This window comes from Rattus rattus, chromosome 9 (genome assembly GCF_011064425.1).
Source record: "Rattus rattus isolate New Zealand chromosome 9, Rrattus_CSIRO_v1, whole genome shotgun sequence".
Taxonomy (NCBI): Eukaryota; Metazoa; Chordata; class Mammalia; order Rodentia; family Muridae; genus Rattus; species Rattus rattus.
This window is the reverse complement of record NC_046162.1, coordinates 32,144,146-32,286,902: the sequence shown is the minus strand read 5'-3', so window position 1 is coordinate 32,286,902 and position 142,757 is coordinate 32,144,146. Positions and strand designations below refer to the sequence as shown.

Here is a 142,757-nt window from a genome sequence, read left to right as displayed (position 1 = left end):
ATATGAGCTGGAAATGTATTTTCAGCTTTTAGGTAGCGGTGTTAATGTATATTGAAAAATCCCCCTTTTGAGTTTAAATTTATGATGATTCGCTGTTAGAGACAGTTACTATAGAGATTAAAGAGATCCTGTGATCAGCCTCTGCCTCCCCTCCCAAGTACTGGGATTAAAGGTGAACTCTGCCACTCCTGGTAGAGACAGTTCTAATCTCACATGTATTTAGAAGAAAATATGTTGTAAAAGCCAGCTCATACTAGAATTTTTGGCAGATTTTGGGGCCTCTTTGTAAGTACATTAGTCCCCAATCAAGTTCTAAGTTCTTAGAAGGAATGTAACTTGCAAGTCTCTCTGTACCTGGGAAATAGGCCGACTGCTGGGTAATGGTGCTGTCAAAGCCCTTTCTCCAGACTCCTGAGCACCTTTACCACTTCTAATCATAGGAACAAGGAGATGGCAGTGTTCTTGTTTTCTTTGAATTGCAAACTTAAACTACTATACCCCATAGTTGTTAAATTTACATTGGAGCTGTCAGGACAAACCTTTTTCTGTCCACTATGACCTGTGGCAACTTCAGTAACTTGTCACTATTCTCCAGCCTGCCATCACTGCTGGCCAAGTGAGCCCAGACCTCTGGGCTCAGACTCAGCGAACAGGAGTTGGGAGAGCTCTTGGGATGTTGATACACCTTGATGAATGGGGGTTAAGGCAACTTTGTTGTTGCATTGATGAACAGTCATTTTGAATTGCAGTATTATGCTTAGTGGAGAGATTTACAGGAATCATCTCTGCCTTGTTTGTCGTCATAACCTAATGTAGTAAGTGCCACATGCATACGAAGGAGCAACTGCTTGCATGGGTCAAGAGGTGACTTTGCGGCTATGTTTTGAAGGACTGAGAATTCATTTCGCAGAGGAACAAAAGAATTTGTTTTAAAAGCCTTCATGGACTGTCTATGACTGTTGGGTGAATTTGGCATATGATGTGGTCCAAGCTCATGGAGGACCTGAGCCACATGGGAAGTTTGAACTTTGTTTTTTATGAGTGTAAAAAGCCACATGAGGATTTGAATGGGGCGTAGTGGACCACTGTACCTACCTGGACTTAAGCGTTTCTCAAATTTCCTTTCACAAGATGGAAGCTTAGTTGGGTGGGATCTTGTCCCAGAAGTCAACACTCCTTTAATTCCATTTAATATCGTTCATCTGGTTATCTCCTTGAACACAGAATTTAGCTGCAGTCCACTTCCAGTGCCCCTTTACTCCTTGATTTATTTTTTTTTTCCAAAGAAATCTGGAAATACTGCTGTAAGCAGCACTTTGGAGGAGAGATGGAAATAATGAGACCAATTAGTTACCAACTGCTAGCTTCAGTATGGCTCACGTGAAAGGTGAGCAGGAAGTGTCCATGGCACATGTGTGCATACAGAAAGGGAGTGGGTGGGGGGCCTTTAAGGAAAAAGTAACCCTTGACACGATCAAAGCAATCCAAGAATTTGAAATGAGTTTCTTCGAGGAATTAGCTCTGTGCCTCAGCCACCCACAGCTTTTAATGACTTGAAACCTGGCTCTGTGACAGATCACCATGAAATAGCTTTTGTTATTTATGAAGCTTGACTTTTAAATTTTTTTTCTTTTAAAGATTTTATTTATGTATATGACTACGCTGTAGCTGTCTTCAGACACACTAGAAGAGGGCATTGGATCCCATTACAGATGTTTGTGAGCCACAATGTGGTTGCTGGAAATTGAACTCAGGACCTCTGGAAGAGCAGCCAGTGCTCTTAACTGCTGAGTCATCTCTCCAGCCCCTAAAAAAGATTCCTTAATATAATAAGTTGAGCATGTTTATAGGAGCACTTCCTGACGGGTGCTGGGATTGAAACTCAAGTCTGAAAGAGGGGCAAGTGCTGTGAACTGCTGGGCCATCTGTGTCTCTGGCCCCCAGGGCTCATCTTTATAGGACCCTGCATGTGCAAGGAAGGGAGCTGCCACGTTGCTTACTTGTGTTATATGCAAGCATCTCATTAGTCTGCAGATGGCAAGGGAACGATGAGTATAGCTCAGTAGTTCCTGTGTATGTATTGCCCCCCTTTAAATTTACAAGTGTGGGGAAATTAGAATTGGTTTTAATACAGAACTTGGATGTGCAAAGTTATTACCATATCAAGACTAGTGAAAACTGGGTGTGTCACAAAAATCTGCATGAAGACAGTTTGCTATAGCAGAGAAAAAAACCTTTGTTGTATAAAAGGGTAGGATTAAAGGCATGAACAGTATCAATATTTGCCCCAGAAATGCATATTATAACATTAATCTCAGCACTCCAGCTGGAAGGCAGAGGCAGGTGGATTTTTGAATTCAAGGCCAGCCTGATCTACAGAGTGAGTTCTAGGGCTACACGGAGAACCCTGTCATGGAAAAAACAAAAGCATCTTATGAGGCCAAAATGTCAAACGAGAAGCTTAAAAAACAAAACAAAACAAAAACCCAAAAAACAAAAAACAGATCACGGCTTCTGGGTCAACCAGCTTTTATAAAGGGGCTCATACTGCACTAGGGAAAATGGCATGTTGGGTGGAAAGTGATTTGATAGGGAAATTATTGTGGCAAAGTTATGAGAAGACCGACTGACTGTCTTATGAAAGTGCAAGCTTTGCAGTTGGCCCCAAGCACAAGACTTGCCTGGTGCCACAGAAGGTCAGCTGATTGAAGGGCTGGAGAGATGGCTCAGCAATAAGGACCCATGCCAAGGACCTGGGTTTAATTCCCAGCATCCACATGGTAGTTTTAAACTACCTGTCATTCCAGTTCCAGGGAGACCAAAGCTCTCCAAGGACATTCATGCCCATGGCACACTTTGTTTTATCTTTAGAATCTCCAGGTTTGCTTTTTTTTTTTTTTTCTCTCTTTTCTTTTCTTTTTTTTTAGGAGCTGGGGACCGAACCCAGGGCCTTTCGCTTGCTAGGCAAGCCCTCTACCACTGATCTAAATCCCCAACCCCAGAATCTCCAGGTTTTAAAAAACTTTTTTTTTTTTTTCTTTTCAATTTGGCTGGGACAATGGCTCAGTGAGTAAAGCACTTGCTGCAAAAGTTTGAGGGCCTGAGTTAAGGCCCACATAAATACACACACCCACATAAATACACGCTGTCTACAGGACCTGTTTTAGGAATAAAGATACAGTGGATTGACAATAAGCAGGTGAAAACTGTCACATAACCAAGTGGTGACGCCAGCCAGACAATACAGGCTTAAATCCTTACCAGAAACTAAGGAATTGTTTGTAATGATCACATCAGACCACAGAGCTCTGAAGTAGTGGACTGAAGTCAACGATGAGAAATTGGGTAACAGAGCAATCATAGTGGAACACTCAAATGCTGGGCTGCCAATGGCCAGCACCACCAGATAGTGCACAGCATAGGAAGACTGTCAGAACCAAAACGGGACAGGATATAAGGAAGAAAATCAGTGCTGTAACTCAGATCTAATAAACGAGTGAGACAGGAATAGAGTGCTTGTCTTCTCAACTACACATGGGATAGTTTGAACTCATACAAAAGTGAATCTAGTTAGTGACATGAAATTGGAGAATTCAAAAATAAGTGGAAGTTAACACCAGAAAAGCCAGTGGATAAAAGAAAAGCCAAAGCAAAATTCTCTGAAATGAATAAAAAAAAAAATAACATCAAAGCAGGGAACACAGAACAATGCAGAGAGGGAGGTTACAATGCAAAGACATTAAAGAGGGAAATGACCTAATGCCAGGGCAAGCCAAAGCAGGAAGTAGGAAGAAATGAGTAAAACAGAAGTATGGATGAAGAATAGAAATCAGAAAGCTAAAAGTTACCTATGCTGGGTCTTCAGAAAGATGAGCAAAGTTCATGAGTATACAGGTTGGCAGAAGAGAAAAAAAGTCGTTATTAAATTTAGATACTAAAAGGACATTACTACCAACCTCAGGAAAACAGGAATATTGAGGAATGCCGCATACCATCTCAAAAAAGGAATAGAGAAACTTAAAATCTGAGTAGATTTATAACAAGTAGTGGGGAATGCAAAATAAACTCTGGAAAGAAGAGCTCGGGCCTGGGTGGTTTCACAGGAAATTCCAACAGACTTTTAAAAAGTCTGAAATTTTAATTCTTTATGTGTTTTTAAAGTAAGTTTTGTGTGTGTGAGAGAGAGAGAGAGAGAGAGAGAGAGAGAGAGAGAGAGAGAGAGAGAGAGAGAGAGAGAGGAAACTTGCCCCACTTATAAATTCAGTATTATCACCCTGATACCCAAGCAAATGAAGCAGGCTGGAGAGGTGACTCAGTAAATATGAGCATGTACTACTCTTGCAGAGGACCCAAACTCAGTTCCCAGCGCTAACATCAAGCGAGTCACCTACTGTAACTCTAGGGGCATCCAACACTTCTGGCATCGGAGAACTCTTCTGACTGTATACACAAACAGTACAGTTAAAAATACAGACAGCTCAATGGTTAAGAGCATTGGCTGCTCCTGGAAGACCTGGATTCTGTTCCCAACACCAATTTGGTAGCTGACAGCTGGCTGTTAACTCCAGTTCTAGCAGGAGATCCAACACGTGTCCCTTTAAGTCACCAGGCACTACACGTGTGGTCCAGTCAACACTTCAATATAAATCAAAAGGAAAACATACTAATATTCTTCAAAAACAAAAGCTTTAGAGTTTTAGCTTCTGCTAAATGTTGTCTTCCTGTGATATTAATAGCCATGGATAACGTTCCTACAACTAAGCTAGGCATGGTAGAGCAGCCTTTAATCCTGGCATTTGGGAAGCAGAGGCAGGTGGGTCTCTGAGTTCAAAGCCAGCGTGGTCTAAATGAGTCCCAGACTGGTCAAGGCTACAATCCTGTCTTAAATCCTACATCTAGCTTTTGTTTAAAACAAACAAACACCCTAACCTGTAGTATTCCTTTGCTTAATGTTTTGTGAGAACGTATCCCTCATCAAACAGTTGCTCTGTGTTGGATCAGAAAGGCAAGGCACATTCTTCATTATTTCCTTCATCCACTTTCAGAATAATAAGTTGGTTTCCCTGCATTCTTTGATGAAAGGTTATCTACTAAGCCATCTATGGTTGCGGGAAAATACTAAAAAATGGCACCAGCTGGGTGTTCTCATCTCCACAGACTCTCTGGCCTGGAACTCCCGAATTCTCTCCTTCCGACTCACTATGTTCCCATGGCTGGTTGCTGCCACATCAGCCACTCACATTCAAATTCTGTGCCCTGCCACCCGACCTTTCTCTGGAAGTTGAGTCACCCCGGGAAGGAAAACAACACAAACTTAGTTTAGAATCAACAGGTAACTCAATTGCTGGGTGCAACTACTAACGTTCTAATTAGCCATACTAAATTAAATCCTCTGGTGGCAGATCCCCCAGGGATCTAACCAGGGGGCCTCTAGTTCATCACATCTTGTACCCCAAAATCTGTCCAAAAACCCCATCTCTTTTCTCCTCTGCCCTACCCCTCCGACCTGGAAGTCCCGCCTACTCACCCAGTAATTGGTCCCCTGAAATCTTTATTCATCAAGGGAAGGTCCTTGCCACAATTTATTGCTCAAGATCAAGAACATGGATTTATATACACGCCGGATAAGGTTTGCTGGTTTCAGCTGTTACTATTAACGTTCAAAAATAACCCTATCTATGGCCTGTGTATCTTTGAGGTGGTCCTGGTAGTCACTGGTAATTTCCTATCTGGTATGAAAGATTGATGTCTTTTATGTTTCCTACACGAGGGCTGTACTTAACTAGTCATTTAAAGATTTATGCTTCTTAAAGTAGGTAGTTACATATGGAGGCCAGAACTGTATAATACAGGAAGGATTGCTTTTAGCCACTGTCATTTCTGAGTTCTGGATTTCAGAGGACAGAAGTGAGAATTTCCCCCAAAGATAAAATATGTCCATGGTGTTTTTAAAGGAAAATGTTCCCTGTGGTCTTGGACATTGGAAAGCTTGGTCCCTGGTTTGTGGAGCCGTTTGGGGAGGCTTAGAAGGTGTGACCTTGTTAGAAGAGGTGTGCCACTGGGGACCGGCTTTGACCTTTCGAAGACCCACGCTATTCCCACTTCGCAGTCTCTCTGCTCGTGCGGCCCTTCAAGATGTGAGCTCACAGCTTCTCCAGCTGTCATGCTGGCTGCTTGTGTCTCACTGCTCCATCATTTAAGCCCTCAGAACTGTAAGCCAAATAAATAAACCCTTCTCTAGGTTGCCTTGGTCGTGGTGTTTTATCACAGTAATGGAAAAATTAACTATGTTGTGTTGATAGTTATACTTCGATTTTCATTTGAACCACAAGGTTTTTATACTTAAAATCAACAGTCTTAAGTCAGTACCTCCCTTTAACTTGGCCAGAACAACGTGGGTTTTGATGACACTAAACTGACTCTTTTAAGAAGTAAAGATCCCTCCACCCCCAGCAGTGCTGGGATCCAACGCCTTGTGCATGCTGGGTCAGCCGTCTACCACTGAGCTGTATGCCCAGCTCCTAGTTACTCATCTAACTTAGAATGTGCCACAGATGGCCTAGGGATAGCAATGCCATCGCCAAGAACAGTGTATTGTCATTTAGGCAGCTCTTGTCCTTGGGGTGCACCCTCTTCCTCCGAAGGGTGTAGAGTTAAACTGCCATGTTTATCTGTGATACAGATTACTGCCATTGTGGCTATCCTCAAACAAAATTAGATTTACTCCTTATTGATGTCACGTTTTAGAGGGTTGTCTTTTTAAAAAAGTATTTATTTGGCTTTGGTAGTGGTCTCAATGGTTACAATGGCAAATTAACAAAATACGATTTATTTAAGGAAATAAAACTTTTTAGTTTTTTCTCCTTGTTTTTTAGTAGGTCTCTGTTTTAGCCTGCCATTGGATATTTTTTATTTATATTTCAAATTTTATTCCCTTTCCCAGTTTCCCATCCATAAGCCCCCATCCCCTCCCCCTCCCCCTTCTTCTATAAGGGTGTCCCCCCCACAACCTCCCTTCCCGGCCTCCCTGCCCTTACATTCCCCTACACTGGAGGGCCCAGCCTTGGCAGGACCAAGGGCTTCTCCTCCCATTTTTAAAATAGAGACACCTTCCTTAACAAATAGAACCCGTCTTGTTATACGTTCTCTGAAGCAGGTTTATGTGCAGGAATTCTGTTGGAAAAGGTGGAAGATGGTGTGGCCTCGGAAAGATACAAATTGGAAGCTGGAGAGAGAGATGGTTAAGAATGCTTGCTCCTGGGGTTGGGGATTTAGCTCAGTGGTAGAGCGCTTGCCTAGGAAGCGCAAAGGCCCTGGGTTCGGTCCCCAGCTCAAAAAAAAGAAAAAAAAAAAAAAAAAAAAGAATGCTTGCTCCTCTTACAGAAGACCTGAGTTCCAGGATCCAAGTGAGGCAGCCCATAATCCCCAGTAACTCCAGCTCTAAGAGATCAGAGTCTCCTTAGGCACTGTCAAGCATGCGTACACACACATTCATAGGCAAACAAAAGAAAAACATAAGGGAAAAGGGGAAAGATGAAATTTCAGGTGCCAGACTGGAGATGACCCCTGTGTGAATGAGGAGCCATCCTCGGTGGTGTGAGAAAAATTAAGGAATTAGTATTAGGTGGAGGGGAAGCTGGGTAATAATGGAATCACTAATTCCTTATGTGATTCATGGGAGTGTGAAGATCCTGGTGATGTGGAGACCCTTCAGATTTGTTCCCTCTTGAAGCCATGAGCCCAAGTCTTTATGACCTACTCCAGAGAGCTGGTGACACAGAAATAAACCCACATCAACTTCCTCTGGGTCAGAGTTGTAACCTCGTAGTTCTTTGAGGGTGGTTCCCAGGAGCAAACTCAGCTAGGTGTGATCAGTTGCCAAAATTCTCGTGAGCTACGGAAGGGACCCTGTGAAGGGGAAACTGGGTGACATGCGGTGGCATCTAATACACCCACCCCTTTGCACTCTCCTCACTTCTCAAATAATGGATTTGGGGATCTGCCTCCTAATCAGACCAGGATTATGCTGGTCTCATTTCCTCAGGAATCTACAAGAGCTGGTCCTGGGCTTCAGCTGAATCCTGAAGTCTCTTCTAAACATTTCTTACCCACTGTCATGGGGGAGAGCCACCAGTTTAAGGAGGGTAGCAGCGCTGGCTCAGACTGGGCTCTCTTATTTGATACAAGCCCTCCCACTCCCCAGTCCAGTGAGCTTCTGTAGTGTACAGTGTTTCTGTGGTAACATAGGGTATGTTCTCAGACAATCTACAGAGTCTGGGCATGTTATTGTTAACAAGAAGTTATCCAGGGACATGTCAGGGTGTCCCTGCCCACTTTACCAGAGCTGGAAAACAAGTCATCTATGTGTGTTTGTGACTATTCAGTCTAGCGTCTTCCACAAAGATCCATACCCCTTGGCGATCATATTGAAAATGAAACAAACCTTGCCTGAATCCAGGTGACTTTTCCCTCTCCCTCTACTCTAGTTTGTGAACTCATCACCTCCCCAAATTGGAAAATTCAAATCCCTGGTGATTTTTATAATAGAAATAGAAAAATTCCAGCCCTATGTTTAAGTGTAAAGGATTTAAGCAGCTCCAGTTTCCCCTTTTTCCAACCCTCAACCCTCAACCCTCTACACACACACACACACACACACACACACACACACACACACACACACACACACACGATGTTTTCTGGCTTCCTATAGGGATCGGCTTTGAAGCAAGAAGACATCAACTGCAGAGCTGCTCTGGATGTGTTTATTAAGGTAGAGGAAAGGCAAGAGCGGGAGGGTTTCTAGCTCTTGTTGAAGAATAACATCTTGTCAGGCAGAATTTTCCCAGGTTCACCTCAACCGAACGTCGTCAGGGCCCCCTGGAAAAGAGAGGCCAAGCTTGAGATGCCCTTCACTGCTACCAAGGACTGCTGAGGAGAGGCCATGGGCACCTTAGGTTACTCAACACAGGAAGGCATAGGAAGGAGCTGGCTCTGGGGAAGAGTCCTTGTGAAGCCCATGGGGAGGGGCCCTAGGACAAATGCCATGGCCTGCTGGCAGCCACTTGTGAAAGGTAAACCTCGAAGAACTCCTTGGACTCTTCCAATTTTAGTTAGGATATGGCTTGCTGGAGCGTATCAGGAAGCAAGGACTCTCTACGATGTTGAAGGTGGCTGGGGAGGGGTACCCACCCAGGGAGGAATAGCCATGCAAGGAAGATGCCCATGTTACCAGCAGTGACTTCACAGCTCCTACAGCCTCAGGGCCCAGCTCGGTGACGCACTTCCTGGAACCCTCTATGAGAGGATCCAATGGGATGCCCAGGCTGGCCAGGATGAACCTCAGGATGGCCAAGTGGCTTAATGGTAGGCTAGGCACAGCCCCTGCCACAGCCTCTGCAGCTGGAGCCAGGGCAGCCACGGGTTCTACCACAGGCTTGGCCAGTGAATCCACGAAGAAAGCAATGCCTGCCAACACAAAACAGAGAGCCTAGGTCTTCTCAAGGATTCTGAAGACACAACTCCTCCAGGGAGGGCGCTCAAGGGAGACTTCACAGCCACCTACCTACTTCCTGATTGGTGGCTGCCCTGTGTCAAGGGAGATGCTAGCAGAAGTTAGGAAAGGTCGCCACGTAGTGGGCCCAGGGAGGAGATGGCTACAGAGAGAGCCGTAGGAAATGGGTAAGGTTTTTAGAGCTGGGGACGTTCATACTGTGCCTTGCTGACTGAGGGGGCATTAACCAGGTTGAGAACAGATGGGATAGGTGGTGTCAATCCAGGGCTGGCCCTTGAATAAGCCATCGGGCTGGTGGGTGAAGCAAAGAAGCTGGAGGTGGGTAAGTATATGAGAGGCAGCTGGAAGGCTCAGGTGGGGCTGACAGCAGGAGCTTTGAAGGTCATGGAAAACACAGAGGAAAGCCTCCAAGGATAAGAAGAGGAGCATCTGGGTTTCCCTGCAGACAAGTCTGCTAGAAGAGCTACCATTAACAACCATGAGGGCGATAAGGTAAAAAACCCGCTGGAGCAGCGGCCAGGATAGAGCAGGTACCAATGGCAGGTCCTCCGTAGGAGATGCTAAACCCCGAGGGACTCACCAGAGTCGCTGAGCAGAGCCACGCAGAACACTAGAAAGATGGCGGTGAGCTTCATGGTGGAATGAGACTCGGAAGATGCTCCTGGGACCTAAGACACTCTTCCTGACGCCTGGCCCGGATGGCTTCATATATCCAGGAGTGGAACCTCACCCTCCTGGGAAACGTGTTGTTTGCTCAGCTAATAGGCCGAACTGCGGCCAACTTCCTCCTCTCGTCAGTGGACCCTGGGAGGATTGCACATCCCACATCCCACCTCGGTGCTGGCGATTTCCTCTTGGCAGGGTCTCCTGAACTCAAGTGCTAGGCCTTTTCTTCCAGGAACCAAGGTCCTTTGTCTCCATAGGGCCCACCCAGGCCTACACCTAGATTCTGTGGTGACTGACCCCACCTCAACATTATCACGGAACAGGCCAGGGGCCCACGGTTCGGTGGGAACAGGCTCCCCATGGGCGATTAGGCAGGTTCTGGGGCTGGAAGTCTGAAGAGCACAGTGTGAGTCGGCAGGTGCCACGGACCCCAAGTCTCTCAGTGAGCTATTGGTCTCTGGCCCCAGACTATGGAAAATGTCACACCATGACAGTCTTCCCAGCTCCTGTTGGTCTGGGAGCACCCATGTATTTGAGCCAGAAAGGAATGCCTAATAGTCTGGCGGGGCAACTGGGTCTCTCTCTTGGCTACATCTTGGACCTGGGACATCTTTTTTGTCTTTGAAATCATCCCCAAAGGCAGCAGATGAGCTCGGTACACTTCAGAGTTTCTCTAGAAGCCCTTTCTTGTCCACCACCTGCAGAAGTCTAGCAGAGAATGAATACTGATACCCTTCCGTTAGGCTCATTAGCGGAGAGATCTGACTCCCAGCATTTTAGAATGCTTTGTGAGCAGCAGATGAGCAAACCTTGATTTTTCTAGCTGGAAGGAAAGGGTCTCCAGCGGCCCCTGGGCTGCTTGAAGGTTTACAGTGGCAGCTCCCACCTGTTTCCAGCCTGTGACTTGCGACCATGCTGACCTTGCCTCTGCCCATTCCGTCCATCTTTTCCTTATTGCTTTATCTGGGAAGTGTTTGTTAGTCACGTGGAAGTAATCTCAGCTTGTGAGGTTGCACCTCCTTTCAATGGGTTTCTGGAAGGAACGCTACTTGTGAGGCAGGCAGCATGGAGACCATTTGTGAGGATACAGAGGGCGCCGCTGCCACACCCAGAAGACCCCGAGCCTTTTCCTCTGAAGGGCACATCTGTGAAGTGGATGCTGCTCTGATCAACCACCTTCCTGAAAAGCCACGCCCAGCTGGCCTGATAACGGTGTTCATTTTCTGTGATAACTGTAGTGTAACCCACCCTGCTGCTGCTGCTGCTTCCTCCTCCTCCTCTTCCTCCTCCTCTTCCTCCTTCCTCTTCCTCTTCCTCCTCCTTCCTCTTCCTCCTTCCTCTTCCTCCTCCTTCCTCTTCCTCCTCTCCCTCTTCCTACCCACCTTCTCCTCCTACCTCCTCCTCTTCCTCCTCTTCTTTTTCTTCCTCTTCCTCTTCCTCCTCTTCTGTCTTTAAATTTACAATTATGAATATAGATTGTCATGTGGTTTTCACTGTGACATTTCCATACAGCATGTACAATGTATTGATCATAACTTACTCTCCCAATGCTTTCTCACACTCTGCCTTCCTCCTCTACCTAGTCTTGTTGCACCACCCGTTAATGCATCTTCTGCTTTCAGATGTGTGTGTGTGTGCGTGTGTGTGTGTGTCTGTGTGTGTGTGTGTCTGTGTGTGTGTGTGTCTGTGTGTGTGTACTGTAATTCTGGCTTCCATGTTTGAGAAAACATGGCAATGTTCATGAAAAAGCATATTATATAGTATATGTGTTTGTACATTTTATGATACCTCTTTCTGTTGGTTTCTGATTTTATTAAGATCTGATCAGATGCAAGAGAGTAATTAAATTGTGTATTTGTTAAGACTTGCTTTAGATTGTAAAATATGATCTATTTTGGAAAAAGTTTCAGGAGCTGAAAAAAAAGCAAAGTGTATGTTCCCACTGCTGGATGGAATATTCTGTAATGTCTGCTAAATCCAGTTAATCTAAGGTGGAGTCTCTCAACCTGTGGATCACAACCCTGAAGAGAGTCAAACAACCCTTTTATACAGGTTGTATATCAAATACCCTGCATACCAGATATATACATTGTGATTCATAACAATAGCAAAATTACAGGTATGAAGTAGCAACAAAAATAATCTTATGGTTGGGGGTCACCACAACATGAGGAACTGTATTTAAGGGTATGCTGGCATATACTTTAGTTCCAGCACTCAGGAGCAGGTCGACTTCAAGGCCAGCCTGGCCTACAGAGTGAGTTCCAAGACAGTCTGAGCTACACAGAGAAACTCTGTCTCAAAACAAACAAACAAATAATAAATAAGTAAATAAATTCTGAATTCATTCTTTGTTCAGTATTTCATCCATTTTGGTATTGTTGGAGTCTCAGTTACTGAAAAGCTGACTTTTTGGAGGAGTCATGCTATCCCCCCACCACACATACACCATGTTTCTTATGTTTGTGTTGAGATTTGCGCATATATCTCAATAGATAATGTCTTTTTCTGTGTGTGAGGGTCTCAGTGACTAGCTTCTCTGGAGAACTCCATCCCCACTACTGTCCCCAGAGGAAGCCCTGGTAACAGCAACCACAGTAAGGATAGACCAGACACAGTAATACACTTTACAAAATTACAAAACAACTTTACCACTGGGCTGTACCGAAGAAAGGCACCGACATGTAGACTAAGAGAAAAATTAAAGTTAATGAAAAACCACTACTAATAAAGAAAATGTTAGTGGAGAAAGAAAATAAGCAGTAAAATTGTAGAAAAAGGAAGAAAATGAGAAAAGGGTTAAGGGAAAAGAAGAGTAAAAGATCCTTCCTAATTTTATGCAGCCACTGAGAGGCGAAATCGCATTTTCAGGAAATGGGTGCAGCTGGAAATCACTGTGTTAAGTGAAATAAGCACACAGACAAATACCCATGCTCACTCTCATATGCTGATCCTGGATGTAGAGCTATGTTCTGGTATGTGTGTGCCGTGTGCATGTGTGTGCGTGCATGTATGGGTGTGTGCGTGCATATATGGGTGCGTGTGTGCATGCATGTTAGTTTTCAGAGAACTACAGAAGCAATCACAACACGGAGAGAGATATCTTGAGAGGTGGAGCACGGAGTAATGGAGCCCAAGTAGAGTGGAGCATGAGTGGGCAAAACGGGAAACAGCTGGAGGGGAGAAGGTGGGGGCCCAGAAGGAGGGAGACAAGCAATGTCTAATGACGCAAATTGACACATGTACAGAGATAGTGTGAAGAGAGTAGTCTGGATGCCGATCTAAAAACTAACTTTAAAAACTACCATAGTTCTAAAACTCTGCATCACACAGCTATCTATGAATGCCCTACATGCCTTTCGGGGTTGTGCGTCCACATTGCCTGGTCTCTAGAAATCTTCTTCAAATAGAGCTCGAAACCTGTGCCCATTAAAGGATTTATTTATTTATTTTTTACATATAAGTACACTGTCACTGTCTTCAGAGACACCAGACGAGGGCATCGGATCCCATTACAGATGGCTGTGAGCCACCATGTGGTTGCTGGGAATTGAACTCAGGACCTCTGGAAGAGCAGTCAGTGCTCTTAACCACTGAGCCATCTCTCCAGCTGTGCCCATTATATACAACCTCCGCTTCCTTTCCTCCTATCCTTGCCTCTTAGATGACTCTAGAGTCTGCCATAATATCATGGATCGAGACTTCAGGTGAGCTCCGGCTGGCGCTGTCGGATCCTTCCTCATTTTGAGTAAGCCCCAGTCTCTTCCACAACAGCTGAACCGTTTGCATTCCCATGCACAGTGCACACGCCTTCTCCTCAGCTCTCTGTATTCTCTTCTGACAGGATTCCAGTGACCCAACTGGTCACGTTGGCATCTAGGAGCTGGACTTGGGTCTGCTTTCCACCATGCTGGCTGAGAACCAGAGACAACCAAGTTCAGGCAAAATCAAAACTGACAAAGGTGGAGACCTGCCATTCTCGAGGTCCCAGTGGCTTGTGAACTCTCCTGGTGTCGGTCCAGTGGCCTCCCTGCACACCCTTCCTGGGATTCTTTGTCTTTAAAACAACCTTCCAGCAGGATGTGGTGTTGCGTGCCTGGGCTTCATTACAATACCCTGTGTTAAAAAAAAAAACCAAAACAACAGAACAAAGGAGAACAAAACTAGCCTTCCCGGGCTGAACGGTAGAGCTCACTAGTGGAGTACTTGTCTTAACAAAAGGAAGGCCCTGGATTTGATCACCAATGATGAAAAATGGCAAAAACAAAACAAAAATTCCCAGCAACGACCGCCGCACCCCCCCTTCCACTTCCTGATTGAATAGTTTGAGCGACCGCTTCCTGGCTTCCCATGAGCCTGCGGCGTGACCACAGGCCTTGACGTGATTGCCAAAATATATCCTCACAGCAATGCAAGTCATCATGGCTCACCGTACTTTCCCAGTTGTGTGAGGGTCACTCAAATCTCAACTTAGGCCAACCAGGCCCAATTCTTCACCACGCGCTGGCATTTAGAACTGGCCTTGTGGACGTCCTCAGTGCCAGTCAATGGGGGAGAGTTGGGATCTGCTTGTGCTGAGGGGCCAGACGATGCCTCTGAACCAGCTTCTGGAGGCTGCTGTCAACACCTCCCAGGTGACTGAAGGCAGTTACTTGTTCTCTCTTCTGAAGGCCAGAAATCAGGTATCAGTGGGGTGAAAACCAAGTGTTGGTGCACTCCCTCGGAGCCTGTGGAAAGGTTGATTCCTGGCTTCTGGATTCTGGCATTCCTTGGCTGTTGTCTCTGCTGTCAGACTGCATCTGTGTGTGTGTGTGTGTGTGTGTGTGTGTGTGTGTGTGTGTGTGTGTGTGTGTGTGCATTCTCTTTGCCTATTATATGACTGCATGTGACTGCATTTAGGACTGACCCAGATAAGCCAGGAGAATTACCTTGTCCCAAAAATAATGAGCTTAATTGTACTGCCAACTCTCCGTAGAAAGTGACATTCAAAAGACCTGGCAGTTGGTTTCACTGTGTATCTGATCCTTCAATATCTGTGTTGTTTTGTCATGGCCGTGGAGTGTCTCCAGTGGGTGTCAAGGCCGACCTGGCATGTGGGAGGTAGGAGGATGGACAGGGCTGGTCAGCATCCCCTCTGGACTGTCCCACCCAGTTCCTGCATGCCTGTTCCCTGGTGGCCCAGGACTTGCTATGATACTGAGGAAGTGCTTGGCACTTCTTCAGATAAGAGGGTCAGCTTGTCCCAGGACATGTTTGCAGGACATCCTATGGGCCAAAACAAACATTCACGCCTTGACAATCTCTGGGAATGCAGGAAGTGCTAGATGTAAACAGTGGCTTTGAAGGCTTTGAGCATGGGCCAAATATCAACTTTGAAACCTTGGAAGGACCGTGAGGACCTCAAAGCTGGGTGCTCTGCCAATGGCGTCCCTTCAGCAGACAGAGCGTGCGTGAAGGGAGCTTCTCGGGCCTTTATCATGGTGCCTGGCTTCAAGAAGCATCAAGGGGAGGTTGTGCTGGCGTGATGCTCAGTGCTAGGCCCCACAGCAGGTTGTTACCGACAATAGAGGCCTACACCATCAACAGGCCCTCTGCTTGAAAAACTGGGAGGCCTGGTCATGCTTTCCCCATGCTGAGATTTCTGTCCCAGGGTCCCGTTCAACTCTCAGCTTGGTTCCAGGGTCTCCTAAGTCCATGCTTGGTGCCTCTCCATTCATGTGTACATACCTGGGCCTAAAGTGTGGCTGTCATGAGCAGGTAGACATGGAGCTTAGGCATGTAGGCTTAGACAGACCGGCATGCCACATCCTGAGCCCCTGGGTTGGGGAGTGACCCAGATGTCTCTTCTTATTTTTTTCTCCTTTTGCATTTGTCAGTCAGCACACCCATCATGAAGACTTGCTGCGCTGGATCTCTCCCTCTGATACCCAGGCTAAGTTCATTCTTAATCATACTAGGGCCCTCAATGCCATCTCTCAGTGAGAGTATGCTTGTCCTGCCGGAGCAGGTAGACTGGCTTCTCTGCCCTTCAGACAGGGCATCTTGATCATCACTCCTGTGGGAGGTGTATGGGGGTGGGGGTGAGACCTCCACGATGACTCATTGACATGTCGCCTCGCTGTGGACCAGTTAGGTTAGACCCCTGCTTTATGATTATTTGTGTGCTGTAGGGTGGGTCTTGTACACATTACTCCTGTCTCTGCGTAAAGCACATGAAGCTGACAAATGGGCTGTGTTGAGTTTCTTTTCAGTTCTTCTCCATTCTTTTCCTACCAGGAGGAGATGGACTGGTCTCTGGGGTAAGTCAGTACCCAGCTTCTTTCCAAGATCCTGGCCCCTTGCTCTTCCTTTTTTTAAAAAAAAAAAAAAGATTTATTTATTTATCCTATGTAAGTACACTGTCACTGTCCTCAGACACACCAGAAGAGGGCAGCAGACCTCATTACAGATGGTTGTGAGCCACCATGTGGTTGCTGGGATTTGAACTCAGGATCTCTGGAAAAAGCAGTCGATGCTCTTAACCACTGAGCCATCTCTCCAGCCCCCTGGTTCTTCCTTTAAAAACACTTTTTTTTTTAAAAAAATTGATTTTGTGTGTGTGTGTGTGTGTGTGTGTGTGTGTGTGTATGTGAATTTCACAACATGAAGCCCAATTCCATTCATCTCCCCCTTCTTCCACATCTGCCCTCCAACCTTGCAAGCTCCCCCCCCAAAAGAAAACAAAAATTAAAAATAAGAAAAAAGCCATCTCGCTGTGGGAGCTGTGGTGTGTCATGTATGTCACATGGTATATCCTTTCCCCCAAACGGCTTTATTTGCAAATGTTCGTTGTGATGAGTCATTAGTCTGGTTCGAAGCCTCTGGCTTCTGCTACATTATGAATACTGAATCCTCATTTTGACTCCTCTTGGATAACCTGTCATTGTCTTGTGTCATGGAGATCTTGAAGCTTTGGTTCTGCAGGATTGGCTCCTTCATGTGCTTCAGCAGTTCACAGATGGGGTAGATGTTGGGGTGGGTCAAAAACTCAAAGTTCTGAGTCTGAGAGCCCAGGTGGTAGCCAAGTTGGTCAACAGACCTGCTCTGCTGGGCCTATGCACCAGGGCCAGTTCCACTGAGCTGTCCAGGGGAGGGGCAGGGCCAGCGTCCTGTGTTCATGCCACTGGGGCCAGCTCTCTTGCACCCACGTCACCACGGCCAGCTTCCCTGCACCCATGCCACCAGGGTGAGCTCTACTGAGCTGCCTGGACCCTTCTTAAGGGTCCCATGGAGACTTCTGAACTCAGAATCTCTTTCTTCCCACCAATATGGCTTCTTCCCTAGGGACGTCATAATCTTCTGCCGTGACAATTGCATGGCCAAGGGATGTATCCTTCTATCTCTTCCTTGCTTAATTACCTCAAGGTCAGAGAGGCACATCCAGGCTCTACTAGCAGCTAAGACAAGGCCATGGCGGCAGGGCCTGGACTTCGTTTAACACCAGGTATACGTGGCTTGGGGAAGAAGCTAGGATCTATCTGTAAGTCTGTGGCCACCAACGGCCAGAGCAGAGAGGGCTGCTGAGCTCTCCCAGAATCCCTGGCTCACCCACCAGGTACAAGGATGTGCTGTGTTCTCCTCAGTGGCCTCCTTCCTCCTTCCTCATAGCTCAGCCAATCTGGGCCCTGGGGCTCTCAACAGAGTCTCCGATGTGTCTTGTTAGCACTCGTGTGAAGGCCTTCGCTTTGGTCAATATTGATCTGGTTCTCTCAAGCACTTTGTGTTTCCTGTCTCTCAAAGCCTCTGACAAAGGATCCTACAGAAGGTGGCACAATACAATCAGCATGGTTCCTCCTGGGGGGGGTCAGGGGGCTCGGGGCATTGCTGAAGGAGGCAGAATGCGGGCTCCATGGTAAGCGGTGACTGAAATCCATGGAAGGTTCTTCCTTCAGTCAAAACTTTATCCAAGCTCAATTGGCGTCAACAGGACCTTGCGTGTTCAGCTCTCTGGTCCTGTTTTTCACATTTGCCCTTTCTGTCTCATGCCCGGTACCCTCATAGGGCAGGAAGGTCCCCCATCAACTAATGCCCTTGGCTGCCTCCACACGCTAGGACCCAGGGTCATATAAGCTGGTGGGTTAGATAACTGGGGAGATCCCACCCCAAACTCCAGCCCAGGGTCTCACCCACATCAAAGACAGAGTCATTGCTGTCCCAAAGCGAGACCCATGCAATGGCTTAAAATGCAATAGTTCAGTAGCAGCCCTTGGGTTACTCATCTCTTATGGGACACAGAAGGAGTGGCACACATTCCAGCCCCCTGCAAGAGGCTATATCTTTTTAGGGACAGGAAGTGCCCAGGTGTCCCACTGCCCACGAGAGGCTCTCAGAAGGTTCTCAACACTGCCTCAGTGGCCAGGCAGGATGACAAGAGCCACATGTACCTAGCCACTTTGACCCCCTGTTTGCAAATGATTGGCCAAGGTTTTCAAGGATGCTATCTATCCCCAGACACATTCTAAATGCTCAATTCTCCCTCCCTGCAGTCTCTCTGAGTTTTCCTCTGCCCCATATTAGTCATCCATTCCAATATTCTCCCAACTCCTGTCTGGCTGTGGCAAACTTATCCAGCTTTACCTGAAAAGCAGAGGGTCCTGCATCCCCCTGCACCTGTGCTTCTGATGGCAAGGGGGGTGTAGAGCATTCAGTCCAGGGTGGGGAAGGGAGTCACCTCCCCTGCTTTGGTGGCATCAATCACTCAACTCCAGACTTCCCTGGGTCAGAGACACTGACAGCTCCCCTAGCTGCAGGAGCCTCCTAGTTTTGTGTAACAGGAGGAATACAGGTCCAGCTGACGTCTGTTTCCCTGCTTCTAAGTCAGCTTCCCACGGCTCCCTGCAAGGCCTTCTGTTACTCGCAATGGCTGCAGCCCCAGAGGTCTGTCTGTGATTGCTTGAAGGGTTGTTGTGGGGAGACGAGAACCCCACTTACTCTGATGCAGATGGAAGGATAGGAGGGTGGTGACTCAGTGGGGCTTTCTATAACAAATGACCATGGGCTTGGCTTAAATGCTACATTCATTCACTACTTGCAGTTCTGCAGATAGAAAAGTCCAAGATCAAGAAGCAGGGACGGTTTTGTATCTGATGAGGGCTCACTGTCTGACTGGTGGACATGTTTTCATACAGTGGGAAGAGGGGGAAAGAACTCCCTCTCCGTGTGTGCGATCTAACTTTTTAAATCCCTTGGTGTGATAGGTTCTTATATTTGGATGCTTGGTCTCTAGTCATTGGAACTGTTTGGGAAGGATTAGGAGGTGTGGCTTTGTTGGAGGAGGTATGACATTGGGGGCAGGCTTTGAGGGTTCAAAGGCCCATACAATTTCTGGTCATTGCCCCTGTCCCCAGCCTCTCTGATATTTATGGATCAGATGTAAGCTGTTCCACGGCCATGTCTGCCTGCCACCACCCTCCTCACCATGATGGGCATGGACTCCAAGTCTCTAAAACTTTGAACTGCAAAGTAAATGCTTCTTTTATAAGTGACCTTAGTCATCGTGTCTTCCCACAGCAGAAGGAACTAAGACACTGGGTTCTTCTTCCTCTCTCCTCCTCCTCTTCTTCCTCCTCTTCTTTTCTTCTTCTTCTTATTCTTCTTCTTCTTCTTCTTCTTCTTCTTCTTCTTCTTCTTCTTCTTCTTCTTCTTCTTCTTCTTCTTCTTCTTCCTCCTCCTCCTCCTCCTCCTCCTCCTCCTACTCCTCCTCCTCTTCTTCTTCTCCTTCTCCTTCTTCTTCTTCTTCTTCGGTATTTATTTATTTATTTATTTATTTATTTATTTATTTATATGTAAGTACACTGTAGCTGTCTTCAGACACACCAGAAGAGGGCATCAGATCTCATTACAGATGGTTGTGAGCGGTCCTCTGGAAGAGCAATAAGTGCTCTTTTTTTTGTTTTTAATTTTTTTGTTTTATTTATTTATTTATTTATTTTTATTAACTTGAATATTTCTTATATACATTTTGAGTGTTATTCCCTTTCCCGGTTTCCAGGCAAGCAATAAGTGCTCTTAACCACTGAGCCATCTCTCCAGCCCCGCTGGTTCTTCTTTTTTTTTTTTTTTTTTTCTTTTTTCTTTTTTTCGGAGCTGGGGACTGAACCCAGGGCCTTGGGCTTGGTAGGCAAGCGCTCTACCACTGAGCTAAATCCCCCCCCCCCGCTGGTTCTTCTAAAAGGGGAAAAAAAACATTCTTGAGGGACCAGTCCTTTTGGCCTGATTCCTTCCCAAGGGCTGTGACCCTCATACCATCCCCTTGTGATAAGGGTCTTGAGGAGGTCACAGGGTTCAGCCCATTGCAGGTATCTAAGAGATGAATGCATATGCAATGGACAATTTTATCAACTTGACTGGACTGAAAAATGCCTACAACATGACATTAGTGAAACACACCTCTGTAGGGTCTACGAAGGTTTTCCCCAAAGGATCTAATACTGAATGTGGGTGGCATCCTCCAGCAGGCTGGGGTCAAGATATAACAAAAGGGAAAAATCAGGGGGAGGGGGCAGACCTGTCAGTGCCACTATGGACAAGATTCTGTGGGGACAGGAGTATCCTTCATGATATGGTCACTTCCAACACCATGGTTTTCTCCAGTGCTCTCAAGGCCACAAGTCATGGGGAGACACTGAGGGTCTGATGGGCATTGATCCATCCAGGCTCAACCAGCTTTAGTCAGGGAGCTTCATCTGGACTTCTGCTGTCAGCCTTGCACAACCCACAGTCCAGCCTGGTCCTGCCTCTTTGGTTAATGAGAGAGGAGATCCAGGGCCTGGAGGTTTCTGCCACTGATTCTGTGGCCGAATGCAACTGAGTCTCATACAACATTAAGTGTCAAGATATGTGTAGTTCACGTGATTTTGTTTTCTAGTCCGATGTAGATTTATTATAGAAACCAAGATAAGCTGTCTCCATGGGGAGGGGCTCTTCCCATCAGAATGTCAAAAACTTGAAAAGCCAATAGGCATCCCGGGGCAGGCTCAACATGTACAGCCAGCCCAACAAGGTGGTGACCTTCCCTCAGGCCTTCGTTGGGCTCTTTTCTGTTCTCTTGGGCAGAATGGTCCATGGAGTATGCTGGCTGACTGTGGATGCTTAAGTCCACCTCCAGTCTGTCCAGCTGACAGGGCTTCTGTCTCCCAGTGGCCATCGCTGGCTTTCCCTCCTGGGCCCCTGGGACAGTCTGACCTGGAGACAACCTCAGGGGTGTACTGGCCCCCTGCTTCCTCCATGTTATTGGAAAAGGACATAGAGAAATGGTGCAGAGGACTTGCCTAGAGCTGAGCTCCCGTGTCTACCACCGCTGGTGATCGGGGGCAACGTGTGGCTTTGGTGGGCGACAAGAGAGCACCGCATTACTTTATAGATGAAGTAAGTGTTAGGAGAACCTGTTTGGAATAAGCTGGCGCTGACAGACCGAGTGGACGAATAACAAGCATTGCAATGTCTCTTCCTCGCCCTCTGCTGGCAGTTTTGGGGATTGCGTGCTGAGTTAGGGACCATGGGGATCTGTGCTCTAGGCATGGTCAGGGGACCACACCATGCTTCCTTTGAGCCTAGAGGCCTTCGTGAACTGTAAGGTTAAGGTCCGAATTAGACAGACAGCTTACTTAGAATCCATTCGTTATAACTCAAAGACTGGCATCAAATTTATTATTATCTTTCGTTAAATATCTTAGCTCATTTCAGAGAACATTGCCAAAAAAAAAAAAAAAAAAAAAAGGGAGGTGGGAGGTGGGAGGTGGGGCGGAGAAGGTTTTCTTCCCCAGTACATTTTGTATGTGTGTAGTTACAAGTCAGGAGAGATGACACAGACAGGTGATACGTAAGGGAGGGTTGAGAAGGGCTCTGCAGCCCCATTGCAGCCTTTGGTCCTCTGAGAGAACAGTCTCTACATCCACTAGGTGAGCTTGAGACTCAATTCCACAGACAGGTTCGGTGTGGAGGAATGGGGGTCGGGGGCTCCACAGGGACAAAGAAGACTACAGTCATACATGCATTCAACATATCCTAGGAGAAAAATACACGTGGTGGGGGAGGGTCTGCGGAGCAAGCCCCTGCTTGCTGTATGGTCGCCTGTCCTGCAAGCGTTCTTGTTGGGATGGGGCTGGGGATCAATAGGACTCATCTCCATGAAGCTTTCTTCCGGTAGTGATGGGGTGGGCTGTACGAGCTGGGCTGTGGGGGCAGCCAGCTTCCATGGAGGGGATCTCTTAGGACAGAGGTTTGATTTTTTTCTTTTTTTTAGGTGTCAATGTCAGGTAAAAGTATAGGACAAGCTGAAACCAGGGGCCTGGGGACATGGGGTTGATTGCTGAGTGACCCCCATGTGGTCCTCTGTGGCAGCCCCTGAAGCATTCCTTAACGGATTCCATAGATAATCAGATCCAGGATCTAGAGGAAAGACCCCAAGCAAGGGAGGTTCAGAACAGCAGCTGGTTTCTTAGGCTCTAGGCCAGGCGGGTGGAGCCTGGGGGCCTTCCAGAGAGAGGGGGGAAGAGAGACTGGCATGCTATGCGCGCCCTTCAGTTGCTGGGGACTCCGACTCAGAAGGGCTGTCTCTGGGCTTCTTTTCCAGATGACTTTTTGATGAGTAAATTCTTTACAGCTGTGCCCAATCATCTACTAAAAACCGGTTCTTCTCAACACTCAGGGGCAGAGGCGTGGCCTCACTGTGATTAGTCATTGTGTACAAACAGCTACCACGAGCTAGATAGTTGCTCAGAGGACTACTCCTCCATTCCTCCTCCGAGATAGAAATGTCTTTCTTCGGCCCTCCAGGGCCAGGAGAAGGAAGCAGGAAGACGGTTGGAAGTGGGGGGACTGTGTGTGGAGGGGATCGTATCAGGCCAGGACATGGTGGCTCTGGGTTAGCTCTGCCTTGATTCATCCTGTAACTCTCAGACATATGTATTCCTTCCGAGAACCCTGTCACCCACCAGGGCGATGAAAACAGGTGCTGAAGAAGGATTCTCTGCCAGAGTCCTTATTCCGGGGCCGGCATCTGAGAAGGCTGAGCTACAAGGGAATTGAATGCGAGGGTGAGGGTGACTGCCCAGTGATATCGAGTTCAAGGGAGCCCTCGTGTCTGAGTTTGACTCTTCCTGGATAGGGAGGCTGTAAGGGGCAGGGGGTAGGGGTGGGACACAAAACACCTCTGGGCTGGAACTAGAGGAGTTGACTTCCCAGCCTGGGCCTCCAGCCTTGTCCTGCTAGGGATGTCTCTCCAGCCCAGCCGTCGGAGCCGGGTTGCAGCCAGGGGCAGGAGGCCTTGCCGCGTGTTCCTTAGTAGTTGCTGTCTGCGAAGAAGGTGGAGCCAGCAGACGGGCAGCATTCACCTTCTGTACACGGCTGGGAGACCTCCCCATACTCGTTGTTGTAAAACACCTTGCCTCCTTGTGCCCCTTGGGTGGGCCGTCGCCGCCTCCCCTGGAGGTCAGGGTGTCCTCTGGAAATATCCATGTGCTGGCCAGGATCTTTACGGCTGCCAAGACAGGGAGCATGGTGTTAATGAGTAAAGTGAGCGGGCCCTGGGTCAGGGTCCGCCTGGAATCACCAGACACAAGCAGAGCATGGTGAATGCGCAGAGGCTTCAAGACGAACACTGATTTGACATCAGTCGCACCGCAGACCGATCTGACTTGACGGGGGCAATTTTCCTTTCTAAAGCCTGGGCCCAGGGCTGTGGAAATGGCCAACATCATCCCCTCAATTCTGCTTCTTTAGGCCAAGTGAACCTACTTGCCCCAGGGCAGGTGAATCCGATTCATCTCCTGATGGGTTTTAGGAAAACCATTGCAGAGAATAGCGCCCTCTGCTGCCACTACTTTGAGGTGCAGGGTTCTTAATGAAAAGTCCTGTTTGTCTTGGAAAGTTTGATACTTGCTTAGGATTCTTATTTTCTCACCACTTTCTTCTTACCTCACCAAAAAGCATCTAAGGCGTAGCACATTTGCATGCAGCCTTTCTGCTCACTGCCCATTCGGAAGCAGTTGGCTCCCAAGACAGCTACACCTGCCTTGCCTAGCTCAACAAATGGCATCTCTGTAGCTCAAGCCAACGACGTGGCTGTGGTCCCTGATTGCCCTCAGCCTTCATCTCCAGTCCATCCAGAGGCCTTCCATTCTAACTGAAAAATGTCCCCACTGACATCTGTCTCCAGGGTAAGGCTCCCTGTCGACTCATAGGTAATCCTCCTGGCCTATGTCTCTACATCCCCTCTCACTTGTCTCTCTGGGAGGTGCTCAGAGAGATCCTTTAGTTAGATGTGACATCATGGCCTCCTCTTCCACTCCCTCCAAGTGTCCTCCATCACTCTTGGGATGAGCATCTAGCTTTGGGGCTGGGGAATGACTCAATAGAGAAGATGCTTGCTGTGCAGGTATGAGGACCAGAGTTTGGATCCACAGCATGTGTGTAAAAGCAAAAGCCAGGCAGCTGTGGCGGCCAGGCTGCAATTTCAGTACTCCTGAAGGCAGAGACGGGAAGCCTGGGGCCAGCCAGGTAGCTGGACTGACTGAATTGGCAAGCTCTGGATTCAGCAAGAAACACCCTCTCAGTAAGTAAAGTAGAGAGGTCAAGTAAGACACCTCCTGTCAACTCTGGCTCTCATGTGCATTCACGCATGTGTGCACCTGAATACACACATATACACATAAATGCATGTACACACTTGAACAGGAAACATACCGTATACAGTAAAAAAAAAAAAAAAAACCCCACCTAGCTTCTTACTAGAGCCTATAAGGGCTTGCAGGCTCCAGCCCTTGCCTGCTCCTGATCATCCACCCTATCTCTTATTTCCTTTAAGGTTTTTATAAAATGATTTATTGATTTTCATAGCATATCAAAAAACCCAATACTGGTTTTTCATCATTAGTAACTTTGTTTTTCTTTTTCACATTTATACATTTGTTTGCTTAGTGTGCATGCACGAGGGAGGGGAGGAGAGGAGGAGAGGGGTAGAGGGAGAAGGGAAGGGAGAGGAGGAGAGAGAGAGAAGAGAGGGGGAGAGAGGGGGAGGGAGAGGGAGAGGGAGAGGGAGAGGGAGATTTTAGTGGAGTTTAGAGGACAACTTGTGGTTTTCTCCTTCCATGTGGGTCTTGAGGACAGAACTCAGGTCCTCAGGCCTGACAGCAAGTGCTTTTATCTACTAAGCCATCTCCTGTCCCCAGATTATTTATTTTTTAAAACCAAATTGTTTATTCTTCTAGGTCAATCTACTTAGGTACACTTAATTTTCTTAATTAAAAACTTTAAATGTGTGTGTGTATGTGTGTGCGTGCATGTTTAATGTGCATAGATGTGTGTGTGTGTGTGTGTGTGTGTGTGTCTGTCTGTCTGTCTTCAGAGGTCAGAAGACGACATTAGAGCCTCTGGAGCTGGAGTTACCAGAAGTTATGAGCTGCCAGTTGTGGATGTGGGAAGAGAGCTCAGGTCTTTTGGAAAAACAGTACGTACTCTGAACTGCTGAGGTGTCTGTCTAGCCCCTAGGCATACTTTTAATATGTAGACTCATGTCTTTTATTTATTTAAAAAGTGAAAGCTTGTTTTTGGCTTATGAGTTTAAGACAAGTATGACTTGACTCCCACTGCCCACATTTTCTTTAGGGGGCTCCAATTCTGCACGCACCACACTTCTGCTCCTCTCTGCACGCCCCCCTCCCCGGGACTCTTATCTCTTTATTCGGATCAGTTTCATTTTCTTGGTTCCTTTCATTTCTTCAATTGGTCATCTGACCACTTAGACTGTTCCTGGAGTGTCCTGGTCTTCATTTTTGAGAGGCCTTATCTCCACTTTCTCTCGTGTTACTATCATTTTATATCTTCATGTTGCCCACTTGTATTTCGAGTCATTGAATTTCTGATTCTTGGTGCAGTGCTTGTTTCTCTATATACTTTATTATTCCTGGCTTACTGTGCTTAACGCCATCTCTTAACATACAGTTATTTTTATTTCATGTGTACGAGTGTTTTGCTTGCATGTATGTATGTACCGTGTGTGTGTATGTGTGTGTACATGTGTGTGTGTGTGTGTCTGTCTCTGTCTGTCTCTGTCTCTGTCTCTCTCTCTCTGTATGTCTGTCTGTCTCTGTGTGTGTGTCTGTCTGTCTCTCTGTGTGTGTCTGTCTGTCTGTCTCTGTCTGTCTCTGTCTCTCTGTCTCTGTGTGTGTGTGTGTCTGTGTCTCTGTGTGTGTGTGTCTGTGTGTGTCTGTGTGTGTGTGTGTGTGTCTGTCTGTGTGTCTGTCTGTGTGTGTGTGTGTGTGTGTGTGTGTGTGTGTGTGTGTGTGTCTGTGTCTGTGTCTGTCTGTGTGTCTGTCTGTGTGTCTGTGTCTGTCTGTCTCTCTCTCTCTCTCTCTGTCTCTCTCTCTCTCTCTCTCTCTCTCTCTCTCTCTCTCTCTCTCTGTCTCTCTCTCTCTCTCTCTCTGTCTCTCTCTCTCTCTCTGTCTCTCTCTCTGTCTGTCTCTGTCTGTCTCTGTCTGTCTCTCTCTGTCTGTCTGTCTGTCTCTGTCTGTCTCTGTCTCTCTCTGTCTGTCTCTGTCTGTCTCTGTCTCTGTCTCTGTCTCTCTCTCTCTCTCTCTCTGTGAAGTGTCCATAGAGACCAGAAAAGGGCATCTGATACTCTGGACCTAGAGTTACGAATGAGTGGAGCAGTGGTTTGTGTCTCTGAGACACTACTCACTTCGACCACACAAGTATAGGAAGGCACAAAGTCTTTTGTGTAAGGAGTGCTGGGCACCGCCAGGCCCCAGTGGCTTCAGTAGGCTCCCGCTCAGGACCCTCCCTAGGGTGGCATGCCCACTGTCGGAGGCCCTTACCTGAAGCTGCCTTCTTGTCTATGCCTGCTTTCTATCTGCTCAAACTCTTCTGAGGCCAGCACCATCCCGCTGTCTGTCTGGTTATCCTGTTGGGAGAGAACCAGCCAAGCCTGTGGATCACATAGGGGGCTTGCCTGCAGGGCAGCTGCGTCCCAGCCTGGTCAGGTGTCAAAGGACCTGGGCCTTGCTGTCCCCATGGGAGCCCAGTTAGGTGAGTTGTTTCTAGTCCATCAGAAATGTAGAGAGGGCCACATGTCTGACACGAAGGGGAAAACTATGGCCTGAGTGGCGAGGGCTGAAGGGGAGGAGCTGTGTCTGGCCCGTGACAGGAGTACAACGGGCATGTACTCATTCTGAGTCCCCTAGGCAGAACTGGAATCTCAGAGCTGTTCCAAAAGGTCTTCAGTGGGTCCTGGAGACATAAGCTTAAGTATCTAGGGATGCTCAAGGGTCCCTCCCCGATGACCTCATCAGCCATCTTCCTTGGGCAATAGCTCACTGACTGGGTCCAGGATCCATGGCCCCTTCTAGATGGACTTAGGTCTGAAACTATAGCCATTGGTCATCAAAGCCTGATCAGGCCTAGGGGCTCAGTCTCTTCACTCACAGATGGGCTCACTTGCCGAGCCTCCCCAAGCCTCACTCCACCCTCAGGTGAGTGGGTCCCTGCAACCTTCCTGGTCTCCATACCCCAACTGCTTTCAGTGACACTTGTATGTTCTGGGTTAGCACTGTCAGCCCCACCTCCAGGGGCATCTGTGGCCCAGGCTGACTGACTGATGCCGTTCTCTCTCTCCCCTCCCCTCCCCTCCCCTCCCTCCCCCTCCCCCTCCCCCCCCTCCCCTCCTCTCCCTCTCCCTCTCTCCCTCTCCCTCTCTCTCCCAACGTTCATATATATGCCTGTATACAAATACAGATGCATGGCACGGTGTGTGTAGAGGTCGGAGAACAACTTGAGGTAGTCAGTTATCTCCTTCTGCCATGTGGGTTCTGAGGAATGAACTAAGGTTGCAAGCTTATCTACTGAGCTGACTCACTGGTGGCTCTGGGCACCCTTCCCCCTTTAAAAAGCATCGTTTCAGCTGGGTGGTGGTGGCGGTGGCAGGCAGTGCCATGCCTTCAACCCCAGTCCTTGAGAGGCAGAAGACAAATGGATCTCTGTGAGTTCTAGGATAGCAAGGGCTACACAGGAACCCTGGCTCAAACAACAGCAACAATGACAACCAAAAACCCCAACTAAACAAAACAACAACCAAACCAAACTACCACCACCATCACCAACAAAACCATGGTCTCTGTACAGCTCTGTACAGGTGTGAGAATGGCCAGCAGCTGAGAGAGGACAGAGAGCTTTGAATGACCACCAAGATGCAAAAGAACTTGAGGTGCTCCCCGGATTCAATACTTTCAAGGATTTCCTGCAGGAGACAGATGCCTTCATGCCCACGTCTCATGGCTTGACACACAATAGGCAGGCGACTGCCAGCCTAGGTGCCATAAACCAGAGGACGGAACAGGAGGATGTGGTGCGTGTGTGCAGTGGGGTTTTATTCAGCCCCAGAGAAGAACAAAATAGTGTTCTCAGGGAATGGAATGAGCTGGAGGATTGCTACATTAACTGAAATGAACAGGAAGACTCGTATGGCATGTTCTCTCATGAGGGAGCTAAAAAAAAAAAAAAAATGACTGACCTGGAAGAACAGCCATTAATTGAGGTTGGTTGGGAAGAGGGAGAGGAGGTAGATAAAGGGAGGCTGGGTTAGTGCACCCCAGATGAATGTCTTGAAATACTGCATCCATTAATACATCCAATTTACACAGTGATAAAAATTAAACAGAATGGTTTAGAAGTCTTGTTGGCTTCTCTGTTGCTTGTGCTGGGAATACCTGATACTGTCCCCCACTTCTGAGCCTTCCTTGGCCCCATCGCAGCTGCACATCCCTCCTCCCTTCTCCTTCCCTTACCACAGAGGCTTTGTAGGTTGTAGGGGTCATGGGCAATTCTTCAAACGTCTTCATCCTGGAGGAACCTGGAGCCTTAGTCCCCCTGACCAGGCGCCCAGGAAAGGACACACAGTTGTAATATCTGTGGGGAGGACACAGAAGGTTTCGATGAATTCAGAACCTCCCCCTACTTCCCAGACTGTTTTTCTCCTGGCTGAGAAAGGCCTTCCGGTGAGAGACAGAGTGGGGCTTGGGTCCAAGGTTTGGACTGGTCCTCAGACCCCAACATTACACAGCTCGGCTGACCTTGGCATGCCCCCCCCGCCCTTTCCTGTGTTGCACTGTCAACCCCAGGCTGAGTATGGCGTGGAGCTGAGGCAGGTATGGCTTTCTCTTCAGGGTAGTCATCTTCCTGCTATTAACCACTGACTGGCCTGCCCACCTATGCCTGAGTGTGCACAGGTGTCAGTGTGCACAGGTTTGTGCACAGGTTGTTGGGTGCATGGGAGCAGCAGTCTGGTAAGGCCCAGCATGCTCTTCTGTCCCCAGGCATGTCCCTGCCCTGAGCACATACGGACAGGAGCCCCAGAGCCCCAGCCTCTCTGTCATGCTTGTGGGAACATGGACGGTGCAATATATTAGAGGAGTTAACTACCAATGCTAAGAAAGGTTGGGTCCAAAGTTCTACAAACAGGCTGTTTCACTCCTGAATATGGCGGATCGAATGTGTATGTGGCCTGCACTGCTCTTAGGCCTCGCCATGGTCTTGGGGGTATGCTGTGGAGTTGAAACAGCAACTGCACCCTGGGAGCATTCTTGGCCTAAACACAGTCTACTTTACTTTGCGTCTCCAAAGAGAGAGTGCCTAAGGTGGGTGCTCACTTGAAAGTGGGGAGCAGAGAGAACTGGGGAAGGCCTGTTGCTGTGGTTTAAATTTGACTAGAGTGTGTCTCCAAGGTCCATGTGCCGGAAGCTTCATCCCCCATGTGGGGGCACTGAGGTGGGGCCTAGTGCATGGGAACATCTTTCAGAAGGGACTAATGAGGGTCTCTTGGGACCCTGAGATGTGAGAGGAGTGGTAAGGGCCTCTGGCTTCCCCTGGCTTCCTCTGGCTTCCCCTGGCTTCCTCTGGCTTCCCCTGGCTTGTGTTCTCACCACATGATTTATTCTTCATGAATTTCTGTTATCCTGATGCCATCTGCCAGGAAACTCTCCCCAGAGATAAGCGAATGATGGTACCACGGTTTTGAATCTCCATTGATGTGAACTTAATGAACCTCTCTTCTTGCTAAAGTACCCAGCCCTGGGTATTTTGTTACAGTAATGGACTGAAATGCTCATGGGAGTCACTGCAAGTTGCTTTTCCTTAAGGACTCATAAAATATCCCATCTCCAAGCCCCTGCCACCATCAGACCCGTTCCCAGACAGACCTGGGGAAAGGGAGACTGACCTGGCTGCCAGGCTGTGGCAATGCATGCTGGGTGGACTGCTCTCAGCGTCAGCCTCCGTGATATGTAGAGCTGTGGTGGATGCCTGCATGAAGCCATCCTCCTCTGAGCTCTGAGAGCTGTGCAGGGCCATGCATTCCTCCTCCTCCTCCTCCTGGAAGGAATGGGAGACGTTTCCAGGATCAGTGGCTACCCCAAGCCCACCAGTAGTCTTAATGCTACCCGAGACTTCTGTGGTCCTGACCTCTGCCATAGGGTCAGTGGGTTGTGTGTGTGATTGTGTGCTCTCAGAAATAAGTGGGGCCATGCTGGGCCCTAGCACACTTTAATGCTCACAGCAGACCAAGCATGGAGTTTGCTAAGTGCCTGCTGAGCTAGCCTTGTTTAGTTCCCCAACATCCAGGTGGGACAGGATGCAGGATGGGTCTCAGTTGGGCAAACGTCCTCAATTGAGGTTCTAGAGCATGAGGTACCAGTCACAAGCTGCTACTTTTAGTATGTATCTCTGGGAAGGGAGACACAGAGGATATACAAGTTCAGTGTCTTGGTGTTCACCATGTGCTAGGAGGTAAAGGGATGTAGTACCATCATGTCTGGGACAGCATTGCCCTGCAGGCTCAGTGTGAACCAGCCTAGGGCTCCTTGTGGACAAAGATGACCTCTGACTATCAGTACGGCAGCTAGAGTAGGCGCTGCCAGTATTTGCCCAGCTTCATGTTGACTGAGTCAGAGCTGTGGGCAGTGGGAGGATAGGCCTATGGGCCTGGGGCCCAGAGATGTGTGACCTTTCCTTGGTAGCTGACAGGTGACCAGGGCTTAGAGGAGTTTGGAAAGACAGACAAGGTAGGGACCCAGGATAAGGCCAGGGGTTGTATTAGACCAGACAAAGATGGGGCTCACCTGCCAGCCTCCACCCTGAAGCAGGTCCCCCAGGATCTCCACTAGGTCAGAGAAAGCGGGCCTCGCTTTAGGGTCTCCAGACCAGCAACTCTGCATAATGTGGCGTCTGTGGGATGCAGATGGCTGTTGACCTGTGCACTGTGACCCTCCCACCAGCTGACCCCATCACTCCAGCATCTCCTGGATCTCTATGGCAGTTGGGATAGTCGGTGTGTCCTCCTAAGGTTCAGGTGATGGGAGCTTGAACCATCTGTCATGGTGATGGGCCTTTCAGAGACGGTGCCCACTGCAGGGTCATGGGGTCTATGAATGGATTAATGCTGGACTCCAGGGGTAGGGTCTCCAGAGAGCAGGCTGTTGTCTATAATTCCCTCGCTTCCTATTTCACTATGTGATCTGTCCCTCTCATGGGCTCCCAGCATGATGTCATCTGCCATATTGTAATGTACACAGGAGGCCCTCACCACAGCTGAGTGATGGAGAGGGACGTCTGCTCTCGAACTCTAAGAACAGAGTTAAACAAACACTCCTTTTCCAGATAAAGTGTCCTGTGTCCAGTATGTTATAGGAACGCAAAACGGACTCATACTTCTGTCCCTCATACTTGTTCTGTTGGTCCTACTTCAGATTTAGCACTGGCTGTCCCCTGCCTGTCCCTCATCATCCTCTAGCTGTCCCTCAAGTGTCACCTCAATATCCTCTCTTCCCCTGGTTACCTGACTTTCTAGTGCTTATCAGGTGCCCCCAGGGTGTCTGTTCCATCTCATTATGTAACTACCACCTGTGTGTCTCCTCTAGGGTAGGGGCCTGGTCTGCTTTATGGGCTCTGGACTTCCAGAGGATGGCATAGCAGTGAGGTCCAGGATTGGGGGTATGTTAGTGGATGAATGGATGGGATCACTGTTGGAGTAAGACAGTGCCTACTACCTGTGTTATACCCAGGTGCTGTCTCCTGGGCTCGAATTCCATCTTCTGCCTCACAATTCATGATCCCCTCTTCCGTTGTGTGTCCCCGTGCCTGCCCCAAGGCCCTCCTCCATGCATGCAGACTTCTCTTTCTGCCTTCCACCTCATGATCTGCACAGACCCTCTCCACTACCCGTTACTGCACAGTTCTTTCCTGGTGCCTGGCCCCCAACAACTGAGTGGCCAGTCAGGAGGACTCACATGGCAGGAGTGGCCAGCTCTGGGGCCCTCATTCGTGTGCCGTCTTTCAGCCGCTGGCAGAACTCCTCATTGATCTGTACCCCAGGGTATGGAGAGGCCCCTGACGGAAGAAAGGTGGTGGGGTGGGTGGGGAGCAGTTTGCCCTTTGTTCAGCCCAGCCTGTCTTGTTCCTTCCTCTCTTGTACATTGCTACCGGAGTTAGTATGATGTCTCTACCCAGGGGCTGGTCTAGCTCCCTCCCCATTCTAACTCTTCATCCAATTGAAAGAGGCTGGTTGGGCTGGAGAGATGTCTCAGCAGTTACGAACACTTGCTGTGCAAATCATGAGGACCAGAATTCTGATCCCAAGACTTGTGTCACAAGCTGGGTGTTTGTCTGTAACCCCAGATTCAAGCAGGGCAGAGGTAGGAGAAACACTGATGATTGTCAGCTTCTAGAATAGCCAAGAAGGGGAGGAAGAGATGGCTCAGTGGTTAAGAGCACTCGCTGCTCTTCTGAAGGTTCTGAGTTCAATTCCCAGCACCCACATGGCAACTCACACCTGCCTGATGCTGTCTTCTGGTGTTTACATGTACATGCAAAGTATCCATACACGTAAAATACATAGATAAATCATAAATCAATTTTAGAATAGCCAAGAAAATGCCACGTAGGGTCCTGGTAGGGTGCCACTCACAGCCACATAGAGTGCATTTGTGGGACCAGTTGCTGAGATGGGCGCTCAGCCTCACAAAGTCCGTCTGCATCTCCTGCTCATCGGAAGTTGTCTACTTCCGACTTATGAGGACCACTGCCCTGGTGTCCCTGTGCTCCTCATGGGCCACCTGCACTACCGTGCCTCTCTATTATTTATTTGTGGATTGTTGCTAGAGATTGACTGCCCCAATGCATGCTAAGCCCACTGAGCTGCACTCGAACCCCTCTTCATGTGGCCCAGCTCCTTCCCAGTCCCCGTGGCTCACCCAGCAGCCCAGGGACCCCTGTACTATCTAGAATCTTTCTTCTGTTTTCAGTAACTGTTTATCATGGCTGCTGTTCAGTGACATTTATGTTTTTGTTCATTGTCTTTTATCCTTCACGGGGTCAATTTCCATGTGGGCTTTGTGTAAGCAGGAGTGACTGAATGAGAAAGCCCCCTCCCCCAAAGCATTCATGTATCAGAATGCTTGGTGACCAGGAATGGATATATTTGGAAGGATTAGGAGGTGTGGCCTTGCTGGAAGGTGTGTTACTGGGGGTATCCTTTGAGGTTTCAAAAGCCCACACCAGATTCTAGACTCTTTCTCTGCTGTCTGAGGATCAGGATGTAGCTCTCAACTACTTCTCCAGTGTCATGCCTACCTTTGTGCTGCCACCTTCTTTGCTATGTTCCCTGCCATGACGGTAATGGACTAACCATCTAAATCTGTAAGCGAGCCCCACATTAAATGCCTTTCTTCATAAGAACTGCCTTGGCCTTGGTGTCTTGTCACAGCAACGGAGCAGTGACAAAGACGCTGAATGAATACTGAACTTTCTTTGGGACCCATGGTGAGTGAAGAGCCTGCCCTGCTCAGCCTCAAAGTACTGCCAAGAGAGCCCCTTTGGGAGGCAAGGTTCTCTGGATAGCTGGGCCAGGCTGGGCAGAAGGTGAGTGGGTGGGCTTTCTGTGACCCACCGCCTGCCTCAGAAGGCTCTGGGCTAATAGATCCATGTACAGCTACAGTTGTGTGATCAACCTCTGGAGACAAGTGACCCCCTCTTCTCTCCTGGATGGCACCATGCTCTTACTCACCCAGTGAGAAAATCTCCCACAGCAGCACTCCGAAGGACCACACATCACTCTGCGTGGTGTACACCTTATCGAAGATGCTCTCAGGGGCCATCCATTTCAGAGGCAGTCGGGCCTGGGTGGGCGGAAAGAGATGTGTCTTGTGGTGGAAGACAGAGGGCTAAGGTCAGACACCAGGATACCCACAATCCTAGGTTCCTTCTGTGAAGATCGGGTCTTCCCTGGAGTTGCCCTAGGTGCCCAGATCTCTCTCCGCATCCTGCTCCCTCTATCCCTCCCTCCCCTCCTTCCTTCCCTCTACCCTTTTCTTCCCCTCCCTCCCACTTTTATCTTTTCCTTTTTCCCCTTCCCTACCCCCTTTGCTTTTTACTCTGTCCCCTCTTTTATGTCTCTCTACCCCTTCTTCCTCCCTTCTCTTCTCCCTCTTTCTCCTCGTTGCTTCTCTTCATCCTCTCTTAAGCTCTTAATCATGCTTCCCCTCCATCAGTCTCCCTCCACCTTATTGCTTTATCTGAGAGCCCTTCCAGACTGGCCTCTGCCTCCAACCCGGTGTTTCCAGCCCTTTTCTTGAACTCTTATGGAGGGGGGCATGCACACCTGCCCCTACCTGCATTTGCCTCCCACACCTAGGAGTCAGCACCAAGGACAACAGCTTTCCATAGGGTGGCCACTCTGGGTCAAGTGGTCATTACATTGCCCTGGGCGCACTCTGATTATTTCTCTCTCCAGCCATCTTCCTTCCTCTCCCTGGCACAAGCCCTTACTGAGCTCTGGTCAATCATGCAAGCGCCCTTCTATGAGCCCTCTGAACAGCCCTGACACTGTCAGTGGAGGATTACCTAGAATAGGCTAACTGAGATGGGAAGACCCAGCCTAATGTGGGCGGTCCTACTCCATGTATCCCAAGCTGAACAGAAGGGGAAAAAGAAGAAAGAGAAGCCAGGCAGACATTGAGAAATGGAAGCCAAGCTGAGCTGTCACTCATCTCCATCTCCTTCCTGACTGACACCCTATGTGATGGTTTGTGTATGCTCGGCCCAGGGAGTGGCACTATTACGAAGTGTAGCCTTGTTGGTTTAGGTGTGTCACTGTGGGTGTGGGCTTTAATACCCTTGTCCTAGCTGCCTGGAAGTCAGTATTCTGCCAGCAACCTCCAGATGAAAATGTAGACCTTTCAGCTCCTCCTGCACCATGCCTGCCTGGACACTGCCGTGTTCCTGCTTTGATGATAACGAACTGAACCTCTGAACCTGTAAGCCAGCCCCCAGTCAAATGTTGTCTTTATATGAGTTGCCTTGGTCATGGTGTCTGCTCACAGCAGTAAACCCTAACTCAGACACCCTATGAGCTGCGCCCTCCTGTTATGGGCACTATGCCATCTATGCTATGGTGTACTCTATATGTTGATTCGGTCTGGTCTTTCACCACAGCAATAAGACATGTAACCGGCACACTTGCTGAGCTCCTAAGAACAGTGGGTCCCCCGGCAGCTGGGCATGTGTCCTGGCAGGCCAGAGGTTCTTGTCACCTTGAGCCAGTGCTGCCCAGAGGACAGTTGGCCTGTGGTTTCACTTTCCCCGTCCATCCCAGTCCCCTGCACCGCATAGCCTGCACTCACGCTGCCCTTTCGGACATAGTCAGGGTCTTTGTAGATGTCCCGAGCGAGGCCAAAGTCACAGATCTTCACTATGTCACTTTCTGACAGTAAAATGTTCCGAGCAGCCAGGTCTCTGTGAATGCACTAGGGGCAGAGGGAGGAAGGGAGTAGTAATGAGTTTAGCTTCAACCCCCAGGGTGACATTAGCCTAGAGCTCCGAGGTTCCTTAGAATATACCCTCCTATGCCTCCTGCATCTTGCTCCTTTGGAGAGAGATTAGTAGATTAATGGAGGAGGACATAGGAAATTGAAGACAGTGCCACGAGTTAGGGACCCAGCCAGGGTAATTCGATGGCCACTGCTTAGTGTGGAGATGTGAGGCAGGGAATTCCTCACTTTGGGCTGGGCTTCTTCCAAAATAGGACAAATTTGAATCGGTACTAAGGCCACTGTAGAATAAAAGTATGACTGGGCGTATCTATGGCAAGGGATGTGTATCCTTCTCCTCTGAAAAGGACCTGGTAGGGTCAAGGGACCTACCTTGCGGGAAGCCAGGAACTCCATTCCCCGGGCCACTTGGAAACTGTAGCAGACAAGGTCCTCCATGGTCAGCGGGCTCAACCACAGGTCCTCAGCTGCGCAGAAGGAGGGAAGCCCAGGAGGCGTCTCTGTTAGAGCTCATCTTCTGTCTCAGCTCCAAATTTTAACATTTGTGAACCCAGCCCTGACCACAGTTTTCCTGGCCAGGCTCCTGAAACTCCAGACACTATGCGCCCTCGTTATACCTGTCACCCTTATGCTCCCCGGGGCACCCACTTTTGCATCTGCTGTCTGTCTCTGTACCCCCTCTCTGACCCAATCTGCAATCCATTGCTGTTTATCCTGTGATACCCGAGATAAATTTCATTTCCTGCCCCTGGGATGTCTTTCTCTTCTGAAGCAGAGAGCGTTACCATTCTCTCATAGAAGCCCTGGCACCGAGGGTGCAGGCTACGTTATCCCTGGGTAAAGCGAATAGAGAGACTTTACTGGCAAGCGGAAGCCATTCTCTTACCTTCTTGGACAAGTGGGGCTCGCCGTGCACTTCCTTTGCCCATCAGGAACCTTGTAAACAGGGCTCTGTCTGTGCTTCCAAGTCTCCTCCTATCAGCCTTGGCGCCTTCTACCATCGCCCGGAAGCGCCTGCGTTGCTCGGGAGACTTCTCCTGCCAAAGCAAAGTGAGGAGCTGGCCCAGGGTGGCTACCTTAGAGGCATCTTAGGTCTTCATCCCAGCCAACCTGGAGTCCACCCGTTCTTTAACTGGACTCCTGCAACAGGCTGGGGTACCCACTTACTGCGTAGGGGTCGAACATCTCCCGCTTGACACGCAAGAAGTTGGAGAGGTTGCCGTATTTGCAAAACTCCACGATCACCATGAGAGGGCCTAGGGCACCACGGAGCTGAAGTTAGGCACTCAATGATGCCAGCTGCGTTAGGCAAGGCGCACCCGCTTGGTCTATCCTTCCTGCTCTCAGCTAGGCTCCAATGCAGGTCCCCAGTATCCACACAGCTCCTCCCACCCGTAGTGAGAGTGCCAACGCCCACTGCCCAGTCCTTTCCTCTGGTCATCTCATTTCCATACCGTTGGGCTTGGTGCACGCCCCTAGGAGGTTAACCACATTGAGGTGGTTACCGATGTGAATTAGGATCTTGAGCTCGGACATCAGGGCACGGTGTTCGCTGGCAGTAGCGCCCTCTGGAGGAGACAGAGAGGCATAGCACAATGCCAAATCAGCCCTGGTATTTTTCCCAATCTGCTCAACCCGCCTGAGACACTGATTTAGCAAAGGCATGCTTAAACCCTGTGCTGGGAATACAGGCTGCGCTGAGTCTCTAGCGCGTGCTGCTAACCCTGCAGAGGCAGAGGGTTCAGGTAGAGGTTTGGGTCTGATTTCCTAATCCCTTCTGTTCAACCTTGGCGGGGATTGTATCTCTGAGTGTTTCCCTTCTTGCTCTTGCGTCAGGCACGCAGAGCTCATGACCCGCCCCTAGCTGCACAGCGCCTTCTACCCGTGAGCCCCATACCTTTCAGCATCTTCACCGCCACGGTATCACAGCTGCTGCCTTTATTGATGCCAAAGGCTGAGGCTTCCACCACCTTCCCAAAAGCCCCATGGCCTAGGACTCTCCCTGTGGAAGCAGGGGGCCAGTTCCAGGTGAGCTGTACGGGGTTTGGGGAGTGAGGATGGACAAAAGGTGGACAGCAGGGGTGACCTGTCCCAAGAGCTTGGGGCAGGAGGAAAATGGAAGGCTCTTCTGCCAAACAGGAAGGGGATAGGGAGTGGAGTCTTAGAGAGGGAAAGCTGGAGAACACAGAGGAGAGGCAGACAGGAAGACCCCCGCATCCTCTTCAGGCAGGTGGGACAGGTCCACCCTGCTCAGAGCAGCAGGAAATGACCTCGGGGGCCTGGGAACTGGGAGCCCTGGCTGTGGTTCTGGGGACTCTGACCCAGCTGGAACGGGTCAGGCCAGGTGGAGACCAGGAGGGCCATCCTGGCACAAGCTCTGAGAATGGAAGGATCTCTGTTACTTCAGCCTGCCTGACCCTGTGGCAGCTGAAGCTGTCTCTGCCAGGCAGTGAGTGCTGGGTGGGGCAAGCTGGGTGCTGGCCTCACCGAGGTGCAACCTTTCCCTGGGGAACTCCCACTGGCTGACGTCATAGGACAGGTATTCACACTGCTCCTCCAAAGGCACCTCCCCGGGGTCCATGATGATGGACAGGTAGCCCGTCTTGATGTCTGCATGGGCAGGCTGGGGGTGGAGGTGGAGACAACTCATTGATTTGGACAGATCACTGTGGCTTGGACATATTTTGCCTAGGACAAATAGCCCTTGCTTCTGGGTTGTCAGTCAAGGAGGGGGTGGGGACAGGCCAACAGACAACTTCTGCTCCACTTGGAGCCAAACATGGGAGAATAGGAGAATTCTTAGGGCAGGAAGCTGATAAGTGAACCACGATGGGAATCTTAAGGGTTTCCCGGGTTGAAAGGGAATGGGGATACAGGAAGGTCGATTCAGCACTGGAGAGGACCTCTGCGTGGGGAGCACCCTCACCCTTTTCATGTTACAGAAGATGAGCAGGAGGAGGACCCAGAAGAAGACTGCGATGACGCCAGTGCCAATGAGTATCACAATCTCCATGCTGCCTTTATCTTCCGAGCCTGGGCGGGTAGATAGTGGGTACATGAGAGGGAAAATGTAGCCAACAGGAAGTGTCCCTCGTGCTTGGGAACTACTGTACTAAACGGCCACAGGAAAGCACCAATTGGGTGTGTGAGGCGGGTTGAACAGAGCCAGGCAGGGACACACCTTCTACGGCCACGCTGGCGGAGGAGTTTACGCAACCCTTGGCATTGCACACACTGCACAGGTAACGACCCGCGTCCTCCTCGCGCACGCGTTGGATGCTCAGCCTCTGATTGGAGTCTGCCAGGTCGATTCCTGCAAGAGGTAGAATGAAGGCTCCAGCACAGGTTGGTATAGGGATATCGGCCTTGCAGACCTCTGATCTATCACCTAAGGCAACCTTCCTTACCCGACTCTTTCTCCAGGAGCCTTTCATCTTTGTACCACACAATACTGGGCACGTGTGCTCCGGCTACCGGACATCGCATCTCCAGGGAGTCACTCACGTTCACCAGGAGGTCGGTCAAGTTCTGCGTGAGCCGAGGAGCTTCTAGGGCTGGGGCAGGGGTAGAGAAGAAACTTAATGAAGGCGCAGAAACCAAGAGGGTACCTCGGGATGGGGCAGTGAGGGGCTTTAAGTAGGGATAGGAGTAGTGGTGGGTCCAAGGGTGACGTGGCGATGAAGGATCAGGGACTGAGCATGCGAAGGACTTCTACGGCTAAACTGGGCCTTAGGGGGTGCTTCTGAAGACCCAGGCTTGGGATTCAACCACTCAGGGCTGTGCTGGACTGGGTGCAAGGTTACAAAGGCTGAGAAACCTGACCCCGCCCTCTCCGGCTTGCCACGCCCATCTCACCCTGTACGGACAGGTATTTCTTGTGGCAGTGCTTGTCTTGGTTGCGCCTATCTTGCACCTCACACACGTAGTCACCCTCGTCCTCGGGCGCCACTCGGGGGATATTCAAGCTGAGGGTGGCGTGGCGGGCCCCAGGCTCCGCCTCCTCTAGGTTGGCCTCTAGGGGCGTGGCAAACAGGTGCACGTTCTTGCAGTCGAGCAGTAGGGGGTTCCCTTGAGCGTCGTGCAGCGTGGAGAGGTTGAGCCGGTACCAGCGCAGATGCTCATACGTGTAGTTGTCCGCCCGGCAGCTGAGGCGCACGGACTGGCCTTCTAAGGGATCCTCGGAAGGCTCTGATTCGATACTGAAGCCGTCAGGGATGGCTAAGAAGGGGAGAGGAAACCGAATGACACTGTCTCCATGTTTACTGCCGCAGTGTGGGTCTCCCTCTCCATCACTCAGTTCTTAATCAAGGGTGTACATAGCATGTAGCCAGGTTTTCACGTTGTCTACTATCCACCCCCTCTCCTGTTTCTTCCTCTCCCTGATCTAAGGAGCCAACACGTCTTGGAAGCTAGTCTCATCCCTGGGCTTTAGGCTCCTCCTGTATTGCTAGCTTTCACATACTCCTGGTTATGCCAGAAACAGGGAACTGTCCATACACTTCCTGCAGCCCAGGTCCTGGAGCTCTTATCACCAGACCGAGGGGGGTCCTTGTTCTCTTTAGCTACTGACCACACCCTGACCCTGGCGTTTCCTTGCAATGATTTAATTAGCTTTTGCCAGCGCCATTCTCACGATTTCCACCTGCTCCTTCAGGTGACGTCATCCATAGTCCTGGACCCAGTAGGTGTCTCCTCCTGTGACACCTGGCTTTCTAGAGGTCACTAACCCATTTGGAAATCGGAGTAAATGATTGGAATTTCTCTCCACTGCAACATGCCCACAGGAACCACAGGACTTTAGAGAATGGGTGTCAGTCTATAGGCTAAGAATCCTTAAATATATCTCTTCCACTTTATGTTTAGGTGGTGAGGCGGTGGTAGCTCCATGGGCTGGATGCTTCCATGGTCACTAGAAACCCAGTGAGCTCATTGCTGGAACCCAGGCCTGCCTAGGTGAGGTGGTACTCTCTGGGGACAGTTTGGTTACTCACTGGTCACATAGAAGTAGATGAGCCGCTCGTCCTGGCCCACTTTGTTGAAGACCACGCATTTGTACATGGCTGACACATTGGCATCCTGAATCACCAGCTTGCTCACCGTCTACCCAGAACAGAAGCATAAGGCGCCATTGTATACCTGGACCCTCCTCCTCTCCAGAGAGGCTATTGTGCTCATCAGTAAGGGGGAAACGGAGGTTTGTGCTGGCAGTGACCGAAGTCTACAGACTGTCCAGAACAACGAGGCAAGGCCTTTGGCAGGAGAGAGGCAGCACCCAGGAAAAGTCAAGAAACAGTGTGTAGACAGCTGGCTTAGGTAGTGGCTGGGGCTGGAAAGTGCCCATAGGCAGGACCAGGGGGACTTATCTGTGCCATGTTGAAGGGTCAGAAGCCAGTTTGGCAACTGGGCCTGTCTAAGCAAGGGTTAAAAGTCAGACTGCAATGAGTCACACCAGGGCCAGCTACTTCTGAATTGTGGCTTAAGGTCAGTGGCTGGTCACTGTTCAAGGTCTCTGTGATGTGCCCACGTCAGTCTGAAGGCGTATAACACTTCTTCAAGGTCCAGGGGAGTGGAGGAGGTGTATGTATGTGTACAGAGGTATCCCAAGATTCTAGAGAAATCCTGCTCTCAGGGACTAGCAAGTTTGAAGAATCGGGGAGGAGAGAGGTCCACAGGCCTTGCCTATCATCCAAAGACCCCCCCACCCCCATCCCAAGCTGGGCACTTCCTGGCCGGGCCTGGAACAGGAAGAGGCTCTGGAGGTGTGTAGGAAAACAGGAAGTGACTGTAGGAAGTGGGTGCCTTTGTTCAGTCCCCCTCCCCCTCCTGGTCAGCGGCTCACCAGCCTTCTATGGAGACCGGGTCAGCCCCCAGCCCCATCCCCTCCAAGCCTTGGGGCTTGCGGGCAGCTGGGTTCTCCTGGCTCTCAGCTTCCTTGTCTGAGAAGGCCTGGCTCGCAGGCAGGCAGGGGAGCTGAGATCCAGAGAGGGCAGGAAAGTCACCTGCCTGTCAGCTGTGGTTCTCTGAGCCCTGCAGGCAGGTGGAAACTCAATGCCAGCAAGAGGCAACTTGGCTGGACCTGGGTTTTCCTCTCCATATGACCCGTACCTTGTTCTTGCCCTCCACAGACTCGGTCCAGGTGTCCAGGCTCTCGATGGGGTTCACAGCGTCCTGAGTGGTCACCTCCTTCCAGTCTCGGCACTGTGGCATGCCATCCCGCTGCTGCCGCCTCCGGCTGCCAGGTGAAGAGGGACAAGGGCAGGTCAGGAATAAGGAAGGGAAGGCCTAGGCAGGGGCTAGGGGTTACACCTTGTTATCCTCAGACATCGTCTCACACCACAGTGGGTAAAGGACACCCCTCAGGCCTGGAAACAAGGACAATGAGGGCCCAGAACATTGTTGCAGCCCTGCAATCCTTCCTTCACACAGACACTGTTCTGTCCTATGTCTGCCATGTGTCCTGCCTGCAGAGTCCACGCTGGATGTCCTCACCCAACTTCCAGGAGGACCATAAGTCATCACTCTGCCCCATGAACACCATCCCAGTAGCGTTTCCCTCTCTTTCCTCCTGGGCATGCTCAGTGCTTCAGTCTTCTGCTGGCCTGGAGCTAGACAAGATCTTGTCTGCCCCTCTCTGAAGAGTGGGGAGGGGATATCCCAAGACTCGGTCATTTGGCCCAAAGCATAAGAATACTAGAAGGGGTAAACTAGGAGATACCATGTGAGCCGCAGGCCATGTGTTTCACAAGAATCCCTTAAGAGCCTTGAATGCTTCAGGCTGTCTCAGGCTCACAGGCTACTTCTCCTGAGCCTCCTCACTGATGGCTCTGGATCCACAACCCGTGGGCCAGCAGGTGGGGCTAGACTGCTTTCCTGCCTGGGTTCCTGGCTTCTGTTCATCTCCTAGCATGTGAACACAGAGTCTTTGACTGAAGGGCAAACCTGTCACTCTGCTGCTTGAATGCCCTCCACCAGGTTCCCTGATGCCTTCAGAGTTCGTGCTCATGGGAGACTTTCCCTCTCCCCTGTTCCCTGTGTGTCTAATTTGTCCCTATCTAAAATGTCCTTCCAGGTTCTTCTGTCTTTTTTTTTTTTTTGTTTCCTGGCTTTGGTTCACTATGCAGCCAAGGATGATCTTCAGTTCCTGATACCTTGCCTCTACCTCCCAAGTGTCGGCACATTGCCACCACACCTACCCAGCCCCACCAGTCATTTTGACATTGAGCTGGGTTCAGGGAGCGTGTCTCATCTGAGCAAGACTGTGTTGCTTACACCTTGAGCTTGGGAAATTTATCTCCCTTCCCTGGTCCTGTCTCCTCACCAGGATGTCTCCTCACATGAGATGCCATGATTGAGCTAAGCTCTTGTGTGGAGGGGGGAATGGGGTGAGGTGGGGACATACTCACAGACTGCGCTGGGCAAATGTCTTGCAGGGTGTCCAGGGCCTCCAGTGCCACTGAACACTGAGAGGTTGGGGTACCCCATAGGTGGTGCAGGTGAGGGTTTGGCGGCTGTGGCGGGAGTAGATGCTGGGTGAAGAAGCTTCCTTTTCATGGATGTGGGGCGGCACTGTGGCATAAAGCAAACAGCCAGTCGCTGGCTCCCACGGCCACCCTCCAGCCCCCGGGACCCATCCCTTCTCCCATCCTTCCAGGCTATACCATTCACCACCAGCTCCAGACTGATATTCTGCCTCAGACCAGCTGCAGAGTTCCACAGGGCGAGGGTGTAGACGCCTGCACTGGCCTCGGTCACCTCTTTGAGCACCAGAGCATGTGGATTGTGGCGCCCAGTCACTGCCTTTCTGTCCTTGTACCTGTTCGACAAGAACACATTTTGTTTGAGGATGTCATAATAAATCCTATATACTGTATGCTAATTCAAAATCAAGACAGCAAGACAAATTAAAACTACAAATACCCAATGCTCAAGTCCCTTCTATAAAGTAGCCTCTCTATATACTGTAAATCATCTTGATATCTGATACTCATATATCATATTTCATAAAAGGTTGTGATATTCACGTGCTCAGGGGCTATGATAAAACAAACAAACAAAAAAGGTCTAGATATATTTTAGAAGATATCCAAGGTTCACTGGCTTTGTGGCTGCAGACTGCACTAATATGAAGGTCACACATACTGCTGGAGGTGGGAAGAGAAGACCGTGTGGCCTCTCTTGATAGATCAGGCTAGAGCAAGAGGCCTCTCCTGTACTAGACCAAGAAGGGCAGCAGGAGTGTGGGATGGACAGAGTCCCTGGTCTGAGGAAAGACAGACTGGGATGACTTATGTGGCCAGCTCAGCAGTGCCACTGACCTTCAGGACCATCCTGAGATCTGCAGTGGCACTTCTGGACCCACTCCTAAATCCTTTGACACCCCCTACCAGTTTCTGCTTAAGGTAGCCATTCTCTCTTCTGTGAAGTTAGCCTAGGGACTAGGAAATCAGTTTCCCAGTTCATCCATGAAGCTCTTCCACACCTGCTGGGAGGGCTTCAGCATCAGAGACTGATTCTGACACCCTCAGTGGGCCCTGTCTGCTTCCTCACAGTGTATATGGATGAGGGGACGGCAGCAGCTGAGCACAGGGAGTGTTAATCGCCTGGTTCTCCGACAGCTGCCTCTGGAAGCTTCTGTGAGTTCTGCAGGGCTGAAGCCTTCACAGGGCTTCTGTCTTACTGTTACCCTAACTGGGGTGCTTTTTTCTGTAGATGACAACTTGCATGGCTCTCTCCTTCATGAGCTGGGGCTGGAGTATTGGCTCTTCAAAGAAGGTTGTCATCTGGCCCTGCCTGCCATGTTCCACTGCCTCCCTCCCTCTCTCCCTCCTCCCTCCCTCTCTCCTTCCCTGTCCCCTTCCCCCCTCCTTCCTTCCTATCAAACCCAAGACCCATACTCCTGTCTGTCACACTGGGTTTTATATAAGAATTTGTCCTCTTGAGGACAGGGACAACTCACTGCTGTATCCTGTTTACATAATACCCTACTGGGCATGTGTAGTCACTCTAGGCCTCTGCTGTAAGTGTAAGCAAATGCCTTATACCCTAGACTGTTTCTGTAGCCTGAGTCCTGGGCTTTGTGGCCCCTGTCCTCCGGATAGGCTAAGCCATGATTCCGTGGCCCTGAAAAGGGACACATCTTAGGTTAAAAACTCCCCTAAGCCTCAGTGTCTTTATTTGACAACTGGAACAATGTACTTGCAGGAATTGCAAAGGCTCACTGAAATACTGCCTGCACGTTTCTGGGCACACTGGGCCAAAGCCCCGGCTTGGCTGTCTGTCCACTAGACCTTCATCCATTCATTGATTTAGAGTAACCCCAACATGGTACCACTTAAACGGTGGTCGTCTGTGAGACTGTGATGAACACATGTACACTGGGACAGCTGCACACTCCTGAGAGGAAAGTGTTAGCTGAGTGGGAGAGAAAAGTCAGAGAAGGCAGATCGATTCCTGTGGGAAACCGCTGAGAGCAGGCTCAGTCCTGCTGGCCTCGGAGGTCAGGGGACTCTGTGACTCGAAGAGTTGTATTTGTGCTAGCTTCATCAGGGTCTCTTGGACCTTCCCTCTAGGACTCTGATACTATGCCATGTGGTGCTATATGGCTCAAAGCTATGGCCTTAGATGGAGGATTTGGGGAGCCATAGGCTTATAACTGGGACACCCTGAACCTTCCCAGAAACCAGCTTCCAGTCTATGGCCAGTGGGTCCTGGCTGAGGACCTTTGGCATCTCTGTTTGTCCCAGCACTGGAACCTTTTTTTCCCAAGTGTGAGGCACCTCGAGCTTGGAAGGGCAGGGCTACTCTGGGTTGACAGGAAGAGACAACACAGGAATTCCTGCCAGGGAACCTGGGGCTCAGATGGGAATGCTTGTCCCTCTTCTGGACCGTTTCCTTATCCGTAGACGGAAGCTGCAGTAGGATTGCATCAAGTAGGTAGCTCAGAGTGTAAGGGAGGATTGAGGCTTTGGACTCGCTTAGGAGGATATAGAAGGTATATCTTGAGGGTCCCCTCTGTGCCCTGGGCATATCCTGCAGGGAAGGTCCAGCTCTCAGTTCTCCTACAGGCCTCTCACTACCATACAGCTCAGAGCCAGGCTCCCTAATAATTTATCAGCCTTATGATATCTCAGATTTGTGGGTCCTCAGAGAAGAACTCTTATAAGAAGGGAGCCCAGGGAAGTAGCCACTGCAGAGTAGGCTCTGAGTTTGCTCCTTGTGTGGAGGCCCAGCTGGCAGAGCCTTGGAGAGTCTAAGGTGATGTAAGAAGCGGGTATATAAAACTCCACACTGCCTATCACACCCCATATACCAGACCTGGTGTTTAACCATTTTGAGGTTTAGCTGCTCCCGGGCCAAGCTTCTTATAGCTGAATAGGGTACTCATTCCCTTTAGGGGCTCTATCTAGTGAGGGTCCCACCTGAGTTTCAGGGTATGCAGGCCCTGATGGGCAGGGACAGATCCTCTTTTGAGATTCAGGGCCACTGATGTGATGGGGAAGGATATTGTCCCTTTCCTTCTTTGGTCAGTCGTTGTGTTAGGCCTGGCAGGGCAGCAAGGGGAGGGGGCCCAGGCTGTTACCATTGGAACTCCGGTGGGGGATACGCTGCAAGCTTCACGGGCAGCTTCACCATCTCGTCACCGGCTGTGGCCTCCAGGACAGGTCCTTTGAGCCACTCGACACTGATGAAGGGCTTTTCTGCCAAACAGGAGGCATGAGTGTAAACTTGGGGCTGACTATCCCCCAGGCCTTCCCAGCCTCTCCCCCTGCGGACTGGAGCTTGCCTTGCTGTCCAGCTGGTAGGAGCTGGGCAGGGCTTCCCCTCAGAGCCCTTCCTTCCTTTTGGCTGGCCCCTCCTCTGCTCAGGTGCATCGTGACCTCTGACTCACACCGCCTATGTTCTCCAGGTTCCATGATACTGGACCCATCCCATCCCATGCCGGGCACAATGGCCTCAGCCTCCCAGGTCATACCGTGCACAATGACCTCCGTGCTTTCCCGGAACCGCTGAATCCCATTGTTGGCCTCACACACATAGGGGCCCAGGTCGTGCTGGCTGACATTGTGGATGGTCAGGATGCTGGAGAGTTCCGTGTGGGTCTGCTGGGAACGCCGCTCAGGTACCCACTTAGCACGCTCTGCCTGCCGCACCCAGGGGAAGCCCAGGGTCAGCAGGCAGGCAGGTGCAGACCTAACCCAGCAAAGGCACACACCCCTGCCCAAACACAGGTAGCTCTGGATGCCGGGCTTCAGAGTTTGTTTTGGGATAGAAAACTTCCCCATCGATTCACTTGGGTTCCGGAGTCTGTATCTCCTCCCCCATAGAGGCACAGGTAGCATGAACACGGTGACTCCTAGGGGTGATACTGAGGACAGGGCTATGGGAATAAGGAACCTGGTAGAGCTGCCGATCTCACCTGCTTTCCTGGGTAATCCCAGTCGAAGGTGACACCAGAGTCAAACTCAGCCCATACTGTACAGTTCAAAACCAGCTTCTCTCCAACCAACAGCTCCAGTGACTTCTTGGGGTACAGCTGGATGTCATAGAGCTCATTGCCTGGTGACACACACAGTGTCACCTCCCACACTCCTCACAGGATAGTACACGCAGAGCAAGTGGGTGACAAGACCGTCTGTGATACTAATAACCCCATGACTGGGAAGTAGTAGGACAAGGCATTACGGTCTGCCCTGCTGCTCTTGGGGCACAGAGAGTGGTGCCTCAGTGAGATAGAACCAGCGCCCCCTACCTGTGATGTGCACGAGGAAGGGATTGGAAAGGAAGTCCTGGTCTCCCCAGGTGGTCTCGCACTGCAGGTACAGGGCGTCACGCAACAGTAGAGTGGGCACCCGCATGCCCCGGCGGTCGTCCCACAACACCTCCTGCCCATCAGGGTGCAGCACCGAACTTTGCTGGTGGGACATAGTGATGGTCAGCTACCTTTCCCAGGGATGGTGCAGGAGGGCGAGGTCCTGGGGTCAGGTGGGGGAAGAGAATAGTACCGAGCGCAGTGTGATGTTGAGCCCGGGAATGGACACCAAGCAGGGCACCCACATCGAGTCCTTCCTGTTGACCAGGAGCGTGTCAGGTTTGTTGATGAAAGGCTGTTCAAAGTCTGAGGGGTTGGAGTAGGGTTGGGTAAGGCAACAGCTCAGGGAGTGTCTGGCTAGGGCTGGGGGTGGGGGGAAGTATAAGGGAGCCCCGTGCGTGGGTCAGGGTGGTGAAGTTCTAGCGTCCTGCTTCTGTGTGGAAACAGGGTAAGGCCCCGTACTCACTCCTGCCAGCCTGGCGTCAGCAGGGTGGAAGTGGGGTGAAGGCCCCGGGTACTCCCTCCAGGACTCTGCCCAAGATAGGCCTCACCTCTTACAAACACATAGGTGCTGGCAGCTGTGGTGCCCTCAATCCGGGCCTTGATGTACTTGTAGTAGCAGTAATAGCTGCCCGTGTTGTTGGCGTGAGTCTGGGCCAGCGACAGCACCTTGCAGTAGGGCCTAGCTTCTGTGCCTTCACAGTCTTGCACAACCTGCGTGTCCTCGCTGTCCTTCCCACCTGTGGTCAGTACCTCTTGGGCCCCTGGCCAGGTCCACTCGAGGGGGTGCTGCCCCCTAGCCGAGAATAGGAGAAGTCAGGATCTCTCCTACTCAAGTTTTACCTAAGGCCACACTCTCCAAGGAGCCTCCCTCAAGGGCTAAGTGCTTCTTCACCCATGGTTATTTCATTCCAAGGAAGAGTAATCCAGGATTGGGGTACAGTGCCCAGATCCACTCCCCGAGCCCTTGACTCTCTGCCTGGTTCTTGGGGCTATGAATGGGCAGGTTGTAACATGGGCCTCAGTTAATAGCTGGTACTGTGAGGAGGCCCGGGGCTGGTGACAGGTGGCTGGGAATGGATGTAAGTGACTAGTAGAGGAGAAGGGAGGGCAAGGTGAGTTCAGGGTATCTGTCTGCACCTCTTCTGGGAGATCACACCCTAGGACTTCCACTCAGTGTCTAGGACTCTCTGTCCTGGGGAGGGGTGGCCTTCTGGTTCTTCAGCCAAGCACTTTTTGTCCTAGTTTTGGGCAGCCTTCATGAACCGCCAGGTGGGGAGGAGCCAGTACCTGCAGGATATGGATAGGGTGTCCCCGGTGTCAATGACATATGAATCCTCTGTGATGTTCAGGGTTGGAGGGGTCATGGAGTAGCCATTTGCCAGGCCTGAGATGAAAGACACAGTTACTAAGGAGCTATGCCATGGGGCCACGTGACAACTCCTGCACTGTCCAGGTACAGGTAGGCCTTCTGGGATGCTGCCTCAAGGCAGGGCCAGCCCAGTGGCTTTCAGTCTGCATAGTCTTGTTTCCCATCATGTTGCAGTTTGACTACAGCCTCAACCCGAAGGTCCCACAACAACTATCGATCTCCACCATAAATTGTTCCTTGCTCTGGCCAAGGCCATCAGTCCCCACCACCACCCTATCGCTGCCCACAGACTGAGCCCAATCCCAACTGACCATGACTGCTTGCCTGACCTCTGACCCTAAGAAAGCTGAGCTGCCGGCAGGAAGCAGGAAGAGGAGGAGCCTCCAGGTTTACTCCTATGGGATGGGAGTAGTGGGGGGCAGGGGAAATGATTTAGAGTGTGGCGTCCCCAGAGCTCTGCCTGAGATCCTGAATCCCACATTTACACCCGACGCTTACCATGGCTTCATATCTTAGGCCTATACTCTATCTTACCCTCTCGTAGGTCCCTGATGGTTCCTTTCTTTATAGTTTCTAGGCTTTGCAAATTTCTCTTCTCTCTGCCCAACTGTCTGAGCCTCCTTTGGGTTCTGCCTGCCTAGGTCTCTTCCACACCCTCAGGCCTTCTCATGGTGCCTCTCTGCTTTAGCTGGGGAACTCACCTTCAGCCTCCCATGACTAGGCTGATTAGGTGAAGGCCTTCTTCAGAGCTCTGTGGCTCAGATCATTCTGTACCTACCCTCCATTTCCCAGTAGGTGCATATACATAGGTGTATCTGCATGCGTGCACAAGGGCAAACACATCTATTTGTATCTCAGTGTGCAGACACGCATGCCTTTGAGTCATGGGTGCTGCTTTAACTGTGTGTACAAGTGTGCCTGGTTGTGAATCTCTGATCTGTTCTCAGTTGCACATGCATGCACTTGACTGAATGGAATCCTGATGGGGGGTCATGGGGGAGCATGGCCTAGGGGAGGTCTGGGCCTGGAGCTTTGGCAGATGCATCCTGCCAGGATCATCCTGAGACAACAGGAAGGGAGGACTGTGTGGCTGGAGGCCCAGGGCTGTGTCCTGTCCCTCCCCCCTAGTCCCTGTCCTCCTGGGGTGGTGGTCACAGACCACTCTCCTGCCCCTAGCCTCATTCAGTTCAGTCCTTGCCTTGTAGTCAGTAGGGGTAGAAGGGCAGAGCCTAGAGTACCCCACTATGCATGGTTCTATGCACCCTGATCACAAGCCACTCGACGGAGTGGTATGGTGCCAGGAAAATATACTCCACACACCACAGTCTCATTTTAGCACCATGCAGACAGCATGGTCATCAGTCAAATTTGTAACTATTTCCCCTCTTCTGTCCCTATCACCTCCCAGACAAACTTGTCTGGGACCTTATTAAATATCTAGTCCCATGGTTCAGTCAGTGAAACTGAGGCCTCAGCTGGACTGAGGTACTGGCCTATGGAGGTAGCTGTTGCCAAGGTCTCCCTTTTGTACTTAGGTCTTGATACCCAGGTCAGCAGCCTTGGCTGTGGTTCACAGCTTGCTCTGAGGTTCTGAGGTGAGAAGTGTCTGGACTCTGTAGACTGCTTTCTAATTGAGTGGTTGCCTGACCTCCTGGGTACGTCTGAGGAGTCTTCTACTGTTGGAGGAGAGAGCTTGTAGAAGGCTTAGCTTCAGGGGAGTCAGGGAAGGACTCCCAAAAGAGTCTCTGTGGAGCCAGCTTTGTTTTTTTCTAAGGCAGGGTTTCTCTGTGTAGCCCTGGGCATCCTGGAACTTGCTCCGTAGACCAGGCTGGTCTCAAACTCAAAGATCTACCTGCTTCTGCCTCCTGAGTGCTGGGATTAAAGGGGTGTGTCACCACTGCCAACCTCAGCTGTGGTAAGGAGTGTATCAGATTCAGCAGCAAAAAAGGCAATAATTGAATCTTTAGCCTTTGAAAAATGTGAATACTGAGTGCAAGGAAGTAATCAGACCACCGAGGGCCAGGTCAGCATCAGTAGATGAGTGGATTTGATATACAGCTGTTGGATCTTGCTTGCCTGATATGACTATGATAGGAGAAGCTGCCACTAGACACCTAGAGTTTTCATTGTGGTGAACAGGTTCATCTCAGATATAACTACGAGAAAAACCAAAGTAATACCAAAAGGGGAGGGGCTATGCCTCCTGCCCAATCTAGGTGTGAACTTGTATTCATATTAATCGAGTTGTGCTTTCTTTACACGGGCTTATTTGGGTTGGAGAGGTTACCCCAACAGGTAGACATCTGGGCAAACACGCAGGTGACCGAGTGGACAGTGGTCTACAATCTGAGCTGTGGAAGGAGGTGGTGTAAGGGGTCTGGGTCATGACCTGTGGGAGGTGAGGGTGAAGGCGGCATGTGGAGTATGAAGAGAACTACAATGGCCAGTGCCCATCTACCTCGGTCCCACCTAGGAGAGAGAGCCCTCCCCCAGCCATGTTGGGAGCGTACATCTGTGTGAACACCCCTGGCAACTGCCAGTTACAGAGCTGTGGAGGTTGGAAGCCCGGCTTTCTTTGGTAGCTTCTTTGCTTCTACCATAGAGCAGAGGGGCAGCCCACCTGCTGGCTGCTCCTTGTCCCTCTGGCTTTAGCTGCTAAGAGGCATAGGGCACCACAGCTAGTCTGTCCCCGCAGTCTGGGACACTCCCATTTCCTTCCCTTCTGGGGATATCCCTCTTTAGTCTAGTTCAATATTTCCCTTCCCCAGGGAGCAGTCACTATCACACAGGCTTCCGTCTGGCCCCTCTCAGAGCTCCCGTTGTTAATTAGCTTTAATTGTGACTTTCATTTTTTAAAACTCCGACTGGGAGATGCGCACAAGGATCCAGAAGATGGGAGTGGCTGGTGGATAACAGTGGGAGAGGACGAGACAGATGACGGACTGCCAGATGAATACATGGGATGGATGGGAGACTGATAGACGGATGAAGAACGGAGATTGATGGGTTGAATGGGTGGGTGAATGGTCCAGGGTGGGTAGACAGAGGAATGAAAGCAAACAAGCCTGTAGGAGCCCCATCCATACTGTATCCCCCGGAGTAGGAATTCATCCTGATTAAGACTATCCATCCTGTTTCCTCTTGCTTATATGAAACCTGACTGAGGACATGGCTTCCTTTGCTGGGTTCTCCAACCCACCCCATATCCCAGATGGAGAATGCCTTTTGGCCACTACCCCTCCCTGTAGCAACCCCTGGAGGCTCACGCTTTTGATGGCACCATGTTCTCCCCACTAAAGCTGTCATCAGTTTCTCGCCGGCTCACTTCCTTTCATTCTCTGCTGACTGCAGCGCCTGGCCCACCATCCTCCTCCCCACCCCAACTCATGCCATTCTCCATGACTTCAACATCCACAGGATGACTCCCCCTCCCTCAACTCTGAGTCCTCTCCTCCTCTCCCCCTCAGCCACGGACTTCCAAGGGCACAGCCTGGATGTGGTCACCACTTAAAATCGCACCATCCCCGGATGCCTGCTACTCCACGTTTCCTTCCTTTTCCTTTTTCCTTTCCTTCTTGCTCAGGTGTCCTTATCCGCCACTGATAAATTTGTCACCTTCATCAAAAATATCCATCACCCCATGTTTTCTCCTGGCTCTGCCCTTGTCCAGGTGCAGTGGAGACCCCACAGCCTGTCATCTGGATTGTCCTTTTGCCTATAATCCTCAGTTTCAGGATACCACATTCCAGAGAAGCTCAACCTTGCTTCACAAAGCCCTTCATACTGGCAGTGTCCCATTGGTTCTACTCCTTGCAGACTGAGTGGTCTTCGTTAATATGGTCTAGAATTTTCTTTTCTTCCTCCTCAACTCTCAGCATTCACAAGTAAAGCGTGAGTGGGATGCTTTACTGCCCTTCACCTGAAGCCCAGGCCAGCCTCTCAGAAGGGCTTCTCCACCCCCTGCTCTCACAGCAAGCTCACTGCTGTGTCCCCAAACCCTAATGCCCTAGACTCAAATCTCACATAACTCATTTCTCTTCTAATTGCCATCTTCATACAAGAAACCCTCAAAGCAATTCTCTACTTGCTTCTGGCATCTATCTATCTATCTATCTATCTATCTATCTATCTATCTATCTATCTATCATCTATCTATCTAGTGCACCTCTGGAGTGGAGCCACACCACAGTGACCTCCATCCAGGATGTTTGCCACTCCTGTCTTCTTTATTCTCTTCCGCCTACTGCTGCCTGTTCCTTTTACTCTCCCTTGCCTATGCTCTCCCTTCTAAAGATCCTGATAATTAAAAAAAAACCTGTATCTTCAGCTCAGACCACCTCTCTCAACTCAGCTAAAGGAGTCCAGATGTGCAGTGGATTTAGCCCCACAAACACTCCAACTTCATGTTCCTCATCTAAAGCCTTACTTAGACTCCTTTATCCCCATCCAAGGCTTCTTCTTTTAGAGTCTCAGTGACTCCAAGTGGGAACAGCATGAACGGCTATTTCTTCTCTCTAGGACGTATACCATAATGTCTGGTGGGCCCAGTGCTTACCTCTAGGGTTCTACTACTTATGTTTGACCCCCCAAATGGTTTCTTGGGCAGGCTGTCTTCCTCAAGATTTCCTCCATACATTTGTTAGTAATATTAACACACACACACACACACACACACACACACACACACACACACACACACACAGAGTGAGAGGATGGAGAAACTGATCAGTGACTAAGAGAACACTGGCTACTCTTCCAGAAGACTAGGTTTGATTCCTAGCACCCACACGGCGGCTCACAACCACAACTCCAATTCCAGGAGATCTGATACGTTTTGACTTCTGTGGGCACCAGGCACGCAAGTGGTGGCCAGACACATGGAGGCAAAACATATGTAAATATAATATAGAATATACTTTATAATGTATACTTACGTCGTAGATATGTGATATGTATGTGTGTGTGTCTCACAGTGAAGTCATACTGAAGTCATGTGTACTTGAATATTTTTCTGTGACTTTGTACTGCCTTTCTGGGAAAATTCAAACTCCTGCTGGAGACCTGGTGTTCGCTCACTTTCGCACACACTCATGGCCCATTTCCACTTACACCCACATTCTTCAGCCACCTCATTGTTCAGCAGCAAGCGTGTCCTGCTCATTCCCAATGTAGGGCTATATCTGTCCTCAACGCAAGTTTTCTCTTCATGCACTGAGTATCTCTAGGTCACAGCTTAGACGTGACCTCCTCGCTCTTACGAAACCCAAGTTCCTTCTTCAGGCTCCATTTCGGCCTCATGCTTGCTACGAGGCAGGCATTGTAAATGTTTGTTTGTCCCTGCCTTCCATTGTCTTGCTCCATTAGCAATAAGTTTCAATGGGTAAGGACCAAATGATTTCTTTTTTCTATCCCACTCAATGCCTACTTAGGTCAGCACTTGGTAAGATAGATACATGCTGAATGACTAAATAGGTGGATGGGTGGAAGGGTGTGTGAATAACGGGACAGATGGATGGACAGGTAGGCTAAAGTAAGAGAGATGGGTGATTGTATGGTTGTAGACAGACACAGTTTGTTGTAGGAATAGATGTGTGTGGGTAAACTGATGAAGGTTAGACAGATGGACAGATGGATGAAAGGCAGTTGGAAGGGTGACTGGATGGGTGTGGACGGACGGATGGATGGATGGACAGATGGATGGATGGAATGATGGCTAAACAGGTTGAATTGTATTCATTTAGCCTGGAACTAAGTAAGACCTTGCTCCTTTGCAAAAGATGCTTCCCAGTTTGACGGGTCAGGAAAACCTTGAGATTACTCAGCACCTGGATCCATTTGGGCCAGAGGGCTGCTGTGTTCAGAGGCTCCGTGACCGCCCAACCCCCACATACAACCCTGCAAAGGGTGCATCCTTCCTGCCTGGCTGTTGTCTGTCTCTGCTGTCCTTCCTTTCCCGAAGCAGGAAGCACTGTCATCCTGGCCTCTGCTGCGCTCCCCCTGCCTTCCTGTTCCTGACTCGGGAATTGACTTCTTCCTCCCCTGGCCAGCAGAGCCCTGGCCCCCAAGGTTGTGGCAGAGCAGTAGAGGCGGGCACCAGGCTGGGGTCAGCAAGGCCAGAGCGCACACCTCCTCTGTGCTGTCAGCAGTCCTGGGGGCACCTTCCAGCCTTGAGTCATGGAGACCCTGATGTCAGGCTCAAGAGACTGCGTGTGGTGCAGCCAGTCCCAGGCAAAGCTGGCGTCTAGCTGTGAGCCAGGCAGATGGTATGGAAGGCTTCTGGCAGATGAGGGGCTGGGCATTGGTCAGGTCAACAGCATCCCACTTAGTCATCACAAGAGCCTCAGAGGGAGGGGAGGATCCTGAGTCCAGCCAGTATTGAGGAAACGGAGGCAGCAGGTAGCAGTTTTAGGGCAGCCCAAGTCTATCTGAGTCTAGATCCACCCCTGCTTTGGAGCCTAAGGCAGTGGGTAAAGATACTCAGGCCAGAAACTATTTTTCCCTTCCTTTGAAACCCTCATCTAAAGCCTTAGGGACCCCCTCAGATGGAAAAGCCTATGCAGGAAGCCATGTGTTCCTGAGCTGCAAGCTTCCTCCCTCACTCCTCTTCTGCTTCCTGCTCATCTATTTATTTAGCTCGATGGCCCAGTTTACAGCCAGCAAATCCCTTTAAAGCGGGAGCCAACCATTTCCCACTCCTTCCCTTTTCAGACAGGGATCCATGTAGCCACGCCTAGCCTTAAATTCTCCATCCTTTTGCTTCGGCATCCTGGGTGCTGGGATCACAGGCTCATACCCAGCAAAGACACAATTTCAAAAGCATCTGCCCGGAGAAACAGGGAAAACGCAATCTCACACAAGAGCGTCTGAGAGACAGTGAGGATTCATTCTCTACTGTGGATATCCCCAGACTGGGTGTGTCCCTTAGTCCCACCCAGGTGGGCCCATAGAAGGGATGGAAAGAAAATATGAAGGATATCTATAGGAAGAAATATAAGTCAAGGAAGTCTGGAACCAAGGGAAGGGACGGTCATCTCCTTGATAAATGTGCCTAGGAGCCATGCTAGAACTCCAGAGGGTAAAGTCTTGGTCTTCTTTGCAGGTAGGCTGGAGGTGTTTTGCGGGCTGCTACACAGGTTCTGGGATGGGCCAAGGCATGGCAGAGTGAGGTACCAACTGACCAGCACACCTTTGATACTCCTCCTCACTCTCATCCTAATGTCTCTTTGTCCCTTTCAGTCCCTTTCTGAGCACTTGTCTTAGTCCTCAATGCCCAGCAGCCTCCATGACCTTTAGCCCACTTCTAAGCACAGAAGGACATTGCTGCTTCAGGGCCCCGTCCCTGGCTCCCGTATGCTGTCTGGAGCTGAAGATAGCCTCATTCTGGCCCCATTTCCTGAAAGGTTGCATTTGTCCACAGTCTGGCTGAGCACATCAGGCTGGCCCATCCCTCGCCTGGCTTCAAGCAGTGTCTTCTGTCTGCCTTGTCTACACCTGGAGAATTACTGCAGCTCCCCTGAAAGTGAGGCTTAAATGACACCTGCAGCCCAGCCCGGACCTGCAGCTTAAGGACGGCTTGTGTCATGCGATGGTGCCTAGAGTTATGAGGTTAGCAGCTCACATCTAGGTCCCCAGCTCCCCAGGTCCAGGATGACTGAAATGGAATGGTATCAGGATCTCTGCCCCTGGGCTGACGTGAAAAACAGACTTGTCTGTGTCAGCGTGACATGAGCTCTCTAGGCATCGATGCCTAGGAGAACAAAGATGGCCAGGCTGCAGACTACAGGCAAACTGTGGTGGAACGTAAGGGGTCATAGCTGGCTGGGTAGAGCTCAGGTTCTAGGGTGTTGCTCTCAGGGGTGCCCCTGTGCACCCCCTAGTTACGGCCCTGTGCAGACACTTGGCAGGGAGATGGGGGGAATGTTCTGTCCTGGAGTGCTCCTGAGCTGACCGACATTCTGAGCTTTTGAGCTCAAGGGTCAAGTTGCTATCAGTGTCCCAGCTCCCACAGGAGCTGCCAGGGGTAGAAGGTGCTGCCCTGAGGGTATGCTTGGAGATGGTTCTTCTTCACCACAATGACCTGGACCAGATTTCCGTTCCTTTCTCTAAGCTCCACATTGTCCCCTTGTGAGGTGCAGACTCCTCCCAAGATTACTATGAGTGGCAGGCCACAAATACTGCGATGCGTTCCCAGAACCACTACAAGTTTAGAATACATAGGGACTGACTCATGGTTCCGACAGTCCTGCCGAGTGCCGCCCGACAGTCATTCTGGGTTGAGTCAGAGCATGCAGGGAGGGGGTTAGGGACAACCTTGCTCCATGGGGACCAGAGAGATTGTTTTTATGAACTGACCTGGGGTTTGCAGACCTAGTAGGAAACGACTGACCCACATGTAACTTTGAAAATCAGGTAGGTGGGAGAGAGAGAGAATGATGTGGGTAGTGAGGTCATAGAAAAAGGCCCAGGTCTCATCTCCTCTGGACAGTGGCATACCTTGGGGACTTTAACCCTGTTTTATGCTCCCTGATCCTCCTCAACTGCTCTCTTGCATTTCTGTCCTGGTGGGACCCCCCCAGCCCTCAGACTCAGGCCACGTCTCACATCAACAGGACAAACAGGAGCCTGGGAACATACAAATGTCCACTCATCTGATGAGCAAGAATTGAAAGCACGCACTTCCTCGGGTTGGCAAGGATGTGGAGAAGCAGCGGCTCACGCAGCAATAATAAAAAAACGTTCACACACTTTGACCCCCAAATTCTGCTTATACCAATACATCCTGTTACAACAATAAAAGCAAATGTGTAGTTAGCACTTTCTGTGCACCCGTGCGGCACCACACTGCTCACACACCCTTTTCCCATTGATAGGCTCGCCCTGCCAGTTAGGTACTGTTATTACCATTGTGGAGAGGGGAAACTGAGGCACTTGCCTGCAATTTCACAGCCTGTAACAGATCGCCTTTGGGGCCAGGGCTATGCCAACCTTCAGGGAGGTCAGTTTCCCTTGCACGCCTGCAGTTTATGAAAGAGAACCAGCTTTCTCCTGTCAACCTTGGCATCGCTGCTCATCCTCCTCCAGCTTAGGCTGCTGGCCCACACTCGTTCCACCACTTGTCAGTAACCACACTCATCTCCCACAGCCAATGGGTCTCTGTATCACACCCGTTCTCAGAGTTGGAATAGGCTTTGTAGACCGAGTAGGAGCTTGCTCACCCAGGAAGAAGGCAACAAGGATAGTGTGACAGGGACTCTAGGTCCAGTCCTCCTCTCCTTGTCACGTTCACACTGAATTTTGTACCCAGAGTTCAAATACTTTATATTCTCCCTTCCGCTAGGTCATCTGGACGAGCTCAGGGCACCAAGCCTGGACCAGCATCGTCCCATGTGCCCAGTGGCCAGGGGATCTTGCTGGAACTCAACCCCCCCTCTGGGTGAAATGACCTTGTGCCTCCCTACTGCTTGGGTGTAAAATGGGTGCTCATGGCTTCCCGGTCACCCCCACTATCCCTCTCTAGCCTTGCAGATGGTGTCTTCCCTGCATCATGTTCGTGTGACAGTCTCTTCATCTGCTCCGAGGTATTAACCCAGGGCCGCCTCCCCTCTGAGGCTTTCCTCACAGGACCCCCAGTCTCCCCTCATACTTGTTTGCAGCTTCTTGAGAAGTTTGATTTCTCAGACTAAAAAATTCCTTAGTTTAAGATTTAAATTCTTAGTTTAAGAACTTTCAATTTTTTTCCTTTCATTGTGGCAGCCTCAGAGCGTTCCTCTGGGACAAACTGGACTTTTCAAGTGATTAACCCCTGGCTGGCTTTGGGGAACAATACATAATCTGTAGGTATCTGCAGAGGGGAGGAAGTGGTACCTGGCTAAGTGAAGATGCTATTCACGGAGATGTGCACCTTAGGCCACTGTTTGGGACATGCTAGGGACATTAAGGTGACAATGTCTGATGGGTCAGACACTTAGAAGTCCACTTGCCCTCCTCTGCAATGCTGTCCTAACAGCCCCACTTGCCGTTTATCTCGTTGGTCTCCATGTCATCTTGGAACAGACACCTGTCCTTTTCTTGTTATAACCAGATCATCCTAGCATCTCTAGTGAGCCATTTTACCCTTTTGGCCTTAATTTCCAAATCTCCAAAATGGGCACAACGATGCCTACATCGCAAGGGTAAGCTCTCCATACTCTCTGATGTGAAGCAATTTGATGAATCATTCTATACTGAGGTATATAGCTCACTCCCAGACATGCCGTGTGTGTGTGTGTGTGTGTGTGTGTGTGTGTGTGTGTGTGTGTGTGTACTTAATGTGTGCTTTTGGGGATACGACTTAATATATATGAACCTCACATAGGAAAGCTTTGAACCTGGCACTCTGGGCTCATCCTAAGCCCTCCTGGAAGCCTGCAATCTGTACTCCTGGGCACACAAAGGATGGGAATGAGCCACACACCCTGGCGGACCCTTGTAATCTTCTAGGTGCCTATCTGAAGCAGCAAAGTGTCAATACTGGGTTAGGAATATAATGGGTGTAGGCTATGTGACTGCAGGGTTAGGGGGTACCCGTGAGACTAAGTGGATACAAGCTGGGAGTTGTGGGGCTAGGTGGATGCAGGCTGAGTATCTCTTAGGATACCCTTGGAATCCAGAAGGAAGGTTCTGCTCTACCAGCTCATGTTTGGCGGTTTCTGCCAGACTCAGATCTGTGAATCAGAGATGTGCCTTGAGGAATCATCCTGGCAAACTTCTGAAAGGTGCTGGACATCAAGAGTCAGGGACGAGGTCGGGAGCACAGGCTGCCTCTATACTCTGTTGGGCTGCTGGAGAGGATGGAGGGGGACTCTATCATGCACTGAATTCTCAGCACTGGGTTGGCTGTGGTTTCACCAGCTGTGCCAGCCAGTTGCCCTGGACACCCCTGGGGTTAGGGCTCTGCTCATCAGCTGGCAGAACGAGCCACTTTATCACACAGTCCAGCTGGCTCAGAGGTGGCCCCCCAGCGCTGCTAAATCGGGGCTACCAGCTCCTGCCTCAGGAAGAGGGAAATGCAGGCAGGATGTCCTCTTTCGTGGCCGACAAGTCCTTTCCCATGAACCCCTGCTGACCTTGCCGTCCACGTGGCAGGGGGCTCCCCCACTTGCCACCAGGACCTGTGCCTGTCCAGGGACAGACAGGGTGGCAGGCTGAAGAGCCAGGGCAGGGGGGCGTGACTGCTATTGGCACCGCCCAATGGGGGCAGGGCATGAGCTCTGAGCCTCTGAACCTCCTCCAGCAACGACTGCCCGCACCTTCCTGCTCCCAGACGTGTCCCCTCAGTGTGACCGGAAAACTGAGATCCCAGAGGAAGCCAGTGTCTGAAAAGGACCGAAACTCAGCAATCCCTGGCTCCGGCTGGGACACGCTGGCTGCTTCTCTATCAGAGACGTCCGGACAGAGTGCAAGAAGATCTTTGGGGACATCTCCCCACCCGCCTTTCACTCCCGTAGCTTCCCAAAAGCTGTGGGGTGAAGGCCAAGCCCTGGCGGAGAGACAACTGAGCGGTAGAGGAAAACACCAAACTTTAAACTAGACACAGAGAGCTTTCTCCTTCCCTCCTCTGTGGCTGCCCTTAGGTTCTCCCAACTTCGTTCCTTCCTCATTTGACCTGGCAGCATGAACTGGAATCGTCAAGAAAGTCTACTTGATGCTAACGTCTGGAGACCATGCTTTCTCCATACTACCTCCTCTTCCTGAGGTCCTCCCCAGGTGGATGACTTTATTGTCCACCTGTTTGCTTAAGCCAGAGTCCTGGGGGACAACCTCCCCCTTCCTACTTCCGAATGTCCAATTCACTTGGTCCTTGCTTCGTCAGGACAGTCATCTATGTCACTCCTGCCAGCTCTTCTGTCACTCCCTAGCCAACCACCCTTAAGATCTAGCTGGCCTCATCGGACCACTCACTTATCTCCATTGGGGCATTCCTCTCTGGACCTCATGTGAGGTGCTCCTCACCCTGCTCGGAATACCCTTTGCTGACGTTCTGTAGACCCCTCCTACAAGTGGCTAGAACAGTGGTTCTCAACCTGTGGGTTGTGACCCCTTTGTGTGTGGGGGGTCTCAAATGACTGACAGGGGTCACCTAAGACCATCTGCATATCAGCTATTTACATTACAATTCACAACAGTAGCAGATTACAGTTATGAAGTAGCAACTAAAATAACTTTATGGTTGGGGGGGGTTACCACAACACGAGGAACTGCAGTAAAGGGTCGCCGCCGTGTTAGGAAGGTTGAGATGCTCTAGATGGAGTTGACAACTGGCTTCCTGTGCAGCCCACAGGCAGTAGCTGGGTGTCTCTGAGCACGTTCACACCCATGCTACAGAAAGCCAATGCCACATCAGTCTGGCACTTGGAAAACCCCTGCAGGATGGGGTCGTGCCCCTGTCCTTCCTGCCATCCTGAGCAGGTGATGTGTGTGTGTGTGGCTATAGCTGCACAGAGCTGCAGTCTCTTTCCCTGACAGACTGGGAAGTTTGCCAGATTGTTCACCACACTGTCCCAGGCCAGGCTTTGAAGAGGGATCAGGGCCCCTTTTGCTACATTGCTCTGAGAGACACTTACATTTCAGTCTCTAGAGCTCTGAGTTAGGACCAGAAGGCCACAGAGACCAGTAGATCCCACTGTCCTGGACCTAAGAGCAGGAATATCAGAGAGGCAGCCATGTTTGCTGTAGACCATGGCAAGGCAGACCATCTTTAGATGAAGCCAGCAGTCCCCTCTGTGTCACCTGTTAGCTTCCCTCCAGACTAAAGTTCTGAGATGGAGTTTTTCTTGAAGCTGTCATCTGCCCTTTCCTGCAGGGAATCTGCAGGGTCAGATTATAGAACTAGATCAGGACACCAAGCGTTGAAGTCCAGCACAGTGCTCCACGCCTACCTGCCACTGATCCACACATGCAGGAACGGACACTGGTGCCCAATGGAAAAAGGAGATCTCAGGACATGCCTTGAGGCCTTTGGGGCACAGCTAGGACTAAAGTGTGAGTCTGTTGCCTTTGAGGGCTTTATTTTAGGGTTCCCAGGCTTCACTCAGGTCTCCTACTCTGGTTTGCCTGCTCTGGGTGTGTGTTTCTTTCTGTATCCTACCGTGGACTTAAACATCTCGTCCTCTGTACTTGGGAGTTCATGTTCCTTTGGAGGCATCCCCCACCAGGCTGAGAGCTCCTGGATCCTCTTTCACCCAGGAGCAAGCGGGACCAGACACAGGGCTCAGGGAAGCTTGGTCTCTATTTACACTGGCAGCCCCCTCCTTTCCTTCCCTTCACAGCCCACGTGGTCATGGGTGCTTACTTCAGGGAACACTTCCACCCCCCTTCATTCCTACTGACCTCTGCTGCTCCTCACGTTTCTACAATGTACCTGTCTTCCTCTCAGACTGTTTACCCCAGGATTCTAGCAATGGGGAGGGGGAAGAATTTGCACAGCTTACATTCCAGCCAATGTAACCTCCTGGGGCCTCAGATACCTTTCTTGGCTGAACGTGGGAGGTCTCCTGGGCACAGGAAAGTCTCATTCCTCATCCATCGTGTCCAACTAGAGCCCTGTTTACTTCTCCCACACATTCAGTCGCTTAACAAACACACCCTGAACATTGGCGAAAAGCGTCATCCAGGGTTGGGGGCAGTGGAGTAAGAAACAGCCAAAGGTCCAGCCATTCTTCATGTCTACACACAGATTCAACACATCCTGCTCAGCTTCCCTGTCTGACGGTACACGGTGGGAGCTGAGAGCCAGGCTCCGATACCAAAAGTTGCATCTATTAATTCCCTGCCTGCCGACTCCTGAGGACCTTGGAAGGTTACACGTTTCCCCTTAAATAAAAAATGCCTCATATTCTGTGGGAATAAAAGATGAAACATGGAAAGTCAATTTCTACAAACATGCAGGTCTCCTCTCTCTCTGAGGTCTTTTCAGCACATCTCCGTCGAGCATCAGGGGCTCTGTGATGACCCCGTCACCCTGGATTTCCAGGGATAGCGGATCCTGAGCGGATGCCCGTCTCATCCCCTGCCTTATCCCCAGTGCTTCCTTCCTGGCCCCTGCACGCAGCCCCCTCTGCTTCCAGAGACTCTCGTCAGCACTGCAGAGCCAAGCTCTCAACACAAACTTGAACCTGCTATTCCCTGTGCCCAAGGCTCTCCTTGCAACCTCTGCTTTATGGTTCAAATCTTTTATCCTTTTGATCCAGAGATCCCCTCAAATCCCAGGACCTCAGGCCCTTCACCTCGACGTGGATCGGTCTGGAACTATGGACTAAAGATTCGGCTTAGGTTTTAACTTGCATCTAGGCTCACTTGGAACAGCACTATTGTCAGGTTCCTGCAGTGGGGTACGGGTGGGGTGTCCCAAGTCCTCTTAGTCCCAGTCCAGAAGGTAGATGCCCGCCCGGAGCGCCCTCTGGGGGACCTCGGGGTACCGATCTCCAGTGCAGACGCAAGGCATCGGGAAGTGCGCACCCAAGTGCGGGGTCGGGCGTGATCAATGGGGAAATGATTCACGCTGGAGGATCGGGACCGAGAGGCAGGGAGTCCTGGACTTCCTGGGGACTGAGTAAGGACCTGAAGGATCCAGACTAAGGATGCATTTCACCCCGCACCGTAGATTTAAGACTGGGACCTGTTCGCAGCCCCGCCACACTGTTCGTGACCCGGCTGCAGTCCCCGCCCGGTCTTTCCTGCTCCCCCGCGGTCTCGGTCTCTAGCCCCCGGGCTCCCCTGACTTCCCTGGCTCCAGTGAGCGTCCGCATACCCAGGTTCCCAAACTGCCCCGTCCCTTCTCCCGCCCGGTCGGTGCGGTCTCACCACTGGCCCCAGGTGCTCAGCCGCCCTCGGGCGGTTAAGCGGAGCGGGGGTTGGGCTGTGGCCCGGGCGCTCACCTTGGAGAAGTCCGAGGCAGAGCCACAGGCGCAGGTTCAGCGCAGCGCCCCGCTGCATCTCCGGCCCCTGGGCGCGGGTGGGACCTGCGCGGCCGCAGCTCTGGGCTGGGAGTGAGAGCGCGCGCCGAGGCGCCGACGGGGCGCGGACCGGTCAGCGGCCCGGGGGCGGAGCGGAGGCGGCCCGGGGCGGGGCTCAGGAGGAGGAGGGTCACCGTAGCCTTGCCCGCCCCTCGCCCCTCTCGGCCCCTTCCAGCTTGCCCCAGGAGAATCCAGCCCGGGAAGGAAGAGCACCCACTTTGCGAAAGTCAAGGGCGCTCAGTTCCAAAGCAGCTGCCACCGAGCACAAACTCCAGGGCCACTGCGGGTGGGAGAGGAGCGCAGGTGACTGCCCTGTCCCCCATGCGCGTTTTAGCATCGGGGAATGAACAAAAACGGGTAGTAGTGTTTTCTGCACCTCCCTTCCATCAGTAAGCAAAGTGGCAACGAATATAACGTTAAAACAGCTGTACGTTAAGTCTTAGCGAGCCCTGCAGAGGCCTCTCTCCCCTCAGTGTGAATGCAGCCGGCACCTGGGTAACAGCCTCCCACTGTTGTACCACCATGATGGGCAGGCTTTAGCTTCCCCACCAAATACTTTAGCTCTGAGCTCATTCATAAGTCTTTTTTATCAGGTGACACTCCACTTTCTGTTTTGGCAAACGCTCTCGCGCAGACTTCCTTTCTCTTTGTGGTTCCTTTGCTAGAATTTTCCTATTTCAAAATATATCCCAAATGACAATGACGATTTCAACCTTTTCTGCTTTTATGTACTCCGTTCACACTGTTCCCACGATCCCCACCTACCAGCCCGGGCTCATGCTTGCCAAAAGTCAAGGCCAGACTGTTGATGATGACGACCGTTTTTTAAAATGTCGCCAACTCTCTCAAGCACAGAACAGGAATGAAACTGCGAGGTGTGTGTGTCTCTAACATCGGCAGACAGCGCTGACAAGTTTTCATTTTAGTTTGTACTGAAATCACGTTGTGGTGTTAATTGGTTTTTCCCTAACTGCCACTGAGGATAAGCATATTTATTTATTTATTTGTTTATTTATATTTATTTTTTAATTCACTTTGCATCCTGATAACAGCCCTCCCCTTTCCAGTCCCATTCTTCCAAATTCCTTCACCCATTGTCCTCTCCCCTTCTCCTCAGAGATCCACCCCGGGACATCTAGTTCCAGTAGGACTAGGCACATCTGCTCCCACTGAGGACCAACCAAGCAGTCCAGGTAGGGCGAAGGGGATCCAATGGCAGGCAACAGAGACTGAGATAGACCTTGCTCCACTTGTTAGGGGACCCACATGAAAACCAAGCTGCACATTTGCTACAAATGTGTAGGGGGAGTTCCTGCATGCTCCACGGTTGTAGGCCCAGGTTCTGTGAGCTCCCATGGTTCCTCAACTCCATGGGTCTTTTTGTAGTGTCCTTGACCTCCCCGGCTTGCTCATTTCTATCCCCCGACTCTTCTATAAGACTCCCCAGGCTACACCTGATGTTTGGCTGTGGATCTCTGCATCTGCCTTCATCCCATGCTAGATGAAGCCTCTCAGGAGACAGTTATGCTAGCTTCCTGTCTGCAAGCATAGCAGAGTACCATTAATAATGTTCAGGGTTCATTCTCTCACATGGGATGAGTCTCAAGTTGGGGCAGTCATTGGTTGGCTGTTCCCTCAGCCTCTGCTCCATCTCTATTTCTGTACATCTTGTGGGCAAGACAAATTTTGGGTTGAAGGTTTTGTAGGTGGATTGATGTCCCCCTCCCTCCTCTGGAAGTCTGGCTACAGGAGGTGGCCACTTCAGTCTTTATACCTGCCACTGGTAGGGATTTCAGCTAGAGTCACCCCCATAGACTTCCTGTATCCTCTCCCATCTCTGGCCTCCAGTTAGTCACCAGAGATGCCCCTCCCCCTGCCAGTTCCCATTCCCACTCCCAGCCCTCTGGGACCAACCCTCTTGGACCACCTCTCACCACATCTGATCAACATTCCCGGGTGCTGGGATTAAAGGTACATGCTACCACCCACCTGTGAAATGGCAGCTCTTAACTTTACTCTTGTTTGGGAAGGTCAGGAGGTTTCCAGAGGCTTCTCTGTGTCACTGTTGACTGGACTTTTTCAGGGTTGCTGTCAGTAGTCTGAAGGCCGAGTTGGTGGGAAGGCTTCAGGGTTTGCTGATGATCACCTGGGAGCTCTGCTGAGGATGTTAGCTGCTACACCCACCCAGAACCTTCCCCCTGTGACAATCTAATACAACGGCTTCTCCAAAGTGAATTCCACGGTCCTGAAGAAACAGAGCCTGTGCACAGGAAGTTCCCCCTACTTCTAGGTAGGGCAAGGCAAAAAGTATAGGGTGGGAGGTATCGTGGAAGCCATCATTGGGAAACAAAGTTGGCCACTGAGGAGGCCCCTCTCCCATCCATTCTCTTTTTGAGACAAAAGTTTGCTCTGTTGCCTAGGCTCTCCCCAAACTCTTGGGCTCAAACAGTCCTTCTACCTCAGTCTCCTGAGTGGAGTAACTGGGACTACAGGTGCATGCCATGTCCCCCACACCCACCCTCTTAATAGTGTCTTTGGACTGGGGAGGGAATGGTGGTATTGGTTTCAAAGAGTGAGTCACTTTCCTTCTGGCCAGTGTCATTTATATTCATTCGAAGAAATATTTTTTTTTCTGCCTCGATACCACAAAGGCATCTGCTATCTTTTGCCATTGACAAATTCTCAACTTTTCTTTTACGTTTAGGCCCCAGGAGTCTGCAGAGGCGGAGGAGAGAAGGGTCCAGCTTACCTTCTTTTCCATAACCACCTGTGAAAAGATAATTCTTTCTGCACTGCTTTTCTTTCTGTGGCTGTAAATGAAGTGTCTCTTTGGAACAGAACTGATTTTTTTTGGGCTTTGTCTCATCCATCCAGTTTTATGCTGATCTCCCACATTGAAGCTTTGCTTCCTGTCTGGAAGTATATGATCCTCCCAACTTACTCATCAGAAGTGACTGCTGTTCTCTACGAGCTACATCTCCATTTACATTTCAGACTCATTTCTATCGGGTTTCTTTCTAGACACTTTTGATATCCTGGGACTCTGGCTTGAATCACTAGTCTGTCACTAACTTGGGGAAGCTGATTCCCTTTCAACCCACAAACAATGAATACTGCTCCGTTTTAAGGCATAAAGTTCTCCGTGTCATTTTGCACAGTTTTCTGTGTCAAGCTCTCAAAGTTAGACTTGGCCCCAGAGAGTTAATCTTCTTGTGCAGTTGCAAAGATAACCATATACGGACATTTCATTTCCTAATTATTTTCTACTTTTATGAGAAAACATTTGCTGTCTTTAAGAGTGGGTTTTTTTCCTTGTTAGTGATATTTTAGAGCTCGTTGGATATTTAGACACAGAAATATAATTTAGCAGAAATATGATAATGTTATCTGCACTTTGTCCTGCCAGTCTCCTATGACGAGTCGCTTTTTGGGGAGCCAGAGCCATGGCTCAGTGGTTAAGAGCACTTGCTGCTTTTGCAGAGGACTGGGGTTCAGTGGTCTGTTGAACATTAGCTCCTCTGTAACTCCAGTCCCAGGAGATCTGACGCCATCTTCTAGCCTCCTTGGCACTGCATACTGCGATGCAAACATACGCAAACATATCTAACCCAAACCACATTCCTGTAAGGGGAAAATAAGTAAATCTTACAGCTTTCAAATCTTTATTTTTATTCTCTGTAAACAAATGTTTGGCTTCCATGTATGTCCGTATACCGTCTCGAAGAGCAGGGGAGGCCAGGCGTTAGATGCCCTAGGACTAGAGTTAGACAGATTGGCGGTGCCACATGAATGCTGGGAATTGAATTTGGGTCTTCTAGAAGAACAACCAGTGCTCTTAACCACCGAGCAGTCTCTCTCAAATATAAATAAAAATTGAAAAAAAAGAATGCATTTTGCATAGCCGAAGTTTTTGTTTTGTTTTGTTTTGTTTTGTTGTTTGCTTTTTGGCTTTGATGAAGTTCAATTCATCGATTATTCTGGACCATAACCTCACATAGGTTTTATTGTCTTGATTCAGAAAGCTGAAACAGCTATAGGCCTTACGAGACTTACGACCCAACATGTAGAGGGGCTTGCTTTTTAGTTGTTCATGGCAGAAAGGAAAGTGTATTTTGGCCAAGGTATCATCTCACTTTGCTTTAGTTTGTATTGACAGCATGCTGGTTATTGGCTAGTTGTCTAGTTATACTCTGCTTTGAGGTGCCTTCTGGATTCTTCTGTCCATTCTCTACTGACTGTGGCTCTGTCGTGACTCCTCATGCATCACTTAATGACGAAGGGCGTTCCGCGCAGCGTGCTGTCGGGTGACTTGCTGTTCAGATATCATAGCATAGACTCGCACGAACCTATACATCTAGGGTTTAGGATGTATACAGAATACAGTATTTCTCCTTTGGTCACAGTACCAAAACAGGAAAAGATGAAACCAAGTACAAGAAACTCATGCAAGAAATATGAAAGTATGTGACCGCTGGTTTAACACGGCCCATTCACTATGTCACGGTAAATGCCTTTACAGGTTCTAGGGTTCTATTGCTATGATGAAACACTATAACTAAAGCAACTTGGGGGTGGGGGAAGGATTTACCTGGCTTATGTTTCCAGATCACAGTTCTTCACCAAAGGAAGTCAGGACAATTCAAGCAGGGTAGAAACTCAGAGGCAGGAGCTTATGCAGAGGCCATGGAGGAGTGCTTCTTAGTGGCTTGCTCTCCAAGGCTTGTTCAGCTCACTTTCTTATAGAACCCAGGAGTATCAGCCCAAGATGGAACAACCCACCATGGGCTGGGCCCTTCCCCATAAATCCCTAATTAAGAAAATGCCTTACAGCCAGATCTTATGACGATGTTTTTCCTAATTGAGGGTCACTTCTTTCAGTTAATTGGTTTGTGCATCAAGTTGACGTAAGACTAGCCAGCACACAGTCAGATCCAGAACACTGTGGGTAGTACCATTCCTAGGTATATGGGCCTGGACTGTGTAAGAAAGGTAGCTGACCAAGCCAGGGGGTGCGAGCAATAAGCACATTCTTTTGTGCTTTCTGTTTCCAGTTCCTGGCTTGACTTCCCAGGATGATGGACTGTAATCTGTGAAACGAAAGAAACCCTTTTCTCACAAAGGTTGCTTTTGGTTATGGTGCTTGTCATAGCAACAGAGAAGTGAACCAAGATATATAGGGACCACATTATCGTGATGAGAAGCTCACAGCCATTTATCATCGCTCTTGAGCAACACATGCTGTGCAGAACTGTGAGTGTTCTCTCTCTGCATTTGTGATTGTGTAGTATGTGTACATGGTAACTTTCTCTTTCTCTCTCTCTCTCTTTCTTTCTTTCTTTCTTTCTTTCTTTCTTTCTTTCTTTCTTTCTTTCTTTCTTGTTTTTGTTCCTCAAGACAAGGTTTCTCTTGGTAGTCCTGGCTATCCTGGAATTCTCTCTGTAAACCAGGCTGGCCTTAAACTCAGAGATCTGCCTGCCTCTGCCTTTTAAGTGCTGGGATTAAAGCATGCATCACCACAAAGTCTGGCATTGTATGGTGGCTTTCTAATTTTGTCCTATAAACAATTGCTTTTGGATGTTCTATTCTCTAACAACTGGCTTTTAAAAAGACAAAATAGGAAAGTGTAACTTTAATTTTTTAAAAGTCTATTTTTAATGGTGATTCTTAAATGATTTAACCCTCCTTCTAGCCCACCACCCACCAGAGGTAGTAGAAAAGAAAGGAAAAGAAGGGGAAATGGGTCTGTTCAGAAATTGTTCTTTGTAGTAAATCCCACCCGTGTTGTCAGGAAATCAGCAGTTCAGTTCACAGGTCAGCAGTGGCAGCTCGATCCACTCACCAACACTTCATGGATACACCAGCAGTCCAGTTTGGTAGTGTAGGGATAGCAGCAGCAGTGGCATGACCTAGCAGGCACAGACAGACCTCAGCTGAATTTGCACAAGTCAGCAGGAGGGACCAGGCGTGGCTTTAACCGTGCCTTTCTCAGTGAAGCAAAGATCAGCAAAGACTTGAGACCAACAAGCCTTGCACAGATAGCTCTACCACCAAGCTCAGCCTCCAGCACTGTCTGTTGAGTTCTGTTTATACTCACTCTCTCCAAACATCATATGTTTTCTACAGGTCTTGCCTCACCCTTGCCTCAGCACATACTTCTCTCTCACCTGATATCTCTCTGCCCACTGACCTGAGTCCACGGAAGTGGCGAGAAACCAAACCACCAGAAGGTTTTTTTTTTTTTTTTTTTTTTTTTTTTTTTTGGTATGTTTCTCTCTATGGAGTCTGGACCAAAGGAGCTCAACTATGCCATGTAAGGCAGACCAATACATGTGTGTTAATAGCAAAGAATCCTTCATCATGTGTCCTTTCATGTGTTTGCTTTAGCAGAACATCCTTTCACCTGTGTCTGTTTCAACAAAATGTTTCTTTACTAGTCTGCCTTAGCCTTTCACTGCTTCAGTGAAATGTTCCTTCACGTGTTTGCCCTCAGCAAACCATCCAACCGACTTTCCAAAGAACCCTTAAGTTTTCACTTCAGGAAAATGAAGGGGTGAACGTGCCACCTGCCTTTAAACACCCTAGAAGTCGATTTAGCAAGGGCCAGGGTTTGCAACCATGGATGGAGGAGCAAAGATGACCAACGCTGCTCCGGCTCCTTCCCTGATCAGATGAGATTCTCAGCAGTCTTCTCAGACACTCTTCATATGCATCTGTGCCCACCTTGGATCTGAGAACTGCTGATAAGCTGCTACTTCAGAAATGTGTGCATAGCTGCCTACCTCATGGCTGAACTAGGAACTGAATAGCCTGCAGTTTGCCTTTCAGGTCTTCTATTGGATGCTGCCATCAACAGACTCTCAAGTTCCAAAACAGTGATATTAGTCGAGTTCTGCCAGTGGAGTTATCTAGATAGGGGGACAGATTTCTGGTGCTTTTCTATTATCCAGCTCCATAAAATCTTGTCCTGAATCAATTAACTTTTTGACAAGGCTTCCAAGGTCACTACCTTAGGGGGAGAAATAGTTTCTTCAATAAATGGGATTGGTGCCAATGGGATAGTCATGTGCAGTTAAGTTGGACCTTTATCTCAGATGGTCTACAAATATTAATTGGAAATGGGTCAATGGCTTTCTCTGAAAGAACAGAGATGATTAAAAAGAATATATTAATTAAATACATTAATTAAATTTGATTAAATAAATTAAATGCATTCATAAAAATGAATATAAGAATTGAATGAATATATGATACAATATATATATATATATATGGAAGGTGATTTCCTTTTTCTCCTAGGATGAGATGGACTGCTGCCTCATTTTAGCTGAGCCAGTTCACCACAAGTGGCATCAAGAACACTTTCCCCTGTCACCCTTGCAACTCGGCAGCCAACATGAGAGACATGCACCTATGACAGCATGTTGGAAGCTTGAAAGGCGGATGTTGATCTCCAACAAGAAATCGTCCAGCCAAGGACATCAGATCGAATGTTTTAGAACACAGGGGCGAAAAAAGTAACCCCCCTAGCGCTAGAAGCATTTTGATTAAAGCTTGCTAGGGGGTGCTACATGGTTTTGGTTTGAACTCTGGGAAAAGCCATGCTTGAAGGTACTAGACCACAGAGTTTATAAAACGAAGCCACAGAAGTAGGTAGGGAAGGGCGCTAACACTACCTCAGAGATGCTACCTCCCCTGCCTCTCCCGCTGAAAGCTGTGCTTGTCACAGGCAAGTAGGAGGAAGGGAATGAGGCAAGACTTGAGGAGGAGTCAGATGAGGCTTACAACTCAAAGAGACTGGGAATCCCCAGTGCTCAGACCCTGGCTCATGAAGAGACAGACCGGGAGTGGTCATGGGAGGATACCCCAAGGTGTGGAGGCAGCACCTCACTTCTGAGAGAGCTGTCAGAAATAATGTGGGTCTTGTAGAAAAGATCACATGACCAGCTAGCGTGTGGACTGGGCTCAGAGAGATAATCAGAGTGACAGGCTCAGAGCAGCTCTGCAGAGAGGGCTCTGCTCAGTACAAGTTAGGGAGGCTGAGGAGAAGTCCCTGGATCAGTTCCCACAGTATTCCCAGCAGATATGGCTTGGAGGAGCTACAGGCGCCATGGGAGGCTTCAGCGGAGCATAGCTCCAACCAGCCAGGCACATACCAGTGGTCAAAAATAAAGGAGAGCCCAGGCTGTGGGGGTACGGTTGAGGTTGGAGGAGGAACTTTGTGTGGCCTTTACAACACCCACATGGGATGGGTGTAGGGGTGGCATTTGGGAGACCGAGTACTTACCAAAGGGAGCCAGGGTCATCTAGGGAGGTCCAGATTTAACCTATAAATGGTTGAGATATTGGGAGAATGGTTCTCGGCTGTAATTTCATTCAGTTACGAATAAAAAAAATGTGATTCTGTGCCTGTGAGTTGTAGTGTGTGGATATTAAGACCTCCACATTTGTGTGTGAGAGAAGCCCTAAAACGGGGTTTTTTTTTTTTTTTTTTGAATATCGTAATAAAGCCCCTGCAGCAGTTAATCCTAATTGTCGACTTGACAAATGAGTATGGTCTGGATTAGGTTGGCCGGTGAGCATGTCTGTGAGGGATGGTCTTGATGGCCTTAACTGGCGTGGGAAGACCCAGCCCGAAAGCGGGAAGCACCATTTCCTGGGTTGGGGCCCCTGGACCGTGTAAGAGCAGAGACATCCAGCTGAGTAACAAGGATGCACACGTTCATTTCCCTAAGCTTTTGACCGTGGACGTGACTAGCTGTCTTAGGTTCCGGTTGCCTTGACCTCCTGCTAGGATGAACTTTAACCTAGAATAGTAAGCTAAATAAAGAGTTTCTTTCCTTCGTTGCTTTCTATTGGGGAATTTTATTACAGCAACAGAAAGGGAGTTAGAACAGCCACCCAGAGTGGAGTACCGGATAGCCAGGCAGGTAACAGGACTAGACTTTTGTGTACTAATGCCGTGAGACGCCTGTGAAAAAAGGCAAGTGAAACTGTTCAGTGAAATTTATTGTAGGTGAAGAAAAAAAGAGACATCTTTTAGCGTATTTTCTATTACTAACCCCCATCCCCAAGACTGGGTGATTTATAAAGAAGAGAAGTTTATTTACCTAGAAAGCCCAGGGGCTTGGTATGGGTTTTATTTTATTTTATTTTTATTTTTTATTTATTTTTCATATCGTGTTACAGGACACCGTCCTGTGATACAGAAGAGTAGGTGCACTCGTTTGTGTATCTTGTCTTCTTCTAGAGACACCAGACCTGGGTAGAGGCTCCATCTTGAAGACGTTGTCTAATCCTACCACACTTAACTATCACATCAATTTGGGGATTAAATTGTACACACACACACACACACACACACACACACACACACACACACGCTCGCGCACGCACATATGAGACAGGATCTCATGCAGTCCACCTGACTTCACCTCGAGTGCTGAGATTTCGGGCACGAGACGCCATATCCTTTTTACGCAGTGCTGGGGACGGAATCTAGGGCTTCGCGCATGCTCTACTGCATCCCCAGCCCCTCAACACATGAAAATTTGAAGGAAAAATTCAAACTACAACTAGAGGAAAGAAGGAAGGGAGATAGGTAGGCCGGCGGGAGCTTTTCATCACAAAGAAGGGAGAAAGCCCTTCCCTCCCACCCCCCAACCCCGAGGAGCTCAGCCACCCAGCCTCCTGATCCCCTTCCCAGGCCACTGGCCTGCTCACGATCATTCATTATGCACAGTGTAGAGGCATACTTGTTGTAGGGAACCTAAGAGTTGCCTCGGGACTCCTCAGACCAAGTTCTCAGTACAAAGGATATTTATTTGCCCCAGAGGGACAGAGGGCAGGGAATGAGGGACAAAAACAGGAGATGGAGGATGAGGGAGAAGGAACAAAGGAGAGGGAATGGGCATTTATTTGTCCCGGTGGGGACAAAGGACTGCTTCTGGATAGAGAGGAGACCGATGAGGCCCATAGGAAAATGGTGGTTTATGGAGGTAACGGGGGAAACTCTGGGTTAGGGCAAGGTGTCTAACTTTAATAGGGCGTGTTAATTAGGGCAGCCGAAGTGGGCTTTTCATGGTTGGACTTCAGTACTTTGAGAGCTGAACCTTGGTGGTCAGCCTCAGGAGGAAGTGGCCCAATAAGGGAGTAGACCTTGCTGGTTAGCTTTAGGAACGCAATCCAACGGTTTTTAGCGAGGCAGAGGGCATGGGGGAGAAGGGCAAGGCTGCCATGGTCATGTTTGCTTGGCCTAGTCCCTTCACCTGTGATCGGGCTAGCACTGAAACTGTCCCACATGAACACAAGTACTCCATCTCTAAATATATAAAAGGGGGTTGGGAAATGGGGCTCGCTTCCTTCCACTGGGCTCTGAGAGACAGGTCTAAGAGTGATGCCTGAAAAATTTAAAGAGGCTCTATTTTGTTTGAAGTAATATTTTTCTAAAGAGTACATATATGTCAGAACAGACATCAGACTACTCTCTCCTCCCCCCCCGTGTGTGTGTGTGTGTGTGTGTGTGTGTGTGTGTGTGTGTGTGTGTGTGTGTACCTGTAAGTGGATAAAGTAGGAAGAAGGCCTTATTTATGTGTGTATATGTACTCCTTTTTTTTTTTTCCAGAGCTGAGGACCGAACCCAGGGCCTTGCGCTTGCTGGGCAAGTGCTCTACCACTGAGCTAAATCCCCAACCCCTTTTTGTTTGTTTTTGAGACAGAGCCTTGCCCTGTAATCTAGGCTGGCATGAAACCCCCTATGTAGCCTAATTTGGCCCCAAACTCACAGAAATGCTTCCTCCTCAGCTTTCCAAGTGCTGGAGTCACAAACCTGTGCTGTCATGCCTGGCAATGTGTCTTTTCTTAGTGTCTACCTATTTATGGCTGTTGCCTTGCATATCCATGACCTGCGTCTTCTACCTCTCAGACTCTCACATATCTCTGTATCTCTCGACTCTGGACCCTAGCGAAGAACTATCTCAGTGATGAGAACTCTAAAATAGGACGTTCACAGGCTGAGAATATTCACATTCAAGGCTGAGATGCTGGTATGTAACAGGCTGGCTTGTACAACACGAAGCAATGATGGCAACGGTCTCTTGCCAGCTTTCAGGGCGCCACCATGTGGCCATATTTTGCCATGGGGCACCATGTACCTTAGATGGGTCATCTTTAAAATCACTCCTCCAGTTTATTTTCCCAAGACACTGGAGTGATTCATGTTATATTTCCACACCGTGTTTAGTGAGGCTTTACTACTAGTATTTAGCATTCATCATTTGTCCTGTTGTGACCACGGTGCACTGGGACAAGCTGCATCAGGAGATATTCAGACACTTGTGAGATTCAAAGACAAATCCCTTCCTTCCCTCCCTACCTCCCTTTCTCCCTCCCTCCCTCCCTCCCCTCTCACTCCCCTCCCTCCCTCCCTCCCTCCTTCCATCTGTGCTGAGATTCGAGGAGGCCCAGTGAGGTACTCACACTGGTCAGATGCTCCCCGCCTCTGTGCTAAGTACCTGCAGCACTTGCTTCTCCCCTCAGCTGTCAATCATGTCCATCCTGTTATGTGGCAGGCGCTCAGGATATAGATATGAATAAGCAGGAGGTTCTTGCCTGTTGAATCCACTGTCCACGTGTGACATGTCCCTCATAGGCTCATGCATTTGAACACTTGAGTCCCAGTTGTGGACACGGCTTGGAGGACATTTTAGGAGGGAGAGCCTTCCTGGAGGAAGTATGTCCCTGGTCTCGGGTTTTGGAGAGCACATAGTGTGGCTGTATTTCCAATTAACTCTGTTTCTTGTTTGTGGTGAAGATGAGAGCTCTCAGCTTCCTGCCCTGCTGCATTCTTGCTCTGCCATGCTTGCCCCGTGACTAGGGAGGTGTGAGCCAGGATAAAGTCTTTCTTCCTTAAGTTGCATTTGGTCATGATGTTTTATCACAGCGACAAAATAATACACCAAATCACTACCATGTACTATCTTAATCTGCCTATCGAGAAAGGGAAGTATGGAGAGAGAGAGAGAGAGAGAGAGAGAGAGAGAGAGAGAGAGAGAGAGAGAGAGAGAGAGAGAGAGAGAGAGACCAGCACAGTCATCCTTACAGCAGGACTCCAGGAGGACTCCAGGGTTTATGGTTTGGAGCTGTTTAAGCCACCAGCGGTTCCCAGAACATCTCTTGGGGGATAGATCTTATAACCAGAAGGATCACATATGAATAACATCGCAAGATGTGTTTTGAAGTTGTCTATGAGCTAAACCTGTCTCTGGGATCTTTGGCCTAGTCCAAGGTTTAGTCACCTGCCTTTGTGCCAATACCTTAAAAGCCACCTTAAAAGCATATGGCTCTGGAACAAATCCTCCATTTGTTACAGCAAACCATATCTCTTTATTCTCTCTTGAAGTGTCTTGGTGATTCCAAATGCATTGTGTGCTGGCTTAAATATAAGTTTTATTATTCGTGGTGACTGTCATTGGAAGTTAAAGACTGCCACTCACAGATCCAAGGATGGGAACATGTAACTTATGAGGGGGATGCAAGGAAAATCTCCAGGCAGGGCTAGTCAGAAGGATGCTGTGTGTGAGAAGTGTTAGTACTCCGACAGATCGCTGCCATCATGGATCTGAGTCACGTGCAGCCCATCAAGGTAGGGTAACCAAAGTGCTGGGCAGGACTGGTTCACAGGGACAGAGCACACAGGTGCATGTAGAATTTATGGATGACACCAGCCCCTCTATCATCCGAAACATCAAAGGCCTCGTTGGAGAGGGTGATGTGCTCACCCTACGGGACCCAGAAGGAGAAGCTTGGAGGTTGCGCTCACCTTGCTGCTGCGACCTGGATATCCACCACCTAGCCCATGGGGTGTCCTGCACCTGTTAATTAAAGCATCTGTATTTAAAAAGCTGTTAGTTATTATGGTCTTTGTCCTCATAGGGAGGGAAGGATGAGACACAGTAAACGGTCTTGAGATTGGCCAGTTTGAATGACTTTAGGTAGGCTCTTAGATTCTAGGCTATCCCCACTTGTGCTCGTAGTTGGTTAGAGTGCTTAAATCAGGGGGATAGTGGTCCAGAGGAAGGGAGCCTAATAGATGAGGGAGGTAGCTGTAGGATCAGTTGGTTTATAATTACTCCTTTATTTTCCACCCTGGTGCTAAAGATAGAGTCCATGCATTTTCTCTTGAGTGAATTGTTTATTCTCTCTAGGTTTTGGCTAGAGAGCCAGTCTATCTAGGGTTAGCTAGATCTTAGATAGTGAATTAGTTACTGATCTCTTGCTGTGAGGAGACTCCATGACCAAAGAAACTTACAGAAAGATGCCTTTGGTTTACAGGTTCAGTGGGGTCAGTCCATGATCATCACACCAAGGAGTGTGGCAAATGTGTGTGTGTGTGTGGTGTGTGTGTGTGTGTGTGGTGTGTGTGTGTGTGTGTGGTGTGTGGTGTGTGTGGTGTGTGTGTGTGTGTGTGTGTGTGTGTGTGTGTGTGTGTGTGTGTGTGTATGTGTGGTGTGTTTGTGTGTATGTGTGTATGTGTGTGTATGTGTGTATGTATGTGTGGTGTGTGCGTGTGTGGTGTGTGGTGTGTGGTGTGTATGTGTGTGTGGTGTGTGTGGTGTGTTTGTGTGTGTGTGTGTGTGTGTGTGTGTGTGTGTGGTGTGTGTGTGTGGTGTGTGTGGTGTGTGTGTGTGTGGTGTGTGTGTGTGTGTGTGTGTGTGTGTGTGTGTGTGTGTTTGGTGTTGGGGGTTTTGGGGGTGTTTGGTTTGTTGGGTTGGGGGGGGGGGGGGGTGTGTTTGTGTGTGTGGTGTGTGTGTGTGTGGTGTGTGTGTGTGTGTGTATGTGTGTGTGTGGTGTGTGTGTGTATGTGTGTGGTGTATATGTGTGTGTGTGTGTGTGTGTGTGTGTGCTGAAGCTTACACCTGGTCTATAAGTTGTAGGCAGAGAGGGGAGAGGAAGAGGGAGAAGGGAAAGGGAAGGGGGATGGGGGAGACTGGACCTGGCATGGGCTTTTAAAAACCTCAAAGCCCACCCCTAGTGACACCTCCTCCAACAAGGACACACATACTCCAGCAAGGCCACACCTCCTAATTCTGCCCAAGCAGTTCCAGTAACTGGTGGCTAAGCATTCAAACATACAATCCTGTTGGGGGAATTCTCACTCAAACCACCACATTGAAAGGGAATGGCTCTCCTTTGTCTATAGTGGTGTACCGCCTGAAAGATATGGTAGGGCAACGGTGGCACAGAGCTTGTAGGAGTAACCAACCAATACGTGGTCTGACTTGAGGCCCACTTCTCAAGGTGGAACTCATTTCTGACACTACTTCGGTAAGTAAGCATGAGACTAGATAACCCAGGGACCTAGAGCAAATAATGCTGGTCTTGAAAAAAAGAAAAGTATGTAGCGATCAAATGACTCTTAATGATATTCTGCCATACTCATAGATCAGCGCCTTGCTCACCATCACCAGGGAGGCTTCCTCCTGCAGCAGGTGACAACAAACACAGAGACCACAGCCTGGAATGACAACAGAGAGAAGGCCTTTGGAACACTCGGCCCTAAGTGGGATGGACGTCTCTATCAGATCCCTTCCTCAGAGCTCAGGGAACTCCGCAGAAGAGGAGGCAGAAAGTATGTAAAAGCCAGAGAACATCAAGAAAACATGGTCCTCTAAACCAACACGAGCACAGCTTTCAATAATTCACAGGGACCGAAGCGGCATGCACAGGGCCCTCATGGGTTTGCACCAGGTCCTCTGAGCTTTTATTACGGCTTCCAGTCTAGTGTTTTTATGCGATTCTTGAGCATGTGAGCAAGTGGGTCTCTGACTCTTGCGACCTTTCTTGGGCTCTTTTTCTTCTGTTGGCCTGTCTTCGATGTGATAGTTTTTGTTTTACCTTATTTTGTTTTGCTATGTTCTTAAAACGGAATGAATGAATGAATGAATGAATGAATGAATGAATGTAACCCTAGCCACTAGGGTAAAGGTTAACAACAGAACTGTCATTTATATCTTCTGGGAGATGGAAGAATCAGTTTTCTCCAATGTAACGACACTGGGTACATCAACCACTCCAGGACAGGCCTCACATTCAGGATTGGCTGACTAACATGTAATAGACTATGCATTGTGTGTGTGTGTGTGTGTGTGTGTGTGTGTGTGTGTATGTGTGTGTGCGTGCCTGTGTTCTAATTTGGTTAGTTTCTTTCTTTTTGGGCAATGTATTTTTCTAAGTTTTGGGTATTTTGTTGTATTGGATTTTTGGTCTTTTTATTTTTTTGAGAAAGCACTTAAAATTGGGTGGGTAAGGGGGAGGAGAGGAACTGGATAAATTTGGGAGAGGGAAGAATATGATAAAATATATTTAAATTAAAATATTTAAATACTATAGTGTGTACATATATATATGTACATATATATTCATCCATATATATGTACATGAATGGTTCTACTAAGAACATTTTTGCTTCCTGATCTTGTGACCTTAGAAATTTTGGTTCCAGATAGGGGAGCACTTCTTTCAGGGGATCACTCCTTTTTGAGGATACAGTAAATATTTCTTCTCCCTGGCTACCTGCTAAGAAATGAATAACAGCATTAGGAGGAACGGCTGATCCAAATTACCCAAGGAAAAGTAGGTTGCTTTTCCATAACGGAGGTTAAAGAAGATTATGTCTGGAATACAGGAGGAGAGCCTTTAGGGAGGCTCGTGGTGTTGCAGAGTTCTGTGATCAAGGTCAATGGGACAGGACACCAACCTAATACAGGCATCAGCTGGATCATTTGAGGTAGGAAGACTGACCTTAAACCTGGGTCACACCTTATCATGGCTGCCTATATAGAGCACGTGGAGGAAAAAGGCTTTCACATTTTGCCCACCTCGCCTCATTCCCACGCACAAGTTCACAGGTCTTGCTGATGAGCCTTCCCTCATGGGCATTACAGATGACTGCTTCTGATTATGGTGGGCTCATGATGGGGTGACAATCTGTCCTCTGTCATATCATATGTAAGTGTCCTACTTTTCATATAGTCTGTATGGGCCATATAGGCTAAATAGCATCTTTAAGCATCAAGTGTACAGAATAGGGTGATTCCTTGTGTGTGTGTGTGTGTGTGTGTGTGTGTGTGTGTGTGTGTCTGTGTGTGTCTGTGTGTGTGTGTGTGTCTGTCTGTCTGTCTGTCTGTCTCTCTCTCTCTGTGTGTGTGTGTGTGTGTGTGTGTGTGTGTGTTTATGCACCATTTCTGGAATCCAAGGGGTTTGAAGGTTTAGGACAATGACTTTTGGGTGTCTTGAGCAGGACATTGTAGAGTGGGCAGGAAAATAATTTAGTTCTTATCTCTTCTGTCTCCAGCCCTGAAAAGAGGACATTTTAGATTTGGCCTTTTAGACAGACATTCTCAGAGCTATGAGCATGCTTATGTGCAGTTAGCAGGTGACTGAGCCAAGTAAAGGGGATGCCCATATTTCACTCATCCTGCCTTGGTTACCTTGTAGGCCCAAACTGCCCAGCCTGCAGGGCAGTCAGTGGAGGTTGGGGACCACCTAGGAGAGAATAGGGGACAAGAGTCAAGAAGAAGGACGCCAAGACAAGAGTCTGATCAAGGCAACAAATTTTATTTTTTCCCAAGGCTGAATTTACACCATAGCAGGGATAACAGAGGGAGGGGGGAAGCGGGAAACATCTACACAAGCCAAGGACACAGTGCGCTTGTGGTCAGCTGATGTCAACAGGATGTTGGTTTCTCAGAAAAGTCACAGGTTTGTCATATCATTGGGCATCCTGACCACCAGATCTGTATTAGTCTTCTGCAGCTGACTGGGGATTTTTCATCATCCTGACCTCTTAATGAACCCAGTCATACTTAACTCTAACTATAATATTAACATCAATAATAGAGGGTTTTAAGGGCATAGCTCCCAACACCAAACGAAGAATAATGCCTTTAAAAAGTATTTTTAGCCAGGCAGTGGTGGCACACGCCTGTAATCCCAGCACTTGGGAGTCAGAGGCAGGTGGATCTCTGAGTTTGAGGTCAGCCTGGTCTACAGAGTGAGTTCCAGGACAGTGAGGGCTACACAGAGAAACCCTGTCTTGAAAAAAACAAAGAAGTATTTTTATTTAGTCATGTATGGTGCTGCACACCTTTAATCTCAGCACTGGGGAGGCAGAGGCAGGTGAATCCCTGGGAGTGGGAAGCCAGACTGGTCTCTATATAATGAGTTTCAGGACGGACAGAGCTACATAAAAGAGAGAGTCTGTCTCATCTTTTAGAAGAAAAATACTGGTTCTAAGGTACCTGTTATCAAGTTATGGTTAATAAAGGTTAAGTGTTAAATACTTACTTTAAAGGTTATCTATAGTAAAGATTTGTGTCATGTGCCATACTGTCGAATGTGTACATGGTTGCACCAGCTGCTATGATCAGCATGTACAATGCTCTCTGCCCTCCAGTTTCCTCCATGTTATATGTTGCATTCAGTCCTCCCTCCAGCTCTAAATCCTGGGAACCACTGATTTACTCTCCATCCCTGAGAACTCATCTCTCCAAAAAATGTGTCATATATATGGAGTCATGAGGTAAGCACATAACTTTGTGGATGTTCATTGATCTAGCATAATGCTTTTTTTTTTTTTTTTTAAAGATTCATGTAAGCCATGGTATCTATCAACAGCCAGATATTTTTAAAAAAATTATTTTATTTTATTTACTTATTAACTTTACATCCTGCTCAATGCCCCTCTCCTGGTTACCCCCTCCCACAACCCTTCCTCATTCCCTCTTATCCTCTAAGTAGGTGGGGCCTCCCGGGTATCCCCACCACCCTGGCACATCAAGTTTCTGCGACTCTCTCTAAGGCCAGACAAGGCAGCCCAGCTAGAAGATTATACCCCATGAACAGGCAACAGCTTTTGGAATAGTCCCCGCTCCAGTTCTTCGGGACCCACATGAAGATCAAGCTGCACATCTGCTACACATGGGAGGGGAGGCCTAGGTCTAGATCCATGTATATTCTTTGATTTTGATGTAGTTGTTTAACCTTGAACTTTATTTAGTTTTTTTAAAGCAAGGATTTACTTTTTTTTTTTTTTAAAGATTTATTTATTTTATGAGTACACTGTAGCTGTCAGACACACCAGAAGAGGACATCGGATCCCAGATGGTTGTGAGCCCCCACGTGGTTGCTGGGAATGGAATTCAGGACCTCTGGAAGAGCAGCCAGTGCTCTTAACCGCTGAGCCATCTCTCCAGCCCTAACCTTGAACTTTAAATGATAGAACTCTTTTTGAACATTTCAGGAAGTACAGTCTTCTGGCTGTTGATTGATGGGAGGGTGTGGCGGCACCCACTTAAACTCGGTTCCTCTTTATCTTTCTCCTCAATACCTGGAGCTCGCTCCAGCCTTGCTAACTCTCTCCAGGTCTGGATGGCACAGGCGAGCTCTGGTTCTGAGCAGTTGTTCCACTGTTTCAGAGAAAGTATGCTGCGGTCTCCAGGGGATGTTGCTGAGCTCGGAGTTCCTTAGCTCCATAGTTCTCTCTCTAGGAGACCTCAGTGTTGCAGGGTTCCAACAGTGGGGGCGGGGCTGCCTACTGGCCTCTAGACAAGAGAGCGGTTCACCGGGCCCTTCCCCCGCGTGGCTGTTTCACTCGTGCCCATTCTTTGCTCACTCGTTCCAGTGCCACGTCATAGGCGACATACCCCACAGTGTGTGCCTTGCGGTGGGCTCCTTCGATGCTAGGGAAGCGTCTCTGAACCATTGACTCCATTTGAAGTCGCCAGTTGTGCAGAGCAGTCCAGATGGGTGGATACCTGGGCCGGGCTTGCCCGTGTCCACCCCTGTCTGTGTCCACTAGGGACCCGCAGAAGAATCCCTTAGCACCGGATCACTGTATTTCCCGGTCTCCCCGCGTTAATTCCATGGATGGGTGTCTGAACACGGCTGATAGTTTGCCTTTTGAAGGTGGTGCAGCTTTAGCCCATCCTCAGCAGCACCCTGAGCGCATTGCGGTTGCCCAGGCACAGAACTATCCAGTGGAGAAGGTTTCCTCTGAATTCTTAGGTAACCAGCACAACTCAGTGCCGACACTTTCTAGTCCCAGGATGTCCCAAAACTCAATAATCCTGAATGTGTTCTCTAGTAAGGGCAGAGACACACTCCGTTTTGTTCTGGTGCAGCCCGTCCTGATTATATGGTCGTTTCTTACTAGCCACCTCTTGACTCAATCTAGGAAGGAGACACAGATTAATGCTCTCCAAGAGAGCAGCCAAGTTCAAATCAAGAAAAAGAAAGATCTCACTATCTTGGGAGAAGGTGAAGAAGGATTTACCAATCAGGGGGAAGGCTCCCCAGTCACTGAAAGGCCTTGTGATCAGGGAAAGGATTCTGATCGAAGCGTGAGTGCCTCGTCAGCCTTTACACGTCTGTTTGTCAATGGTGTGCTCTCTTCTTTTATACCCAAGCCAGGTCCTCTGGATAGAGATATCTGTTCCAAGAACTCAGTAAAGAGCGGTACTAAGGAATACCAGATCGCCTTCAAGAGCTCATGCAAACGAAATGCCATTGCCAGCTCCTACAGTTCCTCTCAGGAACAGTGGCCACCAGAGAGAATTTGTGTACATGCTACCCGAAGGGCTGGGCCTGGTGCTCCTTCAGGAGCCCCAGGGGCTTCTAAAGGCGCAGCTGCACATGATACTCGAGGTGCTGTCCCAGGTGTTGCTCCAGGCGCTATGTCAGGTGCTGCTGCACGTGCAGCCACAGGTGCTGCCCCAGGAGCTGCTTCTAGTGATGCTTCAGGGGTTGATACAGGTGATGCTTCAGGTGTTGCACGTGCTACCACAGATGCTGCCCCAGGAACTGCTTCTGCATGTGATACCCAAGGTGCTGTTCCTGGTGCTGCTTCAGGCACTTCTGCAGGCATTACTCTAGGTGCTGCTTTTGGTGTTGCTGCACGTGCTGCCCCAGGAGCGGCTGCAAGTGTTACCCCAAGGACTTCTGTACGTGCTGCTCCAGGTGCTGTTGCAAGTGTTACCTTAGGGGTTGCTGCATGGGCTGCCATAGGCACTGCTGCAAGTGTTGCCCCAGATGCTGCTTTAGGGGCTGCTGCAGGTACCGATTCACGTGCTACCCGAGGCGCTTTGAGGGGCGCTGCTGCACGTGCTACCCGAGGCGCTTTAAGAGGCGCTGCTGCACGTGCTATCCGAGGTGCTTTGAGGGGCGCTGCTGCACGTGCTACCCAAAGTTCTTTGAAAGGCGCTGCTTCTCGCGCTTCCCGAGGTGCTTTGAGAGCCGCTGCTGCACGTGCTATCCGAGGCGCCTCAAGAGGCGCTGCTGCACGAGCCATCCGAGGTGCTTTAAAAGGCACTGCCGCACGCGCTACCCAAAGTTCTTCGAAAGGCGCTGCCGCACGTGCGACCCGAGGTGTTTCCAGGGGCTCTGCTGCACGTACTACCCGAGGCGCTTTGAAAGGCGCTGCTGCACGTGCAACCCGAGGTGCTTTGAGAGCCGCTGCAGCACGTGCTACCCGAGGTGCTGCCAAAGGTGCTGCTTCGTATGCTGTGTCACTCCCAGATTGGGCTTTGTCCCAGTTGCAGGTGCTTGCCAAGAAATGCAGGGAAAAAAGCTGTGAACGTAGCTCCACCAGTAGTCCGAAAAAAAAGAAAAAGAAACACAGGGAAGCTGAGCAGGCAACTATCACAGATAACCAAGTTCAGCAAGAAGACCCAAGGAATGGCCTCCCCACACCTGATATCCCAAGGCCCGTGAGACGCAAGATCCCTCTGTTGCTGCCCCATAGTCGAGGTGTTCCACTGATTCTGCCCCAATCTGGAGAACTATGTTTTGATATCACTGTAGACGACTTTGACCTAGAGAAGAAAACTACAGTGCAGTGGATCAACAAGACCTTGAAGGGTAAGAGAAAGGCTGTGTGGTCAGTAATACCACACAGCTTTGCTGTCTTCGGCTGTGTCTGCTACAGGAACCGTCTTCAGCACCTTTCCCTTCGGTCCCGTCACTCATTCAGAGGGGAGGGAGAGCACTAGGAAGATTCAGAGCCCTCATACAGTTCTTATATTATGCTCCAGTGGCTCCCTCTCTGGGCCATTTTCTTGGTTCTCCTTAAGTCCCACTTTGCTTTGTCTGAATATAAAGAAACAGATTTCTGTCCCCCAAGTACTTGCCTGCTTGGCCTTTGCTAGTTGTTTACTCTAACTTTGTTCTTAAGTCAGTTCAAGAAATTCATCTGGCCTATGGAAACGGTGGTAGACCCACTATGCTTGGTAACTCTACCCGGAGAGATAATATCTCTAAAGGCAAAGTTGGTGCCACAAGGCAAAGTTGGGTGATTAGAGGATGTTGGTCTAACCCAGTGGATCCTGGAACATAAAAGGGGCACTTCAGGTTAATTTCCCTCTGGGTGAGAAGGGTCAGCGTGGCTACTGTTGATGGAGATGGTACTTCTGCCCCATCCTGTGCATATTTAGGCAAAATAAACCCAGAGAGAGAGAGAGAGAGAGAGAGAGAGAGAGAGAGAGAGCGCGCGCTGCTTGATGTAAAAGATGAATTGTCTGTCCTCAGGAAACATGCACACACAAGCCAAAATGGTCTAGATCAGTGGTTCTCAACCTTCTTAATGCCACCACAGTTTAATATAATTCCTCACCTTGTAGTGACCCCCAGCCATAAAATTATTTTCACTGCTACTTCATAATCTGTAGTTTTTCTGTCGTTATGAATTGTAAATATCTGATATTTCCGATGGTCTTAGGTGACCTCTGTGAACGAGTCGTTTGATCCCCAAAGGGGATCCGCAGGTTGAGAACTGCTAGTCTAGACTAATCTTCATATGGCCTCTATGATATCAAACACTTTATAGTTATTATCCCCCTTTATTTCTCTTTATATACTTATTCTTATTTGTGTTTTTTTATACAGATGATGGTGTCAAGGCCTGGCATAATTAAATGACCTGCGGATAGCCACATGGCACTGAGCACTTAATGCTGATCTTCAATCCCAAGCATCCAGTTTTTGTACTCTATAAATGCAGTATAATATCACATTCTATGTTAGAGCCATTTTGATACTTAAATAAGATTGTTACCAAGTATGCTTGTTGCAGTTTCTGATTTATAATAGTGTGTGTAATACACGTAATCTCTTAATATTATATCCCTTTTCTTGGCCACAGCTGTGACCCACACATCCCCCTAGAAGCCTGGGAAGTCTTTCCAATGTCCCTTGCCCATCCTGAGGATGGTCATTTGTTTCTGAGGATTCTGACTCAGGATATTCTTTGGCCCTTCAGTCCTCCGGACACTGCAGTGGTACCAATTTCTATTCAGAACCTTGGTGAAGGTTACTTTCTCTCCTTGGAACCGCACTGTTCTATTTATACTTCTGCTAAGATGCTCTGACAAAAAGCAAGTTAAGAAGACAGGGTTTATTTGGAATACAAGTCCAGGTTACAGTCCACCACTGCAGGAAAGTCAAAGTGGGAACTTGAAGCAGCTGGTCACTTTCCCAGTCAAGAGCAGAGAGAATAAGTGCATACATGCTTGCTTGTGCTTAGCTCCATCCGTACCCTTAAAAAGCACAAGACTCAAACCTAGGGAGTGGCACCACTTGTAGTGGACAAGTCTGCCCATCTTAAAGCAATCAAGATAATTTCCCACAGACATGCCTAGGGTTAACCAGGTCCAGGCAAACTGAGAGCCTCATCCCAGATGATGTTGGGCTCTGTCAAGTTGACAAAACTAAGCATTGTACACTGTTCTAGCCACCAAAGCAACTGTCTCTGTGTTCAGAGCAAGCTGACTCTCCTTGAGTGGTATTATTATCTCTCATCTGATTCAAGATGAATTACAAATCCATTATTCCCTAGTGCATTTTTCCACATTTTTTTTTACATCTTTTGTCTTTTATAGTTCTGTGTTTTTTGAAACAGGGTTTCTCTGTGTAGTCCTGGCAGTCCTGGAACTCACTCTGTAGACTATGCTGGCCTCAAACTCAGAGATTTGCCTATCTCTGTCTCCAGAGTGCTAGGATCAAAGGCATGCACCACCACCACCAGGCATTCTGTGATTTTAAATGTGAAATATTTGTGTGGTTGATAAGTAGAGATTTTATGTCTCAGTTTAGAATTCCTCTCAAACCCCAGGTATCAACTTAAATAACAGACTTCCCAAAGATTAGTAAATTTACCCAGGAATGAACACTGCAGTAGGAACGTGTGTATCATGGTAATCTTTGAGTATATTAAGGAGGTGTTGACAAAGAGGATTGCATAATTTATTTTATTTTTGTTTTTGTTTTTTTTGAGAGGGTTTTTTTCTGTGTGGTCCTGGCTGTCCGGGAATGAAATTGGTAGGCAAGGCTGGCTTTGAACTCAGAGATCAACCTGCTTCTGCCTCCTGAGTAATGGTATTAAAGGTATGCACCACAATGCCCAGCCTATAATTTATTTTAGAATAATACATTTTGGCTACAAGTATCAATAACAACAGTGGCACCCACTGGCCCAAGGTTAAACTAGACAAGGTTTGATGTGGTCCATATATCCTTGTAGAATTATTTTCTGTGTAAGGTTGCTTGGCTCCACACAAGGTTATGGACAGACAGACTTTTATATTGGCCTTTTTTATTAGGCACATATACATGAGATCCCTTCCTTGATAACCTAAATTTATTTCTTTGTGTATAACCCAAAAATCTCCACTTTGATCCAGACAGTGTTCACATATGACATAAGCAAAATCATGGCTATTATCGGTAATATGTTACAAAGTGGGGGAGATGGCGAAATAACTGAGATCATTAATAATACACAGTCCCAGGTGGTTTAGGTGGGGTCAATGAAGTGACAAGGATCCTACTTAATGAGAGAGAAGCAGTCATGTCAAGATCAGAGCTAGAGACTTGTAATGGTGGAAGCAATACATAATGGCTATGAGGCTGCAGAGAGCCAACGTACAAGGTCTCTAGAAGCTGGAGAAAGCATACTCAGCAGAAGCACGGCTCTTCTGAACCTCGATTTGTAGATGTTTGGGGCAATGAAGCACTGCTTGTTGGTAACCTTGCCTTCACTGAACGTGAAGCTGGCTAGTCTGTTAACCTGACACAAACTCTAGAGTCATGGGAAAGGAGGGGGCCTCAACTGAGAAAATGCCTTTGTAAGACCTGGCTGTGACTGAAGGAGAGAGGCTATTCTGACTCTTTGATAGCCACCCTAGAGAGGAACAACCTCATTCACCCAGAAGCACACACCTGTGGTTTAACAGTCTCCTACTACATACGTAAAGGCCTTACCACCTCAAATTAGCACCCTGTGCAGCTAACTTCTAGCAAATGTAGACTTGGGGGACATACTCAGCCAAGCCAATGGTGAACATAAGGGTGGAAGAGCGTGCCACACATCTGGAGGAGTCTCACTGTGCAGCTCTGGCTGGCCTAGGACTTGCTATGTAGACCAGGCTGGTCTTTAATTATAGTTTTTATTACTAAAACTATTATAAAATTTAAATATAAAATTTCCCCTCTCTCAAGTCATTCTAGATGCTCTTGTCCCTCCCTAGACACTCAAATTTAAGTTCTTTCTCAACGCCCCCAAACGCCAAAACACACCTTCAAAACCAGGAAAACAATAAACCAAGTCCCAAAAGAAAAAAACCCAACAAACTCCAAACACCACGTTGTAACAAATAAAAGCACCCACTCAACACTGTTGAGTCCATCATATTTCGTGTGACTACTCGTGAACATGAGGCCTGTCCTGGAGTGGTTGATATACACAGTTGCTGCGATTAAAAGTATACCCTACCAGGCCTGACAAGGCTGGTCTTGATCTCACAGATATCTGCCTGTCTAGCCTCCAGAGTGCTGGGATTGAAGGCATGTACTATCACTTCCTGTTCCAATTAAAGGGAAAACCAAAACCAAAACAAATGAAAACAAACAAATAGGCAATGGTGGCGTGTGCCTTTAATCCCAGCAGAGAGGTAAAGGCTGGTAGATCAGTTCCAGGCTAACCTGGTCTACAGAGTGAGCCCCAGGACAGCCAAGGCTGCACAAAGAAACCCTGTCTCAAAATAAACAACCCAACCCAACCCAGCCCAACCCAACCAACCAACCAACCATCCAAGCAAGCAACCATCCAACCAACCAACCAACCAACCAACCAACCAACCATCCAACCAACCATCCAACCAACCATCCAACCAACCATCCAACCATCCAACCATCCAACCATCCAACCAACCAACCATCCACCCACCATCCAACCAACCATCCAACCAACCAACCAACCATCCAACCAACCAACCATCCAACCATCCAACCATCCAACCAACCAACCATCCAAGCAAGCAAGCAAGCAAGCAAGCAATCATCCAACCAACCATCCAACCAACCATCCAACCAACCAACCAACCAACCATCCAAGCAAGCAACCAACCAACCAACCAACCAACCAACCAACCAACCAACCAACCAACCAACCAACCAACCAACCAACCAACCAACCAACCAACCAACCAACCAACCATCCAACCAACCATCCAAGCAAGCAAGCAAGCAAGCAAGCAACCAACCAACCAACCATCCAACCATCCAACCAACCAACCATCCAACCATCCAACCAACCATCCAACCAACCATCCAACCAACCATCCAACCAACCAAACCAACCAACCAACCATCCAAACAACCAACAAACTAAACAACCAACAAACAATCCAACAAAAACCAACCAACAATCCAACAAACCAACCAACCAGCCAACCATCCAACCAACCAACCAACCAACCAACCAACCATCCAACCAACCAACCAACCAACCATCCAACCAACCAACCATCCAAGCAAGCAAGCAACCATCCATCCAACCAACAAAACCAACCAACCAACCAACCAACCAACCATCCATCCAACCAACCATCCAACCAACCATCCAACCAACCAACAACCAACCAACCAACCAACCAACCAACCAACCAACCAACCAACCAACCAACCAACCATCCAACCAACCAACCAACCAACCAACCAACCAACCAACCAACCAACCAACCAACCAACCAACCAACCAACCAACCAACCAACCAACCAACCAACCAACCAACCAACCACCCAACCAACCAACCAACCAACCAACCAACCAACCAACCAACCAACCAACCAACCAACCAACCACCAACCATCCAACCAACCAAACCACCAACCAACCACAACCAACCAACCAACCAACCAACCAACCAACCAACCATCCAACCAACCAACCAACCAACCAACCAACCAACCAACCAACCACCCAACCAACCAACCAACCAACCAACCAACCAACCAATCCAACCAACCAACCAACCAACCAACCAACCAACCAACCAACCAACCAACCAACCAACCAACCAACTAACCAACCAAAAAACAGCAAATACCTACCCACTCCCCCATCTGCTGTCACAGCAAATATCACCCCTCCCCACATTTACTATTGTCACTATCATTGTCAAAGTGATTGAACTATGACCACAAGAAGTGCAGCTCTGGGGTCACTGTCCTATGGTTACACCTCTGAGGCAACCACTTGCTATGCAAACCGGAAGAAAACTTCTGTTCATGTGGAAGTCTCTGTGCTGTTAGACGGTCATACTGTACACACTGACACCAGGCTTCAAGATGGCTGTACTGTCCACATTACCACACAGTTTCAACCCAATTCCTGTTTGCATCTCGACTAAAGTTTCGGCCTGTGTATAAAATTCTTCCTACATCATGATTAAATTTAGTATAACCCATACAAATACTAACACTAAAATTTTGTTCTTTTAAAAGACTTTTTATTGATTTTTTCTTTTGCATGCACCCCAGTCCTGCTCATCTCCCTACCCCCTCATAGCTGCCATTTACTCTTGCAAATTCCCCTCAAAATAAAAAATACACAAGCAAAAAACTTAAGTATAGAAAACATCTCATCGTGGAAGCTGTAACATGTCACAGTGCCTCCCACAGTGTATCCCTCTGTCCACACGTCTTCACTTGTGAATGTTCATTGCAATGAGTCATTGGTCTGACTCGAGATCTTTGATTTCTCTGACACCATCAGTATTGGATCCTCACAGGGTCGCCTCCCGGTTATCCTGTTGTTGCTCTGAGTCATGGAGATCCTGCAGCTTTGGAACAGCAGGATTGGCCCTTGCATGCTTCCCAACCATTTACAAATGATGTTGGGGTGGACCAACTCAGAGCCCTGGATCTGGGCTGAGTGGTAGCTGTGCTGGTCAGTGTGCTGGCCTCCCTTATCTGCCCCACCAGGGGAAGTTCTCTAGCATTGCTCAGGTTAAGCCACCTAACGCTGCCATTAGCAGGAGAAAGGGTCAGCTCTCCTGCTCTTAAGACCTTGGGGCTAGCTCTTCTGAGCCTACACCTCCAGAACCAGCTCTATTGTGCTGTCCAGGTGAGGTGCAGGGCCTGCTCTCCTGTGTTCATGACCTGGTGGTCAGCTTTCCTGACTGCCGGAGGAGGCAAGGGATGGGACATCACCTCTGTACCAGACACCCCACAGCAGAAGAACATCAGGGCCAGCTTACCCATATCCCTTAGCTCCACTGTGCTAGGGCCCGCTCTTCTGATTGCAGCTTCTGTTGAGAGGTGGGGCTGGTTCTGCACCTTGGCCATCCTCAGCAGTTGCCCTGACCAGGGACTTGCCTTGTTCTCTAGTGATAACATGAACCACTGACCCCTGCTGCTGCATCGCCACAGATCTAGATGTGGCCCTCAGTGACAGCTCTGGCTGAGACTTCACCATGGCCCCAGGTAGCAGGGCTGGCCACTCACAACAGGCTTCTCCTCTCCACCCTTGAGTTTCCAGAATCTCTCTCCATAATGCTCTCTTTCTCCACGTCTCTTTCTCTCCCATCTGACCACCACAGACTTGCACAGTGTGGTGGCTCCTGCTTCAGGTTGCCTATGCATCTGGCAGGCCCTTGGGTCACATCCTCCAGTAAGCAGGTGTCTATGGCCCTGCACGAAAGGGCAGGTCTGTGTGTGGTCTGCAAGTCTCTGTCTGCCTGTCTTCCTCCTCTCATGCTGCACTGGGTGGTAGGACAGGGTGTCTATGGCCTGCCTACACGTGGGGCAGAGGGAAGGTCTGTGCTTGTACCACTTGGCCGAACACAGTTCTCTGTTGGTCTTTCTCCTACCACACTATGCTGCCTGGATGTCCCACGCGCGACTTTCCGCCGGCAAGAAGCACGCGAGACATAGAAATTCTTACTATGAGTGACTTTTATTCCTGTCTATTTCTCTCATGGTGGAAGCCCGCTTATAGCCCGCCAGGGCGCCTATTTATCCCCCTGTACGCACCCACACCTGATTGGTTGCTTATTCATGACCTCATCAGGTACGCCCGGAAATGGGCAAAGACCTGGCATGAAGGCACTCTAGCACATGACACAGATAATCTCCCCATAGGGAGCCGGGCTTGTCTTGGTAAAGGCTAAGCGCCATCTTGACTGACCTGGCCTTCCACGTGGGGCGCAGTGGAAGCCAGCGCCATCTAGTGGTGGCGAATGTTATGCTTGCCCTCTACATCTCACCCTTTTATTTATAAATTTTATAGCAGTCATGATCACCCATATCGCGTGCAATGAGGAAACCTCAGCGATGTGCAGGGGCTGATCAAAGGAAATCACTGAGTCTCTCTCAATCCCAGTGCAATGATCCACAGATCCATGGGGTGCAAGAGCAGAGAACTCAGAATACAGAGAGAGACCCTCTCCTCCCAGTGCAAATGGACCCACAGGTCCTTGGGGTGCAGGAGCAGGGAACTCAGATACAGAGTAAGTCCTGAGCAAGATAACCAAATTCAGTGGAGGCCCTTTGTACAATGGCCATAAGTGCTTGAGTGAATAACGGCCTTGTCACATTATTGTTGAGGTCTGAGTTTGTAAACCAACCATGGTATGAATACTGATCCACAGCATAGGGCTGTATCAAACAGAGCCACTCCCGATAAGTAGTGGGCACCTCATTTGGTCCTCCTCAGCTGTTGCCACCAAGGGCCATGGTCAAGCCACTCCTATAATGAAATTTAGAATTCCCAATTGTTAGTAACTACTCCAGAAAGTTCACCCACTGTACTTGTCTAACAATAGATTGGTGGAGGATAACTCCAGACACTGCAGACACAATGTCTGCAGCTGTAATGGCTGCTACAATAGCAGCGAAAGTGTCAAGGTCTTTTTTAGGACAGTTCAGGATCAGTCATTTTCTCTGGGAACAACCGGCAAACAATGGAACCAAATTCTGAGATCTGTATGACCAGGACAGAGTTCTCCAGTCACTGTAGCTTTACACAGGTGGCTTTCTGTGAAGCTACAGTCTGTAAAATGGCAAACACCAGTTACCAGTTAAGGCAGCAAGAGTCACCAGGGAAATGAAGGGACAGGGGTAACAGCTGGAATCAGCAAGCAGCAGTGTACAGAGTCTGAGCGTAGGCCACAGTTGGACGTGAACACACGCAGCTGTAACACTGACTGCAGCAACGGCAAGATTTCTGTGATGACAAAAGGTGAAGGGGGGATCTTCCGTCTTCCTTTTAGGGCAGAGGAATGACTCTAGGGACCCAACCACGAGAGCTGAATCTTCATGTAACCAGGATCAGCAAGTCTCAGCAACCACCCAGGCAGCTGGCACACTCTTGTAGCATCCTGTAGAAAAAACACAAACATTCCCTCTTCCCCATATAAAATATCTGGACAGGATCATGTCAATATGTGGATCTCTCTATTTCACCTAGGCAGGAGTATGCCTAGTTGTAGGGTGCCATAAACTTTGGCATCCAAATTTTAAAATTGAAATAAAAGGAGTATTATTAGCATTCAGGGATATCTCCCCCTATTTATTTATTAAAATTGTTAAAATATTGTTTATTAAGATAAGTCCTCGAGGATTAAATTGAGGACACTGAGCACTTGTATTTATAATTTGACTTGTATACCAAATTATTGTTTCTAGCATTATTGTTTTGGATATATAAAGAATGAGATTTTTTTACTAATTTTTTTTATGTAAGGCCTAATCTGTCTGGTATCTGTCCTCCCTAGTTAAGGAGTCTAGGCAATCCAGTTTGAGTTCTTAAATGTCCTATAAAGGAACAGTATTTAGTGTTCTTAACCACTAAGCCATCTCTCCAGCACCTCACAAACTTTATTTACCTAAACATAAGCATTAATTAGAAATGTCAAATCCTGTAAACAAGGTCCAGATTTAGCCTTATTTAGAAATCTGAGTTGGCAGGGTGAGGCTGGGCGTTGAAAGTAAGCAAATGGAGTCTTCCTCTTTTTGTGAGGGTGTGTTATCAACTCCATTATCATTTTCAAAGAGCTGGGTCTATGGTTTTGTTTAGTTCTCTGAGCCAGAGCACTGAAAGGACAGTGAGTTGTCAGACAATTTACACTGGAATCACTCACTGATTTCAAGTAGAAAACCTGTCTCCAATAAAGCGTTAAGTAATTGTAAAATTTGAGGGCTAGTAGTATCTAAAAAGATAAAACCTTTTAATCAATTGTAAAACCACAAGCCACACCTTTGGCTATCAGTATATGAATTGAAAGCTTGATTTTTAACATTTTAAAAACAGCGGCTAAAGCATGGAAATTAATAATCTGTGCTGAAGCAGCAGAAACTCAAGAGAATAAGCAAGTGATCTAATCATACCTGTAGCCTTTTCATTAGATGAAAAATACTCTAAGCGCATTTTCTATGGGTAGTACGCACAAATATGTAGGAAGTACAAAAGCATGTAAAGAGTAAAATTATCAATTTTGTCTGAAAAATTTGTATAAGTGATAGGCCAAATATCAGTATTTTGTAATAACCAATTAACTGTTGTTTGGAAACAAGATATGTTTTACTAGGTTTCTTATTAAAATACTTCCATGACTCTAGTCCACAACTCTGTACTAAAACAGCTGAAGCTTTATCTCCAATGTGTATAACAAAGACCTAAGTCCTCTGGTAAGGTGAGGTACTTAGCCAATTAACATCCTTAGAAGCTTAACATTAGCTTCAAATATTCTTTTTTGGAGTAGTGTAACAGCTACTCCCCAAATATTAAAGCTCATTCTGAGAGCAAATGTTTGTAGTAAAAATTTCTATATATACTGAAAGATTTAATGTTCTAACTTCTTACATTGAAGAAGCAACAAAATTATATAATATAAGGCTGTTAGCCACTTTTAATGATATCACTCTATGGGCTCTCTAAAATTATAAGCAAGCTCACAAAATAAAAACTCACAATCGCCAGGATGTAAACAAACTGCATAAAAACAATCCTCTAAATCTATCTTGAAATGGCAGTTGGAGTAAGCAAACAAGCTGTAATGTTCTCATAAGTTCTAAAACCTCATCAATCCTTTATAAATCTTGTAACAATCTCTATCCAATACAATCTCTACCTGTTTGATTTTTCATCAATTATAAATAAATTTGAGTTAGTCAATGTAACACTGGCAATCCTTAATCACAATCTTAAATTCTCCTTGTAACAGCAGACCACCACCACAAGGTCACCTGAGCTCTTAGTATGTGACTAGGCAGCTGTTCTCCGGGCAGTGGAAATTAGCATTAGAATACAGATAACTTCAGGGCAAGCCACACCTATGGAAAGCAAAAAGTCAACCCCCAACAATAGTCTCCAAGGCACCACAAGTCTATCTATTATGTTGTAAAGTTTGACTATCAATTTACATTAGAACGCACAAAAATTTTTCGAGACAATGTCCTAAATTCTTTTAGAAGCCTGGTTTCTAGCATAAGAATTCCATAAAAATATTACCTCAATTTAGACCTGTCTCACTAGGGTGGCCCAATGTCACGTGTATCTAGAATTACTTCATCTAAATTACAGTTTTAAGCCAACTTTCTGTTACCAATATTATACCTTTTTAACCATGTTCAATAACTTGAAAGCCAATAGTCCACAACCAAGGCAAGCAGAGCATATTTATACATTTAAAACCAATGAGAAACAAAATTGAAGTGGCTACACATATCTTAATATATATACCAAACACCATTTTTACCTTTTTAGCTATGATTTTAAGAGATGCACCTTGTCACCTGTTGAGTCAATTAACCAGTCAGGGATTTTTCTAAGAGAAACAGCTATCAACTCTTGTACCAAAAAAGCTGAGAAGCTGTTAGCGCCTTTGAGATCAGCCTGTGTAGATGCTTAGCCAGCTTCTAAGCAGCTCCTCCAGCTAATCTAGACACCTGGCTCTAGGCACAGGGCTTCAAAGACCTGATTGAAACCTTTTTCTATTCATTTGTTCCCTTTTGAAACGAGTTAAAACCAAGTCAAGGTGTGTACGACCGGCAGATAAGGTTTTTACCATTTTTTCTTTTGAACATGAAACGTAAAACATTTAAACAACGAGAAACAAAAATCACAGACATAAACTGACAGACAGGGAGACATCCTGGTGCACCAGAGACAAACAATAGACAAAGAGGGAAAAAACCAGATGGTGTCCACGGTGACTATCCACTCGGGTGGAGTTGATATGGGCGATGGATTGTCTCAATTCCTGGACTAGTCCACCAACGTGTTGAAACCCAATTCCTGTAAGATACTAAGATATATTATCTGAGCGGCACGACCGACATTTGCCAATGGTATGGAAGTGAAACACAGCCCTGAATATTTTTACTCACAACCCAATTACATAAACTCCATCAGGCTGTGCACGGGCACTGAGATGTCCTTTTATTTGATTCTCCTGAATAAATTTTCAGGCGGTCTGCCTCGATCAAATCTGATCAGCATGACTTGTAAAGCTGTAAGTCAGCAAGACGGACGCCAAGGGCTTCGAGAGCCGGCGCTGAGCTTGGTACACCTTTTATAAGCACCAAGACAAAGTTTTTCTGCCAACATACTGTGTTCCTTTTACCTCCTCCTTCTCTACGGGGCATTCTTTCCCCAATATTTCACCTCCGAATTGGAGGGGACTGCTACTTGAGATCGATCAGCTTCCTTTTTCGTTGTAAACTTTTCACTACCCCTGTTTCTGACCATCTTTTTCTTAGTTCCAACACTCTCCGCTTTGTTGTTTTAACTGAGCAGTTCCCACGCGACCTCTGGAAGCCGTTTGGTGGTAGCTAGAAACTCAAAGGTCAATAGAAAAAGCCCGAGGGTTGCCAGAGCAACCCGGGCGGCACCTGCCGCGTCCGCAGTGGTAAGAGTTGGAGCAGATCAAGGCTAGCCATGGTCTCTCAGGGGTCTTACCCCACTCATAGCTTCTGAATTTCTCCCACGAAATGGAGGCTTCCCGTGGCACCGCGATGTTTTTATCCCGGTTTTGGCACCAGATGTCCCACGCTGACGACTTTCCCCGGCAAGAAACGCAGACATAGAAATTTTACTATGAGTGACTTTTTATTCCTGTCTATTCCTCTCTCATGGTGGAAGCCCGCTTGGGCCTCTTTATTTATCCCCCTGTTCCACACCTGATTGGTTGCTTATTCATGACCTCATCAGGTACGCCCGGAAATGGGCAAAGACCTGGCATGAAGGCACTCTAGCACATGGACACAGATAATCTCCCCATCTGCCGCCATCTTGACTGACCTGGCCTTCCACGTGGGGCGCAGTGGAAGCCAGCGCCATCTAGTGGTGGCGAATGTTATTGCGGCCCTCTACACCTGGATTTGATTGGATCGGATTCGATTTTTATGTGTCCTAGTCATAAAGTCACTTTGGCCACCAAACCAGGCCTCAAACTAGGATGAACAAAGGACTGTCATCTGCTCTGCCCCTGATTGATATAAGAACACCACCCAACACCAACCAAAGAGCACACACAGGCTGGACCTAGGCCTCTCCACTCATATGTAGCAGATGTGCAGCTTGGCCTTCACGTGGGCCCCCAACAACTGGAACAAGGGCCACCCTCAAAGCTGTTGCCTGCACATGGGATATGTTCTTCTAGCTGGGCTGCCTTGTCTGGCCTCAGTGTGGGAGGCAGTGCCTAGTGTCACAGAGAGTTGAAGTGCCAGGGTGAGGGGATACCCAGGCATGCCACCACCCTCTCAGAGAAGGGGAGGGGACGGGGGAAGGATTGTGGGAAGGGGTGATCAGGAAGGAGTGGGACGTAAAGCGAATGAGTAAAAAAAAAAATTAAATTGAATTAAAAATAAAAAAGAACACCGCCACTAACAAGGTGTCTCAGCCCATCGCTAGGGGGAACACTAAGGTTTTTAGTGAAATCTATTAAACCCCTTGGAGACATCAGCTGTGCATCCAAGAGTGACCCCACCAGGCTTCCGTGGGTAATTCCAAACCTGGTCACATAGAGCCAGTGGGTCACAAAACAGAACAAAGAGACACGGATGCTGGCTGACTAGCTAGCTCATTCAGGTTAAACCATTTGCTGCCAAGCTTGTCCACCGGAATTGGATCCCTGGGGACCCCATGGTGGAAGGAGAGAACCGACTCCTGTAAGTTATCTCCTGACCCCCACATATGTGCCAGTCTGCACATGTGTGTCCCCCCCAATAACTGTAAATAATAAAAAGTTAAATGCCAACAATGTTATAACCATAAAAAGACATGAATACAGAAAAGGGACTCACTCATAAGGTGAGGAGGTCATAGGGGTGGAAGAGACACTGTGTGTGTGTGTGTGTGTGTGTGTGTGTGTGTGTGTGTGTGTGTGTGTATACACCCATGTTTATACACCCCACCCCTTGTAGGTCTAACTCACTGCACTGGATGACCACAGTCTAAGGATATTTAGGCAACACTAATAAGGTTTAATTTTTTTAATTTAAAAAATTTTGAGGCCACAAGGTGGGTGTGGGTTTGGGAGGAGACCGAGGAGGGGTTGGTTATCAAAAAAAAAACAATGTGCGAAATTTTCAAGGAACTAATAAAATATTTAAAAAAATTTTTGGTTGAATTTGCAAGCCTTCATAAGGATAGCAATCACGGGCAGAGTTGGGACATCACAGTGTAGCTTGAATTAGAGGGGAAAGCCGTCAACTCAGGATGCTTTTTCGGTGGAATTGCACATGGGATATTAGGGGAAAATCACGCAGAGTGGCAGCTTTTATTTTTAAAAGGAACTCTTACATTAAAACCTTTCAAGGAGTCTAACTGAGATAAAGCTGAATTTTGACACAAGGTTTAACACAAGCGTTTGTTAGGTGTTGCTTCCTGGGGAATGGATGAGAGGCAACCGGTAGACAGGACAAGGGCCTTCATTGTGTATTTCCTAATTATAATATATTTATAATTATAATGATTTAGGAATCATTACCATGTCATTGTTATTGATTATAAATCAAGGCTGAAAACCCCTCTGCCAGCTACTGCCTCTCCCCCTCCCAGCCCCCCCGGAAGTCTGCTGTCCGTTATTTTGGATTCTGCCCTTCCGGTTTCCCAACAGTGTGGAGCGTCCCATCCTTTCTTCACTTGAATTAATAACATGTTAGGGAACAGTCAGACACCAGGAAGGCATCATCAAAAGAGCTGTTCACCCAGACAGTCTCAAAGTTCAGAGGAAGTTCAGCTACTTCGGCTCCTCTGGTACCCATCTCCTCTCCCCAGACACCTACTTCACTACACTAATTGGTCACTGTGGGGCATATCTTTCCCAGGGAACTTCAGAGAAAGTTGAAGTTACTTGTTATCTCAGCTCTAATAAGCAGGGCTGCTGTGGGCTTCCTACAGTTTCCTGGGACCGAGTATAGAAGTTATCTGCAGCGGTGAGCTAAATCCCTGTGACAGGCTGCAGGACTGAGTTCAGCCAGTGTATTCAGGGCACAGGAAGAGCTTCGAGGACCCAGAACTGACCTAGCACATAGAAATCAAGGCAAAGGAAAAAGTACCTTGTGACCAGCAGGCTCAAATAGGACGGAGTCCGCTCATTCTCAGTTCATTTAGCCCCTGTGGGACTATCTACAGCTCAGAACGCATTTAGGCTTTCATCTCGCTGGCAACAACACTGCGTCTCTCCCCACAAGGGGGCGCTAGTCCCAATAATCATTGCCTTTCGTTCTTTAAAGTCCAAGAACTTCAAGTTATACCCTCCAGCATAATAAGTCTTAAAACCTCCAGGTCTGATGATGTGTGAATAAAATGCAAATTAATTCATAAAACTTTATATAAAAATCATACACATATCAATATATATTTCTACAACAGCCATCTTTTTCACTTTGCAACGGGCCATGAGGATATTGTGTGTACTGACTTAAGTCACATAATTATTATTTTTTTTAATTTAGCCAGACTAACTTTTTTTTAACCTTATCTGGTGAGAGGAGTCAAACTTTTGTCTCTTGAAAGTTACAGTGATGCTGCTGCTGTCTTTGCTGGATTGTCTTAGTCTTCCAGTGGCTTGAATACTAACCGTGGAATGCTCACCACTATAATACGATACTAATGTTAAATCTCTACCAATAGTGTACGAAGGTTTCTGCTGTAGTGTCATTTCTTGGCCATGCTGAAACGTCCCGAGAAAGCGCTTCTTAGGGGAGAAAGGATTTGGTTTTGCTCACAGTTCCAGGTTACAGCCCATCAATAGGGGGAAGTCACACAGTGGCAAGAACATGAGGTCACATCACGGCTGCGGTTAGGAGCGGACAGAACAGAATGCACGTTCTGAGCTTGCTTCTCAGCTTGCCCTTCCTACTCTTAGACAGCCCAGAACCTAGACCCACGGAACGATCCTGGCCACAGTGCTTTGTCTTCTCAACCAACCAAAACAAGGAAAAACTTCCCTTTCAGGCATGCTCGCTGGTCTCACGGAGACCATAGGCTCCCTTCCTATGTGGTCCCAGGATGTGTCAAGCTAATTGCTAAAGCTGCCAGAGGTTTCTCTTCTCATCCTATAGCCACAGGTCTTTTCCATAGCAGACATTCTTACTAGAGCGGTTTATGAGTTCGTGGGGTATTTGGTGGATAAGTCCCTGATGGTCAGTGATGTTGATCATTTTCCATTTATCTGTAGGTCCTTTGTATTTCTTTTTTTCCAGAAATTTCTAACCATGTCTATTTTTAATTTTTAATTTTTTTGCAATCAGGATTTTGGAGCGTATTGTATACTCTGTGTATCAGTGTTTAATCCAATGTATAATTTCAATATTTTTTATCTTATTTCACAGGTTGCCTTTTTATCTTGTTGGTTGTTTATTTGACCTAATCTCATTTGTCTCCTTTTGGATAAGTTTGTTGTACATTTGGGGGCCACGTTGGTTTCCATGTCCTGGAGGGTTTTTCCTGTTTTCTACCAATAGTTTTATTCTTTAGGGTGGCCTATTAAAGTCTTCAGTGGTTGGTTTGATTTGATTTTTTTCTGAACTGATTTTTTGTTTTTTGGTGACAAGTGAGGGATAGGGGTCTATTTTCATTTACTGCATGTGGATAGCTAGTGTTCCCAGCATGTGCATGGCAGCACTGTCAAAAATCAATCATATGTAGTAGTGTGGGGTTACTTCTAGGATATCTACTTTGCATTTATTTATTTATTTATTTATTTATTTATTTATTTATATATAAGTACACTGTAGCTGTCTTCAGACACACCAGAAGAGGGCCTCAGATCTCATTACAGATGGTTGTGAGCCAGCATGTGGTTGCTGGGATTTGAACTCAGGACCTCTGGAAGAGCAGTCAGTGCTCTTAACCACTGAGCCATCTCTCCAGCCCCCTCTACTTTGTTTTATTGGCACAGCTTCTGCCTTTACGCAAGTGACACACTGCTTCGTCCATTATGGCTCTGGAGTATATTTTAAAGTCAGACAGTTAGAGCCTCTGCGTTTTTCCCTTCTTGCTGAGTCAGCTTTGGATACTCAGGGGTTTTGTCATTCCACGCAGTCTTTGCCGCGGTTTCCTTTAGTCGTGTGTACAATATTTTAAAAGTATTTATTTATTTTGACATTTGAAGAAGTAGTACTCTTATTGTTGAGATTATAGCCACATCATTTCCATTTCCCTTCTCTAAACCCTCCCACGTTACCTTCTCTTTTAAATTAATGTCTTTTTCTTTAATCCTTGTCATATGTACATATCTGAGTATATATTTCTTAATACATAAATGCAACCTGCACTTTTAGATTTATCTATTTTGTGTGTGTGTGTGTTTTTCTTGCATGCGCAGATGTGCATAAATGCATAAATGTCCCTATGTTGGTTAGAAGCGGGGTGACAGATGGTGGTGAGCTGCCCTGTGGGTGCTAGGAACTGAACCTGGCTCATTTGTAAGAGCAGAAAAGACTCCTCGCCACGGACTCACCTCTCAGCTCTCCATAATGAGACAGGGTCTTATGAAGCCTGGCTGGCCTTGAACCAGGTGTGTATCAGAGAATGACCTTGAGTTTCTGATCCTCTTGCCTCTTCTTCCCAGCTGCTGACATTGTGCAGCACTCCCAGCTTTCCTGGTTCTGAGGTTCTGGGGTTCTGGGGTTCTGGGGTTCTGGGGGACTGATTCCAGGGCTTCCTGCATGCCAGGCAAGCACCCTCTTAGCTCAGCTGTGTTCTCAGCCTGTCATTCATATTTTAATAGGAATCGAATAGATTTAACATATTGAATCTATACATTGCTTTCAGTAGTATGGAGTTTTTTTCATCTTTTGTTTCTCTCCTCTGAGATACCACAAAACTGACACATAATTAAACTCTGTTTCTTTTTACACTTCAGAGTCTGTTTTTCACTTCTTCTTAAATCAAAGGTAGACATGTCCTTCTTAATCCTAATTAGTGGTGAGCTGTTAGACTCATAACATGAACAAATAATTCTTTTTTTCTTCTATTTTTATTAAATTGGGTATTTCTTGTTCACATTTCAAATGTTATTTTAATTCCCTGTTTCCTATCCATCAGCTCCCTAACCCCTCTCCCCTTCTATATGGATGTTCCCCTTCCCATTCACCCGCCCCCATTGCCTACACTGGGGGTCCATCCTTGGCAGGACCAAGGGCTTCCCCTTCCACTGGTGCCCTTACTAGGCTATTCACTGCTACCTATGCAATTGGATCCCTGGGTCAGTTCATGGATAGTCTTTGGGTAGTGGTTTAGTCCCTAGAAGCTCTGGTTGGTTGGCATTGTTGTTCTTATGGGGTTGTAAGCCCCATCAACTCTTTCAGTCCTTTCTCTAATTCCTCCATTGGGAGTCTCGTTCTCAGTTCGGTGGTTTGCTGCTGGCATTTGCCTCTGTATTTGACATCTTCTGGCTGTGTCTCTTAGGAGAGATCTATATCCAGTTCCTGTCGGCCTGCACTTCTTAGCTTCATCCACCTTATCTAGTGTTGGTGACTGTAGGTGTATGGGCCACATGTGGGGCAGGCTCTGAATGGTCATTCCTTCAGTCTCTGCTCTAAACTTTGCCTCCCTATCTCCTCGTATGAATATTTTTGTTCTTCTTTTAAAGGAGTGAAGCATCCGCTTTTTGGTCATCCTTCTTGAGTTTCATGTGGTCAGTGCATCTTGGGTAATTTGAGCATTTGGGATAATATCCACTTATCAATGAGTGATTGGGTTACCTCACTCAGGATGATATTTTCTAGTTCTATCCATTTGCCTATGAATTTCATGGAGTCATTGTTTTTGATAGCTGAGTAGTACTCCATTGTGTAGATGTACCACTTTTTTAGTATCCATTCCTCTGTTGAAAGGCCTCTGGGATCTTTCCAGCTTCTGGCTATTATAAATAAGGCTGCTATGAACAGAGTGGAGCATGTGTCTTTGTTATATGTTGGAGCATCTTTTGGGTATATGCCCAGGAGAGGTATAGCTGGGTCCAATTTTCTGAGGAACCTCCAAACTGACTTCCAGAGAGTTTGTAGCAGTTTGCAATCTGACCGACAATGGAGGAGTGTTCCTCTTTCTCCACATCTTCGCCAGCATCTGCTGTTGCCTGAGTTTTTGATCTTAGCCATTCTGACTGGTGTGAGGTGGAATCTTAGGGTTGTTTTGATTTGCATTTCCCTGATGACCAAGGATATCGATCATTTATTTAGGTGCTTCTCAGTCGTTCAATATTCATCAACTGTGAGTTCTTTGTGTAGCTCTGTACCCCATTTTTAATAGGGTTATTTGGCTCTCTGGAGTCTAGCTTCGTGAGTTCTTTTTATATATTGGCTATTAGCCCTCTATCGGATATAGGATTGGTAAAAATCTTTTCCCAATCTGTTGGTTGCTGTTTTGTCCTAATGACAGTGTCCTTTGCCTTACAGAAATTTTACAGTTTTATGAGGTCCCATTTGTCGATTCTTGATCTTAGAGCATAAGCCATTGGTGTTCTGTTTAGGAAATTTTCTCCAGTGCCCATGTGTTCGAGATTCTTACCCACCTTTTATTCTATTAGTTTGAGTGTATCTGGTTTGATGTGGAGGTCCTAGATCCACTTGGACTTAAGCTTTGTACAGGGTGATTAGAATGGATCGATCTGCATTCTTCTACATGCTGACCTCCAGTTGAACCAGCACCATTTGCTGAAAATGCTGTCCTTTTTCCATTGAATGGTTTTGGCACCTTTGTCAAAAATCAAGTGACCATAGGTGTGTGGGTTCATTTCTGGGTCTTTAATTCTATTCCACTGGTCTATCTGTCTGTCTCTGTACCAGTACCATACAGTTTTTATCACTATTGCTCTGTAATATTGCTTGAGGTCAGGGATGGTGATTCCCCCAGAAGTCCTTTTATTGTTGAGGATATTTTTAGCTATACTGGGTTTTTTGTTATTCCAGATGAATTTGCAAATTGTTCTAACTCTATGAAGAATTGGATTGGAATTTTGATGGGGATTGCATTGAATCTGTGGATTGCTTTTGGTAAAATGGCCATTTTTACTATATTAATCCTGCCAATCCATGAGCATGGGAGATCTTGCCATCTTCTGAGATCTTCTTCAATTTTTTTCTTCAGACTGGAAGTTCTTATCCTACAGATCTTTCACTTGCTTGGTTAAAGTCACACCAAGGCATTTTATATTATTTGGGACTATTATGAAGGGTGTCGTTTCCCTAATATCTTTCTCAGACTGTTTATGTTTCATGTAGAGGAAGGCTACTGATTTGTTTGAGTTAATTTTATACCCAGCCACTTTGCTGAAGTTGTTTCTTAGGCTTAGTAGTTCTCTGGTGGAACTTTTGGGGTCACTTACGTATATTATCTTATAATCTGCAAATAATGATATTTTGAGTTTTTCCTTTCCAATTTGTATCCCTTTGACCTCCTTTTGTTGTCTGATTGATCTGGCTAGGACTTCAAGAACTATATTGAATAAGTAGGGAGAGAGTGGGCAGCCTTGTCTAGTCCCTGATTTTAGTGGGATTGCTTCAAGTTTCTCTCCATTTAGTTTAATGTTAGCTACTGGTTTGATGTATGTGGTTTTTACTATGTTTAGGCATGGGCCTTGAATTCCTTATCTTTCCAGGACTTTTATCATGAAGAGATGGTGAACTTTGTCAAATGCTTTCTCAGCATCTAATGAAATGATCATGTGGTTTTTATCTTTGAGTTTGTTTATATAGTGCTGTTGCAAAAATATAAAAAATATAAAAGTATAGGTTGTCTTTTATATTTCTAGGTTCCCACCACAGTGCCCCAAGATATCTGCTAGATATCTTGGCGGAAACGCATCCCAACTCCTCCGTGGCAGTCCAGTGTCTCCAGCCGCTACACACTTTCCTACACTCAAACTGTCACATAAAAGAACACATAACACAATAATCTTTGACCCAATTGGTAAGATATAATTGCCCACCTAAACATACAAAGCCCAGTACTATCCATCCCTTAGGAACATTAACAACAACCTGTAAATACACAGAGCAGAATCTTAACATCAGCCTCCATTGTCCTGCCACAGCTTCTCTCCTTCTCCCCCATGTCCCCTCCTTTCGGTTCCAATTTCCTCTTCCTTCAAACTTCTCTCCTGCCCATCCTTCTTTCTCCTCCCATGACAGGCCTCCTTCTATCCTGTACCTGCCCCTCACCTATATTTTACAAATTCAATGAGGAGAAGGTTCTGATGAAGTCACCCGATTCCTGAATATGTGTCTAGGTAGCTGCCCTTAGGGCAGTGGAATTAGTATCAAAATACAGATAACTCCAGGGCAAACTACAACAATAAAGTGGATCACGTTGATGGTTTTCTGTATATTGAACCACCCCTGCATACCTGGGATGAAGCCTACTTGATCATGATGGATGATCGCTTTGATGTGTTCTTAGATTCGGTTTGCAAGAATTTTATTGAGTATTTTTACATCAATATTCATAAGGGAAAATGGTCTGAAGTCCTCTTTCTTTGTTGGGTCTTTGTGTGGTTTAGGTATAAGAGTAATTGTGGCTTCATAGAAGGAATTTGGTAGTGCTCTGTCTGTTTCTATTTTGTGGGAAAGTTTGGACAGTATTGGTATGAGGTCTTCTGTGAAGGTCTGATAGAATTCTGTACTAAACCCATCTGGTCCTGGGCTCTTTTTGGTTGGGAGACTTTTAATGACTGCTTCTATTTCTTTAGGAGTTATGGGGTTGTTTAGATGGTTTATCTGTTTCTGATTTAACTCTGGTACCTGGTATTTGTCTAGAAAATTGTCCATTTCCTCCAGAATTTCAAGTGTTGTTGAATATAGGGTTTTGTAGTAGGATTTGATGATTTTTTTGAATTTCCTCAGATTCTGTTGTTATGTCTCCCTTTTCATTTCTGATTTTTTTAATTTGGACACACTCTCGGTGGTGCCCTCTGGTTAGTCTGGGTAAGCGTTTATCTTTCTTGTTGATTTTCTCAAAGAACCAGCTTTTGGTTCTGTTGATTCTTTGTATAGTCTTTTTTGTTTCTACTTGGTTGATTTCAGCCCTGAGTTTGATTATTTCCTGCCTTCTACTCCTCTTAGGTGTATTTGCTTTTTTTTATTCTAGACATTTTAGGTGTGCTGTCAAGCTGCTGATGTATGCTGTCTCCTGTTTCTTTCTGCAGGCACTCAGAGCTATGAATCTTCCTCTTACCACAGGTTTCATTGTGTCCAATAAGTTTGGGTATGTTGTACCTTCATTTTTATTAAATTCTAAGAAGTCTTTAATTTCTTTCTTTATTTCTTCCTTGACCAAATTATCATTGAGTAGAGCATTGTTCAGCTTCCATGTATATGTGGGTGCTCTTTCCTTATTGTTGTTATTGAAGATCAGCCTTATTGTGTGGTGATCTGATAGGATGCATGGGATTATTTCTATCTTTCTGTATCTGTTGAGACCTGTTTTGTGACCTATTATATGGTCAATTTTGGAGAAAGCACCATGAGGTGGTGAGAAGAAGGTATATCCTTTTGTTTTAGGATGGAATGTTCTATAAATATCTCTTAAGTCCGTTTGGTTCATAACTTCTCTTAGTGTCTCTATGTCTCTGTTTAATTTCTGATTTCATGATCTGCCCATTGATGAGAATGGGGTGTTGAAATCTCCTACTATTATCATGTGAGGTACAATGTGTGCTTTGAGCTTTAGTAAGTTTTTTTTTAATGTATGTTGGTGCCCTTGTATTTGGAGCATAGATATTTAGGATTGAGAGTTCATCTTGTTGGATTTTTCCTTTGATGAATATGAAGTGTCCTTCCTTATCTTTTTTGATGACTTTTGGTTGAAAGTCGATTTTATTCGATATTAGAATGGCTACTCCAGCTTGCTTCTTCAGACCATTTGATTGGAAGTTGGTTTTCCAGTCTTTTACTCTGAGGTAGTGTCTGTCTTTGTCACTGAGGTGTGTTTCCTGTAGGCAGCAAAATGCTGTGTCCTCTTTACTTATCCAGTATGCTAATCTATGTCTTTTTATTGGGGAATTGAGTCCACTGATTTTGAGAGATATTAAGAAATAGTGATTGTTGCTTCCTGTTATTTTCTTATTTGGAGGTGGGATTATGTTTGTGTGCTTCTCTTCTTTTTGGTTTTGTTGTGAAAGATTACTTTGTTGCTTTTTCTAGGGTGTAGCTTACCTCCTTGTGTTGGGCTTTGGCATTTATTATCCTTTGTAGGGCTGAATTTGTAGAAAGACATTGTGTAAATTTGGTTTTGTCATGGAATATCTTGGTTTTTCCCTCAATGTTAATTGATAGTTTTGCTGGGCTGGCATTTTTGTTCTCTTAGGGTCTGTATGACATCTGCCCAGTGTCTTTTCTGGCTTTAGTAGTCTCTGGTGAGAAGTCTGGTGTAATTCTGATAGGACTGCCTTTATATGTTACTTGACCTTTTTCCCTTACCGCTTTTAATATTCTTTCTTTGTTTTGTGCATTTGGTGTTTTGACCATTATGTGATGGGAGGAATTTCTTTTCTGGTCCAATCTATTTGGAATTCTGTAGGCTTCTTGTACGTTTATGGGCACCTCTTTCTTTAGGTTAGGGAAGTTTTCTTCTACGATTTTGTTGAAGATATTTACTGGCCCTTTAAGTTTGCAGTTTCGCTGTCTTCTATGCTTATTATCCTTAGATTTGATCTTCCCAATGTGTCCTGGATTTCCTGTATGTTTTGGGCTAGGAAATTTTTTTCTGTTTTACATTATGTTTGACAGTTGTGTCGATGTTTTCTATGGCATCTTCTGCTCCTGAGATTCTCTCTTCTGTCTCTTGTATTCTGTTGAATCTGCTCGCATCTGTGACTCCTGATCTCTTCCCTAGGTTTTCTATCTCCAGGGCTGTCTCCCTTTGTGCTTTCTTTATTGTTTCTATTTCCATTTTTAACTCCTGTATGGGTTTGTTCATTTCCTTCTCCTGTTTGGTTGTTTTTTCCAGTAGTTCTTCAAGGGATTTTTGTGTTTCCTCTTTAAGGGCTTCTAGTTGTTTACTTGTGTTGTCCTGTATTACCTTAAGGGAGTTATTTATGACCTTCTCAAAGTCCTCCATCATCATGATAAAATGTGATTTTAGATCTAGATCTTGCTTTTCTGGTGTGTTTGGATATCCAGTGTTTGCTTTGGTGGGAGAATTGGGCTCTGATGTTGCCATGTAGTCTTGGTTTCTGTTGCTTTGGTTCCTGGGCTTGCCTTTCCCCATCAGGTTGTCTCTGGTGTCAGCTTGTCTTGCTGTTTCTGATGGTGGCTTGACTGTCCTCTGGGCCTGTGTGTCAGCATTCCTGTAGACTAGTTTTCCTGTTTTCTTTTAGCCAGTTATTGGAACAGAGTGTTCTGCTCTCAGGCGTGTAGTCTCTACTGGTTGCTGACTTTCAGCTCTCTGTGAGGGCAGGAACCAGAAGGGTCCTGCCCCTACATCTAGGTTCCTGTGTGCAGAGGGCACAGATGGTGCAAGGCATTTTCCTCTTGAGTCAGGAATGTGGGCAGAGAGTAGTCTCCTCTGGTTTCATGAGAGTGTTTGCACCTCTGATGATCTAGCTCTCCTGTCCATGGGATTTGGGTGCAGGGAGCTGTTTGACTGGGACAGTTCAGATTCGCTGCAGATCTGGACCACAGGGCTCCTGCAGCTTACTGCTCCTATATTCCTGTGTCCAGAGGCACTATGCAGTTTCCTCTTGGGCTAGTGATATGGGCAAATGTGGGCAGAAGTCAGTCTGTCCTGCTCTGCAGTCTCAGGATTCCTGCACTTCTGGGTGCTCAGCTCTCTAAGTAGTATGGACTTTGGAGGACTTTGATTATCTTTTGTTTCTCCATTTTGTGTATACCTTCAGTTTCTTTCCTTAATATTTTATAGAAGCCTTTAACCATTTTATTAAATCACCTGTAGGCCTCTTGCTTTGTAGCTATCATAACCAGTATTATTTTCTTTTATTTTTGCATTACTGCCCTGTCTGTCTTGGAATTCACTCTGTTGACCAGGCTGACCTCAAACGCACAGAGATCCACTTGCCTCTTCTTCTCAAGTGCTGGGTTTAAAGACATGCGCTGCCACTGCCTGGCTTTCATGAACATCTGAGTAATTAGTAACCTAACATTCCCTGAAAAAGCTAGCCAGGGGGCCAAGGCAGAAAGGTAGCCGGAGATGACCCCCAGTCCAGTGCCAGGGGCCCCAGACAGGGAGCTAACTGGAAACAACTACCTGTCTGACATCAGGCAGACTCAGATGGTCTCTCAGGATGGGCAGCAAGCCCAAAACTGGAAGAACTCTGTCTTGGACTGCAGCCCCGGGTAGGAGGGAACCCGAGACAGATGACCCTTGCAAGGGCCACTCAAGTCCGGCGGTGCTGGGAGTAAGCCCCAGACGACCACCAAACTGGCACCATGGGGCCCAGACAAGACAGCTAGCCTGAAATCACCACCAGTCCAAAGCCTTGCAGGCCTGGGGGTTGGGCGAACCACGACCAAGATGACCCCTGCCCAATGCTATAATGTATAAGAGGGGCATTGCACTCCTGAGACCCATTCTGAGATGACCCAAGACATTCAGAGACCCTGGGGACCACTAAGAGCAAGAGCAAGAAGGAGCAAGAGCAGGAGATTGGTGGAGAAATGGAAGATAAAGAAACAGAAGGATGTGAGCACAATGAAGAGAGGCAGAACTGGAGACTTGGGGGTAGTGAGGAACAGCCTGATGTGAGTAGCCGGTGATGCCATCTGAGTCTATGCTGGGATCCGGCCTGTGCTGCCAGTTGGGGACACATTTGAATCTGTTACTCTGCAACAGCAGGGGTCTATTACCATCAAAGGCCAGACAGAAATCCCTGGTCTGTGTTGCCACCTGAGAACATGTTAATGTCCCAGGGCTCTGCAGAACTGGCTCCCTCCCTCACCTGGACATCATGGGAGAGCTGGTCCCAGAGATATGAAAGCAGGAAAGCTGACCCCACCCCTACTCAGCTGCAGAACTTGGGAGCGTGGGCCCTGCTCCTCCTCTGGGCAGCACAGTAGAGCTGGCCCTGCTTGCTGGGTTGTGTGAGTGAGCCAAGGGCAAGTGTCCCTGTCCCTCATCTGCTGTAGCACTCAGGAGAGCAGGCCCTGAACCTCACCCATGCAGCACAGTAGAGCTGGTCCTTATGACTGGGGTGCAGGTGAGCCAGCCCCAAGGTCGTGAGAGCAGGAGAGTTAGTGGGCTGACCAGCTTAGATACCTTTTCGGCACAGATCCAGGGCTTTGAATTGGCCCACCTCAACATCTACCCCATCGATTAACTGTTGAAGTGTGTGAAGGTGCTGATCACACAGATCCAAAACTACAGAATCTCCATGACACAGGGCAATCACAGGCCATCTGAGAGGAATCCCAGTGTGGTTACATTATTGATAGAGTAGCAGAAGCCAGAGGCCCTATGCCAGACCAGTGAGTCATTGCAATGAACATTTGTGAGCAAAGAAATGTGGACAAAAGGATATACTGTGGGACACACTGTGACACACTACAACTTCTACAATGAGATTTTTATTTTTCTTTGTTGGGAGGTTGTTGCAAGTGTAGAGAGCAGGTATGAGGAGAGGGGGAGATGACTGGAATTGGGGTGCATAATGTGACATTCACAAAGAACCAATAAAAAGTTAAAAAAACTTGATATAATTTTATTTAAAATGTGTTGGAATTTGCTTCATGGCTTATCATATAATCTCTTCCGGAGAATGGTCTGTGTACTATTGATAAATAAATATTTTCTGCTGATGTGTGAAATAATCATGAATTAGGCCTACTTGTGCTAGGGCAAACTCAACTTCTCCATTTCCTTATTGATTTTATACTAGATGATTTGCCCATTGTTGAAAGTAGGGTATTACAGTCCTCTGCTATAGTATTGCATAAGAGTCTGTCTTTCCATTTAGATATATTGGTGCTTGTTTTTATATATGTTTGCTCTGATATAAACTGGTGCACACCTTTAATTCTAGCACTCGGGAGGCAGAGGCAGACGGAGCACTAATTTTGAGGCCAGCCTCATCTATAGAGTTCTAGGACAGCCAGGACTATACAGAGAAACCCTATCTTTTACAAACCCTATCATCATCATCATCATCATCATCATCATCATTATCATCATCACATCATCATCACATCATCATCAAATTAATATAATATAAATAAACAAATAGATGTACATTTATAATTGTGATTTCCTTCTTGCTGAATTGACTTTTTTCCCTATCTTTATTAACTTGAGTATTTCTTATTTACATTTTGATTGTTATTCCCATTCTCCCCTAACCTTTCTCCCTCCCCTTCTTTATGGGTGTTTCCCTCCCCATCCTCCCCCCATTACCACCCTCCCCCCAACAATCATGTTAACTGGGGGTTCAGTCTTGGCAGGACCAAGGGCTTCCCCTTCCACTGGTGCTCTTACTAGGCTATTCATTGCTACATATGCGGTTGGAGTCCAGGGTCAGTCCATGTATAGTCTTTGGGTAGTGGCTTTGTCCCTGGAAGCTCTGGTTGGTTGGCATTGTTGTTCATATGGGGTCTCAAGCCCCTTCAAGCTCTTTCAGTCCTTTCTAAGATTCCTTCAACAGGGGTCCCGTTCTCAGTTCAGTGGTTTAATGATGGCATTTGCCTATGTATTTGCTATATTCTGGCTGTGTCTCTCAGGCATCAACATCCGGTTCCTGTCGGCCTGCACTTCTTTGCTTCATCCATCTTATCTAGTTTGGCGGCTGTATATGTATGGGCCACATGTGGGGCAGGCTCTGAATGGGTGTTCCTTCTGCCTCTGTTCTAAACTTTGCCTCCTTATTCCCTCCCAAGGGTATTCTTGTTTCCCTTTTAAAGAAGGAGTGAAGCATCTGCATTTTGGTGATCCTTCTTGAGTTTCATGTGTTCTGTGCATTTAGGGTACTGAATTCACTCTTTTATCATTGTCTCTTCTCTCTTCTCCCTCCTGAGTTTCTTGCTATATATTGTGGGCTGGTCTTAAACTAATGTTTCAGTCTTCTGAGTACTGGGACCGCAGGCACCAGTTATGGCTGGTTTCTTGTGTCTTTGTGTGGTCTGCATTTTAGAAGTCTATGTTCATTGTAGGAGATGAGTTTATTCTAAGGAACACATAACATCAAGCCATTCATCCTGTGTCTTTTAATTGAAAATTTAACTCATTTATAGTCAAAGTGTCTGCAGATGATCTCAATATACTCATCAGTAAATTAGTTCTTTCCTGTGCTTCTTTCTTCTTCTCTTAGGTCTTTTCTTTCTTTTCTTTTCTGTAGCTAAGTGATTTACTCTTATTAGCATGTTATTATTACTTCTATATCACTTTTAGCTTGCCTGTTATAGACATTTCCTCTGTGGTAACCACAGGGTTTGTAAAAAATGTTCTCATTATGACATTTTTTGAAGCAATAACATCAGAACGTGCACATAAAGAAGACAGAAAAAGTAATTTAAATAATAATAAAACTGTAAAAACTCTACGAAGGTAATTGTTGTTCTGTTAACTGAATACCACTCTGTAATTGCAAAAAAAATGGCGGCTGTTTTGTTGACATTCTGAATGCTTCTAAGTAAATACAATTTTTTTTATTAAAAAAAAACTGTAAAAACTCTATACAAACACTAATATAAAAACTGTGCATCCCATCCCACATTTTGAATTTTGACATACAGACTTATCTTGCCCATCTCTTCCCACATGAATGTAATTATTTTCAGTTTCCCTATGGTGACATGATTGACCTCTACAGCATATTCGTAGTATTAGAATATTCTAAATTTGTATAGTTACTCTTACCAGTGAACCTTAACCCGCCCCAGGATTGTCCTTTTGGCTGTTAATGCCTATTTTCTGGAGAGCAGAGAACTTTCAGCATTTCATATAGGAAAGTTATGTGGAGTTGTATTTAGTCAGCTTCTGTGAGACTGGAAGGGTCTTTATCCTCATTTCTAGGGTGCTAGGAGGGCACCTAGACCATGTCTCAGTTGATGTCACTGCAGATCAAAATATGAATGTTTCCCATATTGACACAGGTTTCCATGTGTCCATCTACAGTGGCCTGGTTTTGCCCAGGCTGCATTATGCTTGCAGGAGGGTGGTGGAAATAGCTCCTTGCCTACAAGGATGATGCTAAACTAGGCCTGCCCCAAGTCTTATAATAACCAAATCCTGTGTATTCCTGGGTAGAGGCACATTCAAGACTATGAATGCAAGCTAGTAATTGACCTTTTATTACAGTTGTGTACATATCTGCCTGATTTGGGGGCAGGTCAAAAGGCTCTCTGTAGACCACTGCTTGGCTAGGAGGGACCTTCGATATCTTCTTGGTGATATCACTATGATAGCCCTGTACTGAGCTCCAAAGCCAAATGTAGTTTCTATGCCTGACTGCCCAGCAGGCAGAGTCTTGGCCATGCCTCCGTTGTTCACGATTAGGAGGAGCATGGACACAGTCCCCTATCCATTGTGCTAATGTAGCTCTGGGACGTTTTCTGGAGACGCAAGGGTCACAGGCTCCATACAGCACCAAGGTTGGCTTGGTGGCTCTGTACTAGTTCTCTAAGCTAAAGACTGGACTTAATTCCTTCTTTTCCTTCTTGCCCCGCTAAGTGGAACTGCCTGTGCTGCTTGCAGTTGGGAGCAAAGTTCTACGGACAACACTTTCCCTCCTTTCTTCTTGATGCATCCTTTCTTTAAAAAAATATTTTTTCCCCACAGTATATTTTGGTCATGTTTCCCCTCAGTTTGTCCCAGATGCTTTCCATCTGTCTATATACTGAGCTTCATGTGTGCTGTCTGTCTCTGTCTCTGTCTCTGTGTCTGTCTCTGTTTCTCTCTCTCTCTCTCTCTCTCTCTCTCTCTCTCTCTCTCTCTCTCATCATCCATTATACTAAACCTAGGCACTGTGTGCATTCCTCTGGATTCTGCAGCTGTTATGCAGTGTTAATAATCATTCATTCTATGAATAAGTTTCTAACTGTGAGACAATGATGATGGAGAGATCCTAATTACACTCTTGCTCTGTCTCCAGTAACCACACCTGTGCATTAAATCACCAAATACATGGGGTGAAATGAAACTGGGGAACTTCACCTTTTTAAAAAAATCCTTTAGCTAAGAATTATTTGGACTTTATATGACTGCCACTAGAAATGACTATCACTAGAATATTGTCTCCCCCATGTATATATATTATATATAATATATATCATATAATATATACATATATGTACAAATATACATGTATACAGACACACATATAACACATACATGTATAGATACTATACATATATAGATATATAAAATCTTCTGCCCTTCTTCCCTTTTTTTTCTCTCCTTCCCTCTTGTTATTTTGTTATAATCTTTTCTTCTTATATCATCTCTCTAGGTGTATTGTTTTTATGTTTGTTTTCTCTATTCTCTTTCTTTTCACTGGGTAAATAATTTTTGTATTTATAAGTCACTAGTTTTACTTTCATCTTAAATTTATATATGATGATGTATACTACTATAGGGCACAGTGTAATAATTTAAACATGCATGCTACATGAAATCATCAAATCAGAGTAATTTGGATTTCTATGGACTCAAAGCCTTTGTTATTTTTATGTGTTGAGACTCTTCTAGTTCATAATTTTGAAATATATAATGGAGTTTGGAACATAGTCATATTTCTGGAACATAGAAGATGAGAATGTCTTCTCCTATATAAGTGAATTTTGGTACCTATTAGTCAACTAGTTCCTGTCCCATGTCACCCTCACTCCTAGGCCTCCAGTGACCAGTGCTCAATCCACCACTCCCATGACATCATCATTGTAAATGTCATTGTGTGAATAAAAATCCCTGGTGTTTGACACTCTCTGTCTTGCTTATTTCACTTACTATATAATGCCATCTTGTTCTAAACAGATCACTGACTCTAAAAGGACTTCATCCTCTAAATGACTGAGTCACATTTTATTGCATATAGGGACCACATTTTCTTTGTCCACTCAATCACTGGTGGACATCTGATTGACACCTCCTCTCTAATGTGAAGAAAAAATGCTTTAAACATGGAGGTTGAAGAGAAAATGCCTTCTGTATCACACCACATAGCATGACAGCAGCTCATGATGGAGCTGAAGAGAGGCTATTGCCTCTTTCCTCTCATTCCACACCATCCTAAAGCTTCTGCTTTTTTCTAAGTAATTGAAATGCTATCACATCTGAATCTTGATGTGCTTCATGGAGTACCACTGCTCATGCTTTCCTTAATAGACACATATAGCGTAGAAGAGTAGCCTCCGTAAAAGACAGTAGAGATGCGCCATGAGATATGGATGGACATGGCCAGGGTCACACTTACTTATGAAGGATATGAGAATGCTAATGACTGTCTCTGGCACATCACCATCTGCAGGGCATGACACGATGAATGAATGACAATTTGGGAAAGTGCTGCTATTCTGAATTTGATCTTCCACTATCAGCTATGCCTAGAACCCATGTCCACTCTCTCTAGAAGGATCACTGTGTCTTACAATCAAACTCATTCCTTTGGAAAGTTAAGATAGAAACCAACACACTGCACAATGCCTTTCAACACGATGCTAGGATGATTGACATGAGTCCATCACTATTAACTTCCAGTCAAGAAAGGAAATGAAACGATGGGGTCTGGGGAAGGGTGATTAAAAAGTCCTTGGTTAAAGGACAGTATGAGTTTCAGAATATGAGTGTTATTACACAACACTTATTGCTCCCCTTCCCCCTTCTAAGCTGAATCTGTGCCTCTCCCTAGCACCTTCCACAGAGCCCCCTTTACGTCCTTGTTCCTCAGAGTATAGATCAGAGGGTTGAGCATGGGGGTGATGATGGTATAAAAAAGGGCAAGAAATTTTCCCTCCTTCTCAGAATACCTGTGGACAGGTTGGAGGTATGTGGAGACGGCTGAGCCATAAAACATGGCAACCACAATGAGGTGAGATGCACACGTCCCAAAAGCCTTTCTGCGACCAGCCATGGACTTGATGTTCAGCACTGCCCTGGCAATGTGAGCATAGGAGCCTAGAATTAGCACTAAAGGACACACTAAGATTATGACCCTGGCCACAAACAAATTGGCCTCTGTCCCTCCTGTGTCCTCACAGGCCATCTTCAGGAGAACAGGTAGCTCGCAGAAGAAGTGATTCAGTTGGTGTCCACAGAGAGGCATGGCCATCACGAGGCTTGTCTGAATCAGAGAGTTCACAAGGCCTCCCACCCAGGAGAACACAACCAATGCCCTGCAGAGAACGGGGTGCATAATGGTTGTGTAGTGTAGTGGGCGACACACAGCAGCATAGCGATCTATAGCCATTGTCACCAAAAGCACACACTCGGTTCCTCCCAGTGAGAGCACTATGCAGAGTTGGGCCACACACCTTCCAAAGCTGATGGTTCTGTCAAGTCCAGAGAGATTGACTAGAAGCTGAGGCACAGTGCTGGTAGTGTAGCAGAGGTCCAGGAAGGAGAGGTGGCAGAGGAAGTAGTACATGGGTGTGTGCAGGCGGAGGTCCAGTCGAGACAGAATGATGATCACAGTGTTGCCAAAGAGAGTCAGAGAGTAGAAAATAGAAATTAAGGCAAAAAAGATGGGTTCTAGATGAGGCCAGTCTGAGAAGCCCACTAGAATGAAGCCCTCTTCTGAACTGGTGTTCAAATATTCCATAATCTTCCACCTGCACAAACAGAAGACAACTCAATGCTATTTATGGAGAACATTATTCATTCTTAAATGCACCAAAATCACATAATTTGAGTTGCTACTCTGCTCAATTCTGTTGAGTGTTCCATCCCGCTCTCTGAACCCTCCAATCCATAGAAGTCTCTCTTTCTCTTTCAAATTAGTGACCTTTATTTTTTAACTTCTTATATTTCTATCTATCTATCTATCTATCTATCTATCTATCTATCTATCTATCTATCTATCTATCTACCTACCTACCTATCACCTCTTCTTTAGCCTGGAGTTAACTAAGTTGACAATGATGTGACCTCAACTAATTCTTTTTGTTTGTTCTATGACTTTTGCCAGGCTCTTTCCTCTGGTCAGTTCTCTGGATATGATGCTTCCTTGTCTGAAAGGAGAGATGGTCTATTGCCATCCCTGTGGCTTGACATCAGGATCCAAAAGCAGTGATGTGGAACCTTTATTGAGAATCCATTGTGTGTGGTGCATGTTAGAGTTCTGTATTGTTTGGCTTCCTCTCCTTTCTAGTCTCTGAAACAGTCTGTTTCAGCACTTGAGACAAAGAACTAAGCTATCTGAGTTTGCAAGTCTGACCTCTGGGTTCTTACTTTCCAACTCTTGCTTGATAAATGTGGTCAATGAACCAATTCTTTGAGCCTTGACCTGCTTCCATTTGTCCCAAAAGACTAAGAGCCATATGAATTTCTTCTGGGAATAAACATGTATATTCATTTTGATGAATCTCAATGGTTTTGTGCTCTTGCAACTAAATATTTTTTTTTTATATTTTGTCACAAGAGTTCTTTGGTACTTTTATTCTCATTTGAGATCCAACCTGCTTGGAAATAGCAAACAATGTGAAAACACCAACCAATGCCTTCTTTAATGTCACACGAAATGATCAATTCATGTTGCTTTTTCACGACATGTGGATCTTAAAGACATTGCCTTGAGTGAAACATTGAATATTCCATAATCTATGAGAAAGACTTTAGCTTTGTAAAAAAAATGTATGTATGTGAGTGCTTTGCCTGTATGTATGTCCATAGACCATGTGCATACCTGGAGCCCGCAGAGGCCAGAGGAAGGTGTCAGATCCTCTGGAACTGGAGTTGTTCATGGTTGTAAGCTGCCATGTGAGCGCTGGGAACTTTATGTGGGTTCTCTGCAGCAACGATGACAAAAACTACTGAACCATATTTCCTATCCAGTAATTTATTTTTTAAAAAGAAGATTAACTACAAGCACATTTGGAAAAGCTAAGGAAATATGGCAAAAATTAAAAATTGCTTTTCTTTAGAGATTGCTGTGCTAAGGGCTAAACAAAAGCACCAGATTTTAGGTGTTCAATGTAGGGCTCTTTGATTTCCTTAGTTAAGGTTGTTCTCATGTATTGTGTTTATTTAATTGCTATGATCAGTGGACTACTTTCCTTTTTTCGTGGTTGCCTTTGGGAACATTATTTTTGTGAGGTATTTGTATCTTAATATTTAGCTGAATTCTTTTATTATTTCTGCCAGTTTTTAGAATTGCTTCGTCATTCTAGCATGCTTTGTTTACGGATGGGTTGTGAGTGCTTTGGGGGTTACATATCAGAAGCAAAATTACAGCTATGAAGTAGCTACAATATAATTTTATGGTTGGGTGTCACCGCAGCATGAGGAACTGTAATAAAGGGTCACAGCACCAGGAAGGTCATGAGTTAGGAAGGTCTAGATGGTCATGTCATTTTTGAAACAGTTGGTTTTACTTCATCCTGTTTAAATTTATCATCTTTTATTTGTCTATCTTGGGGAAACTGGATCTACATGTGCAGAAATATCAAAATAGACCCATCGCCCATCTCATGTATGAATAGCAACTGAAAGTGGGTTATATAGTTTTATTTATAACACCCCAAAACTGAGTAGAAACAGTGATGGGCTTCATCCTGAAGTTGATTTTGACAAAGATTTTTTTTAAACCTGTGCTTGCAAGCACGCTTGAAGTAGAGAGTGAAAGCCAGTGTAACCTACAGGCTGCGACTTGATATGCCAAAGGCTGTTGGCATCCATGGGTAGCCTCCCCTTTTCTAAGGAGAATGGGACGAGGAGTTCATAGTTGGGGTCAGTGAATTGGGGCAAGGACTGGGAGGAGAGGAGGGAGGGAAAACTGTGGTTGAGATGTAAAGTAAATAAATAAATAGGTTAATTAAAATATATATACTATGAGTATTATGAATGATGATACATGATGAAAAATTTGATAGTGTAAGATACTATTAAATATTATTTTTATATTATTTTATTATTTCTTTACGATTATTTAAGTTTGTGTCTGTGTGTCTTTGTGCACCTGGGTGTACACAGAGATCAGAAGAGAGTATTGGGTCCTATGGAGCTGGAGTTAAAGGTGTCTGTGAGCTGGGAACTGAATTCTGGGCCTTTGGAAGAGCAGCAAGCACTATTTAACCATTAGCTGTCTCTCCAGCTCTGTATTTTAAGATACATATATTTTCCTTTTAGAAGAAAAGTTACTTAAGATAGAGGAGCAATCGTAAATGCATTTATTTTAAAAAGTAGAAAACTCGAAAAACTTATTTACTAAGAAATGAGAGAAAAACCAAGACCTGTAAAGTTATTGTTGATAAAACATGGAAATAGAATAGTGTGAAAATGTTCTTTAAAGGTTAAAATTTTATTTTCCTTTCCTCCTCCTTTCTTCCTTCCTTTCTTCCTTCCTTCCTTTCTTTCTTCCTTTCTTTCTTTCTTTCCTTCTTTCCTTCCTTCCTTTTCCTTCCTTCCTTCCTTTTCCTTCCTTCCTTCCTTCCTTCCTTCCTTCCTTCCTTCCTTCCTTTTTCTTCCTAAGACAGGGTTTTGCTCTACACCCAGGCCAACCTCCAACTCCCAGTCCTCTTACCTTAGCCTCCCAAGTGCTGGGTTTGTGGGGTCATATCAGCTTATCATATCAACCATACCAATCATATTGATCATATAATCGATTATTGAGATTGAGATTATAGGACAGTATGTGCAAAGCTAACAGGAACAAGCCTTTCCTTGCTAGAGCTTCTTCTTATGTTTACTATGAATAATTTTTGCTGAACTAATTTCTACTTTGTCTTGTCAAGTTTACTGGGAGAGATGATCATCAATGAATCTGTCAGTGAATATTTAATAATTTCAAAAAAATATCTTGACACTTTGAAAAACAGGATAAAGTATAAATCATGAACACAAAGTGTATCTTTGCAGTTTAATAAGTGTATCAAAGCTGCTTAAATTTGGGTAGTCTCTACAGACAAGATCTTGTTAGTTCAACGATAGATCTGTGAGGATGAGTTCAATCCTTGTTTTTATTACCAGAATTTGAAAGATCTATTCTGTAGGTTTTAGTTTACTTAGCTGTAAAACCAAAAAGACAATTGGATGGGATTTGATTGACAGGATCTGACTACATTAAATGTTCTCAACCTACTCCTGTTGGTGGCACAGCACACGATTATCTCAGTCATCCAAAGGCTGAGGCAATGAATGGGTTTGAAGTCAGGCTACACTACATAATGTTTCTTTCCCAAAAGAAAAAAATACAGTAAAACACAGAAAAAATAAACACGTAAAAAAATCCTGAGGATGCTTTAAAAAATAAAAAAATTCAACAAGGGTGGCTGAATGAATAAGGATGTTAAGCTACTCAGCCCTGTGTCTCTTGCAGGCAAATATCCCAGCAGTCTTTTCTTCCTGTGTAAGAGGAGAGAAGGAAGAAATCTGCAGTGTTGCTTACACAGTGATTAACCAGTCCTGCTCTAGATTTTTATGAATGGATTCTGTAATTACACAAAATGCTATATTTATAGTTGAAGAAATGCTTAGAATTCTAATTAGGTGATATGTTACAGCACAGTATAGAAGAATTTGACCCTGATGTAGCTGGATTTAGATGAAAGTGTGTCCTAGAAGGTAGAATTGAACAGGAGAAACTGAGTTTAGACTCACAACTTCCATTGGACAAGCATAAAATGTGGTTGGTGGGACTCGCAAGTTTTCCAGCCATTTACTAAGAAATTAGAAAACACACATGTAATGGTGTTATGACCAGAGACTCAACGCAAGTCAGCCGTGCCTTCCCAAATGACTAAACTGGACAACTCTTCTTACAAAGGATCTTAGTTTACAATGAGACCAGAGAATCGTTCCTGCAAAAGTTTTCTGTAATCTGACACAAGGGTCGATTGCACAGAATATTCTTCTTCCATGGGACCCCACCTTTAACTATCAGCCCATCTTTCTGTCTTCCTGAGGACATATGCACCAGTTTCTGGTAGCATGTAATCCTCTAGTGCCCACGATTAACATGGATGAGTATGGTGCCCTCTCCTGTACAGAATTAATTTCATTCTGTCTAGAATAACAGCTGGCACAGAAGAGCACTTCAGGATAAAATCTCTGAAGCTCCATATCCTCCTGAAGCAACTGTTGGATGGGTCCTTAGACAGCCACGAAGCCTTGAAGTCAATCTTGCTTAGTGGGACAAAGACATTGTCTTGCTTCCTGAGGATCTAGTTTTTTTAAAATCCAGGCATATGGTGCACAAAGATACAGTTCCAAACTATGCAACCTCAAGATCAAGGTGTTTTATTTCTATGTGTGATAGGCAGATTCTTCTGAGTACCAGGCCTTTGATCCCTGTGTGGCAGCTTATGAGTCTCTTATTTGGTGAACGAGTGTTGCTTTCTAAGCCCCAGTGCTCTACTGACAACTGGCTCTCCTACAGAATCACAACAACCCTAACACTCACCCAGTGTTAAGGCCAGGTACTCCCTGTGTTTAGCACAGCTTTCCCCACTCTTCTAGCCCTTGTCTGTCACTCAGAGGTCAGGTGCTTCAGCTAAGATACCTGCTAACCCCTCATGGATATTTTTCTCTACACTTCGTTGTGGCAACAGCTAGGTTCTCACTCATTCCCTTATTTAGTCATCATGGAAGGAAGCTATCCTTGGGGAATATTTTGGTGCATGCGTGAGAGAGAGATAGAGAGAGGGAGAGGGAAGGGGAGAGGGAGGGGAGGGGAGAGGGAGAGGGAGAGAGAGAATATGACTTACAGGAAAGGAGATTAGGAAACCTGAACAAAGAAGAAAATCTGAGAAAGAAAAGAGGCATTCTAAAATAACACTGTCTGCAAAGAAAGCCACATTTTTGACACTCAGATCCCTAATTTCATTTGTAGGTGACCTTCAGACTTTGTAAAAAGACATCTGTAGTAGGTGAAGGCTGTGTTAGCTGGTTTCTGACATCTCATCCTGTTCTGATCTTTACTTTCCTAATGCTAATATGTTACAAAACCAAATCCTTCCTTCTAACTTCCCTGGTGTACAGAACTTTGAGATTACCATATTTGGTTTTCTTTATTATAAAAATCAGCCTTTATCTTTTCATCTGTCTGTGGTCTCTCTGTCTATGGATAGCTTCATAAATAAGTTGAGAGCCTTATCCTGATGACCTTGTCAGGTCCAATGGAGTCACATTCACGTCACACAGTTAACATTTGTCTATGAACAGAAGAGGAGGGCTGATAAACTCCTTCCTGATCATCTTCTTTCCTTGGCCAGGTATGATTCCACTTGAATCTAGCTTTAGCTCTTTCCATCAAGCTGCTACACATGGCTCCTCTATGAGGGCTGTGTCACCAAGGACACTATGAGAAGTAGGCACCAAAGCATCTTCCCATCAGTTCTCTGGCCCATTTGCTCTTGTGCAGACCCATACTTTGATCTGTGTCTAGTGTCTTCCACACTGGAAACCATATCACATTTTTAAGGCTAAAAACAATCTCTTCTACCAAGCAATCCAATAAGAGCACACCCCAGAATTTACGTATAAATCCCCTAAACTGGGGTGGGTCAAAATCAGTGTAGCTGACATTCAAATAGTGGGTTCATAAATGTCTGGCTTTCATTGTGACTCTGTACACAGAACACAGTGGTCTCCTTCTGCAATGAATTTCCTCTGCATGTATTCCTCCAAGAAATTCTTCTTAGTTCATTATGAACAGCTCTGACTGCTCATTTCCTATCAACTTGCAACTATTTACTGTGTATAGAAGAACCTTGATTTTAAGTGCACCTTCACCATGTACATTAAAAATGATTTCCATTATTTTAGTAGTTGGAGAGAAAAAGATGCAAGTGAGTTCTTTTTTGAATTTTTTTTGACATTCTGCATATGGAGTAGTTACAGGGTATACACAATAGAAAAGGAAAGACTCTAATGGGGTAAAATATTTTCCCATGATTTAACAATTTCTTTGCCCTGAAACTGGAGACCCAACACAAGGGAACCCATTGCTGATTGTCCAATACAGCATTTGTTTTATGATGCTTTTTTTTTAATAGCACGAATCTAAACATCTCAAGTATACAGCACATACCTGGAGTTCAAGGTTGGAAAACTCCCACTTGTACTTTCTTCAAATGTATTGGGCTTGAAGGACAGATGAGACCCACCGGAAAATTGAGAAACCTTCTGATGTCTGGCAAAAACTTTTCTTCTTGGTCCCAATTTCACCTGTGTTGGGAAAGACTCTATTCAGAGCTCCTGTCCTTGAGAGGTCAACATAGCACATCCAGCAGAAGATGTGGAGGGGCATGACCCTGGACGTAGAAGCATCCTCCTCGTTATCCAAGAGCATGCTACACCAACCAACTGAGGTCAGGAAACGGCTGGCATATTTTCAAGCCTCCTCTTGGTCCTAAGTCTATACACACCAGTTATGCCCTGAGGACATTTAGCAGCAGTCTTTTGTTCAAGTCCTGTTATTGTAGCACTGAACTCAGGGTCTTACCCATGCCAGGCAAGTAGTAAGTATATCACTGAGTAATGTCCCCAGTCACATAGAAGCATTCATTAAAAGCAGAGGAGAATGAGTGGCTTATAAAAGCATGACCTTGGAGACCTGGGGCTCCACTGTGGCAATTACAATGAACTTGACTGGCTCCAAAATCTGCCTTGCAGCTCTCAGGACTCTCTATTCTCCTAGAGCTATGTGACTTATTCAGTATTCTCAGGACAACCTCTAACTTGCTCACACAATTCTACAGCCCTGGATTCCTTCTGCTTCCCTACTTTGTCTCCAGTCCCATGAGCCTTTTTTTCTAAACAGACTAAATTCCACAGCTTGCTTTAAGTCTGTCCTGTTCCTCACTCCATAGCTGTCTCCCTTTTCTGGAGTCATCACATCATGCTCATGTATTCCCAGATAATTGTTCCATTGATCCAACTGAAACTTGTTGTATGACGTTTTCATTTTTGTTATAATATTTAATTGACGAGTGCTCCATTTTCATTTTAAATATACTTATAAATTCACATATTGGTTCAAAAGCAATGAATGGGCAAATTACACTTTTTCCCTATGGTATGGGAAATAAAAGTTAATATCTTAAGTTACCTATATAATCATTTAAGGAATTATAGTGTGAGTTAAGGAAAAATCTTTGCTAATACCTTAATAGCTTTGTTACCTTACATGACTCAACCTCAATTTCCCTCAATAAGATGCTATCATGATCTAACTCTCTAACATTTTTTTGTGGATTAACAGTACACTCTGTATGAAGTGCCTGCTATTTGGTAAATATTGATTGTTTCTGTCATCATAATACTATCATTTATTCAGAACCTACACATTCTCTTGGATTAGTAAAGTTTTCAAAACCACACTGTACTTGAAATAACTTCACACAAGGTCAGAAGTAGAAGTCTTTTTCTTCACACAAGAAGCATAACACAATCAAGAGAAAGATTACGAACACTGCAAACACTATTATCTTCATACACCATTAATGCAAATGGCACAAATTTTTATATACAAGTGGAAGAGTGTTAATTTGGATGACTTGATCAATTAACGGATAATAATAGCTAAATGTACATAGTGTTTATGCTGTAGAAGAAATTCTCCCAGGAACTCTGCACATATCAACCCAGGCAAGGCATGCAATAATGTCGAGTATTAGTTCCTGATATCATGCTGGTTTCACAGAAGACAGTGCTGAGGCACATTTTACCCAGTGTCACTTACACAGCTGCTCAGTGCCACTTTTCTCTCTAAAGCTGGTATGATGGCTAGTTTTATGTCAACTTGACACAGCTAGAGTCATCTGAGAGGAGAGGACCTCAGTTGAGAAAATGCCTCCTCATTATTGGGTTATAGGCAAGTCTGTAGAGCTTTTTCTTAATCAGTGATTGATGGGGGATGGCCCATCTTACTGAGTGTGGGACCACCTCTGGACTGGTTGTCTTGGGTTCTATAAGAAATCAGGCTGTGAAAGCCATGTGGAGCAAGCCAGTCAGCAGCACTCCTCCATGGCTTCCTCTTCAGTGTCTGCCTCCTTGTTTCCACACAGTTTGAGTTTCTGCTGTTGCTTCCTTCAATGGACTGTGACTCAGGGTCTGTAAACCAAATGAACCCTTCCCTCTCCAAGGTGCTTTTGGTCATATTGTTTTATCATAGCGCTAGAAATGCTAAGATGCTAGGTGTGGGTGAACAATTTGAGTTCCTAGGAATACTTTACTATAGTTCTAGATTAAAAAAATAGAGAAAGTATATGAATCTTTGTGTGTTACACCGTTTTGTTAGTCAGACATTTCATCATTGTGCCAAAACACCTTCAGAAAATGAAGTGGGGAAGGAATTATATTGGCTTACTCTTCCAGACTACTGTGATCAGAATGTGTGGTGGTTTGAATGAGAATGGTCCTCATAGGCTCATATACTTCAATGCATAGTCATCAGAAAATGACACTACTTGAGAAGAATTAGGAGGTGTGGCCTTGTTGGAGGAAATGTGTAACTGAGGGTGGGCACTGAAGTTTCCTAAGTCTAAGCCGGGTCCATCTTCTCTCTCTTCCTGTTGCCTATGGATCTAGATGTAGAACTCATAGCTACTTCTGTGCTGCCATCTCAGTGTTCTGGGTTACATGGAATGATTGCACGAAGAAAGAGAGAGACTGCAGGATGGATTTAGGTTTCTCAGCAGTAGATGGGTCAGTCTCTCAAGGACTGAACTTTGAGTCCATTTTGCAGAGCTTCTTTATTGTCACACAGAAGTCACTTTTAGCAAATCAATTTCTTCACTTCAGTGCCTCTTGTTTGACCTAGGAGTTGTCTGAAGGAACCATTGTCTAAGCAATTCTCAGACATAGGAGACTTCTTGGTTTGCCAGGTATGTCTTAGGACCAAGTTATGCAAACTTATGAATCCTTTGGTAGAGCAACCCTATAAATCCCAGACAACAATCACTGAGTAGTTACTAAAGGCTGCTTCAAAGTCTAGGTAATGCCATTCTGACAGATTCAGTCTGTCAGTACAGTTCTGCTAAGATTGTGCTATACTACCATGTTTTTTTGAAATGATGATAATAAGACTCTGAAAATGTAAGCAAGCCCCCAATCAAGTACTTTGTTTTATAAGGGTTGCCTTGGTCATAATGTCTCTTCACAGCAATAGAACAATGACTAAGACAGTATGCTAGACCAGAGACTTTAAAATCATGGCAGAAAGAGCAAAGAAATACCTATGCCTGTTGGCTTCAAGACTTTCTCCCCCTTTATTCCATTGGGCCCCAATATAGGGTGGATGTTATCTAAATTCAGGGTGAATCATCCCCCATCTAATTAACTTTTGGAAACATGTGAGAAGATATAGTTGGAAGGTTGTTTTCCTAATCTCCTGAGTACCTCTCAATCCGGTCAAATTGACAATCAAGCAAATGTTTGAAAAAGAAGTATGGACACTTTGGTTACAAGATATAGAGAAAACAAGCTGGAACTAAGCAAAAGTTTCCTCCCTGCCATTAGCATTCATAATTCTGAAAGGTGATAAGTAGGCTGTTGGAGGAGAAAAGACATTAGTAATCTTACATAACTGAATTTAACAACTACAATGCCAGTCTGCTAGGAATATGGACCCAGTGGTGCTAAGGGGGTAGCCAAGAACACTCTGATTGGGTTCAAGGTCTGCTTCTTAGGAGAGATTTTATAAACCTAATTTTTAAATAAGGCAGACAGTTGAGGAGATTGTAGGCCATAGGTGGGAAACTTTTTGTTGTGTAGTTAAATTGACATGGCATCAAACTATCTTCTAAACATGTATGCTTATAACCATAGACAAATGCTAACCTTAATTAGTAAGTGTCTCTTTACAAAACACGATGATGAACATAGGAACTTTTGACTGCTCAAGATGCTGAGAAAACTGAAGAGTTGAGCACTCAGTCCTAAACAGGACATTTTTACTCCTCCCATTAAGGCTCAAGGAATATCGTGGAAGAAGGGGCAGAAAGAATAAACAAGGCAGAAGATAGGGAGAAAGTCTGTGAAATTATCTTTGAGCATGCCATAGCCATTGTGTTCATGATTTCACAGCATCTGTGATTGCCGGAACCAGGCCTGTTCAGGACTAGATTCCTGTCATCTCTAGTCATTGGTGAGGGCGGTCACAGGGCTATCCCTCCCTGCTGATGAATTCATTATCTACTGGTGGACCCACCAGTCTCTATTGAATAATCCCTAATAGATAGGCACATAGAGGTCTCTAGGTCAACTTATTAGGCTACAAAACAACAAATACAACAACGACAACAATGACAACAATGATCTGAAGTCATTGTTTTAATTTGCTGTCTTTTGGTGTGATACAACATGGACGAAAAACTACTTAGGAAATAAAGGGTTTATTTCACCTTATAGTCATGGCCCATCGTGGAGGGAAGTCAAAGAAGAAACTCAAAGCTGGAGTTCAAAGCAGAAACAATGGCAGAATGCTGTTTACTGGATTTCTCCTAGGCTCACTTTCAGCTATCTTTCTTATATACCCAGCTTCATGTACCCAGGGGTGATACTGCCTACAGTGCCCTATGTCCTCCTACATCGATTAGCAATAAGAAAAATGCCCCACAGACATGATGTAGACAAGTCCATCAGCTGAGGTTTCCTCTTCTCAGGTGTGTCAAATTGACAATCAATATTAGGGATCACTAATGTGTAGAGAGTGTGAGGTCCTTTCGAACACAGATAGGCCCTAGGACTTCTTAATAGGAAATCAGGAAGGATAAACATGTAGACTTATCTCTTCAAAGAAAGAAGATGTTAATCTGTTTTCTACCCAGAAAACTGGGAATATATGTAGTTTATTACTTGGTGATCTTTTGCAATGTGTGGGGCCAGGTTTCACTCAATTCCTCCAAGCTACTATGTTTGTTTAGTCCAGACTCTTCGTCTATAGACCTTGAACATTGTTTCTCAGCCAATAAAAACCAACCTTATGAGAGATGTCACTTGTAGTTTTCAATAGCATAGGTAACTTCTGTGTTATCTGTAGGGCCAGGCCAGTATTCACTCCAACAGGCTATTAGGTTTACCTCAGTCATTCTCTCTATACCTTGATCTTGAACATTGTTTCTGAGTCAACAGACTCCAGATCATTATGGAAGAGATGATATGTACTTTGAAGAGAGTTTTTTAACCCCCCCCCCAACCTGGCTATCCCCTTAGAGAGTTTTAATATAAACACATCTTAAACTTTTTTACACATATAATTGAGTTAATTATTATCAGAAAAAAATTTCCGCAAATTGTGCTGTGCTTAAATTTGGCTAAAATAAACTGCTTGGTGTCAGACTCTAGAAGTTTGAACCAACATTGGCTAACTATGTCACTTCGAACTGGATTTTCTTCTTGGCTCATGCAGATCAACACTCTGCTAGCCCTAGTGATCTCAGGGATCCCCACACTCATGAACGTGGGGAAAGGAGCTGTAGAAGAGGGGGATATGGTACTGGGAGGGAGATAAGAGAGAGTGTTGGCTTGAGAGTAATCACAATACATTGCATGCATGAAATCATCTAAGACCAAATTTCATTAATAAAAGTGCAAATGATACAATTAGTATACTGTGTATTGGTTTTGCACATAGGAAGAATGTGGGAAGAATGTTGAATTTTTGTAAAATGATAGCTTTGTCTTCAATATAATCATCTAACACCGATTTTAACAAGTTTCTTGAGATTTTTCCACATAAATGCATATGCTTAAATTAATATTTACACTGCAATGTCTCAGTATACTCAGAAATGTGTATATTTATCATTTTAGAACATTTTGTCACCTCGCTTAATTTCATGCCCGTTTTCAGTTCCTGTCCTGACTGTCATCTTCAGAAAACTCTTGGTGTGATTTTGTGTCTCTGGACGCTTCATAGTAAGGCACTTCACAGCGTGTGTGACCTTTGGCATGTCCTCAGCACTTCTGGGGTTTGTCCTTGGTAGCATAGCATACTTTAGGATGCCATTCTTTTACATGATTGACAAGGTTCTCTTTGATGAATAGATCAAATCTCTATCCACACAGTTGTTGATGGCCATTTGGCTTGGATCCACAGTTTGCCAGATGGGTAATGATGCCTTGAGGCATTGGTAACTTTAGTATGTGAATAATTTCAAGGGAAAGCAAGTAAAATATTTAAATGAAACTAATAATGTTTACTACATACCTGAAAACCTGGTGATACACAGGCATTTTGTATAACCGATATGGTCCTCATTTTGAACCTCCATAGAGTCCGAAAATAACAAAAGAAAAGAAATCTGCTATTCAAATACTTCACTTTGGTGTCCACCACAGAAAGTGTTTTTGTAATTTGCTATTGCATTTATTTTGCCAGAAATGTTGATAAGTCAAAATGGGCAGAGTCTACAGGAGCGAGGCTTGTTGTTAGGTCCTGAACAGGGGAGATTTAGGTTTCTCTTTTGTCATCCAGGATTCTACAAGCCCCCGCCACAATCTGGGAAGATGACGTACAATAAAGGAGGCTGGGTGAGTGAAAGAACTGTGTGCGTTTTCTAGGGGGTAGCCTCTGCTCAGCTCCTGAATAATTTGATCTGAAGCGCTTAGGGATCCGTGTTTCCAGATATCTGGGTTCCCTTATAAGATAAAATGATAGGTTTTTCTGTCTATTAAAAAAATCATTGGCACAAGACCTGCACACGATTAAACCAGTGAACAGTCCAGCACAGAGAGGGAGAGCCTTGTGAGCTCCCACCCTTAGCAGAAAGGCTATTGATGATTGACAGCTGCTGGGACAAGGCAGAGTCAGTTTTCTTTAGTTTACTCTTCTGCTCAGTGGTTTCTGCTGATTTTCTGTTTTACTATGGTTTTAGGGCTCAAATCCAGGGCTTTGCTCATAGTCAGCAAATCCTCTGCACTGAACTGCATCCCAGCCTTTCTGTTCGACTTTTGAATTGCTTCTGGGTCTCTGAATTGTTGTTGTTTTTGCTTAGGTTTCTGCATTATTCCTGTAGTGTCTGAATTTGCTAATTCATTTTCTTTAAACACTTACTTTAAATACTCCACCTGAGCATTTGCTCCGTTGATTCCTTAGTCAGAAGTCAAGTTTCCATGAAAGCCCTTTGTGTGTACGGCTGTGAAACATCATTTATGAACTGAAGTGTTAGGTGTTCATTCCAGCCTTTCAGATCTGGCTTTCTGATTGTCCTTGCAGACATTTTTTCCATTTTTAGTAAATTGGGTATTTCGTATTTACATTTCAAATTTTATTCCCTTTCCCAGTTTCCTATCCACCAGCCCTTAACCCCTGCCCCTTCCCTTCTATAATGGTGTTCCCCTCTCAATTCACCCCGTTATCTCCTCCCAACAATCCCCTACACTGGGGGTCCAACCTTGGCAGGACCAAGGGCTTCCCCTTTCACTGGTGCCCCAACAAAGCTATTCACTGCTACATATTCAGCTGGAGACATGGGTCAGTCCATGTACAGTCTTTGGGTAGTGGTTTAGTCCCTGGAAGCTCTGGTTGGTTGGCATTGTTGTTCTTATGGGGTTGCTCTTCAGCTCTTTCAGTCCTTTCTCTAATTCCTCCAACAGGGGTCCCGTTCTCAGTTCAGTGGTTTGCTGCTGGCATTTGCCTCTGTATTTGACATGTTCTGGCTGTGTCTCTCAGGAGAGCTATTTCCGTTTCCTGTCAGCATGAACTTCTTAGCTTCATCCATCTTATCTAGTTTTGGTGGCTGTGTATACATGAGCCACATGTGCAGCAGGTTCTGAATGGCTATTCCTTAATTCTCTGCTCTAAACTTTGCCTCCCTATCCCCTCCTATGGATATTTTTGTTCCCCTTTTAAAGAGGGAGTGAAGCATCCACATTTTGGTCATCCTTCTTGAATTTCATGTGGTCTATTCATTGCATCTTGGGTAATTCAAGCATTTGGGCTAATATCCACTTATCAGTGAGTGCATACCATGTGTGTTTTTCTGTGACTGGTTTACCTCGCTTAGGATAATATTTTCTAGTTCTATCCATTTGCCTGTGAATTTCATGGAGTCATTGTTTTTGATAGCTGAGTAGTACTCCATTCTGTAGATGTACCACATTTTCAGTATCCATTCCTATGTTGAGGGCATCTGGGTTCTTTCTAGCTTCTGGCTATTATAAATAAGGCTGTTATGAACATAGTGGAGCATGTGTCTTTGTTGTATTTTGGAGCATCTTTTGGGTATAAGCCCAAGAGAGGTATAGCTGGGTCTTCAGATAGTGTAATGTTCACTTTTCTGAGGAACCTCCAGACTGATTTCCAGAGAGGTTGTACCAGTTTGCAATCCCACCAACAATGGAGGAGTTTTCCTCTTTCTCCACATCCTTGCCAGCATCTGCTGTCGCCTGAGTTTCTGTTCTTAGCCATTCTGATTGGTGTGAGGTGGAATCCCAGTGTTGTTTTGATTTGCATTTCCCTGATGACTAAGGTTGCTGAACATTTCTTTAGGTGTTTCTCAGCCATTCGATATTCCTCAGCTGTGAATTCTTTGTTTAGCTCTGTAGCCCATTTTTAATAGGGTTATTTGGCTTTCTGGATATATTGGCTATTAGCCCTCTATCAGATGTAGGATTGGTAAAGATCTTTTCCCAATCTGTTGGTTGCTGTTTTGTCCTAATGACAGGGTTTTGCCTTACAGAAACTTTGCAGTTTTATGAGGTCCCATTTGTCGATTCTTGATCTTAGAGCATAAGCCATTGGTATTCTGTTTAGGAAATTTTCTCCAGTGCCCATATGTTCAAGATTCTTACCCACTTTTTATTCTACTAGTTTGAGTGTATCTGGTTTGATGTGGAGGTCCTTGATCCACTTGGACTTAAGCTTTGTATAGATAAGAATGGATAAGAATGGATTGATTTGCATTCTTCTACATGCTGACCTCCAGTTGAACCAGTACCATTTGTTGAAAATGCTATCTTTTTTCCCATTGGATGATTTTGGCTCCTTTGTCAAAAGCAAGTGACCATAGGTATGTGGGTTCATTTCTGGGTCTTCAATTCTATTCCACTGGTCTATCTGCCTGTCCCTGTACCAATACCATACAGTTTTTTTTATCACTATTGCTCTGTAATACTGCTTGAGGTATGGGAGGGTGATTCCCCCAGAAGTTCTTTTGTTGTCGAGGATAGCTTTAGCTATCATGGGTTTTTTGTTATTCCAAATGAATTTGCAAATTGTTCTTTCTAACTCTATGAAGAATTGAATTGGAATTTTGATGGGGATTGCATTGAATCTGTAGATTGCTTTTGGTAAAATGGCCATTTTTACTATATTAATCCTGCCAATCATGAGCATGGGAGATCTTTCCATAATCTGAGATCATCTTCAATTTCTTTCTTCAGAGACTGGAAGTTCTTAACATACAGATCTTCCATTTCCTTGTTAAATTCACACCGAGGTATTTTGTATTATTTGGAACTATTATGAATGATGTCATTTCCCTAATTTCTTTCTCGTCCTTTCTCCTACTTCTCCTAGGTTCCTGTGTGCAGGGGGCACAGATGGCACAAGGCATTTTCCTCTTGAGTCGGGAATGTGGGAAGTGAGTAGTCTCCTCTGGTTTCTCAGGACTGTCTGCACTTCTGAGGGTCTATCTTCCCCCACTCCCCAGGATTTGGGTGCAGGGAGCTGTTTGACCAGTTCAGTCCAGATCTTGTTGCAGATCTGGACCTCGGGGCTCCTGCAGCTGACTGCTCCTATACTCCTGTGTCCCGAGGCACTATGCAGTTTCCTCTTGGGCCAGGGATGTGCGCAAAGGTGGACAGAAGTGGCAGTCTGTCCTGCCCTGCAGTCTCAGGATTCCCCTGTAGACATTTTAAAGTAGGCTTCTTTGCATTCTCTGAGTCGGGAGTCACCTTTGCCTTTTCAGCACTAGATGGCAGGCTAAGCCCAGGTTAGCCGCATGTGCTCTACTGGTGTGTGTCAGTGTTTCAGAGGCAGAGGGTGATGCAAGCCCAGAGAGATTTAGCTGCTGTGTTGTTCAGCAAGAGTGAACGGGGTCCCAGGAAGGTTGTTTTCATGCTACAAGCCTCTCTGTATCGCAGTAATCGCCTCATTTGTAAGCAGTGGTCTATGGGGAGAAGCAAGGAATTGCCCAGGCTCTAGGTAGACTAACCATAATAGCACAAGGCTCTGTTTATATGCAACAGCCATGCACCCAAAACACCACAAAGTCTACACTGAATCTGGTCCCTTGAGATCAGTGGAGGTCTAGATAAGTCCAGTGTATACACTGGCATGAGGTGTCCTGAGTCCCAAGGTAAAGTCTTGGGATTAGTGCACTATCCTGCTCCAGAAACTGAAGCCTTGGAACCTGAAGAGTTGGCGTAGTGTGATGAAAGTGTCTTTGCCTCCTAGGCTGACCCTATGTTGGACATATAACTAAGAGAGTTGCTTGAATTTGTCCCAAATCATTTCCATAATATAAAATAAATATAAAATAAAGAGGTAATGTCATTAGCAAAATGTGAGAAATTCCAAAATAAAATGGTGGCTCGTATAATCACATTTATGAGTAATGCATTTCAATAGTAAACATCAAATAATTTTGCAGTAACCTAATATTAAATGATTTCCCGGCTCTTGTTAGCTCTTCTACCTGGAGTCTGTGCCTCTCCCTAGCACCTTCCACAGAGCCCCCTTCACATCCTTGTTCCTCAGGGTATAGATCAGAGGGTTGAGCATGGGGGTGACTACAGTATAAAAAAGGGCAACAAACTTCCCCTCACTATCAGAATACCTGTGGACAGGTTGTAGGTATGTGTATATGGCTGAGCCATAAAACATGGTAACCACAATGAGGTGAGATGCACACGTCCCAAAAGCCTTTCTGCGACCAGCCATGGACTTGATGTTCAGCACTGCCCTGGCAATGTGAGCATAGGAGCCTAGAATTAGCACTAAAGGACACACTAAGATTATGACCCTAGCCACAAACAAATTGGCCTCTGTCCCTTCTGTGTCCTCACAGGCCATCTTCAGGAGAACAGGTAGCTCACAGAAGAAGTGATTCAGTTGGTGTCCACAGAGAGGCATGGCCATCACGAGGCTTGTCTGAATCAGAGAGTTCACAAGGCCTCCCACCCAGGAGAACACAACCAATGCCCTGCAGAGAACGGGGTGCATAATGGCTGTGTAGTGTAGTGGGCGACACACAGCAGCATAGCGATCTATAGCCATTGTCACCAAAAGCACACACTCATTGCCTCCCAGTGAGAGCAATTATAAAAAGCTGGGCCACACACCTTCCAAAGCTGATGGTCCTGTCAAGTCCAGAGAGATTGACTAGAAGCTGAGGCACAGTGCTGGCAGTGTAGCAGAGGTCCAGGAAGGAGAGGTGGCAGAGGAAGTAGTACATGGGTGTGTGCAGGCGGAGGTCCAGTCGAGACAGAATGATGATCACGGTGTTGCCAAAGAGAGTCAGAGAGTAGAAAATAGAAATGAAGACAAAAAAGACAGGTTCTAGGTGAGGCCAGTCTGAGAAGCCCACTAGAATGAAGCCCTCTTCTGAACTGGTGTTCAAATATTCCATAATCTTCCACCTGCACAAACAGAAGACACCTCAATGCTTCCATTGAAGTATACAAACTATTCCTTAGATGCCTCAAACTTACATGTTTTATTGATGTTAATATTCTTTTTTTACTTCTGTTTGACCTTCCTTTATAAATGTTTATTAGTTTTTAGAGAATGTCATACACGCATGAAAGAATTTTGAGTATATTTATTTCCACTCCCCCAACCCCAACTAGATGCATCGTTTCCCTACCCTCTCCTAACTTTATGTCCTCTCTCCTTCACAGAAAGTAACCCACTGAGTCCATTTTGTGATTCCCATATGTACATGGGTATGGGGCTAGCTGTTGGAGCATGGTTGACCTCCTGGAAGCTGTACCACTAATGAAAACAGAGTCTCCCTCCCTTAGCTGTTATTTGTTTTTAATTGTTTCTTCCTCAGCTACGGGTAGGAGCTTGTGATCCCTTCTTTTCTCCCTGCTGCCATGTTGCCATTCTTGATTCAGTACACACCTTGTGCAGGCTACCATGTCTTTCTCAATTCAACTTTTCTTTAGCACATAGATAGATCACTGGAGTGTAGAGCTGTGGCCCTGTCTTGAATACATTCCTGTAGCCCATTTGTTCTATGACTTTAGACAGGCCACTCAATCTTCTGGAATGATGTTTGCTTGTCTGAACATAGAAAGGATGTAGGCTTTAATAATAGGATCTAAAAGCAGTGTTGTGGAACCTGCTCTCAAATTCTAATGTGGAAGATGCAGTATTAGTAATTGATATGGATTTTTGTTTTTCTTATTTTTCTTAGTCTCTGAGGGAGGCTGACTCTGTAGTTTGAGAAAGAAGATGAACCAGATCAAGTTCATCAGTCTGACTTTTTGGTTCTTTCTTGCTTTATCAGATGATATTTTGAAAAATTATTGCAAGAAATATATACTCTATGTCTATATCTTGATAAACAGTAATGACATAAGGGAGGATTTGTCAGTATCAGATGCTTAGATTGCCCTTGCAGTAGAATATGGCTATGTTAAAGTAGTGTGTTAATTTTAAATGTATTTTGTCAACTCTAAGGCATTGTCTTAAAATGGTATTTTAAAAACTAGGAAAATTAAAAAGTTCACATACTAAGCAACAAGAGAACATGGAAAGCTGTAAATAGTCATTGATAAATAATGAAAATGAGACATAGGTATAAAATTTATTCTTCTTACTGCCTTGAGGGCTTGGGAGGTAGGGGCTGGAGGATCAAGAATTAGAGATTATTTTCAGCTGCATAGTGAATTGAAGGCCTTAAAGAGCCACATAAGACTATTAGTTTTCTTTCTGTTGCTGTGATAAAACACTGACCACATACAAATTCGGGATGACAGGGCTTAGTTAATTTTACAGGTTATTGCTCATTATTAAGAGAAGCTATGGCAGGAACTCAAGGCAGGGACCTGAAATAAAACTACAGAGGAACAATGCTTATCATCTTGCTCCTTCTAGCTTGCTTAGCTACCTTTCTTATATTGCTAAGGCCCATCTGCCTAGGGATGGTGCTTCCCATAGTGGGCTGTGTCCTCCCTCGTGAAACATTAATCAAACAATCTCTTAAAGACATGACCACATGCCAATCTGCTCTGGCAATTCCCCAAGTTGAGACTCCCTCAAATGAACCTAGTCTGTGCCATTTTGACAGCTGAATCTAAATAGGACAGAGACCCTGTCTCAAAACATGGTAAAAAATCAAGTCTAAATCACCCACCCACCCAACCAAGAAAACAGAGCATGGATGAAGAGGTTTCTATGTATTCTTAGTATGAATAATTTTTGGCACACTGATCCATGGTGCATTGTGGTAAGTTTACTGAACTGGAAGGTAACCACAGACACTCAAGAGCCTAATCAATTGTTTCAACAAGATGTTTGGTTTCTCCCTCATGAAAAAGAGTAAAACTGTCAACCATATACATATATATGGTTATAGTTATATAGTTATATACATATTATATAAGATATATACATATCATAAACCAGCTTTATTCAAGCCAGATCTTGTACAATTACAGATAGATCCTCACAGATCAGTTCAGTTGTACTGTTCATCTGTCCCCTGTTATGAAAGCTTGCTTCTGGTTTATGTATTTAAGAACAAAACAAAAAAGTAATCATTTGATACATTTCTTTTTTGAGACAGAGTTTCATTATGTAGCCCTGGCTAGCCTAGAACTTTCTACATAGACCAGGGTTGCTTTAAATGTACAGAAATCCCTTTGTCTCTGCCTCCCAAGTAGTGGGATGAAAGGTGTCCATTACTATACTCAGAACTTGATAAGTTTTCTGTTGGTGTTAAAGATTGTTGACACAGCATGAAATCCTCTAATTCTGAAGGCTGACACAAGGAGATCATGGGACTGACGTCATCCTGGACAACATAGTGAGACTTTGTTCCCCTATGTGTAAAAATAACAACAATAACAACAAGAAAATAATTCCAAATAAAACTACCAATGTTCAATGAGTGTATGCATTCCACATTTTAGTAATATAGTAAAATACACAGAACATATAAATATTTCAGGAATATAGGAATATTCTCAGGGGAAAATTAATAGCTGGTGGCACAACAACTTAGACATTCATGCTCTAAAGTTTTATTTATAATTTTCAAAACCATCTAGATTTCAATAGTCATCAAAATAGGTAGAGAAAATAGAATCAGAGAGAATTGAGCTTTGTTTCAAAACCTTAGTTGGATAAGCGTAGAGTGGGTTGGGGAGAGAAACCTGCAATCCTGACAACAATTTACCAAGAAATTATAAGACAAGATATCACAATGCAATGACCTAAGACTCAACAAGAGTTAGCAGTGCTTTCCCAAGTGAATATAACTTCGGGGTCAGGTAGAACAACACTCCTGACAGAGGACCTGTCGTCTCCAGCTTACAGTGAGACTTGAAGATCATGCCCTGCAAGAGTTTGTTCAACGAGTCATTTGTTTTGTTCTTCACTCATAAGACTTTCCTCTGTATCTCTACCCCTATTTCTTTCTTTTATGGGGCTCTTTCTATTTCTTTGCTCCAACATGTTCCATGCATCCATTTCTCACCAAATGCAACTCCCTGACTAATCGGATGGGTACGGTGGAAACCCTGTCTTTCACAGAATTCAGTTTCACTCCCTATCTAGAACACAACTGGCACAGAAGAGCGCAGAGAGCTAAAGTCACTGAGCCTGCAGCATCATCCTGCAGTACCTGTTGTTCAGCTTCTTAGAGAGGCATGAATCCTCGAAGTCAGTTCAGTCTTGCTTTGTGGGACAAAGACATTGTCCTGCTTCCCGGGGATCTAGTATCTTATTCTGGAATGCCGTATGCAAAGACACAACCTGAAGCCAGGCAACCTCAAAGTCAAGGCGTTTCCTTTCTCTGCCCCCATCAAATGACTCCTTTTCCTGCCTAAATGAGACTTTGACTTCTGGGTGTCCCCTTATAAGTTTGTGGCTTGAGAGGATGTGCTGTGTTTTCTTGTGGTCAAGGCTCTGTGGGGATTGGGCTGGTCTGCAGAACCACAACATCAATGCTCACCTGGACCACTGAGACCAGAGACTCCCTGCGTCTGACACTGCCCATCTTGCAACTCTTACACAGACCATGGATCCTTTACTTGGGAACCAGTTTCTCTGGCTTGCGCTCCTTGCTAATTAATGCCTTGTAGATTCTTTTCTTCATTCCTTCTTGTGGCCAGTACTAAGCTTTGATTTGTGCCCGTATGTGTTAATCACAGGAAGAAAACATCCCTGGGAATTAGTTCCACTGTTTAAGAACAGTTGTATTTTTTTCCCCCATGGATCATAACTAAGCCTCTGGTATGGCCATGAATTATTTCTGTTCCTTTGTTTCAGAACCCAGGTAGACTTCCAATGCACTACCTCTGAAACTGGTCTGCTTGGATCCTTGTGGGAACCAAGTGCATGTGGGTTAAAGGTGTTTGTATAGTTTTGCCAGGGTTCATATAGATCAACTCCTTCTAAAGAATCAGCTTCCAAACACTAAGGAAAATATTTTTGGTGTGGACATTCACTGACTTTTCATAGTCTTCTAGCAAAGGTGACCAACTGCTTGACTACATCAATTTCCTTTTCTGTGGATGAAATTGTCTCTCCGTGTAGCCTTGGGTGTCCTGGAAATTGCCATGTAGATAAAACTGGCCTCAAACTCAGAGATCTGCCTGCCTCTGGCTTTCTAATGGTAGGATTCAAGATGTATGCCACCAAGCCTGGCTCTCTTAGTGAAACTTGTTATCTCAGTGAAAGCACGAAATGAGATGAGGCAGGCATCCTGGTTCCTAATGACGAGTCTTATACTACTACCCATCATCATGTATTGAAATTAAGGAAAGTGTCAAACTAGAGAGACCCTGAAAATCTGCACTGGTCAGAAGAAATACAGAATAATAACAAGTTCCTGGCTATAATTGGATCACACCAGTGACTATATGCATACATTCAGAGGATAGCAGAACTCATCAGGCAACTGTAATCATTCTAATGAGGTTTTAGATAAGAAAAGAGAACACATAAAGACAGATGCTGGCTTGTGTTTGTTTTCAAAGACCAGTCCTAGGTTAGAGGTGAGGACCTCGCTTTGTTCTAAAGCCAATAGTCAGACTGGGGGTCAGATTTACAAGAAAAAGGATTGTGACTGGCAATAAAGAAAACCTGAAAAGAAACAAAGGGTTCTAAGAGCAGAGTGCTTGGGGAGAGAGCCATGTTCTCGACACTCAGATTTTCACACTCCTTTGGAGTGCCCTTCAGAATTTGTAAAAATATTTCTGATTAGGTGAAGTTTTGTACTAGCCGGGTTATGACACTTCACCTTGCCATGGTCTTTACTTTTCTAATGACAACAATATGCTAACCTTTAAACCCCTTCTCTTAATCTCCATGGTGCACAGTGTTTTGATTCTTCCACACTTGGTTGTTTATTATTATTATTATTATTATTATTATTATTATTATTATTATTATCAGTTTTTATCTGTATCCACCACACTGCATGTGTACTCTTTTTAAATAATGAACTTTTGATTATTTATTTCTGACAGTATATATGATTAACTTTTTCTTCCCAGGCTACTGTTTTGATGATCTTGCTAAATTATAATGGAACCCACATTCAAGCCATACAGTTTAAGTTTATTTCTTAAACTTAACAAAGAAAAAGAACCTACTAACTCATCCCTAATCACTGTCTTGAGTGTGTTGTGTTAGAATTAAATCCACCTTCACTTTATTTCATTAAGCCTTCACATGTGGTGGTTCTGTTGGTGTTGGAACATTAATGTCACTATCAAAACCAACCAGGCACCCAAGCGGTGTTCTGCCAATCCTTTACCCCATACCTTTGCACAGATCCACTTATACCTTTATCTTAAGTACCCCTTTCAAGATGGACACAGAACATTATTGCATTTTTTTTTTTTGCTCCACAAGCTTTCCAGGAAACCCACAAGGTTCCTTAATCAAATATCCAAGAATAACCTACCCTAGATATTCAGTATATATCCTCAAACCATAGATTGTTCATATTCAGTTTAGCTGAGTTTGAAAGAGTAAATTTTCACGAACTGCACAAAGAACACTTTCACCATCTATAATGAGTACCTTCTGTGTGTCTCCCTCCGAGAAACTTTTGGTTTGTTTCCACAACTCTGACTACGTTCTATTCTTTGGTCCTTGGTGATGTTTGCAACTTACTATGTATATAAGAGCCTTACTCTTTATGTTTTAAAATGTATTTCACTAATTTGATGCAATTGTAGAGAAAGAGATTGAGGCAAGACCCTTTTAGACCTGATGTCTAACAGAGCAGTGTGGTCAGATGACAGAGAATATAAGAGTTCACGAGGGATAAAATATTTTTACATTAATTTAATGTTCTTTGCTCCCAGACTAACAGCCCAACACAGTGGGGCCTAGTACTAATTGCCTAGTGGAATATTTCTCCTTTACGTGTGAATCTGAATATCTCACCCATCCCCACTTACCTGAAGTTCAAGGACAAAATTCTTGTCTTTATCTCTCTCTGTTTTACTGGCTTCAAAGGAGAGGAGAGGTCAACTAAAGACTGGTAGCAACTTGTGATATCTGAGAGACACTTCCCTCTTTGGTTCTGTAGTGAGAAGGGCTCAGGTCAATATTCCCATCTCTTAGAAATCATGATGTGGATGTAGTGGACAATACTGAGGCTCCTCACTTAGGAGGTGAGACTGTCCCCTTTTTCCTTGACCCTTTGAATCCAAGAAGTAGCTGGTGTGATATCAACCCCCCTCTTGAAACTAAAGCTGCACACATGAACTCTGTCCTGAGGGAATCCACTTGCCTTCCTGGGCTTTGAGCCCAGGGTCTCCTGCATGTTAAACCAAGTACTCTACCACTGAGTTATAGCCCTAGACCCCAGAAAATGGTGGAGAATGAGTTGCTTACAAAGCATGACCCATGACCTTGGAGACCTAGGGCCCCACTGTGGCAATTACAATGAACTTGACTGGTTCCAAGATCTGCCTTGTAGCCCTTAGTCCTCCCTATTCCCCCAGCTCTGTTAAACTTGTGGGACCTAGTGTGTATTCTCAGGACAACTTCTTACTTGCACATGTGATTTTTTCAGCCCAAGATTCCTTCTGCTTCCCTAAGGTGACCCCTACTAGGCCTTTGCCTGACGAACCAAATTCCATGTTGTATGTGAAGCCTAATTTGTTAAGCAAACTATAGCTGTCTTTCTTTTCTGGAGTCTTCATACGATGCCCAGATAGTTATCCCATTAATCCAACTGATTTTTATTTTATATGAGTTAGGATGCATTCATTTTCTTCCTTCTTTCCTCCCTCCTTCCCCTCCCATCTCCCCTTTCTTCTCCACTTCTCTCCTCTCCCTCTATTTCTTTCCTTCTTTTGCCTTTGAATTTTACCTGCATTTACTTTTAAAGATAGAACACAGAGTAATAGGTTTTATCGATAGATCTTCGTGGACATGTATATTATAGTTTGCTCTTAGTTTTATCCCTCCCCATTGCCATTTTCAATCCTCACTCACCCCTAGCTACTTCACTTTCTCTAGTCCTGCTTTCTGTT

The 142,757-nt window shown here is 46.3% G+C and overlaps 4 protein-coding genes, 1 long non-coding RNA gene and 2 pseudogenes across 5 annotated transcripts; 3 read left to right on the top strand and 4 right to left on the bottom strand.

Annotated features, from left to right (window-relative positions):
* Window positions 1–8,811: 8,811 nt before the first annotated feature.
* Window positions 8,812–10,149, bottom strand: Scgb3a1 (secretoglobin family 3A member 1). Its single transcript, XM_032914276.1, has 3 exons — window positions 10,095–10,149; window positions 9,233–9,468; window positions 8,812–8,880 (listed from the first exon to the last, which is right to left on the bottom strand). Exons 1-3 carry the CDS (start codon window positions 10,147–10,149, stop codon window positions 8,857–8,859), a joined length of 315 nt encoding a protein of 104 aa, XP_032770167.1. The 3' UTR covers window positions 8,812–8,856.
* Window positions 10,150–23,070: 12,921 nt separating this feature from the next.
* Flt4 (fms related receptor tyrosine kinase 4) lies at window positions 23,071–64,184 on the bottom strand. The gene is made up of 30 exons (XM_032913942.1): window positions 64,127–64,184; window positions 49,130–49,226; window positions 48,391–48,635; window positions 48,033–48,145; window positions 47,780–47,942; window positions 47,447–47,586; window positions 47,003–47,171; window positions 46,610–46,727; window positions 43,689–43,843; window positions 43,434–43,596; window positions 42,136–42,262; window positions 41,022–41,130; window positions 39,886–40,248; window positions 39,438–39,584; window positions 39,212–39,343; window positions 38,957–39,063; window positions 38,518–38,653; window positions 37,928–38,032; window positions 37,485–37,598; window positions 37,198–37,286; window positions 36,917–37,067; window positions 36,403–36,497; window positions 35,884–36,006; window positions 34,269–34,380; window positions 32,494–32,593; window positions 31,327–31,432; window positions 30,429–30,577; window positions 28,999–29,119; window positions 27,034–27,119; window positions 23,071–23,699 (listed from the first exon to the last, which is right to left on the bottom strand). Exons 1-30 carry the CDS (start codon window positions 64,182–64,184, stop codon window positions 23,501–23,503), a joined length of 4,092 nt encoding a protein of 1,363 aa, XP_032769833.1. The 3' UTR covers window positions 23,071–23,500.
* LOC116910112 lies at window positions 41,126–42,593 on the top strand. The gene is made up of 3 exons (XR_004389135.1): window positions 41,126–41,224; window positions 42,156–42,269; window positions 42,457–42,593. It is a non-coding gene; the product is annotated as an uncharacterized LOC116910112 (long non-coding RNA).
* Window positions 64,185–76,814: 12,630 nt separating the features above from the next.
* On the top strand, window positions 76,815–77,080 carry LOC116910261 (annotated as a pseudogene).
* Window positions 77,081–83,004: 5,924 nt separating this feature from the next.
* Window positions 83,005–85,248, top strand: LOC116910260 (nuclear envelope pore membrane protein POM 121-like). The gene has a single exon (XM_032914145.1). The coding sequence runs from the start codon at window positions 83,005–83,007 to the stop codon at window positions 85,246–85,248; it is 2,244 nt and encodes a 747-aa protein (XP_032770036.1).
* Window positions 85,249–116,808: 31,560 nt separating this feature from the next.
* LOC116909580 (olfactory receptor 2Y1-like) lies at window positions 116,809–117,744 on the bottom strand. Its single transcript, XM_032913201.1, has one exon. The coding sequence runs from the start codon at window positions 117,742–117,744 to the stop codon at window positions 116,809–116,811; it is 936 nt and encodes a 311-aa protein (XP_032769092.1).
* A 16,977-nt stretch (window positions 117,745–134,721) lies between these two features.
* Window positions 134,722–135,658, bottom strand: LOC116909458 (annotated as a pseudogene).
* Between the last annotated feature and the right edge of the window lie 7,099 nt (window positions 135,659–142,757).

Bases quoted from the DNA above. Each gene is read 5' to 3' on its own strand.
- LOC116910260 (XM_032914145.1), top strand. From the start codon at position 83,005: ATGGGTGGATACCTGGGCCGGGCTTGCCCGTGTCCACCCCTGTCTGTG.
- LOC116909580 (XM_032913201.1), bottom strand. From the start codon at position 117,744: ATGGAATATTTGAACACCAGTTCAGAAGAGGGCTTCATTCTAGTGGGC.
- Scgb3a1 (XM_032914276.1), bottom strand. From the start codon at position 10,149: ATGAAGCTCACCGCCATCTTTCTAGTGTTCTGCGTGGCTCTGCTCAGC. The intron at 9,469-10,094 runs GTGAGTCCCTCG...TTGTGTTGGCAG, and splicing joins GGCTCTGCTCAGCGACTCTG to GCATTGCTTTCTTCGTGGAT. The intron at 8,881-9,232 runs GTAACATGGGCA...TCTCTTTTCCAG, and splicing joins GAGCTGTGAAGTCACTGCTG to GGGGCCCTGACGACGTTCGG.
- Flt4 (XM_032913942.1), bottom strand. From the start codon at position 64,184: ATGCAGCGGGGCGCTGCGCTGAACCTGCGCCTGTGGCTCTGCCTCGGA. The intron at 48,636-49,129 runs GTACTGGCTCCT...ATTCTCGGCTAG, and splicing joins ACCCTATCCATATCCTGCAG to GGGGCAGCACCCCCTCGAGT. The intron at 29,120-30,428 runs GTCAGTCTCCCT...TCCTCCCCACAG, and splicing joins TGCCACAGCCTGGCAGCCAG to ATATTACAACTGTGTGTCCT.